The 144,179-nt window shown below is 41.7% G+C and overlaps 1 protein-coding gene across 1 annotated transcript; it reads left to right on the forward strand.

The window, feature by feature from the left end:
• Nucleotides 1-41,770: 41,770 nt before the first annotated feature.
• On the forward strand, nucleotides 41,771-117,448 carry LOC106582848 (contactin-3). Its single transcript, XM_014166370.3, has 23 exons — nucleotides 41,771-42,500; nucleotides 61,855-61,991; nucleotides 72,722-72,857; nucleotides 78,114-78,289; nucleotides 81,980-82,078; nucleotides 84,217-84,420; nucleotides 84,908-85,010; nucleotides 95,512-95,696; nucleotides 96,010-96,146; nucleotides 96,650-96,779; nucleotides 97,393-97,543; nucleotides 98,041-98,168; nucleotides 99,282-99,457; nucleotides 101,699-101,816; nucleotides 105,324-105,482; nucleotides 105,578-105,727; nucleotides 106,307-106,377; nucleotides 106,762-106,996; nucleotides 107,406-107,515; nucleotides 111,876-112,062; nucleotides 112,221-112,333; nucleotides 112,796-112,961; nucleotides 113,511-117,448. The coding sequence occupies exons 2-23, from the start codon at nucleotides 61,937-61,939 to the stop codon at nucleotides 113,615-113,617; spliced, it is 3,096 nt and encodes a 1,031-aa protein (XP_014021845.1). The 5' UTR covers nucleotides 41,771-42,500; nucleotides 61,855-61,936; the 3' UTR covers nucleotides 113,618-117,448.
• The last annotated feature ends 26,731 nt before the right edge of the window (nucleotides 117,449-144,179 follow it).

The raw sequence follows: 144,179 nt of genomic DNA on the forward strand, positions 1-144,179 counted from the left end.
TTCAAGCCAGCGGCCTTTCGCTTACTGGCCCAATGCTCTTAACTGCAAATGCACACAGATCAAGCCAGTCACAGCCACCTCTTGCAACCAACAATTCTGCAAGGCATTTACTGTTTAAGAATAAATATTGCAAGCAAAACATGTTTAATTCTTGCAAGGATCAGCTAGAGGCGCATGGCGAGTCAACAGGGGGCTGGGGAAATGGAATGCTGAAATATTTATCTGAGCGTTGCATATTCAGCTGAGGGTCCTTTGTGAGTGCCTGTGTGATCTTCCGCAACACGTTCACAAATTAAATATTTATCGCATTTAAATAAATAGGCGAGTGGCAGGCCCCGGTGAGAGGGGGGATGCCTGGGTGAAAAAGGAGAGCAGCGAGTGGTGTGCTATCAGGGATGATTGGTGTCCCAGGAGGAGTGGGTGTGTTGAACCTGTCAATGTGTAGAAATGAGACTAACCACAGTATATTCCTCATTCACACAGAGTGGAATCAGCCTTAGTGTAAACAGCACATTGTAGCTTCAGAGAGCTGGAGAGGTACACAGAGACGTGTCATCACATCCCTCTCTGTAGCTGAAAAACTACAGCGGGGAGAATATGCCACACAGCAGAGATATAGGCCTATGTGAGAATATAGATTTTACACTGCATTAATATTTCATAAACATATTAACCAAATAACAAGCCCCTGAGGGCCTGTGACCTCTGCAAATGGCAACACACATTTGGGTCAAAGGTCATTCCTAGTTCTGTGTTGAATTTTGATTTAGCCGCAAAAAGGCAAAGTAAGTGACTGTCATGGGTGGAATGAAGATGCATTGACAGCCTCAAGGATGAAAATCATCTGCCAAGTTTATTCAATTTCTCCCTAACTTTACTTAAAACTGGAAAGGGAAGTTGATATGTGTGGTTTGGTCCACCACTTCCAGGTTGAAAGTCAACATCGTATTCCCTTAATTTCTTCTGAAGAGTTTGTGAACATCAAATCTGCAAAGAAATTCCCACAGGCCATGTCAGAATGGCTGGTGATATAATTTTCCCTTGCCATGCAGGAAGACCATGTTCACTTATCTCCAATCAAACTCTATTAATCCACCAACTAATTTAAGTCTGTCAAAATGTGCATGAACATTTACAAATGTAAAACAGCAAAACCATTGTTTTCCATTTCCAAAGCTTGTCAAGGGAAGGATTTGTACTGTAGGCCTACGTGAACCAGCCCTTTTTATGAAGCCCTTACTATGAGCCTGTGTATGAAACCAACAGCCTGAAAAAGCTTTGTTCTGCTGAGATGATGAAGTGATATTTTGAAAATATCCTGCTGAGCGGAGGACATCTAAAATGAACCAAACATAATCAGCAATTATAATTGTCAGTATGTGGGAGTGTTTTACGTGAGGGAAGATAACTCTACATCCACAAGATGGCTAGCATGTGTCAGAATGACTATTGATTAGAACATCTCGGCTTGCACCCTGCATAACTGAGATCTATCCACTGGGATAGGACTCACTCAGTTTGACAGTTCAGAGTATTTCAAAGAATACGTGTCAAAATATGATTTGAATTGCCCAGTTCAGATAGAACAGCCAAGACGAGACGGTTTTATGCAGTTTTAAAATGAAGTTTGCTTGATCTCAACAGTCTTGTTTTAGAACGTCTCATGTTAGCGGCTGGAGTTTAAGATTCAATGTGTTAAATCTTAGCAAAAGACTTGAGACGAGACGGGTCCGTTTAGACAGAGAACAGTGCACTGAAGTTGTGTGTTTAGCCAGGCAGCTAGCTAGTTAACCAAGCAGACAGCTAGCTAGCTATTTTGCTGCAGTTATCTAGTCTAGCTTGTTGATATTTATCTGACAAGTCTGTGTGCTCTGTTTTTGGTGCATGCATTTCATGATACTAATTTGCTACAACACCTTGCTTCAATAAGTGGCAACTTTGTTTCAAAGTTTCACCACGTCATTGTAAAGAGGTACCATCACCGTGGAAACTTTTTGATCTGAATGCCCCATCTGCAGCTGTTCTACTACACCAAACGTTTCTCCTTATGTCAGCTGTTGTGTCTGAACCGGGCTTATGTAAGTATGTTTCTAGATAATATGGTGCCACGTGTCAAATGTGGCATGTTTCAATCCATACAAAAACATGCATGGGTAAAATGTCCTGTAGCCTACACTCAACACATACAAGCACAGGTCACAGGGGTCAGAGCAGACCCTTATGATTCCTTATAGAAATAGGAGAGGAGGGATCAGATCTGTTGCTTTCATGGGCATCTAATTTCCCTTTGGAAAGGGCCCATTTAAATGAACCTATAAAGAACATTTACAACAACATAACTTCACTCTCCCCTCGTTATACTTGGTATGGACTTCCTGATGGTGAGAAGGTATATCTTACACCCCGAGATGCATTACTTTCAAGACTCTCAATGCTTCCATAAGCACCAACATGAAAAAATATGATCGTATAATATGGTATAAATACTATAATATTCACTGTAGTGTTTATGCAGACTTTACTGTAGTATTTACAGTTTACTATAGTATAAATACTGTAGTAAAATAACTGTAGTATATACACTATAGTAATTAATGTAGTGTTTTTGCAGCTTGTAGTACACAGTAGTATTTACTGTAGTGTTTTTGTGGACTGTAGTATACTGTGGTGTTTTGTGTACATTACTATACTGTTTTTGTTTCATTATATCTGACATACAAGTGGAGGCATTCTCCTTCAGGAAACTACTGGGGAAAAAAATGAAAGGGCACATTTTCCCTAACCTGTAGGTAGGTAGGTAGAGCTTCTGCTCTTTTGTATACATGTATGTAACACAAATCACATTTTACAACAGGTGTAGGTAGTCCTTACCGAGAAATGCTTACTTACAGGCCCTTAACCAACAATGCAGTTCAAGAAATAGAGTTAAGAAAATGTTTACTAAATAAACAAAATAAAAAGTAATACAATAAAATTACATAACAATAATGAGTCTATATGCAGGGGGTACCGGTACCGAGCCAATGTGCGGGGATACAGGTTAGTCGAGGTAATTTGTACATGTAGGTAGGGGTAAAGTGAATATACAGCGAGTAGCAGCATTGTAAAAACGGTGCTCAATGTAAATAGTTCGGGTGGGCATTTGAGTAATTGTTCAGCAGTCTTATAGCTTGGGGGTAGAAGCTGTTAAGGAGCCTTTTGGACCTAGACTTGGCACTCCGGTACTGCTTGCAGTGCAGTAGCAGAGAGAAGTCTATGACTTGGGTGACTGGAGACCGATAATTTTTTGGGCCTTCCTCTGACACCGCCTAGTATAGGTCCTTGTCACGCTTGTGTGTAGGAACGGACCAAGGCGCAGCGTGAGTATCGTTCCACATCTTTTATTTGAATGTGAAACTTTGCAAGACAAACAATAAACTATAAACAAAACACAAACCGTGACGACAGAGGTGCAACATGCACTAACTCAAAAATAATCTATCACAAACACAAGTGGGAAAAACAACTACTTAAATATGAGAGAAATATTAGAGACAACGATGACCAGCTTCCTCTAATTGGGAATCATACAAAAACCCCAACATAGAAAAAAGAAACTAGAACACAACATAGAAAAAAGAAACTAGATTTAAAAAAACAGTCACGCCCTGACCTACTCTACCATAGAAAATAAGAGCACTCTATGGTCAGGACGTGACAGTCCTGGATGGCAGGAAGCTTGGCCCCAAGAAGCTTGGCCCCTTATGCTCGGATGCTGAGAAGTTGACATACCAAGCGGTGATGCAACCGGTCAGGATGCTCTCGATGGTGCAGAAGTCAAACGTTGAGGATCTGGGGACCCATGCCAAATCTTTTCAGTCTCCTGAGGGGAAAAGGTGTTGTTGTGCCCTCTTCACGACTGTCTTGGTGTGTTTGGACCATGAGAGTTTGTTGGTGATGTGGACACCAAGTAACTTGAAACTATCAACCCGCTCCACTACAGCCCCGTCATTGTTAATGGGGTCCTGTTCGGCCCTCCTTTTCCTGTAGTCCATGATCAGCTTGTCCTTGCACCACACTGCCAGGTCTCTGACCTCTTCCCTATAGGCTGTCTCATCATTGTCGGTGATCATGGACAATGTGATCACTGTTGTGTTGTTAGCAAACTTAATGATGGGGTTTGAGTCATGCTTGGCCACACAGTCGTGGCTGAACAGGGAGTATAGGAGGGAACTAAGCACGCACCCCTGAGGGGCCTCAGTGTTGAGGGTCAGTGCCTACCCTTATCACTTGGAGGCGGCACGTCAGGAAGTCCAGGATCCAGTTGAAGAGGGAGGTGTTTAGTCCGAGGGTCCTTAGCTTAGTGATGAGCTTTGTGGGCAATATGGTCTTTACTTGACATGTAGGTTTTACACTCATGGGTGGCACAAATTGAGATATGGGTTAGGGGAAGGGGCAGTGTATATGCAAATTAAATACTATAGTATTTACTATAGTTAAAAAAATTGTAGTGTGTTTGCAGAAGTTATTGTAGTTTTACCACAGTGTTTTTTGCAGATAATACTGTAGTATTCTATGATTTCCTACAACATTATATAGTAAGTACTGCACATGATCAAGAGATAGTACAGTGTGCAGTATACTACAAGGTAACTAGTTATTTTTCATATAGGGAATAGGAGGTATAAACGGTAACATGTTATGACTGACAGGCTCTGAAAAAAATAGCAAATGAAATGCAGGTTTTAAGACGCCTGGGAAAAACAAAACACTTTGTAAAGACATACAGTTGATGTCGGAAGTTTACATACACCTTAGCCAAATACATTTAAACTCCGTTTTTCACAATTCCTGACATTTAATCCTACTAAAAATTCCCTGTCTTCCCGGTCAGGTAGGATCACCACTTCATTTTAAGTTGGGTGAATTTTGGCCCATTCTTCCTGACAGAGCTGGTGTAACTGAGTAAGGTTTGTAGGCCTCCTTGCTCGCACACACTTTTTCAGTTCTGCCCACATATTTTCTATGGTATTGAGGTCAGGGCTTTGTGATGGCCACTCCAATACCTTGACTTTGTTGTCCTTAAGCCATTGTCCATTTGGAAGACCTATTTGCGACCAAGCTTTAACTTCCTGACTGATGTCTTGAGATGTTGCTTCAATATATCCACATAATTTTGCTTCCTCATGATGCCATCTATTTTGTGAAGTGCACCAGTCCCTCCTGCAGCAAAGCACCCCCACAACATGATGCTGCCACCCCCGTGCTTCACGGTTGGGATGGTGTTCTTCGGCTTGCAAGCCTCCCCCCTTTTCCACCAAACATAATGATGGTCATTATGGCCAAACAGTTCTATTTTTATTTCATCAGACCAGAGGACATTTCTCCAAAAAGTACGATCTTTGTCCCCATGTGCAGTTGCAAACCGTAGTCTGGCTTTCTTTATGGCGGTTTTGGAGCAGTGGCTTTTTCCTTGCTGAGCGGCCTTTCAGGATATGTCGATATAGGACTCGTTTTACTATGGATATAGATACTTTTGTACCCGCTTCCTCCAACATCTTCACAAGGTCACAAGGTCTCCTTCCTGAGCGGTATGACGGCTGCGTGGTCCCATGGTGTTTATACTTGCGTACTATTGTTTGTACAGATGAATGTGGTACCTTCAGGCATTTAGAAATTGCTCCCAAGGATGAACCAGACTTGTGGAGGTCTACAATTATTTTTCTGAGGTCTTGGCTGATTTCTTTTGATTTTCCCATGATGTCAAACAAAGAGGCACTGAGTTTGAAGGTAGACCTTGAAATACATCGACAGGTACACCTCCAATTGACTCAAATGATGTCAGTTAGCCTATCAGAAGCTTCTAAAGCCATGACATCATTTTCTGGAATTTTCCAAGCTGTTTAAAGGCACAGTCAACTTAGTGTATGTAAACTTCTGACCCACTCTGTAAACTTCTGATACAGTGAATTATAAGTTAAATAATCTGTCTGTAGACAATTTTGGGAAAAATTACTTGTGTGCACAAAGTAGATGTCCTCACCGACTTGCCAAAACTATAGTTTGTTAACAAGAAATTTGTGGAGTGGTTGAAAAACGAGTTTTAATGACTCCAACCTAAGTGTATGTAAACTTCCAACTTCAACTGTAAAAGCCACAAAGTCCTCACAGACCTGCACAGTCGCTGCCACAATCGTATATGTTTTCATTTGGTGGTAGCCTTTGTCGGTAATATTGATGTTAAGGATTAGTTGAACTGGGAGAGATGTGAGTGATCATAATTATGCACAATTTTATGCACAAAATTATGCACAATTCAATCTTTTGTCACACCCTATCGTCATCTCATCACCTGGTCGTCTGGGGTCCACAGGGATGAAAAGTGAGATTTCCATTGCAGACGCAACCACTTCCTCATCTTGTCTGGTGTCGCTCTTGAGCTGGTCTACATACGTGATATCTGGCCTGCCCCTTCCACAGGTGCCGCGCGATGGTGTCCAAAGGATCTGTTCACCAGCAGGGATGTCCTGTCTGTAGACCCCAAATAGTCAAAAATGAAATTCAAAACATTATCAGTCTAACTTCACTTCAAACTAAAGTATACTGCTATTGTAGTTTTTATTTTATTTTTATTTCACCTTTATTTATTAACCAGGTAGGCTAGTTGAGAACAAGTTCTCATTTGCAACTGCGACCTGGCCAAGATAAAGAATAGCAGTTCGACATATACAACAACACAGTTACACATGGAATAAACAACACATACAGTCAGTAATACAGTAGAAAAAAAAGAAAACCAAAGTCTATATACAGTGAGTGCAAATGAGGTAAGATAAGGGAGTTAAGGCAATAAATAGGCCATGGTGGCGAAGTAATTACAATATATCAATTAAACACTGGAATGGTAGATGTGCAGAAGATGAATGTGCAAGTAGAGATACTGGGGTGCAAAGGAGCAAGATAAATAAATAAATACAGTATGGGGATGAGGGAGTTGGATGGGCTGTTTACAGATTGGCTATGTACAGGTGCAGTGATCTGTGAGCTGCTCTGACAGCTGGTGCTGTAGTAGAGCACACAGGGTTGAAATCAGTTGAAATGAAAGAAAGTCTTTATCACCTCGCAAGAGAGTTCTAATACATGCACTCGTTCACTGTTACCCATCACTGACTCATATTATTTCGCTAAAATTGTACTGCCTCAAATCTCTGAAACAGCCTCTCGTAGTGCAGCTAATTGCAGGGGAAGTCTGTGGAAGGTCAGGGTTGTGTTTGGAGGCTCTCTTAATTAATACCAGTGGGCCAAAGGCCTCTGAGTGAGAAGACATGAAAGACGAATTCTCAGTCAACTATTTTGTTCCGACAGGGAGGAATCCACAAGCATCAGCCAAATGTTTGTGTTTATCTTTTTGTGCAACGCCCATATACAACATGTTATTGCCAACTCATTCGACAGTTTATATTGAGATTGTCAGGAATGCGTCAGCAGTTGTGTAGAAATGTGTTCAAAAGTAACTCTGCTTTGGAACTTTAAGAGTTTTTTTAGTATTGATCAGTCAAAACAGTTACCCACATGTACTGTACAGTATACAGTGCATTCGGAAAGTATTCAGATCCCTTGACTTTTTCCACATTGTTACGTTACAGCCTTATTCTAAAATGGATTCAAATGGATTCAGACCCTTTATTCAGTACGTTGTTGAACACCTTTGGCAGCGATTACAGCCTCGAATCTTATGGACTATGACGCTACGAGTGTGGCACACCTGTATTTGGGGAGATTCTCCCATTTTTCTCTGCAGATCCACTCAAGCTCTGTCAGGTTGGATGGGGAGTGTCGCTGAACAGCTATTTTCAAGTCTCTTCAGAGATGTTCGATCAGGTTCAAGTCCGGGCTCTGACTGGGCCACTCAAGGACATTCAGAGACTTGTCCCGAAGCCACCCCTGCGTTGTCTTAGCTGTGTGCCTAGGGTCGTTGTCCTGTTGGAAGGTGAACCTTCACCCCAGTCTGAGGTCCTGAGTGCTCTGGAGCAGGTTTTCATCAAGGATCACTGTACGTTACTCCGTTCATCTTTCCCTTGATCCTGACTAGTCTTCCAGTCCCTGCCTCCTAAAAACATCCCCACAGCATGATGCTGCCACCACCATGCTTCACTGTAGGGATGGTGCCAGGTTTCCTCCAGACTTAACGCTTGGCATTCAGGCCAAAGAATTCCATCTTGTTTTCATCAGACCAACGAATCTTGTTTCTCCTGGTCTGAGAGTCTATAGGTGGCTTTTGGCAAACTCCAAGTGGACTGTCATGTGCCTTTTACTGAGGAGTGGCTTCCGTCTGGCCACTCTACCATAAAGGCCCGATTAGTGGAGCGCTGCAGAGATGGGAGAACCTTCCAGAAGGACAACCATCTCCACAAAGGTGTCACGCCCTGATCTGAATCACCTGTCCTTGTGATTGTCTCCACCTCCTCCAGGTGTTGCTTATTTTCCCTGGTGTATTTATCCCTGTGTTTCCTGTCTCTCTGTGCCAGTTCGTCTGTGTGTTTCAAGTCAACCAGCGTGTTTTCCCGTGCTCCTGCTTTTCTATACTCTTTTACTAGACCTCCCGGTTTTGACCTTTGCCTGTTTTTCTGGACTCCATTCCCACCTGCCTGACCATTCTGCTTGCCCTGACCTCAAGCCTACCTGCCATTCTATACCTCTGGAACTCTGAACTGGTTTTGACCTTTTGCCTGTCCACGACCATTCTGTTGCCTACCCCTTTTGGATTGTTAATAAACATCTTGGACTCTAACCATCTGCCTCCTGTGTCTGCATCTGGGTCTCACCTTGTGTCCTTATAAGAGGAACTCTGGAGCTCTGTCAGTGTGACCATTGGGTTCTTGGTTGCCACCCTGACCAAGGCCCTTCTCCCCCGATTGCCTAGTTTGGCCAGGCGGACAGCTCTAGGAAGAGTCTTGGTGATTCCAAACTTCTTTCATTTAAGAATGATGGAGGCCACTGTGTTCTTGGGGGCCGTCAATGCTGCAGAAATGTTTTGGTACACTTCCCCAGATCTGTGACTCAACACAATCCTGTCTCAGAGCTCTACAGACAATTCCTTCAACCTCATGGCTTCGTTTTTCCTCTGACATGCACTGTCAACTGTGGAATCTAATATAGACAGGTGTGTACCATTCCAAATAATGTCCAATCAATTGAATTTACCACAGGTGGACTCCAATCAAGTTGCAGAAACATCTCAAGGATAATAAATGGAAACGGAATGCACCTGAGCTCAATTTCAAATCTCATAGTAAAGGGTCTGAATACTTATGTAAATAAGGTATTTCTGTTTCTTATTTTGAATACACTTGCAAACATTTCTAAAAAACAGTTTTTGTCATTATGGGTTATGATGTGTAGATTGCAGATGTTTTATTTATTTTTAATCCATTTTAGAATAAGGCGAACATAACATGGAAAAAGTCAAGGGGTCTGAATACTTCCTGAAGTCACTGTATATTTACAAAATATTACATATGGGAGGAGTCAGCCTAGTACATCAGGACGCACAACTGCAGCACATTAAGACTTGTATTCTCTTGTGTATATTATGTTATGTCCAACTCAAGGTGTTTATAAACATGGATATCTACTTCACTTTTGTGGCACAGTCAATGCCACACAGGGCTATTAGCCAGAAGGTTGAGGGTTCTGACCACCAGAGGAGGAGCTCACTCTCATGCCTGTTTCACGATCAGAGCCGGTTGCTGCCAATGATCACCTAGGGGGAAATCTGATTTTCAACTTTTTGATGTCATATGTCATGATTTGACTTTTAACATTAATCTGAAGACTGTCATTTATCTAATCAACTAACTATGTTTAATTGTTACCCCATTAAATTAATCATGCAACAATTAACATATTAGGATTTGGGGCACCACGAGAGCGGTTCTTTAAAGAGTTACCATCTCCCAAATTAAACTCTGAAGGTCTTTACCTATTACATCCAAAAACAGTCAACTTATTAATCATAACCTTATACCATATCATCCTTCTGAACCGTTATAACCTCCTTGCATCTGCAAAAACATGAGCCTTATGATTCAGCACTACACAAATTGGTTTAATTATTTATTTACTAGCTAACTAAATGGTAACACAGGATAAACATACACACTTAATACATTAATAACAGGTCCCTAGCGGACTGACAACAATATATCTGCTTGTTACAAAATACATGGAGGGAGAGAGAGAGAGGGACAGAGACACTTAACATTGGTACATTTAGAAACTACTCACTTATACTTTGCTTGCTTGGAGTAAGAAATCATCAATGTATTTACGTGAAAGGTTGTATCTCTTGGAACCGGGCCGCCTTGGAAAGTGGATTGGGCATTTTTGGCGGCATGCTTGTAAGGCTCTGATTGTCCAAGAGCGACATCATTTATATATACAGAGAAAAGAGTCGGCCCGAAAATTGAACCCTGTGGCACCACCATAGAGACTGCCAGAGGTCCGGACAACAGGCCCTCCGATTTGACACACTGAACTCTTATCTGAGAAGTAGTTAGTGAACCAGGCGAGGCAGTCATTAGAGAAACCAAGGCTGTTGAGTCTGCTGATAAGAATACGGTGATTGACAGAGTCTAAAGCCTTGGCCAGGTCGATGAAGACGGCTGCACAGTACTGTCTTTCATCGATGGCAGATATGATATCTTTTAGGACCTTGAGCGTGGCTGAGGTGCACACGTGACCAGCAAAGAAACCGGATTGCATAGCAGAGAAGGTACGGTGGGATTCGAAATGGTTGGTGATCTGTTTGTTCACTTGGCTTTCGAAGATTTTAGAAAGGCAGGGCAGGATGGATGTAGGTCTGTAACAGTTTGGGTCTAGAGTGTTACCCCCCCTTTGATGAGGCGGATGACGGCGGCCGCTTTCCAATCTTTAGGAATGTCAGATGATACGAGAGGTTGAACAGGCTAGTAATAGGGGTTGCAACAATGGCGGCAAATACTTTTAGGAAGAGAGGGTCCAGATTGTCTAGCCCAGCTGATTTGTAGGGACCCAGATTTTGCAGCTCTATCAGAACATCGCTTGTCTGGATTTGGGTGAAGGAGAAGCGGGGTGGCTTGGGCCAGTTGTTGTGGGGGGTGCAGAGCTGTTGATCGGGGTTGGGGTAGCCAGGTGGAAAGCATGGCCAGCCGTAGAGAAATGCTTCTTGAAATTCTCGATTATCGTGGATTTATCGGTGGTGACAGTGTTTCCTAGCCTCAGTACAGTGGGCAGCTGGGAGGAGGTGCTCTTGTTCTCCATGAACTTCACAGTGTCCCAAAACATTTTGGAATTAGTGCTGCAGGATGCAAATTTCTGTTTGAAAAAGCCTTTTCTTTCCTAACTGACTGTGTATATTGGTTCCTGACTTCCCTGAAAAGTTGCATATCGCGGGGACTATTTGATGCTAGTGCAGTACGCTACCGGATGTTTTGGTGCTGGTCAAGGGCAGTCAAGTTGGAGTGAACCAAGGGCTATATTTGTTCTTCGTTCTACATTTTTTGAAAGGGGCATGCTTATTTAAGATGGTGAGGAAAGCACTTTTAAAGAACAACCAGGCATCCTCTACTGATGGGATGAGGTCAATATCCTCCCAAGATATCCAGGCAAGGTCGATTAGAAAGACCGTCCCGCAGCAGTGTTTTAGGGAGCGTTTGACAGTGATGAGGGGTGGTCGTTTGACCGCGGACCCATAACGGACGCAGGCAGTGATCGCTGAGATACAGGTTGGAAACAGCACAGGTGTATTTAGAGGGCAAGATGGTCAGGCTTCATATCTATGAGGGTGCCCATGTTTACGGATTTGGGGTTGTACCTGGTAGATTCCTTTATAATATGTGTGAGATTGAGGGCATCTGGCTTAGATTGTAGGACGGCCCGGGGTGTTAAAAGCAATGGTTCAGTTTTGTACGAATGCTGCCATCAATCCGCGGTTTCTGGTTGGGGAAGGTTTTAATAGTTGCTCTGGGTACAACATCACCAATGCACTTGCTAATAAACTCGCTCACCGAATCAGCGTATTCCACAATGTTATTGTCCAACGCTTTGCGGAACATATCCCAGTCCACGTGAACGAAGCAATCTTGAAGCGTGGAATCAGATTGGTCGGACCAGCGTAGAACATACCTGAGCATGAGCGTTTCCTGTTTTAGTTTCTGACTATAGGCTGGGAGCATCAAAATGGAGTCGTGGTCAGATTTTCCGAAAGGAGGGCGTTGTGGAAGTTAGAGTAATAATGGTACAGGATTTATTCCGCCCGGGTAGCGCATTTGATATGCTGATAAAATTTTGCCTTGTTAAAATCCCCAGCTACAATGAATGTAGCCTCAGGATATGTGGTTTCCAGTATACATAGAGTCCAATGAAGTTCATTCAGGGCCATTAATTGTAGCTGGGGGGGATATATACGGCTGTGATTATAATCGAAGAGAATTCTCTTGGTAGATAATGCGGTCAACGTTTGATTGTAAGGAATTCTTGGTCAGGTGAGCAAAAGGACTTGAGTTCCTGTATGTTGTTATGATCACACCACATCTCGTTAATCATAAGGCATACCCCCCGCCCTTCTTCTTACCAGAGAGATGTTTGTTTCTGTCGGCGCGATGCGTGAAGAAACCAGGTGGCTGTACCGACTCCGATAGCGTGTCTCTAGTGAGCCATGTTTCCGTGAAACAAAGAACGTTACAATCTCTGATGTCTCTCTGGAAGGCAACCCTTGCTCGGATTTCGTATATCTTGTTGTCAAGAGACTGGACGTTGGCGAGTAGTAAACTCGGGAGCGGTGTGCGATGTGCCCGTCTACGGAGCCTGACCAGAAGACCGCTTCTTCTGCCCCTCCTGCGGCGCCGTTGTTTTGGGTCGCCGGCTGGGATCCGATCCATTGTCCTGGGTGGTGGACCAAACAGAGGATCCGCTTCGGGAAAGTCGTATTCCTGGTCGTAATGTTGGTAAGTTGACATTGCTCTTATATCCAATAGTTCCTCCCGGCTGTATGTAATAAAACTTAAGATTTCCTGGGGTAACAATGTAAGAAAAAATACATAAAAAAACGAAATACTGCATAGTTTCCTTAGAATGCGAAGCGAGGCGGCCATCTCTGTCGGCGCCGGATTGTAAAGTACGGGTGATCCAAGGATTTCCAGCAATGACAGCTGTGTGTGCCCAGGTCAACAGTCACGCCCTTATTCCTGTGGGAACGTAGATACGCTCAGGGGGACAGGTAGTGGGAGCGAGTTCCCGCACCAGAGCCTTGCGAATGTCCAAATCTACGTCCCAGACCACAGGGGCTACGACACGAGAGGGAACAGGAAAACAGGTCCTCCGGCATTTGGGTGACCAGTCCGTGATCCTCATCCTCAACTATGAGATGGTAAGTTTATGGCGTTGGAGCCATGGGAGGCCAAGGATGATCTTGTGAGCTGGTGCACTAGTGATTTAGGGGATGTTTTCCCGATGAATGGAATCCACGGTGAGGTTGAGTGGTGTGGTGATGTGTGTGATGGTTCTGGATCCTAGTGGCCGATTATCAAGGGCTTGAACCAGAAAGGAGAGCGGGTATGAGGTGGATGTTCAGAGAGGAGGCAAAGGCAATAAAGCACCAGAATCCACTAGTGCTTTAGAAACAGTACATGAGGGACAGCCAGCTAGTGTGATCGACACTAAAAAGAGTTTGGCCATCACGATGAGTGCGTCCAAGTAGAGGTTGTCGTCAGGACATACCAGTTCCGTTTGGACCTCCTCGCGCAGTCCTCTTCGGAATAGCGTACGGAGCACTGTTTCATTCCATCTACTGGATGCTGCTACTGTCCAGAAGGTGAACACGTACTCTGCAGCATTCTGATCATCCTGTTCGAGACATTGAAGACTGCGAAGAACCTCTTCCATAGCTGTCGCCTAGTTGTGCCAGCTGGTAGTGGTGCTTACGAAGTAGGAATCCCTGTTCGTCGACCGTCTGGGAGATGTTCTGAATTCCTGCTGCTTCCATTTGGTGAGGCAGTATTCTGTAATGTGGATGCTGGGAGTTGGGAAGCAAGTGCAGGTGGTGAGTTGAATCATAAATGGCACATGGACTAAAACAGGAAACACAAGAAGCTACAAATACACTTCCTGTATGGAATCTTCTCAGAATTTGGCCTGCCATATGAGTTCTGTTATACTCACAGACACCATTCAAACAGTTTTAGAAACTTTAGATTGTTTTCTATCCAAATCTACTAATTATATGCATATTCTCATTTCTGGGCAAGAGTAGTAACCAGTTTAAATCGGGTACGTTTTTTATCCAGCCGTGCAAATACTGCCCCCTAGCCCCAACAGGTTAACAGAGAAAAACACCAAAGAACGCGCTCTCGTCCACGCGCTTGGAAACACTACAGCCAAAATGGGAGCCAACTAGAAAAACTACAATTTCTGGCTCATTTTCCCAAAAACCAGCATGAAACTCTTTCTAAAGACTGCTGACCTGTAGTGGAAGCCCTGGGAACTGCAATCTGGGAAGATTTCGCCTTATAATTTTATTTTATACTGCTAACCTACAAAGCATTACATGGGCTTGCTCCTACCTATCTTTCCGATTTGGTCCTGCCGTACATACCTACACGTACGCTACGGTCACAAGACGCAGGCCTCCTAATTGTCCCTAGAATTTCTAAGCAAACAGCTGAAGGCAGGGCTTTCTCCTATAGAGCTCCATTTTTATGGAATGGTCTGCCTACCCATGTGAGAGACGCAGACTCGGTCTCAACCTTTAAGTCTTTATTGAAGACTCATCTTTTCAGTAGGTCCTATGATTGAGTGTAGTCTGGCCCAGGAGTTTGAAGGTGAACGGAAAGGCACTGGAGCAACGAACCGCCCTTGCTGTCTCTGCCTAGCCGGTTCCCCTCTCTCCACTGGGATTCTCTGCCTCTAACCCTATTACAGGGGCTGAGTCACTGGCTTACTGGTGCTCTTCTATGCCCTCCCTAGGAGGGGTGCGTCACTTGAGTGGGTTGAGTCACTGACGTGGTCTTCCTGTCTGGGTTGGCACCCCCCCTTGGGTTGTGCCGTGGCGGAGCTCTTTGTAGGCTATATTCGGCCTTGTCTCAGGATGGTAAGTTGGTGGTTGAAGATATCCCTCTAGTGGTGTGGGGGCTGTGCTTTGGCAAAGTGGGTGGGGTTATATCCTGGCTGTTTGGCCCTGTCCGGGGATATCATCGGATGGGGCCACAGTGTCTCCTGACCCCTCCTGTCTCAGCCTCCAGTATTAATGCTGCAGTAGTTTGTGTTGGGGGGCTGGGGTCAGTCTCTTATATCTGGAGTATTTCTCCAGTGTCCTGTGTGAATTTAAGTATGCTCTCTCTAATTCTCTCTTTCTTTCTTTCTTTCTTTCTTTCTTTCTTTCTTTCTTTCTTTCTTTCTTTCTTTCTTTCTTTCTTTCTTTCTTTCTTTCTTTCTTTCTTTCTTTCTCTCTCTTTCTTTCTCTCTCTTTCTTTCTTTCTTTCTTTCTTTCTCTCTCTTTCTTTCTCTCTCTTTCTTTCTTTCTTTCTTTCTTTCTTTCTTTCTTTCTTTCTTTCTTTCTTTCTTTCTTTCTTTCTTTCTTTCTTTCTTTCTTTCTTTCTTTCTTTCTTTCTTCTCTTTCTTTCTCTCTTTCTTTCTCTCTTTCTTTCTCTCTCTCTCTCTTTCTTTCTCTCTTTCTTTCTCTCTTTCTTTCTTTCTTTCTCTCTCTCTCTCTCTCGGGGACCTTAGCCCTAGGACCATGCCTCAGGACTACCTGGCATGATGACTCCTTGCTGTCCCCAGTCCACCTGGCCATGCTGCTGCTCCAGTTTCAACTGTTCTGCCTGCGGCTATGGAACCCTGACCTGTTCACCGGACGTGCTACCTGTCCCAGACCTGCTGTTTTCAACTCTCTAGAGACAGCAGGAGCGGTAGAGATACTCTCAATGATCGGCTATGAAAAGCCAACTGACATTTACTCCTGAGGTGCTGACCTGTTGCAACCTCGACAGTTACTGTGATTATTATTATTTGACCATGCTGGTCATTTATGAACATTTGAACATCTTGGCCATGTTCTGTTATAATCTCCACCCGGCACAGCCAGAAGAGGACTGGCCACCCCTCATAGCCTGGTTCCTCTCTAGGTTTCTTCCTAGGTTTTGGCCTTTCTAGGGAGTTTTTCCTTGCCACCGTGTTCTACACCTGCATTGCTTTCTGTTTGGGGTTTTAGGCTGGGTTTCTGTAGAGCACTTTGAGATATCAGCTGATGTAAGAAGGGCTATATAAATTTGATTTGATTTAATAAAAGTGACAGCCATTGAAAACAGTGGTAGGCTGATTTTTTTTTGGGGGGGGGGGATGGTTTGTCCTCGGGGTTTCGCCTGCCATATCAGTTCTGTTATACTCACAGATATAACTGTAACAGTTTTACAAACTTTAGAGTGTTTCCTATCCAAATCTACCAATTATATGCATATCCTAGCTTCTGGGCCTGAGTAACAGGCAGTTTACTTTGGGCACGCTTTTCATCCGGATGTGAAAATACTGCCCCCTACCCAAGAGAGGTTAAGATAGCAAGGTGGGACAACCACATATCACAGGCATAGTAAGCATGCTTTCCCTCAATGTGGCTATCAGAAAAGTCTGAGCTAGGAAAGGGGGTGACAGGAGTCAAGTGCAAGTGTTGGTTTTGTGGAGGAGGGGGCTTAAGGTGAGGTGGGGGATTATTTAAGATACTCTTTGAAGTAGGGTTTCAGATGCTTTCGTAAGATAGGCAGGGACTCTGCTGTCCTAGCTTCAGGGGGAACCTGGTTCCACCACCGGGGGGGCCAGGACAGAGAAGCACTTAGACTGGACTGAGTGGGAGCTGCCCTCCAGCAGTGGTGTGAAGGCCAAGAGACCAGAGGTGGCAGAATGGGGTGTAAGGTTTGAGCATAGCCTGACGGTAGGGATTGGCAATTACTCTTGCTGCTCCGTAGGTAAGTACCATGGTCTTGTAGTGGATGCGAGCTTCGACTGGAAACCAGTGGAGTGTGCAGAAGAGAGAGGTGACATGGGAGAACATGGGAAGGTTGAAAACCAGGCAGGCTGCAGAGTTTTGGATAAGTTGCAGGGGTTTTATGGCACAAGCGGGAAGCCCAGCCAACGGCGAGTTGCAGTAGTCCAGACGGGAGATGACAAGTGCCTGATTTAGGACCTGCGCCGCTTCCTGTGTGAGGTAGGGGTCGTACTCTATGGATGTCGTAGAGCATGAACCTGCAGGAGCGAGTCACTGCTTTGATGTTTGTAGGGTCACACCAAGGTTATTTTCACTCTGGGATGGTAACACTGTGGAGTTTTTCAACCGTGATGCAGAGGTCTTTGAGTGGGCAAGGCTTCCCCAGGAGGAAGGTTGAGCTTGAGTTGATGGGCCAATATCGAAGCTGAGATATCTGCCAGACACGCAGAGATGTGTGTTGCCACCTGGGTGCCAGAAGGGTGGAAGGAGAAAAGTAGTTCCTCGGGGACACCAGTAGTGAGAGTACATGGTGCAGACACAGATCCTCTCCACATCACCTGATAGGAGCGGCTTGCCAGGTAGGATGTAATCCAAGAGTGTGCAGAGCCTGAGAGGCCCAGTCCTGAATGGGGTGGAGAGGAGGATCTGAGCGTTCATGGTGTCGAAGGCAGCGAATAGATCTAGGAGGATAAGAACAGAGGAGAGAGAGTCAACTTTGGCAGTGCGGAGAGCCTCCATGGCACGGAGAAGAGCAGTCTCGGTTGAGTGACCCGTCTTGAAGCCTGATTGGTTTTGGTCAAGACGATCGTTCTGAGAGATATAACGAGAGTTGATCAGAGATAGCACACTGAAGTGTTTTGGAAAGAAAAGAAAGAAGGGATACAGGTCTATAGTTTTTGACGTCAGATGAGTCGAGTGTTGGTTTCTTGAGGAGGGGAGCAACTCGGGCCATTTTGAAGTCAGAGGGGACACAGCCAGTGGTCAGGGAGGAGTTGATGAGGGAAGTGAGGAATGGGAGAAGGTCTCCAGAGATGGTCTGGAGAAAGGAGGAGGGGATGTGCTGAGCAGGCAGGTCGTCGGGTGGCCAGACCTCACTAGTCGTAAGATTTCATCTGGGGAGAGGAAAGAAAGAGGTCAAGGTGTTTGGTAGTTCTGTGTGAGTAGGATGAGTGGACTCAATAGGCTGAGTGAATGAGGACTGGATGTCATCAACCTTCTTTTCAAAGTGGTTGACAAAGTTGTCCGCAGAAAGGTGGGAGGGAGGGGGAGGGGGTGGAGGTCTAAGGAGGGAAGAGAAGGTGGATAAGAGTTTGTTACGGTTAGAGGCAGAAGCTTGACATTTAGAATGATAGAAAGTGGCTTTAGCAGCAGATACAGAGGAAGAGAAGGTAGAGAGGAGGGAGTGAAAAAATAATAGGGCCTCCGGAAGTTTAGTTTTCCTCCATTTTGGCTCAGCTGCCTGCAGCCCTGCTCTGTAAGCTTGCAATGAGTCACTCAGCCACGGAGCAGGAGGGGAGGGCCAAGGAAAGAGGACAGCGTGAGTCAAAGGATGTGGAAAGGGAGGAGAATAAGGTCGAAAAGGCAAAATCAGGAGACAAGAGGGAGAAGGATTTAGCAGAAGGGAGAGAAGATTGAATACAATAGGAAAGAGTAGTGGAAGAGAGAAAGCGAAGATGGCGACATCGCATGACCATCAGGGTAGGGGCTGAGTGGCTAGGGTTGGAGGAAAGGGAGACAGAAAAGGAAACAAAGTAGTGATCAGAGACCTGGAGAGGGGTTGCAGTGATATTAGTAGGCGAACAGGCTGTAGTAAAGATGAGGTCAAGCATATTGCTTGCCTTGTGAGTTGGAGGGGATTGGGAAAAGGTGAGGTCAAAAGAGGCAAGTAGGGGAAAGGGAGTTGGAAATAAATGAAGTCGAAAAGTGCGAAGAGCGATGAGCCATCATCAGGAAATTAGCTTATCAAGGTGTCAAGCTCATTAAGGAACTCTCCATGGGCACCTGGTGGGCGATAGATGACGACAATGTTAAACTTGAGTGGACAAGGGACAGCACGGATTTCAAATGAGGAGATGGACAGGTAAGTGAGGGAGAAAAGAGAACATCTCCAATTAGGAAAAATTAGTAGCCCTGTGCCACTACCGCGATAACCAGATGCTCTTGGACTACGAGAGAAAACGTAGTCAGATGAAGAGAGAGCAGCTGGAGTAGCAGTGTTCTCTGGGGTGATCCATGTCTCCGTCAGTGCAAAAAAGTCAAGGGATAGTCAAGGGATGCATGGGTACAACAAATGTGCCCACTCGTATTGGCACGTGCACTCTAGCCAACAATTTGCAGATACAGTGCTACTTACTACATGATGAGATTATTATTGACAAACGTGCCAGATTATTTATATTTGCCAAGCATTGATAATCATGTCACCAGAACACTTTCACCACCCTGTGAAGTTCATCATAATTAATTTAATCTCTAGGCAGCCTAATAAACTGCATGCTTTTCCCATAATGTGGTGAAATTTTTCTCAGATATGTAGACTACTTTACTCGCATTAAAAGGTTGGATGGACCTAGTCCATGTCAAGCCTTTTTGAGGGTGCTGGAATTATATTTTGAATGAACGTGCACATGATTACAGGATACGTTTTAAGTAGCCTAATCAGATTAAAACATTGTGACTTGTTGTGTTTATGCCAGAAAGTTAAATGTTAAATATTTTGGTTATATTGAAGCGTTAGGTTCTAGGTGAGCGAGGAATAGTTACTCAGATTGTAGAGGAGGCAGAGCGTGTGTTAAGCTTTCCTGAATGACTGGGCCTGCTGGGAGCATGTGTCTGTGTTATTATAGCACGACTTCGGAGAATGATGATCTGCAACAGACAGCGCATTCAGTATCAGAAGTAAAAATATAGCCAGACCGGCCTGCTACTGTACCTTTCTAGACCTTATAAACTGTCGAGAGTAGACCCACAACTGATCCAAATGAAATGAACCATTCAAATTAAAGGACATTTGCGCCGTTATTCAAATTACATTTTCACTGCATCCTAGAGTAAAATGTTGTACTCACTTGAAAACAATAATACAATATTCATTGCATTGCGACGTTGTAGGCTAGTCTAGGCAAGACAATTGTATTGTCCCTAAACAACATCAACATCATGCTCAGTGATGCACCTGGCCTCTCCGCTACCTATCAGCTATTCCTATTTATTCTTGTCGATTCATATAATAATGTATGAAGCTTTGAATGTTTTTATGTGTGGTATGATTGCTAGTTAGCTTATTGCAGATCTGGACAAACGATCCACCTACCACTATTGTCACTATGAATGGTGGATAGAGGGCAGGATAGACCAATATACTGGTAGACTGTACTGACCTGTGGTATAGTAAAAGTTAGCACATGGAAATGGTAAGTGTATAAGTACCAGAACACATTTATATAGGGGAGGTGCATTTCAAGCGCATGAAGAAATGTGGCTAGGATGCAAGAAATGACTGTGTGAGTGGGTGTATGTGTGGGTATGTGTCTGGGTATATGAATGGGAGAGTTAGGGAGGGTGCATGGGGATGTGTGTGCGAAGGAGGAGGGGGTTTATGTTGTGTGTGAATGGATGAGTGGGTGGAAGTATAAAGGGATGTTTAAAAAATATATATATTTAACCTTTATTTCACTAGGCATGCCAGTTAAGAACACATGTTTATTTACAATGACGGCCTACCGAAAGGCAAAAGACCTCTTGCGGGGATGGGTGCATGGATTAAATAAAAATATAGGACAAAACACACATCACGATAAGAGAGACAACACTACATAAAGAGAGACCTAAGACAACAACATAGCATTGCAGCAACACATGACAACACAGCATGGTAGCAACACAACATGACAACAACATGGTAGAAACACAACATGGCAGCAGCACAACATGGTAGGAGCACAAAACAGGGTACAAACATTGTTGGGCACAGACAACAGCACAAAGGGCAAGAAGGTAGAGACAACAATACATCACGCAAAGCAGCCACAACTGTCAGTAAGAGTGTCCATGATTGAGTCTTTGAATGAAGAGATTGAGATAGAACTGTCCAGTTTGAGTGTTTGTTGCAACTCGTTCCAGTCGCTAGCTGCAGTGAACTGAAAAGACGAGCGACCCAGGGATGTGTGTGTTTTGGGGACCTTTAACAGAATGTGACAGGCAGAACGGGTGTTGTATGTGGAGGATGAGGGCTGCAGCAGATATCACAGATAGGGGGGAGTGAGGCCTAAGAGGGTTTTATAAATAAGCAAGAACCAGTGGGTCTTGTGACGGGTATACAGAGATGTCCAGTTTACAGAAGAGTATAGAGTGCATTGATGTGTCCTATGAAGAGCATTGGTGGCAAATCTGATGGCCGAATGGTAAAGAACATCTAGCCACTCGAGAGCACCCTTACCTGCCGATCTATAAATTACGTCGCCATAATCTAGCATGGGTAGGTTGGTCATCTGAATTACGATAGAGGAAACCAAGTCTAGATTTAACTTTAGCCTGCAGCTTTGATATGTGCTGAGAGAAGGACAGTGTACCGTCTAGCCATACTCCCAAGTACTTGTATGAGGTGACTACTTCAAGCTCTAAACCCTCAGAGGTAGCAATCACACCTGTGGGGAGAGGGGCTTTCTTCTTACCAAACCACATGACCTTTGTTTTGGAGATGTTCAGAACAAGCTTAAGGGCAGAGAAAGCTTGTTGGATACTAAGAAAGCTTTGTTGTAGAGCAATAGATTATTGTATTGGGAAATGTAGATTTTATGTGTCCACATAACTGAGTATGTGACTACCATTGTGAAACTGTTCTTGAGAGTATCGTCCTGTGTTGCAAACCAGCTTGCACCTGCGTCCTTTTATAGATAAAGTCCCGCCCAAGAACAAACTATTAAGTAATGTGCTTATCACCCAATGCTTCGTAATTGACTGTCTACACTGCGCTGTGTAACTCTGTTCCCTATGAGCTCAGAAATAAATAATCTTAGTTTGACTTGGACTCCAGCAAATCCTTACGTTATAATATCCACCACAATTATCAAAAGTCTATACAATATGCGTACAATGTATGCAACCACAGTCTAATTTTTGGTACATTAGGAGAGGAATCGTTTGTTTTATGTTTGTTGTGTGTTTTTTTGTTAAATGTCTGCTCAGCCCACATGCACACACGCTCTATACACACTATATATACAAAAGTATGTGGACACACTTCAAATTAGTGGATTTGGCTATTTCAGCCACACCCGTTGCTGACAGGTGTATAAAATCGAGCACACAACTCACTACCGAGTTACAAACTGCCTCTGGAAGCAATGTCAGCACAATAACTGTTCGTCTGGAGCTTCATGAAGTGGGTTTCAATGGCCGAGCAGCCGCACACAAGCCTAAGATCACCATGCACAATGCCAAGTGTCGGCTGGAGTGGTGTAAAGCTCACCGACATTGGACTCTGGGGCAGTGGAAACGCATTCTTTGGAGTGATGAATCACGCTTCACCATCTGACAGTTCGATGGACAAATCTGGGTTTGGCGGATGCCAGGAGAACGCTACTTGCCCCAATGGATAGTGCCAAATGTAAAGTTTGGTGGTGAAGGAAGAACAATGGTCTGGGGCTGATTTTCATAGTTCGTGCTAGGCCCCTTCGTTCCAGCGAAAGGAAATCTTAACGCTACAGCATACAATGACATTCTAGACGATTCTGTAATTCCAATTTCCAAGCGAGGTCCATACAGAAATGGTTTCTCGAGATTGGTGTGGTAGAACTTCACTGGCCTCTACAGAGCCCTGGCCTCAACCCCATTGAACACCTTTGGGATGAATTGGAACGCCGACTGCAAGCCAGACCTAATCGCCCACCATCAGTGCCTGACCGCACTAATGCTCTTGTGGCTGAATGGAAGCAAGTCCCTGCAGCAATGTTCCAACATCTAGTGGAAATCCTTCCCATAAGAATGGAGGCTATTATAGCAGCAAAGGGGTGACCAACTCCATGTTAATGCCCATGATTTTGGAATGAGATGTTCTATAAGCAGGTGTCCACATACTTTTGTCATGTATTGTACAGTATATAATGTAAATAATAACTATGTATACTATGATCCTCCCATTATATGGAATGCCCACTACCCTTATATGTCAGGTCTGTTCAAATGTTTTACTTGGTTCTTTAATGACAGACAGAACAGAAAAGGTTAAGTTAGATTCTATACAAGTAAAGACCAACAAAATCCAAATTTATCACATGGAATGTGCACGGGCTCCATGATGGGGGAAAAAATGGTTCTTGAAACCTTAAAGAGATTGTCAGCAGATCAAATCAAATCGTATTTGTCACATGCGTCAAATACAACAAGTATATACCTTACCGTGAAACGCTTACAAAAAGACCTTAACTGTTATTTTTCTTAAAACTGCATTGTTGGTTAAGAAAATAAGTACTAAATACACTAAAATAACAATTACGAGGCTATATGGGGGTACTGGTACTGAGTCAATGTGCGGGGGTACAGGTTAGTCAAGGTAAATGAGAGAATATGTACATGTAGGTAGGGATAAAGTTTCTATAAAAATGTATATGAATCAGAATTAAACAGTGGGATGGATCCCATAGCCTTTTAAGATTCAACAACTCTGAAGCAACCCCGGGAAGTCTTCCTGTGGGCTCGGAAGTTGCCCCGGACCACTCCGCCATTCCCACAGAGTACCAGGACCTCCAGCAGGTTTTAAGTAAGGCCCGGGCCACTTTGCTTCCTCCGCACCGACCCTATGACTGCGGGTGTCAACCTTCTCCCTGGCACCACACCACCCGGGTGGCAACTGTACTCTCTGTCGGTGCCGGAGACCAAGGCTATGGAGACCTACAACGAGGACTCCATAGCTGCAGGGTGTATCCGTCCTTCTGCCTCCCCAACCGGCACAGGGTTCTTCTTTGTGGAGAAGGACAAAACCCTGCGACTGTGCATCAACTGCAGGGGCCTCAATGACATCACGGTTAAGAAACGTTACCCCCTACCACTCATCGCCTCTGCCTTCGAGCTGCTCCAGGGGGCCACCATTTTCTCCAAGTTGGATCTGCAGAACACCTACCACCTGGTGCGGATACGGGAAGGGGACGAGTGGAAGACTGCCTTCAACATGGCCAGCGGTCACTACGAATATCTGGTCATGCGATTTGGTCTCACCAATGCTCCAGCTGTGTTCCAGGCCCTGGTTAATGACATTCTCCGCGAAATGTTGAACCGGTCCATCTTCGTCTACCTCCACGATGTCCTCGTTTTCTTACACTCACGTGCTCCATGTCCGACAAGTCCTCCTGCGCCTCCTGGAGAACCAACTTTTTGTGAACGCGGAGAAGTGCAAATTCCATCGCTCCACCATCCCCTTCCTTGGTTACATCATTGCTGCGGGGAATGTACAGATGGATCCCGGAAAGGTGAGAGCGGTGGTGGATTGGCCCCAGCCTACGTCCAGAGTGCAGCTGCAACATTTCCTTGGATTTGCCAAATGTTATCACCACTTTATCCAGGGTTACAGCACCCTGGCTTCCCCCCTGTCTGCACTCACCTCTCCCAAGGTCCTGTTGACGTGGTCCCCAGCTGCTGACTGGACCTCAAGCACCGCTTCACCACAGCTCCCATATTGGTGCATCCTGACCCGTCCCGTCAGTTCCTGGTGGAGGCCGACACTTCGGATGTTGGAGTGGGGGCTGTCCTGTCCCAGCGTTCTGCCCAGGACCTCAAGTTCTTCTCTCATCATCTTAAACCACAGAGAGAAATTATGATGTGGGGAATTGTGAGCTTCTCGCCGTGAAGATGCCGTTGGAGTAGTGGAGGCACTGGTTGGATGGGGCGGAACATCCTTTCATTGTGTGGACGGATCACAAGAACCTGGAATATCTCCGCACCACCAAGCATCTCAATTCCCTGCCACCCGGGCTCCCATCGGACCCTGGCCTTTGTGCGACAACGCTTTTGGTGGCCTACCATGGTCCCTGATGTCTCCACGTTTGTCCCCACATGTACGATCTGTGCGCAGAACAAGACTCCTCGGCAAGCTCCAGCTGGTCTGCTTGTCTCTCAGCGTCCCTGGTCTCACATATCCTTGGACTTCATCACAGGTCTCCCCCCGTCTGCCCGGAGCTGCCAGAGTGGCCCGTCTGCCCGGAGCTGCCAGAGTGGCCCGTCTGCCCGGAGCTGCCAGAGTGGCCAGTCTGCCCGTAGCTGCCAGAGTGGCCAGTCTGCCCGTAGCTGCCAGAGTGGCCCGTCTGCCCGGATCTGCCAGAGTGGCCCGTAGTTCCGGATCTGCCAGAGTGGCCCGTAGTTCCGGATCTGCCAGAGTGGCCCGCCGTGCCGGATCTGCCAGAGTGGCCCACCGTGCCGGATCTGCCAGAGTGGCCCGCCGTGCCGGATCTGCCAGAGTGGCCGTCCGCCAGCCGGGCGCAGCAAGGGTCGTCTGCCAGCCGGGCGCAGCATTCGCCACTCGCCAGCCGGGCGCAGCCAGGAACGCCCGCCAGCCGGGCACAGCAAGGTTCGCTCGCCAGCCGGGCACAGCCAGAGACACCCGCCAGCCGGGCGAGGCAAGAATCGCCCGCCAGCCGGGCGAAGTTAGGGGCGCCACTTAAGTGGACTGCGTCAGGGATGGAGCAGAGTCCACGTCCCGCACCTGAGCCGCCTCCCATATAGGTGGGTTGGGGAGGGGGGGTGTAGCACTGTGCCGTCGTTGACGGCAGCCACCCTCCCTTCCCTCCCTTTTTGTTTAGGGGATTTTTGTTGTTGTTTTGGGTTTTTTTCTGTGTTTTGTGTAGGTGCATTCCGGGGTCTGCACCTTTGAGGGGGGGTACTGTCACGTCCTGACCAGTATAAAGTATATTTGGTTATTGTAGTTTGGTCAGGACGTGGCAGAGGGGAGTTGATGTATGTTTATGGGGTTTGTCACTGGTCTATGTCTGTGTTTCTATGTCTAGTTAATTGGGGTTGGACTCTCAATTGAAGGCAGGTGTGTTGAGTTGCCTTTGATTGGGAGTCCTATATAGTGGGGTGTGTTTGTCTTTGTGTTTCGTGGGTAGTTGTTTTTTGCACTGCTAGTTATAGCCTGCAAAACTGTCTCCTGTCATGTTGTCTGCATTTGTTGTTTTTTCGTGATCAACGTGTTTAATAAACATGATGTTGAGCACACAACCTGCTGCGTTTTGGTCCACGTTCTCCGACAGTGATTTCGCGATATCGTCAGAAGACGAGGAACGTGACACAGGGACTGTAGTGATGCCTCTTGCCCTGAGATGCAGTGCTTAAGACCGCTGCGCCACTTGGGAGCAGCAGTCAAATGTAACAGATATCAGTATTGGTAAACATGAATATAAACTCAATTTACTTGCAGATGATCGCCTGATATACCTGACCAATATTGAAAACTCAATGCCCTCTTTGCTAAAAATATTCTCAGAATACTAAAAAATATCAGGTTCTAAATTTAACTTTGAAAAAAACAAAATAATGGCAAAAGGAAAAAAAATGAATAACTCACAATTTACAGCAATTCTTTAAGTGGACCCTAAAACATATTAAATACTTGGGATGCTTAATAAGTGAACAAACAACAAATATATAAAGATCACTTTATTCCATTACTCAACAATATGAAAGCAGATCTGATTAGATGGAATAATCTTCCCATAAATCTTACAGGTAAAATTAACCTGTTTAGAATGGCATGGCTGACAAAGTTTTATAATTTATTTTCAGTAATATATTCTGTCAAAAAGTATATTAGGTCATAACAGACTTTATATGGGCAAATAATATTTCTAGAATCAAAAGGAAAGTTTTACATCTTTCCAAATCAGAGGGTGGTTTTAACCTTTTAAACATTGTATCAACTTGCTACCCAAGGCTTCTACTTGCGACATATAGTTAAATGCACTAAAGAGGAATAATGGGTACATATTGAAGATGTGCATGCTCATCCCCAGAATATTTTTATGTGTCTATTTTCAAAGGATAACTTCATAGTTAAGAACACTATAACGATATGGAAGAAAATTAAACATATATTTCAAGAACCAATATCACTCCCTAGAAACACAACCCTATGGAATAATCATTGCATAGCTTTACAGAACTCACCGATAAATTGGCCCACGTGGAAAACTAAAGCCATAAAAAACGTAAATGATTGGTTACAGGAAATACATTTATCTCCATGACATAATTAAAAAGTAATTTTGGACTGATCAACGTAGACGGTTTAACAGACATGCAATTTAAAGTTACATTTTGATTTGAAATCTTTTGGACATCAGACCTTGAGGAAATTTTATCTGAGAGAGAAAAGGATGTTCATATGATAGGGAAGATCTACAAAACATTTCAGAAGGCATGTCCAACTGACAATCTCAAAGAAAAAAATATATACACTTTTGGAAGCAAGATTTAAAAAGAACTGATGCTGATGGGAAGTTGGAGCATAACTAACTAAATTACAGTTAACAAAATCTATGTTTGATCCAGTATAAACTAATGTATAGAATTTATTATACAGAAGACAAAATTGCCAAATTCTACAGCACAACGGCAGAGTCATGTCTCAAGTGTAAAACTAAAAATGACTCAATAATCCATGCCTTCTGGGAACGCTGTAAAGTTCGGAAGTTGTGGGCAGAGCTGGAAAGTTGGCTGTTTGTATGTGTTTGTAAGTTGTCATTTTTTGGGGGGGTGGGGGGGGGGGGGGGTTGTAGAAAATAAAGGGAAAAATGTAATATATCAAAAATATAAACGCAACCTGTAAAGTGTTTCATGAGCTGAAATGAAAGATCCCAGAAATGTTCCATAGACACAAAAAAATGTATTTTTCTCAAATTTTGTGCACAAATTTTGTGTAGAAAGAATGTGGCTGCCTCACAACTGCAGACCACGTGTAACCACGCCAGCCCCGGACCTCCACATCCGGCTTCTTCACCTGCGGGATCGTCTGGGATCGGCCACCCGGACAGCTGATGAAACTGTCGGTTTGCACAACCGAATAATTTCTGCACAAACTGTCAAAATCCATCTCAGGGAAGCTCATCTGTATGCTCGTCGTCCCCACCAGGGTCTTGACCTGACTGTAGTTTGACGTCGTAACTGACTTCAGCGGGCAAATGCTCACCTTCGATGGCCACTGGTACACTGGAGAAGAGTGCTCTTCACAGATTAATCCCGGTGTTACAGTTCCCTCCAATATCCAGCAACATAGCACAGCCATTGAAGAGGAGTGGGACAACATTCCACAGGCCACAATTAACAGCCTGATCAACTCTATGCGAAGGAGATGGAAATGGCAAATGGAGGTCACACCGGAAACCTACTGATTTTCTAATCCACACCACTACCTTTTTTTAAGGTATCTGTGACCAACAGATGCATATCTGTATTCCCAGTCATGTAAAATCCATAGATTAGATCCTAATTTATTTATTTCAATTTACTGATTTCCTTTTATGAACAGTAACTCAGTAAAATCTGAATAATTATAGTAAAACCTGCAAAGAGCGAATGTAAACCAGGGAAAAGACACTACCCTCCCTTGTGCCCAATAAAAAAAACACACAACCCTCCCCAAAGCAAACAAATAAGTTTGACAACCCTCCCCTATTTTGGACCACAGTAAATTGCGATCTGTCTCTTAGTTGTTAAAGTTTACAGTGAAAGCATTTTTCCATCTCGAAAATGTATACAAAAAATATCTATTTTTTGTTTCTTGTTGTTGCAGTGCACCAAAAATGATATCCCCCGACCCACTTGGACCCCTGCTGAGACCCACAAGTGGGTCCCATCCCACAGTTTGGAAATCACTGTTCTAGAATATGCTGTCTCAACCGATGATGGGCACAATACAAACACCTCAGAAATAGGGTGTAAGCTGCAACATGGGGAAAAATTCTGAATTTTATCATTTTCTTGTGGTGTTATGGAGCATGCAGAATGTCTTTATCACCCGGCAGGTGCTTTAGAGTGGTACAGGTGGATGCAAACAGTTCAGTAGGCGCTAGCAAGCTTTCAGAATCAACTAGGTGTGAAACTACAGCAGGTTAAGGTTTTTCAGCAATGAAGTGAATCTGATGATTTCATGTTATCTTGTTTTCTACATTTTCTTCATTTTTTGTTCGACATTATTCTGAAGCTCTGAGCTTTCACAAATGCTTTCACAAGTCTCCACCTCTCTTTGTGGAGTTTAATTTTGGATGTGTGATGACATCTGACTGCTTTGTACTGTATCACATAATTTCTTCATTAAAGATGCACTCCGGGATCTTAAGCAGCACAAATTGGATTTGTAACATATGCAAAATTTGTATCATATCACATGAAATGGATGAAGTAGTACACAATTGAATGACTTAGCACACAAAAAACGGGGACCCGTTTTGGCTCGTGAGCACCACTTTCAAAACAGCTGACTGAAGTTATACAAAAGTTTAGAGGGCTTAAGGGCTGCAATCCATTTTACAAGCTGTTAGCTAGAAATATGATAAATTATTTGATTTGTTGAGGGAATTCAGAGAGGAAGAGGGCGAAACGAGATGCTTGAATCTGCCCCAAACTCTGTCTGTGCGAAAATACAATGAGAAGCAAATGAAGTGAGGATTTTTGTGTTTGGAGGTCAATGAGAAATTGATGAATTCGGTCAACATAAAATTGAATAGCTAATTTGATATGTGAGGCTTATTTGATAAAATAGAAGTTTTGTAATGTTTAGGTTCTTACGAATGTACTGATATAGGTGGCATTCCAGAAACATTGAGAAAAAGGATTTTATATCGGAGTTGTCTCTGTTGTTCACACACATAACTGCCCTCTCATTGGCTAGAATGTTCCCGCCTGATCCCGCCTCCCCCTGCCTGGCTTCGGCCTATGTGGGCATTTATTCCCATTGTTAGTGCTGCCAGTCCCATTACTCGTCCGTGTATAAATCATCTTTGGCGAAGTCGATGCAACATGGCATATGTTGTCATTCACTGCATCAGGATTGTTACGATAAAACAAGGAGTCATGGCGATCAGAAATTAAACTCATTGCATCTTGCAGAATCGTTAGTGTAATTATTATTCATTGAATGTATCAGTATGAGCAAAAGTTCCAAGTACTAATTTAAAACAATCTGCGTTGTCCTTGCAAGCATCAGTATTTATTGAGATGCCCATGGAGGTTATGGGGGATATCTAGTGGGCCATCTTCTGCACCTCTCTAAACAAACATCTAAGCTAATTTCCTGACTTCAGGGGGAGTTTTGTCTGTGCTTTCCATCCATGCAATTTCCTCCTTCCATCTCTGATGGATACCTGCAGTGAATTTGTTTGTCAGACACTGCTGGAGGTGTCTAATGGCTAATATTTCCAAGGCAGTCTAATTTGTTTTTTATTTTATCTGTAACTCATGTCTTTATCACTCTCTAACCTCAAATGCTTTCTGGATTTTTTCTCTGCATCTTTGGGGGATGTACCTAGAGTAGCTTCTGTAATTATTGAATGTCTAAGGGAATATGGAAAACTGAGTTCATAAATAGTTCAATGTGGGTATTAAAAGTCAAATTTCATTCATATTGTGCTGCATCTACACACACACCTAATACGTACATAAAAAAACGACTTGCTGTTGACAGTTGTCTTTAGACGATATGATTATGAAATTGTGCATTTTATTGGAACATTGACAGTGGACCACAATGAAAGGCTTAAACCTTACAATAGCTTTTACCACAGATAAGTAATGATCAACAACACCTGTGACGTATAATACAATTCCAAGTGTGAATTTACTACCCCAACATTGTTGATGCCTCTGGCTGAATCCTGTACCTGTTGTTATCAGAGGGTTGAGTCTAAAATTCCTAGAGGCTGCATTTCCTCTCGAAGTGGCTCTGTTAAAATTGCATGAATATATTTCCACAGTAATGTTCTATCAATAATGGCTGAGTGAAGAGCCATTAACGATGCTTGAGAAGAACTGAGGAAGAAGTGTTAGGCTACTTCACTGGGTTTTCTAGGCAATGCCGTCTGTCATTTTCAAAAGCTTGGCTCTCAAGACAATTAACAGAGTTTAGAAAAGGAAAAATTGTCAATTGTGTCTTTACAATGTTCAAAAATCAGCAGCTCAGCACTTGACTATCAGTAAAGGGAGTGAAAGACTTGCTCAGATTTGCTAATCTGTTGGGAGAATCGTTCTTTACGATACATACTGTGAATGAATCAAATACAAATTAGGAATTATACATACAAAGAATCGAGTGACACAGATATGCTATGGCAAATTAGAACATGGCATTACCATTCATTTCAAAAAGGTCTCCTGAAGCAGCAGATAAACCATATGGATCTTCCACACCTGCTGCCTTTGATGTGAGAAATCCCAACAGGAAATCCCCCAAATGAGAGATCAAATTCTGTTTGATGCCATCTACCACTGCATCGCAACATAAAACAATGCCCTGACATGTTTTTGTGATGGGCCACTGACTAGCACATAACCAAGCTTGAAGTATTCCTCTCCGCACATGCACCTGCTTATGACCTACAATTGCAACTATGACACCACATTCAGGTTCAAGGCATGTCATCAAGCCATCTGTTTTAATGGGTCACACATTTTTAATTGAGTGCTCACAATCCATGAGGCTGGTTTAAATGTGAACTGGTAACACTGTAAAAACAACATTGTAATAACATGGTAATAACAATTATTACTGAATCATTATTGAACAGTAGGCTACATATGAATCCTAATCATTCATACTATTGTCTTTTGTGTGTTAGCATCTGGTTGGTATGTTAGTAATTCTGTTAGAATGTTTATAGATTTAATAATATCATATATGAGAGCAGCAACCATGTGCACAGTGGAAATTGCATTGCAGTGCTCACAGACTTATTGTTGACCTGGAAAGCAACATCTTTGCTGGATTACAAGACAGCACCTCAGGACATACAGATACTGTTGAGTGCACATGGTGTAAGGGCCATGGTATTGACCACCCTGTTTTTATTAACCCACTGCCCCCTTTCACAAACATGCCGCATGTCTTATCTAGCCTGCTCTCTTGCTCTGACATGAGATTAGAGGATAGCCTACCCTCGGGCCTTTTAAAGCTCATTGAAGCTGTGTCCAACTAAATGGAATTGTACGCTCAAACCACAATGCAGCCCTAAGTTCATCAGTACACTCTTAACTGTAGCATACACGTGAACTTTATACCCTTAAATTCAGTGCTCTTACATGTTCATTTTATTTTTAGGAAAACAGCTAACATCCTGTATTTCAACACATTCTGCCATGGGGCAGAGAAAAATGTGTCGTTTTATAGACGTTCTCATGCCATTTACACATTTTTCCATGAGGCTGATAGAAAATGTTGCTGTTTTAAAGCTAATTTCCTGCAATTCTTATCATCTTGCAAAGGGGCAGAGAGAAAAATGTGCCATTGTATAGCTAATTTCCTGATATTCACATTTTGCCATCAGGCTAAGAGAAAATGTTGCAGTTTTCATATGATGACTCAGGATGAGGCCCAGATGCAAACACAGGAGGCAGATGGTTCGAGTCCTTGTTATTTATTAAAATACAAGGGGCAGGCGATAGGCAAGTCGAGGACAGGCAGTTCATTAACCATGTCAGAGTCCGAAAGGTACAGGGGGGCAGGCAGGCTCAAGGTCAGGACAGGCTGAATGCTCAGGCAGGCGGGCTCAGTGTCAGGGCAGGCAGAATAGGTCAGAACCAGGAGGGCTAGAAAACAGAGACTAGGGAAAACCAGGAACACAGAAAACCACGCTAGTAGGCTTGACGAGATCAAACGAACTGGCAACAGACAGGGAACACAGGTATAAATACCCTGGGGATAATGGCGAAGATGGGCGACACCTGGAGGGGGGTGGAGACAAGCAAAAAGACAGGTGAAACAGACCAGGGTGGAGTAGAGACAAGCACAAAGACAGGTGAAACACATCAGGGTGTGATATGTAAAGCTAATTGAATGTAATTATAAACATTTTGCCATGGCTTATGACGTGTTCTGTGTACATTTGCTGTGCACTTTTTCAGAGTTTAACCTTTTACTGCAGTTGGCTAAGTCAGGGCCACACAGTGATTCTTGGTAGTCTTAAACAAATCTACTTTGAAACAAAAGTACACACCTCACATACATGATTATGGCCTTAAAAAAAGAAGACACCTGTACCATGTCAGATATGTATTACATTTTGAGTTTGCATCCCAATATTACTCGCTATTTACAGTACATCACAGAAGACTGAAATATAAAACTGTTTGACATAGAAACACCGGATTTTCGTCGTAAAAATAAAATGTAATAAAATATTAACATTCCACCCATGAGGCCAAAGAGGTCGCTTTTGGTCATTGACTGCAGGAAAGGGCTACAGCTAGAATTCTTAATTGAAACAATAACAAACCGGATACCCCGCCTCTGTTTTGGTATAAAGCTGAGGGATGGGCCCTGGAGAAATGTAGCCCATCTCAAATTCATAGACAGAGACATGGATGCAAGGACCATCCATGATATATATTTTTTTGAATCTAGTTTTAACCATGTTTTGAGACTATAGTGTTTGTTTACAAACATTGGAGTAAAACAAGCTTTTATTTTGGGTTCTCATGGGGTACGAGAGTTGAACTAAGCTCATGAAGCATTTATAAGTTATAGTCTTCAAGAATCAATATATCATTCATTTATAAGTCCAAAAATGGATGTGGCAACTAAGGATTCTAGCTTCAAATAATGAATGTAGGCCTACTGAAAATGACAATATTGGTTGTCTGTGAGTACACACTACAAACTGTTCTCTAATAGCGTTTTTATACCTGGGTACTGTACCATAACGGTTTACTTTCTATGTGTTCAGTTCTGTTTCGGCATTCTTTGGTTTTCCATGTAATATTTGTGTCGTGCTCAATCATTTTCAGTCACGCTAGCTCATTAGCATAAAGTATTGGCTTGATATGTTTTTTGATCAAAATTAGAATTCAGTAGAACAACGTGTTTTCTAGCCAATCCAATTCGTTTGAATGTAGAAATCATAGTGTAAGCACACTTTAAAAGCCTCAAATGTTAATCAAGATCCACCTTTTAAAATGAGTCATTCATTAACAGTCAACTAAAAAGCTAGCTAACTATCTGTTCAGCTTGGTAGCACACCCACTGTAATGAATACTCAGGGAGAAAAAGGTGTAGATTCACACGCAGAGCGCGGCAGATGTTTAATACGCCTTTGCAGAAGGCAGGAATCGTGGTCACAGGCAGGCAATGGTCAACCACAGGTAGGTAGTCAAAAACAAACAATACCTCACAACCATACAAGCAGAAAGAACTGAACTAAATAGGGAGCTGATTAGACCAGGTGAAAAACGAACACAGGTGGAATCAATGAAGAAAAATTAAGGACAGGGCTACGTTCAAGAACACAAAGAAACAGTGCTACGTTCAAGAACACAAAGAAACAGGGCTACGTTCAAGAACACAAAGAAACAGGGCTACGTTCAAGAACACAAAGAAACAGGGCTACGTTCAAGAACACAAAGAAACAGGGCTACGTTCAAGAACACAAAGAAACAGGGCTACGTTCAAGAACACAAAGAAACAGGGCTACGTACAAGAACACAAAGACAAAGGTTGACTAAGAAAAGAAAAGCAGACCCTTACAGTAACCCCCCCCCCCCAAGGCTGGTTCGACAAGGTCATGGAGGCCCCGTCATGGACTGGGCCTCTGCTCCCCCGCTCCACCCTCCGTTGCCGTTTGGTCGTCAGAAGCCTCCCATGGGGGGTGTACTGTTAGGGTCTGCTTTTCTTTTCTTAGTCAACCTTTGTCTTTGTGTTCTTGAACGTAGCCCAGTGGGTCTGTTCGGGGGTCGACCCCGAGGTCGGGGAGCGGTACGATCATGGTGAAATGCCTGAATCATCTCTGGGTCGAGGATGTTTTGGTCGGGAGCCCAGGACCGGTCTTCAGGCCCAGAACTTTCCCAGTGCACTAGGTAGTGGATGCGACCTCTCAGGTGTTTGGAATCAAGGATGGCCCGTATGGCATAGGCAGGTTCCCCTCCGATGTCCAACGATGGGGGCGCACTGCGGGTTGAGACTGGAGGATGAAGAGGACTGTAGGTCACCGGTTTTAACAGAGGCACATGGAAGGACAAGGAGATGTTATACTGACGGGGTAACTGGAGGCGGTACATGACAGGGTTGATGCGATGGGTTATCTTGAAGGGACCAATGAAGCAAGGACAGAACTTTTTGCAGGGGAGGCGGAGCCGGATGTCTCTGGTAGAGAGCCACACACGCTGTCCGGGGTGAAAGAGTGGCGTAGGTCAGCAGCGTCTGTCAGCAAAGCGTTTCTGGGTATTAGAACTCACTCATGCACTCATCCCTCCGCCTTACTCCATTTCAGTGTGTCCTTGGTTACCAATCCCCCATGTTTCCCTGGGAGGCAGAGCCTGGTACTGTCCCAGCTGTCGACGACTGGTTTCGGCGTAGTGAGCGGGTATGGGAGACCTCTGAGCATATTCGGCCCAGGCCATATACCGACTCCAGTTGTGTGGAGAGGCAGAACATTGTTGGCGGAGGCACTTCCCTATTTCATGGTTCAGGTGTGCCGTCTGCCCATTGGCCTGGGGGTGATACCCGGAGGAGAGGCTGAGGGTGACCCCCAGTCGGTCACAGAAGGCTCGCCACACCCAGGAGACAAACTGGGGCCCACGGTCAGAGGCAATGTCCTCCGGAATCCCATACAGACAGAACACCTGCTGGAACATACACTCCGCCAATTCCATGGCGTTAGGTGGATGAGGAAGAGGAACCAGACGACACATTTTTGAAAAGCGAACTACTATGACAAGGATGGTGGTGTTAGAGGATTCAGGAAGGTCTGTGAGGAAGTCAACAGCTATGTGTGACCAGGGTCTGTGAGGGAATGGCAAAGGTTGAAGCCTCCTGGAAGGGAGATGAAGGCTTTTGGTTTAGACGCAGACTGTACAGGAGAGTACGTAATCCCTTACGTCGGATTTCAGTGAGGACCACCAGAACTTCCAGTCTAGAAGTTCAGTGGTTCATGTAATGCCCAGATGTCCTGACGCCAAGGACGTGTGACACCATTGCATCAGTTGGGGTCTAACAGCTGCTGGTACGTAACTCTTCCCAGCTGGTGTCTCAGGAGGAGCTGGGTCTGAGGTTAGGGCTTCTTGTATGGCAGAGTGAACCTCCCACTGTCCCGATCCCATAATGCAAGAGGAAGGAAGAATGGCTGTAGGGCCCGAGTTACTGGTCGGAAGGTCAAACTGTCAGGAGAGAGCATCAGCTTTTACGTTTTTCTTTCCAGGGATGTAAGTAACATGAAAATCGAAGCGTGTGAAGAGAGCCCAGCGGGCTTGTCTGGAGTTTAACCTTTTTTGTATTTTATTTTTTTATTGTTATTTCACCTTTGCCAGTTTAGAACAAGTTCTCATTTACAACTGTGACCTGGCCAAGATAAAGCAAAGCAGTGCGACAAAAACAATACATGGGACAAAAAAACGTACAGTCAATAACATAATGTAAAAATCTGTATACAGTGTGTGCAAATGAAGTAAGGAGGCAAGGCAATAAATAGACCAATAGTGGCGAAGTAATTACAATTTACCCTGGAGTGATATGTGCAGATGAGGATGTGCAAGTAGAAATACCGGTGTGCAAAAGAGCAGAAAAATAAACACAAATATGGGGATGAGGTAGGTAGTTGGTTGGATGGGCTATTTACAGATGGGCTGTGTACAGCTGCAGCGATCGGTAAGCTGCTCTGACAGCTGACACTTAAAGTTAGTGAGGGAGATATAAGTCTCCAGCTTCAGTGACTTTTGCAGTTCGTTCCAGTCATTGGCAGCAGAGAACTGGAAGGAAAGGCGGCCAAAGGAGTTGTTGACTTTGGAGATGACCAGTGAAATATACCTGCTGGAGCGCGTGCTACGGGTGGGTGTTGCTATGGTGACCAGTGAGCGGATATAATGCGGATCTATACTTAGCAAAGACTTATAGATGACCTGGAACCAGTGGGTTTGGCGACAAATATGTAGGAAGGACCAGCCAACGAGAGCATACACGTCGCAGTAGTGGGTAGTATATGGGGCTTTGGTGACAAAACGGGTGGCACTGTGATAGACTACATCCAGTTTGCTGAGTAGACTCATCGATAGGATAGTCAACCTCTTGGCCCCTCTGATATATTCCAAATTGCGATGATCTGTTAGGACGAGAAAGGGATGTTGTGCGCCCTCCAACCAGTGGTGCCACTCCTCGAGGGCCAGCTTGATGGCGAGGAGTTCTGTTCCCCACATCGTAATTCCTCTCAGCGAGGGATAATTTCCTGGAGCAGAAGGCACAAGGATGTGATTTGGGAGGTGTTCCCACCCGCTGAGAGTATTGCTCCTACTTCGGAGGCATCCACCACCAGGGTGAACGGAAGGGTCGGATCAGGTTGGCAAAGGACAGGAGCTGAGATGAAGAGGCGTTTCAAGATGGCTGGTAAGGGCAGCGGCCGTAGAACTGAAGTTCCGAATGAACAGGCGATAAAAGTTACAGAACCCAATGAAACATTGGAGTTCCTTAACAGTGGTGGGTTTGGGCCAGTTACTGACGGCGGTGACTTTGTTCTCATCCATGCTGACCCCTCCAGGGGTCAGTACGAAGCTGAGGAAGTCTACCGAGGTCACATGGAAGACACTCTTCACATAAAAGTTATGGTCAAGGAGCTGTTGAAGAACCTTTTAAATATGCTGTATGTGTTCCTTCAGGGAGTAGGAGTAAATCAGGATGTCATCAATGTAGATGATGAGAAATTGGTTGATCATTTCCTGGAAAACCTTGTTCATAAAGGATTGGAACACGGCGGGGACGTTCGTAAGGCATGACCAGGTATTTGTGTACTCCCTGTTCACCCATGACTGCGTGCCCATGCACACCTCCAACTCAATCTTCAAGTTTGCAGATGACACAACAGTAGTAGGACTGATTACCAACAATGATGAGAGAGCCTACAGGGAGGAGGTGAGGGCCCTGGGAGTGTGGTGCCAGGAAAATAACCTCTCTCCCAACGTCAACAAAACAAAGGAGCTGATCATGGACTTTAGGAAACAGCAGAGGGAGCACGCCCCTCTCCCCATCGACAGGACCTTAACAGCTGATCAGGGATACCTCCGTTGTAACTAACTCTCTGCTGAGAGTTGATACACACGTTAACAAGAAATTTGTGGAGTGGTTGAAAAACGAGTTTTAATGACTCCAACCTAAGTGTATGTAAACTTCCAACTTCAACTGTAGGTCAAAAGCGCACCAGTCTGATACCCAAAATTATTTGGTACTGGCTAGCTTGTAAAGCGTACTGATGGGCGGGTTTTGCACAGTTGTCATCATCATAACAATAAGAACGTTCCAAGCTGACTGATTGTCCATTCTATAGGTTGTTAACAATAAAGTCACATTTCAAACATTCCATTCCCAGCTGAAGGGCTAGCCTGCAGCCCGCTCCTCATTGTCCCCATTAAAATGCCTACATTTAGGCTATTGTTTATATGTGTATTTCACACTATTTGGGGGTAAAAATCTGAGTAGAAGTACAGCAATCGAGTATTAGTGAAGCAAAACTTTAGCGGTCAAAACCATTCATCTTCGGAAGACAGGGGAGCGGGTGTATATGCAGGGCCCGGCTGTAAAAGAGACCTTGGTCTCAGTCTGTGTTCCTTGTTGAAATAAAGATATAATAATAATAAGAATAATTTATAAAAGGTCATATTTATATTTTTATACCAACTAGCTCAAAAATAAGTGAACATTTGATAATGTTCTGGTAAGAAAAGTGGAGATTGGCTCAGGTGGCCAAGTGGACACAAGGCTGTTGGCTCATCTCAGTCGTGAAGAGGAATATCTCTGACAAGGCCATGCTGGTGGGTGGTAACATTCAAATAAAACCCAGCCCTGAAACTAAACTGAAAATAATTTGTATGTCATAGCAAAAGACATCGCATTCACACGGATTTGCACGAAATGGGCAGTTCGGATTCGTCACTTCTAACCCAAATACACTGAACAAAAATATAAACGCAACATGCAACAATTTCAAAGATTTAACTGAGTTACAGTTCATATAAGGAAATCAGTCAATTGAAATAAATTAATTAGGCACTAATCTATGCATTTCACCTGACCAGGAATACAGATACGCATCTGTTTGTCACAGATACCTTAAAAAATAAAATTGGGGTATGGATCAGTAAACTAGTCAGTATCTGCTATGACCACCATTTGCTTCATGCAGCGTCACACATCTCCTTCACATAGAGTTGATCAGGCTGTTGATTGTGGCCTGTGGAATGTTGTCCCACTCCTCTTCAATGGCTGTGCGAAGCTGCTGGATATTGGCGGGAACTGTAACACATTGTCATATACGTCGATCCAGAGCACCCCTAACATGCTCAATGGGTGACATGTCTGATTAGTATGCAGGCCATGGAAGAAGTGGGACATTTTCAGCTTCCAGGAATTGTGTACAGATCCTTGCAACATGGGGCCGTGCATTATCATGCTGAAACATGAGGTGATGTCGGCGGAATGGGCCTCGGGATCTCGTCACGGTATTTCTGTGTATTGAAATTGCCATTGATAAAATGCAATTGTGTTAGTTATGTTAGCTTATGCCTGCCCATACCATAACCCCACCGACACCATGGGGCACCATGTCACAACGTTGACATCAGCAAACCGCTCACCCACACGGCGCCATACACAAGGTCTGCAGTTGTGAGGCCGATTGGACGTACTGCCAAATTCTTTGAAACGACATTGGAGGCGGTTTATGGTTGAGAAATGAACATTCAATTATCTGGCAACAGCTCTGGTGGACATTCCAGCTGTCAGCATGCCAAATGCATGCTCTCTCAAAACTTCAGACATCTGTGGCATTGTGTTCTGTGACAAAACTGCACATTTTAGTGGCCTTTTATTGTCCCTAGCACAAGGTGCACTTGTGTAATCATGCTGTTTAATCAGCTTCTTGATATGCCACACCTGTCAGGTGGATGGCTTATCTTGGAAAAGGAGAAATGCTCAATAACATTTGAGAGAAATAAGCTTTTTGTGCATATGTATCATTTCTGGGATTTTTTATTTTAGCTCATGAAACATAGGACCAAAACTTTACATGTTGCGTTTATATATTTTTTCAGTGTATTTCATACTTTGACTAAAACAATGACTTATTGACTAAAATAAAATTGTTGTTTTTTAGGGGTTCGCAGCGTTGTTTCCACTAATATCTGATTACATCGCATTGATTTTGCAAACACTGTTTGCAAATGCTCAGACAGGGAGCTCATCCTGTCTGATACTGTTACAAAAGTAGATTGCAGTTTGCAGTAACTGCAGTCGACTGCTATTTTGGTCGCAGTAATTTCAGTGTACTGCAGTGGTGTAAAGTACTTAAGTAAAAATAAGTACTACTCAAGTCGTTTTTTTTAGGTATCTGTACTTTACTTTACTATTAATATTTTTGACTACTTTTACTTCACTACATTCCTTAAGAAAATATTGTACTTTTTACTCCATACATTTTCCTTGACAACTAAAAATACTCGTTACATTTTGAATGCTTAGCAGGACAGGAAAATAGTCTAATTCATGCACTTATCAACAGAACATCCCTGGTCATCCCTGCCTCTGATCTGGTGGACTCACTAAACACAAATGCTTTGTTTGTAAATGATGTCTGAGTGTTGGAGTGTGACCCTGGCTTTCCATAAATAAAAATAAAAAGAAAATGGTACCATCTGGTTTGCTTAATATAAAGAATTTGAAATTATTTAAACTTTTACTTTTGATACTTAAGTATATTTTAAACCAAATACTTTTAGACTTTTACTCAAGTAGAATTTTACTGGGTGACTTACTTTTACTTGAGTCATTTTCTATTAAGGTATCTTTAATATAAATTTTACTCAAGTATGGCAGTTGGGTACTTTTTCCACCACTGCAGTTATACTGCACTCTGACTGCAATCATTTTTCGTAAGGGAACAAACACTGAGGTGGACCGGTTAGTACTTAACAATTTCACCAGAGTGCAGGTGATAACAGAGAGTACTGGTACAGCACACCATATACAATCGCCCTCTGGGCCACCATAATCACACCATATTTCAACTGGTCGATCAGTACAGTACCGTTTCCGTTTAATTAAACGTTGAACACAGTTCTGTCGTACTGAACGCACCCCAGTCAAAGGCAATCAAGCAAAGCGCCGTGACATTGACCAACCAATGGGTGTGTAAGATACCACCCACATACGTTTGCTTGACACCCCCTCATGATAAAACTGGAGGAACAAAGATAGATCCAACGGTAGGGAGTGCTGTTTTGTCACAGGTAGCTTGTGCACTGACGAGACAGGACTGTATTTGTTGAATGTAGCCTAGATAAGTACAGTTATGTAAACCGTTGAGAGATCAACACAATTGGTGATACATTTTAGTAGACTATTGCATATAGACCTACTTGTAAATAGATCTAGTCTAATAGCCCTACTGTGGAATACATTTGAATTGGGCCTATTGACTTGAACACTGGTCTTAATTGCATAATCATATCAGTGACAATGTGATGCTCATTACATTCCCTATGCAATTACCACGAGGTATTCAAATGACCCTGACAGTCGTGAAAGAAAACTACAGCTGTAACTCCCTCTGTCTGGATGGCTGTGACTAATTCCAATTGGGCAACGTATAGCCTATAAATGACCGTGTGCCATTTAAAAAAGATACTTCAGTTCATCTTTTTGGCTTTGAATACGTGGAAATTAGAGCATGCTGGGTGAGTATTGAGCTCCCGACCAGTGGTGCATTTCATTTGTGCGCGTGTTTTCACGTGTCAACAGTGGGCGCTTCACTGCCTCTGTACAACGGGTCTGGAGCAAGGGGATGCGCAGAATGTAAATCTCAGCTCAGAGGTCTCTCTGTCTCACTCTCCGTCCAGACTGGCAGCATTTCCTGGGGTGTCTTAGTTGTTGAAAGACTAGACCAAAGCACCTGTGATTGAGTACAGTTGTCATCCCGACGTCGGAGCTGGAGCCCTGTGACTCCCTGAGCTAATTGCGTGGGTGCTTCGGGGATTACAACGAGGAGCATCTCCTCCAAGCCAAGAGGAGAGACGGACTTGCGGGGCTCTTTACGGAGAAGTGTGGTGCTGCGATTCCTTGGACCAGCGTTAACCCGCAAACTCTCGTTGGGATCCTGAATAAGAGAGCCACGGCTCTTATGAAAATGTTTCTTCTTTAGGAAAAGACATAGAGACAATCGATAAATACCACTGATTTATGTCATTTGGACAGTGGAATCAATTAAATAGGCTAGCCTACTATTTTCTCTGGTCATCCAATTCCATGAAGAGGAAAAACAGCATTCTGTTTAATAACTCGGTAAGTGTTTATTAGTTTACGTTGATTTGATAAGCTTCCACATAAGGTAAAAAGCTATTTTAATGTTTCATAATAGTGGTTACGTTCAGTGGCGGTTCTAGACCATTTCAACTGGGGGGGCCAAGCTGGGGCCAGTTGTACTGTTAGAGGGGCCAGTTACATTAGACGTTATTGTTGGAATATCGTTTTCTTCACTGCATTGCAGGCATTAGCAGGCAAAAGACCATGTTCATAATCATCATCGTTGCCAGTCTAATAACGGATGTAAAAAAAGAACGATAGCAAAAATTAGTTATGTAAAAATTATTTCATACTCCACAATTAGGGGAGCCACAAGGGGGTCCAACATTTTTGTGACAGGGGCACTGCCCCCTCCCCCCCGAACCGCTAGTGGTTACGTTGCATGCGAGTCCGAGTGTCTATCAATTCCCCAATATTTCATAGGCTATAGCCTACTAGTATTTTTCGACATGCTGAGAAGTTTTTCTTTATGTTTCAATAATCGAAAAGGCAGTGTGAAATATAACAATTATTTGATAACTGAGCATATTATGGCATCTACAATACAATTCACACGGTGCCTATAGTATAACCTATTAGGCCAGGGTTATAGTTGGATTTTCTTGCTTGTTCCCATTTCCAAATACGGGAAGTGGCGAGGGTGACACATTTAAACAACACCCTGATTCAAGCACTTATTCAACTTTCTATCTTTTGAATTGTAGAAAAAGCTATTTCCTCAACAACAGTAAAAAAAAAAGATGTGTGTAGAAGACATTTATCGAGATAATGGTTGTGCATGATCATCTCATGCATAATGCTGATATAGTACTCCACCAGGAGCCTTGAATGGCTTTTCCAGGCAACTGAGATTTATCTTGCTGCTCAGGCTCATTTTCTTCATCTAGGGCACAAGTCCACATGGGGGCTGCTTTGTGCCATGCAGTCAGGGAAGGTATAGCCTTCATAGCTCTGACTGCAGATAGCCTCATGCTGGTTGCAATAGAGCCCCTTCCTCTACATACAATTCAGTCAGGAGCACCTTATAGATCTTTTGCTCTCTAGCTTTTTTCATTTTAAGCTGTGATTAGTCATCCAACATAATTCAATTATGCTTTTAATTATGTTGCTGGCGCAATTGTATTTCTCATTGACTCCTCTGACTGTGTAAAATGATTGTCTGCATCCCAGGTGGCTGCCCTCTGGGGGACCTTTGTGACCAAAACGGTCTCTCCTTTGTTCTATTTCCTTTAGATAAATACATATATTAATGTGTCAAAACTCTTCTGGTTGGACCATATTTTGAACCCCTTAAAAAAGACAGAACACCAGCTGCAGCAGAATTGCAGATGCTCAGCCAATATATATCTTCAAAGTATGTGCTATTCATTGGGGAATTTGATCCCTCTCTCCTCTATTCATGTTTATTTATAGATTTCTCTAGCATGCTTTGCTCATCTCGTTCTGTGGCTAACAAGCACAGCCAAATGAGAGGTGAAAACATCATAAGCAGCTAGGTGCTGAATTATTCCTGAACACTGCAATATGCAGCTGCCATTGCTACAGAGGAAAGGACTGTGGCCCTTTTATTTTAGCTCAATTGGTTTTGAAATCCCTTCTGAAGAACATCAGAGTGGCAATCTTGGTACAAAAAGTGCATTTCTGTTAGAAATAATCTAGGCGGTTCAAATATACTGTAATGCTGTAAGTGGATGCACAAATCCAGAGGTCTAGCTCTAATCTAGAAAGCATCTGTCCCTCTCTTCATCCCACACCTCCAACCCAGTGATGTATCTGTGGCTATTGGGATGGGGGTCTGGAGATATGTCACCACGATGATAGGGTTGTGGAACGGATCACTGCTCCCTGTCTCACTCTCTGTTAAGTGCACTTACTTTTCTGGCCCCATGGTTTGCAGTAGCTGTGGGGTTCACCGATGCATTGGCCCCTTGGTTAACATCTGAGGGAATCACTGGAGCTTCCTGTTGTCTTTAGAAAAGTGAGGCCTTCCAGGAATTCTCCTGTTTTCTCAGTTACTAGATCCTTCCCTCTTTGGGTGAAGTGTTTTCGACCCGATAATTATCAATCCTTTCACCCTTTGTGCACAGCTGCTATTCGAGTGTTAAACAAACTCTCTCACTCACTGTGTGAAAACAGTTCATATCTCCTCATGAAAGTATCTTGCTTCATGACATTTAGTTTAATAGATAACGTTTGTGACATTGATTGTGTCTTCAAATGCAAATCATTTTCAGTTTTGAGGTTTAGCCTTACTTTTTTGTTTCGAATTCATCATTTGCAGTATTTTCTATACTATAATGTACTGTATAATGCATAGAACAATAATTGTGACTCAATGTCACTATGATGTTTCTCTGAGTGACAAAAGTGAGAAACGTAATAACATCTCCCTTGTCTTAGAGCTCAGTCTATGTTAGTCACTGTTGCGTGCTGTGTATTTTTGGTCTTAGTCACTGCCAGTTTGTCAGTCCTAATCACATTTATCTTATGCACGCATGTACGTAGCAAAATGCCAATCAGACACCTCCATGGAGTGACTCAGTGTTCTGTGTTATGTGATGTGCTTCCATGTTAGCCGCACTTGAAATAGCAGACAGAGACATCTCAGGAGAGGTATTCATATGATTATGCAAAACCATTCTTTAATTGGATGAAAATGGTACAAAGCTGTACGGAGAGGAAAGGGGGCAGTATAGTAAGAGATTACAAAAAAATATTCCAAGTCAGTACACTTAATTGGTCTTGGACAAACATCATTCAGTTTCTCAGCACAGAGCATTTAGACCTTCGTTGTGAAACAATCTCAAAGGCTTCTTTCAATGCCCTTGTTCGAAGTCTTTAGTACCTAACTTTGATATACTAACGTTTATGCGTCCTCGTTGGCCGATGTGAAATGAAGTTTACTCAGCAGTTGGATCGCTGGATAAACTAAATAGTGAGGCACAGATGAGATGGGCTCATTATCTTGGGTAAATCACAGCTCATGTTGGAAGTTAGGACTTAAATCATTCCGCTTGTTCATACTGGCCTTTGAGATTTTCTAGTGGAGGGCAATAATAGTGATTACAGTAATTATATGTATCCTTTCTTGAATTAGAGATAATCTTCAATATGAATTAGGTTTTAGATACTGCTGTCTTGTGAGATGGTGAGTAGCCTACCCAGTGTTTCCCCTAGGATTTATTTCAGAAGCATGGGGTCTTCCTGGGGTCTTCCTGCGGGGGGCGGCCGATGGGCTCTTCCTGGGGCATACTTCTATACCTCTAACAGTGCAGTGGCAGCCATAATTTGGCAGCAACGCACCAAAGCATATAGGGGAAACACTAGCCTACCTATTATCTGTTTTTCTAACTAACCGAGTAACAGTGTCTCCTTTTGAGATGTACACTACAGTCCTCGCTGGTCCAGCTTTGTTTGCCATAGGTCTTGTTGCATCTGAAAACAGCTCACCCTCCCTCTCATGTTGTGATAGAACCTCTCTCCTTTACTCCCACCCTTATTAGATTCTTTGCTATTATGCGTCCCTTCAGGGGAAAACGGATGCCTTTAACCACCTCTTCTATCAATTATGCACCAAACAACAGCCCCTCTAACCAAGAAGTCATGTCATTTACTCAGGGATACGTTTAGCCAACGACTTTCATTAGGCTTAGCTATTGTGGAGGTGAAACTGTGATGCATCATTACACTTGGCAGAGAAATCTCGTGTTCATAATTTCACTTCACCTCCGCCAGTGCATAGTGATATCCAGCCACCCTTACCTCAACAGTACACGGCCAAATAGAAGACAGACTTTAATGATAATGCATACCTATTACCAGTATGAGCTCTTCATTTTTGATCAACTCAGTGGAGACATCTTGCTTGACATGTTGACAGCCCAACTTGAATTCTCTCACAAGCTGGGGATCCAACATATCAAGCAATGTCAAAATAAAGAGCTCATTTTGAAAATACTGGAGGTATGCATTATAAATACAGTCTGTCCTCTATGGGTCCCGGCATTAGACTGGGAAGGATAGGATGGGATGACTGGGATGGACCAGAGCAAACCAGACAAACTGGGGAATGTTGCACACATTTCTACCCGGGTATGATCTCAAAGCATGTAATCCAATGTGACACGATTTACAGTGGCAAAATGCCCCCTAAAACTTGAAAGACACCAGGAAATCCACTCTGAGACACACTGTGTCCCACAATTACAGCAGATGAGGAACCATTACTGGCACCAGGAGCATGGTGCTAAGCCAGCACTGGCCGGAAGATTATGTAATCTATAACCAAATGAGATCACCCCCCTGAAGAGTGTGTTCTGGGCGACAGTAGGTAGCTGCAGGAGGCTGGTGCATTGGGCTCCTCACAGAATGTGACTCATAACAATGGTTATGGAATAACAGCTATATTCCTCCCCTTCAAACTAAACATACACAATTCTGTAGCTATTGAAATGACTGCATGTTTTGTTTTGTAAACATTTGTAAGACGATGAAACAATAGTTTTATATGCAATTTTACTACTATATTATTAAGAATACCTAAGTTAGTAGCCTACTGGGTTAATCCACAGACATGTAAAGTTTTAAGAAGCTGGAGAAGGGTTAGGAATCTTAATCCTGAGAGGAATATCAGTTACCAGTGGTAACAGTGATGTGGGTCAAAGCATTAGGAAAGAAAGCTTTTACTATTGAAATAATGATAGAATTGGAATTATATAACAATAGGCACCACTTCCAGATCCGATTTTTTTTAAAGGCCCATTACATTACTTGTCAGACAATATTATGTATCAAGCGTGGGGAATTCAGTTCACAGACTTTGCAAGCATGACACAGGCTCAGTGGAAAAACGTCACTCCGACGACCGGCTGTGGAACCAGGCTTTCAAAGCTTTGACTATTGAAAACCGTAGAGACGTATCAAATCAAATCAAATGTTATTTCTCACACGCGCCGAGTACAACAAGTGTAGACCTTACAGTGAAATGCTTACTTACAAGCCCTTAACCAACAATGCAGTTTTGAGAAAAATACCAAAAGAAAAATAAGAAGTAAAAGTAACAAATAATTAAAGAGCAGCAGTAAAATAACAATAGCGAAGCTATATACAGGGGGTACCGGTACAGAGTCAATGTGCGGGGGCACTGGTTAGTTGAGGTAATTGAGGTAATATATACATGTAGGTAGAGTTATTAAAGTGACTTATGCATAGATAATAACAGAGAGTAGCAGCAGTGTAAAAGGGGGGGGGGGCAATGCAAATAGTCTGGGTAGTCATTTGATTAGATGTTCATACCACACATAAGCTAGTCATTCATGTAATGTATAATTTCAATGGATCTGGAAGTCAAATGGTTACAGAAATGAAAATGTATTGATCTTGACACTCAATACTCCATAATGTCAAAGTGGAATTATGTTTCAGAATATTTACAAATGAATTATAAATAAAAAGCTGAAATGTCTTGAGTCAATAAGTATTCCACCCCATTGTTTTGGCAAGCCTAAATAAGTTCAGGAGTAAAAATGTACGTAACAAGTCATAATAAGTTGCATGGACTGACTCTGTGTGCAATGATAGTGTTTAACATGATTTTTGAATGGCTACCTCATCTCTGTACCTAGGGCTGGGCGGTACACCGTATTTTACAATATACCAGTATTGATGCACGGACCGGTTTGGGTTTTTACTGTACATTCTATCATGGTATTTGAATGTTTGGTTTGTGTATAACGTCCATTTTTATAGTTTATTCAGCTGCTTGAGTCATCTCTCTCAGCTCTCTCTCTCCATGACACTTTCCACACAGGCCTAGCCCCTTCCGCTGTCACTCAAGGAGCGCATTTGTTGTTCCTCGACCACGAGACACTTGCGTTCAATCTGCATGGTCAATGCAGCACATGCAACAATGTTGATGACAACGATGCTGTTTTCACTTTGCTTCTTAATATAAATCTATAATTACACTATTAGTTTGTGTTTCTTACATTTGCAAATGGCTAGTTTGTTTTTTCTTAGCAAGTTGGGCCAAAATCATGTTAAAAAAAATGAAAATCAAATTTTTGCTTGGATTCCTGAGGACGCATCCAATAATCCAGAGGGCGCGATCAGAGAATTCATGCAATCTGCCTTGAAACTTCCTATAGAGACTGTAAACAAGGTGGCTTTCCACCGAGTACACAGACTTGGTGTCCCTGAACAAAGGGGGGGGGTCAAAATCAAAAGTAACAGTCAGTATCTGGTGTGACCACCAGCTGCATTAAGTACTGCAGTGCATCTCCTCCTCATGGACTGCACCAGATTTGCCAGTTCTTGCTGTGAGATGTTACCCCACTCTTCCACCAAGGCACGTGCAAGTTCCCAGACATTTCTGGGGGGAATTGCGCCAGCACTCACCCTCTGATCCGAAGGGGTCCCAGACGTGCTCAATGGGATTGAGATCCGGGCTCTTCGCTGGCCATGGCAGAACACTGACATTCCTGTCTTGCAGGAAATAACGCACAGAACGAGCAGTATGGCTGGGGGCATTTTCATGCTGGAGGGCCATGTCAGGATGAGCCTGCAGGAAGGGTATCATATGAGGGAGGAGGATGTCTTCCCTGTAACGCACAGAGTTGAGATTGCCTGCAATGACAACAAACTCAGTCCGATGATGCTGTGACACACTGCCCCAGACCATGACGGACCCTCCACCTCCAAATCAATCCTGCTCTGGAGTACAGGCCTCGGTGTAACGCTCATTCCTTCAACAATAAACGCGAATCCGACCATCACCCCTGGTGAGACAAAACCACGACTTGTCAGTGAAGATCACTTTTTGCCAGTCCTGTCTGGTCCAGCGGTGGTGGGTTTGTGCCCATAGGCGACATTGTTGCCGGTGATGTCTGGTGAGGACCTGACTTACAACAGGCCTACAAGCCCTCAGTCTAGCCTCTCTCAGCCTGTTGCGGACAGTCTGAGCACTGATGGAGGGATTGTGCATTCCTGGTGTAACTCGGGCAGTTGTTGTTGCCATCCTGTACCTGTCCTGCAGGTGTAATGTTCGGATGTACCGATCCTGTGCAGGTGTTGTTACACGTGGTCTGCCACTGCGAGGACGATCAGCTGTCCGTCCTGTCTCCCTGTAGCGCTGTCTTAGGCTTCTCACAGTACGGACATTGCAATTTATTGCCCTGGCCACATCTGTAGTCCTCATGCCTCCTTGCAGCATGCCTAAGGAACGTTCACACAGATGAGCAGGGGCCCTGGGCATCTTCATTCTGGTGTTTTTAAAGTCAGTAGAAAGGCCTCTTTAGTGTCCTGAGTTTTCATTACTGTGACCATAATTGCCTACCGTCTGTAACCGAGTGAGTCTGCCTGCGATCCGGAACCGAGTGAGTTTGCCTGCGATCCGGAACCGAGTGAGTCTGCCTGCGATCCGGAACCGAGTGAGTCTGCTTGCGATCCAGAACCGAGTGAGTCTGCCTGCGATCCGGAACCGAGTGAGTCTGACTATAACTTTGAACTATGTGAGTCTGCCTACAGCTCGGAACCGAGTGAATCTGCCTACGGTCCAGAGCCAAGAGAGTCTGCCTACAGTCTGGAGGGCAGTAGGCCAGAACCTGAGCCACCTCCAGTATAGGTGGGTTGGGGAGGGGAGGTGTAGCACAGGTGCCGTCGTTGACGGCAGCCACCCTCCCTTCCCTCCCTTTAGTTAGGGGTTTATTTTTTGGTTGTTTTTTGTTGTTTAGGTGCATTCGGGGTAGGCACCTTTGGGGGGGTACTGTCACGTCCTGACCAGCAGAGGGAGTAATTGTATTATAATTTGGTCAGGACGTGGCAGAAGGGTATTTGTTTTGTATGGTTGGGGTTGTGTGTGTTATTAAAGGGGTGTTTGGTTTATGTAGTCTGAGGTGTGAGTATATGTTCTAGTGTTGGTTTTCTATGGTTTTCTAGTCTGTCTATTTCTGTGTGGTTTGTGTGGCTCCCGATCAGGAACAGCTGTATGTCATTGTTCCTGATTGGGAGTCATTTACATTTACATTTAAGTCATTTAGCAGACGCTCTTATCCAGAGCGACTTACAGATTGGTGCATTCACCTTATAATATCCAGTGGAACAACCACTTACAATAGTGCATCTAAATCTTTTAGGGGGGGGGGGGTTAGAAGGATAACTTTATCCTATCCCAGGTATTCCTTGAAGAGGTGGGGTTTCAGGTGTCTCCGGAAGGTGGTGATTGACTCCGCTGTCCTGGCGTCGTGAGGGAGCTTGTTCCACCATTGGGGTGCCAGAGCAGCGAACAGTTTTGACTGGGCTGAGCGGGAACTGTCCTTCCTCAGAGGTAGGGAGGCGAGCAGGCCAGAGGTGGATGAACGCAGTGCCCTTGTTTGGGTGTAGGGCCTGATCAGAGCCTGAAGGTACGGAGGTGCCGTTCCCCTCACAGCTCCGTAGGCAAGCACCATGGTCTTGTAGCGGATGCAAGCTTCAACTGGAAGCCAGTGGAGAGAGCGGAGGAGCGGGGTGACGTGAGAGAACTTGGGAAGGTTGAACACCAGACGGGCTGCGGCGTTCTGGATGAGTTGTAGGGGTTTAATGGCACAGGCAGGGAGCCCAGCCAACAGCGAGTTGCAGTAATCCAGGCGGGAGATGAGAAGTGCCTGGATTAGGACCTGCGCCGCTTCCTGTGTGAGGCAGGGTCGTACTCTGCGAATGTTGTAGAGCATGAACCTACAGGATCGGGTCACCGCCTTGATGTTAGTGGAGAACGACAGGGTGTTGTCCAGGGTCACTCCAAGGTTCTTAGCACTCTGGGAGGAGGACACAAGGGAGTTGTCAACTGGGATGGCGAGATCATGGAACGGGCAGTCCTTCCCCGGGAGGAAGAGCAGCTCAGTCTTGCCGAGGTTCAGCTTGAGGTGGTGATCCGTCATCCACACTGATATGTCTTAGATGCTTGTTTTCACCTGGGGATTTTGTGGGTAGTTGTCTTTTGCACTGCTAGTTGTCATAGCCTGTGAAACTGTCGTCTGTCGTTCTTTTGTTTTGTTGTTTTTGAGGTTCTCTTTATTTAATAAATTATAAAGATGAGCATCCACATTCCCGCTGCGTTTTGGTCATCTCTACCCAACGACACCCGTGACACATAGACACTCAACCATGCAAATTGGCAAAGTTATTATTTATTTGGACAGCACACATTATAGTCTTGCTCTTATACAGACATCGTACACATTCTCACTAAATCACATCCAATATCATACACATCAACCTACTCAGATTTACTACACACATAATATCTTGTCTCAATTTTCTAACATCTGAGGCATTGGCTCACAGGCAAACAGGCAAGGGAATAAAGCAAATATTGCTAGAACCTATTTCTTCAATTCTAAATATCAGACATTTGAAAGCTCTAATATTGACCGTCATAATACCTCTGATGGCAGTAACTTTACAAGCACTAATTATGGTCAATTTAGACTGAGAATAGTATCTTGTTATGGTAAGGGGTGAAATAAGAATAGCCAGTTATAATTGTAATGGTTTAGCAGATTATAAAAAAGAAGATCAGTCTTTACATGGCTAAAAGGAATATAACATATACTGTTTACAGGAAACTCTACATCCTTAGATGAAGTTGCGTGGAAAAAGGAATGGGGTGGTGAAATAATTTTCCGTCATGGACAAAGGAACTCAAAAGGTGTGATATTAATTAGACAGGAATGTCAGGAATGATTCGCAAGTAAGGTGGATCTTTTTGGATATGAAAGTGGTCGAAAAAGAGATTTGGCTCATTAATCTATATGGTCCAAATCAGGATGATCCATACTTCTTCGAAAATATTTATACCAATTTATTGAACTTACAGGCAACAAATGATCAAATCATTATGGTAGGAGACTATAACACAGTGTTAAATGCCTCAATTGACCGTAAAGGAAATCACTCTTCAAACTATCATCACCGTGCCCTTAAGGAAATCACAAATATTATGAACACATTAGAAATAGTGGATATTTGGAGACTAAAAAACCCCGACCTAACGAGATATACATGGAGGAAACTTAATCAAGCTAGTCATCTTGACTACTTTCTTGTCTCTTTCTCTCTCTTGCATCAAAGGTTAAAAAAGTTTTAATTGGAGACAGAATGCGATCGGATCATCATCTAATTGGCCTTCATATAACTCTTATAGAATTTCCACATTGTCGGGGATATTGGAAATGTAATCAAAGTTTACTGGAGGACAACTTATTTTTAACTAAGACAAAATAATTTATACCTGCATTATTCCAGTATAAAATAGGTTCAGCAAATCCTCTTATTATTTGGGATACCTTTAAATGTACCTTCAGAGGTCATTCAATATTCATCAATAGTAAAAAAGCAGTTTCTGGCTAAAGAGACTAGACTAACAAGGAAAATACATGAACTAATAGTACAAGTAGATAGCAATAAAAACGATACTACAGAGATAAAAAAATAAGTTAGAGGAAAAAGAACTTGAGGAACTTATTCAAGAACGATCTAATGTAATCTATTGCAAACATAAAGCAAACTGGATGGAATATGGAGAAAAATTCACAAAATTCTTCCTGAATCTCCAATACAGGAACAGTAACAAAAATAATTTGCAGAAACTCGTTATTGAAAACAGAGTCATCTATGATTCTCTGAATTATATTTTAAAATAGGAAGCTAAATATTTTTGGCAGATGTTCTCTTTTACGTCTCATCCTCTCCCACTGAATGAAGGTTACGGTAAGGAATTATTTACAAATGGAAAAATGGAAAATTAACAAAAGTACAGAAAGATCAGTGCGAAGGCCAAATTACAGAGGAAGAACTTTGAGGCTATTAAATTCTTTCAGTCTGGAAAAACCCCAGGGCTTGATGGCACACCGGTAGAGGTATATCAAGCCTTTTTTGATATACTAAAAGCTCCATTGTTAGATTGTTTTAACTGCTCCTATTGAAATGGTAGTCTGTCGGGTACTCAGAAGGAAGGTCTGATTTCTCTATTATTAAAACAAGACCCAGATGGCAAATATAAAGATCCAGTCTATCTAAAAAACTGGAGGCCCCTTACACTTCAGTGTTGTGATTAAAAAATACTAGCGAAATGCGTAGCACTCAGAATTTTAAAGGGTTTTAACAGGTATTGTTCATCCTGATCAGACAGGTTTTTTACATGGATGATTCATTAGAGATAATATACGACAACTATTAGAAATAATAGAACATCATGAAACATCTAAGAAGCCAGGCCTGGTATTTATAGCAGATTTTGAAAAGGCATTTGATTAAGTAAGACTGGATTTTATTTATAAAATAATGTATAGCAACCCCAGGTGTAAAATAGTAAATAACGGCTACTTCTCAGAAAGTTTTCAATTGTCAAGAGGAGTTAAACAAGGGTGTCTGCTGTCACCATATCTATTCGTTATGGCCATTGAAATGCAAGCTATTAAAATCAGATCCAATAACAACATTAGAGGATTAGAAATCCAAGTCTTAAAAACAAAGGTGTCATTGTATGCCGTTGACTCAAGTTTTATATTAAGTCCGCAAGCTAGATCCCTGCAATGTCTCATTGAAGATCTTGATAACGTTTCTGTACTTTCTGGACTAAACATAATTATGATAAGTGTACAATATTACATATTGGATCTTTAAAAAATACAACTTTTACATTACCCTGCAGTTTACCTATAAAATGGGCTGATGGTGAAGTAGACATACTTGGTATTCATATCACAAAATATATAAATAAGCTCTCCACAATCAATTTCAATAGAAAACTTGTAAAAAAAGATCCTACAACCATGGAGAGGTAAATAACTGTATATTTATCTCCGTTTACTCACTTATTTATGGCGCTGCCTACTTCTGATGATTCGTTATACAAATCATATGAGCTAAACATATTTTGCTTTATCTGGGATGCTAAACCAAACAAAATAAAGCGTGCCTATCTAAACTCAGCAAAAAAAGAAACGTCCTTTTTTCAGGACCCTGTCTTTCAAAGATAATTCGTAAAAAATCCAAATAACTTCACAGATCTTCATTGTAAAGAGTTTAAACACTGTTTCTCATGCTTGTTCAATGAATCATAAACAATTAATGAACATGCACTTGTGGAACGGTCAATAAGACATTAACAGCTTACAGATGTTAGGCAATTAAGGTCACAGTTATGAAAACTTCTACTGACACTGAAAAACACCAAAATGAAGATGCCCAGGGTCCCTGCTCATCTGTGTGAACGTGCCTTAGGCATGCTGCAAGGAGGCATGAGGACTGCAGATGTGGCCAGGGCAATAAATTGCAATGTCCGTACTGTGAGAAGCCTAAGACAGCGCTACAGGGAGACAGGACGGACAGCTGATCGTCCTCACAGTGGCAGACCACGTGTAACAACACCTGCACAGGATCGCACATCCGAACATCACATCTGCGGGACAGGTACAGGATGGCAACAACAACTGCCCGAGTTACACCAGGAACGCACAATCCCTCCATCAGTGCTCAGACTGTCCACAATAGGCTGAGAGAAGCTGGACTGAGGGCTTGTAGGCCTGTTGTAAGGCAGGTCCTCACCAGACGTCGCCTATGGGTACAAACCCACCATCGCTGGACCAGAAAGGACTGGCAAAAAGTGATCTTCACTGACGAGTTGCGGTTTTGTGTCACCAGGAGTGATGGTCAGATTCGCGTTTATCGTCGAAGGAATGAGCATTACGCAGAGGCCTGTACTCTGAAGCGGGATTCATTTGGAGGTGGAGGGTCCGTTATGGTCTGGGGTGGTGTGTCACAGCATCATCCGACAGAGCTTAATGTCATTGCAGGCAATCTCAATGCTGTGCGTTACAGGGAAGACATCCTCCTCCCTCATGTGGTACCCTTCCTGCATGCTCATCCAGCCATACTGCTCGTTCTGTGCGTGATTTCCTGCAATACAGGAATGTCAGTGTTCTGCCATGGCCAGCGAAGAGCCCAGATCTCAATCGCATGGAGCACGTCTGGGACCTGTTGGATCGGAGGGTGAGGGCTAGGGCCATTCCCCCCAGAAATCTCCGGGAACTTGCAGGTGCCTTGGTGGAAGAGTGGGGTAACATCTCACAGCAAGAACTGGCAATGGTGCAGTTCATGAGGAGGAGATGCTCTGCAGTACTTAATGCAGCTGGTGGCCACACCAGATACTGACTGTTACTTTTGATTTTGACCCCCCGTTGTTCAGGGACACCTTATTCCATTTCTGTTAGTCACATGTCTGTGGAACTTGTTCAGTTTATATCTCAGTTGTTGAATCTTGTTATGTTCATACAAATATTTACACATGTTAAGTTTGATGAAAATAAACGCAGTTGACAGTGAGAGGACGTTTTTTTTTGCTGAGTTCATATAATGAATATGACTTGGGTGGGTTGAGATTATTAAATATAAAAGCACTAAACCTCTCTCTAATAGCTTCACTCATTCAAAAGTTTTACTTGAACCCTAAAAGGTTCTCAAGTAGATTACTAAGAAAATCTCATCCATTGTTTAAAAATTGCCTTTTTGCCTTTGTGAAGATTGCCATGTTTCATTTTTTATTAATTGAGAATGATACTTTATTCAAAGTATCTTTCATTTTCAAACAAGCATTGCAGAGCTGGCTCCAATTTCAAATTCATCCCCCTGAAAAGATAGAACAAATATTATGGATGAACTCAAATGTGCTGGTTGATAAAATACCTTTATTTATGGTAAATATGTTTGAAAAGGGTATTTTGTTCTTAAATTATATTGTAAATTGGAATGGTAGAGTTATGTCCTTCATGGAGTTATCAGAATTGTACGGGAAGGTCTGCTCAATCCAAGAGTACCACCAATTGATTACAGCATTACCCCAAAAATGGAGGAGGCAGGTGGTGGCAGCGGGAGGAGGTAGGGAACTGGTCTGTCTGCCCAATATAAAGGATCAAAACTGGCTGAGGAATAAAGGTAGCATAAATAGAAAAGTATTCCAGTTTAATTTGAGAACAAAGATGTTGACAACTGTGCCATACAGATCGCAAAATAGTTGGGAAGAGATTTTTGATGTACCGATTCCATGGTATGAGGTTGTATGAGTTGATGCTGTATATAAAACAACGCAAGATTCAAGACTTCGTACATTTCAACAAAAACAAATTGAATTTAGAATTCTTGCCACCAACAAAATGTTGAAAATGTGGGGCATAAAATCATCGAAGCTCTGCAGATTTTGTTGTCAGGGTACAGAATCAATAGACCATTTATTTTGGTATTGCCCTCAGGTAGCCTGTTTTCTGGTCTCAGGTTCAAGAATGGCTAAACATGCATAGCTTTGATCTAAAATTGAACCTAGAAATAGTACTGTTAGGAGATCTGGAGAGACCGGGTCAGTCAATTACTAATACTCTTAGTAAAAGTATTTATCTTCAACTCGCAATCAACTCTTTCAATCTATTCAATTAGATAGATTGAAATTGTACGTTAACATCACAGCATAGTTGAAAGATATATGTTGCATAAAAATCTGAAGAGGGTGGCCAGCAGAGATAGGTGGGATGGGCTGAGGGAAGCTGAGGGTTGGGATGTGGAATTGAAGACAAGTGGGAGTGGAGTTGCTGTGCGGGAGATAGAATGATGGTCAAAGATAGAAGTAAAAAATAAAGTAAAAATGAAACAGTAAAAAGTACATTTGAATGACTTTGAGGAGCAGTGTTTTTAAAGCTAATGCCGGTTTGCCTGAGGCTGATGTCGTGCAGGTGTTTGTACACATGCATATATACACACACTCTCATTCAAATACATGCATACACGGAAACACACATGGAATAGTGCCAAACATGCACTCAAACATATACAGTTGGCATTGCTGTTATGATTTTACTTGTCCTTGATGTCCTTTGTGTTTTTGTTGTTTTTGTTGGGTTTTTTTGCGTTGTTTGCTGTTTTTCATTTGTCTTTTTATTTTTTCTCTTTAGTTAAATTTCTTGGTTGTTGGTGCATTGGGGGTTCTTGGGGGTGGGGAATGGAATTAATTGTATTTTTTTTCTTCTTGGGGGGACTGTTGGAGGGGTCTTGGATGGTTGAGGGACAGCTATTGGGGAACTGTGGGGGGATCTTGGAGGGTTCAGGTTCACGTTTTTGGTCTGGTGGGAGATCTGTCAATGTGCCCTTGAGCAGGGCATTAACCCGGGATGCTTCTGTGTGTCGCTCTGAATGGGAGTCTGTTGGATGACTAGTGTGGTGTAGTTGCTGAGCGGCTTCACTGCAAGTTTATTGTGTGTTTCGGATATTCAATAAAAATGGAAAATACATTTTTAAAAATAATAAAGAGTAGGGGTGTTAACCCCGGTGTCCTGGATAAATTCTATATCTGGCCATCATATCATGGCCACCTAATCATCCCCAACTTCCAATTGGCTCCCCCGTCCTCTCCCCTGAAACTATTCCCCAGGTTGTTGCTGTAAATGAGAATGTGTTCTCAGTCAACTTACCTGGTAAAATAACAGATAAATAAAACTGTGTTAGCTACATGTAGCTAAGAGAAAACATTCAGTGTAGCCAAAGATTATAGAGTCACCTACATTTACCAGACACTTTTATCCAGAGCATCTTACAGTAGTGAATGCATACATTTCATACATTTTTTCTCCATACTGGTCCCCCATGGGAAACAAACCCACAACCCTGGTGTTGCAAACACCATGCTCTACCAACTGAGCCACATGGGACCTCAGAATCACTTATAAACACTTTGGTTCTTACCCTGTCACAATAACTCCTCCCTGGCATTTGCATTCTTTGTCATGTCAAACAACACTGTATTCAAAGTGCCCACTATGATATTCTAACTGAATAATTAGAATTATCATTATATTTGCATGATTCCAACAGTTCAGCCAAGTGTTTTGCTCTAAATCGCAAGTCAAATCAGAATTGCAACATTTGATAAAAATAAGGCCTAAATTGTTTGCCCATGTCATGTAGCCCTACGTGGCAGTGTGGACATGATCTTGAATGAGTGCAGAAATTGATGAAAATACATATTATAATATTTTGTTAAATTTGTATTTAATGGTATAAAACAATCAGAATGGAGAAAGACCCATTGAATGTATGTGTTGCCACCCTAGGGTCACACACTACTCATGAAGCAAATGTATTACTTGTATTATTGAAAAACATAAAATACCGTAATATACTATCACAGCGTCCATTTAAAATAAAAATACAGTGATATGATATTTGGTCCATGTCACCCAGCGCTATCTGTACCCCACAAATACAATCTGTAATGTCCCTTAGTCGAGGCAGGAATCTCAAACACAGAATCAAGCACAAAGACCAGGGAAGTTTTCCAATGCCTCACAAAAAATGGCAGCTATTGGTACAATACATTTTTTTTTTAAACAGACATTGAATATCCCTTTGAGCATGGTGAAGTTATTAATTACACTTTGGATGGTGTTTCAATACACCAAGTCATTACAATGATACAGGCGTCCTTCCTAACTCAGTTGCCGGGGATGAAGGAAACCGCTCATTGAGTTCACCATGAGGCCAATGGTGACTTTAAAAAGGTTAGAGCTTAATGTCTTTGATTGGAGAAACCTGAGGATGGATCAAAAACATTGGAGTTACTCCGCAATACTAACCTAATTGCAGAGGGAAAGGAAGGAAGCCTGTACAGAATATACATTCTCCAAATCATGCATCCTGTTTGCAACAAGGCACTGAAGTAATACTGCAAAAGAATTGGTAAAGCAATTAACTTTTTGTCCTGAATACAAGTGTTATGTTTGGGACAAATCCAATACAACACATTTCTGAGGTTCACCCTCCATATTTTCAAGGATAGTGGTGGCTGCATCATGTTATGGGTATGCTTGTAATCGTTAAGGACTGGGGAGTTTTTCAGGATAAAAAAATAAACAGAATGGAGCTATGTACAGGCAAAATCCTAGAGAAAAACCTGGTTCCGTCTGCTTTCCACCTGACGCTGGTAGACAAATCCACCTTTCAGCAGGACAACCTAAAACACAAGGCCAAATCTACACTGGAGTTGCTTACCAAGAAGACAGTGAATGTTCCTGAGTGGTCGATTTACAATTTTGACTTCAATCTACATGAAAATCTACAGCAAGACCTGAAAATGGTTGTTTAGCAATGATCAACAACCAATTTGACAGAGCTTGAAGGATTTTGAAAAGAATAATGGGCAAATATTGCACCATCCAGGTGTGGAAAGCTCTTAAAGACGTACCCAGAAAGACTCACAGCTGTAATCACTTCCAAAGGTGCTTCTACAAAGTATTAACTCAGAGGTGTGAATATATATTTCTGTATTTCATTTTCAATACATTTGCAAACATTTCTAAAATAATGTTTTCACTTTGTCATTATGGGATATTGTGTGGGTGAGAACCCATTGAATCAATTTTGAATTCAGGCTGTAACACAACAAAATGTGCAATAAGTCAAGGGGTATGAATACTTTCTGAAGGCATTGTAAGCTTTTCTCATTGTATGGGCGCTGTGCTGCACAGTAGGCTATATATTAGTATACTGCTAAATGTATTTAGGTTGTCTGCCAGTTCCTATTAATAGGCTGAGGAAAGTAGCTTTTGAGGTCAATTATTTCCAACCCCCTCTTTCCTCCGATGTAGCAGATATGTGCTTGTTGCTCAGGTTGACAGGAAATGCACTATGATGGTTTGGTAATGAAAAAACAAGCTCACTTAGCAATTCTTTGTGTCACTATTCCATAACATTGTCCAAGATGTAGTTCCATAGAATAAGTACTGTTGGGGACCTGTGATTCATTGCAGCTGAATCATATTCAAACTTCTTCCATGTTTGATATGTAGTATCTTCCTAAGAGTTTGTCTGGACCAGGTTTTATGGTGAACATTTGACATTGTTACAGATGATGGAATAGTGATCACTGGCTTTCCATCTATACCTGGTATTGAAATGTGTACAACTGAGTACATTAGAGTGTCTAGTTTGAGAAACAGACGCCTCACAAGTCCTCAACTGGCAGGTTCATTAAATAGTACCCGCAAAACACCAGTCTCAACGTCAACAGTGATGAGGCTACTCCGGGATGCTGGCCTTCTAGGCAGAGTTGCAAAGAAAAAGCCATATCTCAGACTGGCCAATAAAAAAGAAAAGATTAAGATGCGCAAAAGAACACAGACACTGGACAGAGAACTCTGCTTAGAAGGCCAGCATCCCGGAGTCGCCTCTTCACTGTTGACGTTGAGACTGGTGTTTTGCGGGTACTATTTAATGAAGCTGCCAGTTGAGGACTTGTGAGGCGCCTGTTTCTCAAACTAGACACTCTAATGTAGTTGTCCTCTTGCTCAGCTGTGCACCGGGGCCTCCCACTCCTCTTTTTATTCTGGTTAGAGCCAGTTTGAGCTGTTCTGTCCTGAGAGTAGTACACAGCGTTGTACGAGATCTTCAGTTTCTTAGCAATTTCTCTCATGGAATAGCCTTCATTTCTCAGAACAAGAATAGACTGACGAGTTTCAGAATAAAGTTCTTTGTTTCTGGCCATTTTGAGCCTGTAATCGAACCCACAAATGCTGATGCTCCAGATACTCAATTAATCTAAAGAAGGCCAGTTTTATTGCTTCTTTAATCAGAACAACAGTTTTCAGCTGTGCTAACATAATTTGCAAAAGGGTTTTCTAATGATCAATTAGCCTTTTAAAATGATCAACTTGGATTAGCTAATTTAACGTGCCATTGGAACACAGGAGTGATGGTTGCTGTTAATGGGCCTCTGTACATCTATGTAGATATTCCATTAAAAATCAGCCAGTTCCAGCTACAATAGTCATTTACAATATTAACAATGTCTACACTGTATTTCTGATCAATTTGATGTTATTTTAATGGACCAAAAATGTGATTTTCTTTCAAAAACAAGGACATTTCTAAGTGACCCCAAACTTTTAAACAGTTAGTGTATTTTTTTATATGCACTCTATATGTCCTTACTTACCCCCAATGTGTCAACAGCTGTATTTTCCATTACCTTTAGGCATCATGCAGTCATCAAAAGGCATACAGTATAATTAATAAAATAATAAATCAACCGTTGCCTAATGGCTGAAATCATATGCATGTGTTGTCTGGTGAGTGGATTTAATTTACATTGCTTTCACAGTTTATTTTCTTATTTTTACTTCAAGGCTCCTAAAAACTGTGAAAGAACATGAATAGTGCAACTTTTGTAATACTGTAATCATGTATTGATGTTGAATGCTTGTAATATTTGGCTCAAAATGTCTTATTTTACTTATTTGTTTAATTACTTTCCCCTCAGATCAAAGATTCTCATACTCAGGGGAGAACATTCCATTCACAAGCAATTGGATGAGAGTCTTATTTGCCCTTGGCAACGGAAGATGATGTTACTATGGAAACAACTTGTGCTGCTATCAATCATTGGTTGCCTTGCAGGTAAGATGTTTTACTACACATTTTATTCAGAAGAGGTATTTACTATTATAATTCTACAAGCTCCAATATGATTTTTCATTCAAAGGATGATTTATGTTTACATTAACATTGTTACTTGCACAATGTAAGTAGGCCTAATTGCTCTCTTTGTTACAAATGAGAAACTGCTCAGCAAACCAAAATTAGTTCTGTGAAATTTCCCAGAACATTTGTTAGGTCGCGGCAAAAGTTCTCATAACACAAAAACTGTCCAGTTGTGATGATGATTGTAGAATGTTTGTATAAAAATCAAAACAAATTGCATTTTTCACACGCCGAATACAACAGGTGTAGAACTTACCGTGAAATGCTTGCTCACAAGCCCTTAACCAACAATGCAGTTCAAGAAATAGAGTTAAGAAAGTATTTGCTAAATAAACTAAAGTAAAAAATAGTAACACAATAAAATAACAAGAACAAGGCTATATACAGGGGGTACCGGTACTGAGTCAATCAATGTGCAGGGGTACAGGTTAGTCGAGGTAATTTGTACATGTACGTAGGGGTAAAGTGACTATGCATAGATAATAAACAGTGAGTAGCAGCAGGGGTCAATGTAAATTGTCCAGGTGTCCATTTGATTAATTGTTCAGCAGTCTTAGGCTTGGGGGTAGAAGCTGTTAAGGAGCCTTTTGGACCTATAAAACATTTGCCTGATGTTGCAAGAACATTACTAAAACGCATTTAATCTGTTCTTTAAAGTTTCCCAGAATGTTTCATTAGGTTGTGGGTAAAGTCTGGTGAGAACAATGTAGGGACATCACAAAAGATGTTACCAAAACACACAAACTGTCCAGTTGCGTGGATGATTGTACAATGTTTTTTTTTTTTGTGTACATTAACATTCAACTGATGTTACAAGAATGTTCCCAGAACACGGATTATCTGTTCTTTCAAAGGTTCCCAGAATGTTTAATTAGGTTGTGGTAACAGTCTGGTGGAAAAATTGTGAGAACATCACATAATATATGTTCCCAAAACACAATAACTGTCCAGTTGCATGGATGATTATACAATGTTTCTTTTAGGGTGCAACATTTTTTTACCTTATATTACTACAAGAAAGTTCCCAGAACACATTTAGTTTGTTCTTTAAAGGTTCCCAGAATGTTTCAATAGGTTGTGGGAACAGTCTGTTGGGAACATTGTGGGGACATCACAAAATATCTGTGGCAGCCTAGCCTAGTGGTTAGACCGTTGGACTAGCAACCAAAAGGTTGTAAGATCAATTCCCCGAGCTGACAATGTAAAAATCTGTTGTTCTGCTCCTGAACAAGGCAGTTAACCCACTGTTCCTAGACTGTCATTGAAAATAAGAATTTGTTCTTAACTGACATGCCTAGTTAAATAAAGGTTAAAAAATAACACAGACAGGTGATTATACAAATCAGGTGAAATCGTGCCTCGTTAGCTCATTGTTATGGATGTGTCCAAATAAATGTCACTAGAATAAAAGCAAATGCTGCTTTTGTTATTCTGGCTGCACTGTTTGACGTGACTGTAGGTTAGCTGTAGTTGGCTAGCTAGCAAACGAGGGATAAGAACGTTGCCAGCTAGTATTGCAGTGGAACACTTAGAACCAACGACTGGATAGCGTCCATAGATGTAGAACAAAAAGACAGAACGACTAGGTCACTTCTCTGGCAACCGAACCGGAAGAACAAATGACCAGCCAGCTTGGGTTGCAACCCTAGATTTGTGTCGGGACTATATCTTGTGGAAGGATGAAATAGTATGAATAAATATGTTAGTAACCCATTGTGTAAAAGTGATAATATTTTAGGGTGCAAAACATTCACCTGATATTACAAAAACATTCCCAGAACACATTTCGTATGTTCTTTAACTGCTCCCAGAATGTTTCTTTAGGTTGTGGTAACATTGTGGGGAGATAACAACAGATTTGTTCCCAAAACACAAAAACTGTCCGGTTGTGCTGACATTCAGGTAATGTTTGTATCAGGGTGCAGAAAACATTCCTTTGATGTTGCAAGAATGTTGAAAGAACAGCCTTCCTGAGTTCTTTAACGGTTCCCAGAACATGTAATTAGGTTGTGGGGAAAGTGTGGGTACATTACAAGAGAGAGGTTTCCAAAACACAAAATATGCTCAGTTGTGATGACACTCATACAATGTTTAAGTTAGGTTGTACAGGACAATTTTGTAAGAATTCAATAAGACCGTTCTTATGATGTTCATAACATGTTTGTTTTAGGTTTAACTTAATATTCCGGGGCCTCCCGAGTGGCACAGTGGTCTAAGGCACTGCTACGCAGTGCTAGCTACGTCACTCCAGATCCTGGTTTGATCCCAGGCTGTGTCGCAGCCAGCTACGACTGGGAGACCCTTGAGGCTACGCACAATTGGCCCAGCGTCTTCCGGGTTAAGGGAGGGTTTGGCCAGCCGGGTTGTCCATGTCCCTTCGTGCTCTAGCGTCTCCTGTGGCAGGCCGTGCGCAATGTATGCTGACACGGTCGCCAGGTGTACGTTGTTTCCTCCTGCACATTGGTGCGGCTGGCTTCCGGGTTAAGCGAGCATTGTGTCAGAAGCACTGTGGCTTGGCGGGGTCGTGTTTCAGAGGATGCATGGCTTTCGACCTTCACCTCTTCCGAGTCCGTACGGGAGATGCAGCTATAGGACGAGACTGTAACTACCAATTGGATATCACGAAATTGGGGAGGGGACGCAATATTCCATTGATATTCACACAATATACACAGAATATTACAAGAACACTTAGAAAATGTTATGTTTAAGTTTGACCTAATATTATCACAACATTCTCAGTATGCAAATTAAAGCATAAGAAAGCAGATTGGAATACATCCCCATTATGTTTCTCTACAGATTTAATGGTAATTTGCATTTGAAGACTATATTGTAGAGACACATGGCATTTTAATTTCATTCATAGGACATTTGAACAGCATTTAATCATCTAAACACAACCATATTTTTTAAACTTCACATGTTGACAATATATAGCCATGGCAGTATGGTCACACAGGAGTTCCATGCTTCCTTTTCAGCGTCCTTAGACATAACTAACCCAGGGGAATACTGGTAACTGGGTTATTAACCATCATACTCTTTATATGCTGCGTACCCCTAGGCCCATATATAGACTATGAGTACTGATCCAGGATCACTTTTGCTTTTCAGATCATGAAAAATAAGACAGGAGGACCATATCAAGAACTTTATAATAGGAATTATATAGGGTGCGTTTTTTTAAAGTTGAACAGTCCATTTTTATACAATGTTTTGTTTTTTACAATTAGTCTAAATTCTGCATGTCTTTCTAGATTTATAAATCTGGATGAAATAAAGACATCCTCTCTTTTAGTAGAGTATACCTGAGCCTTAATTTCACATTGTCTTTTAAAATAAACATGGTTAAGGAATATTTGGGATTGAACCTGCAATCTTCAGATCTGCAGCCAAATCATTAACCCACTGCACCACCAGGTGATAACTGTAGCCTTGTTTTTTTTTCTGTCAAATATGGTCAATCAGGACACAGAACACAATTTGAGTTATTAAAATGTTTTTGTAACATATATATATTTTTACCTTTTATTTAACATCAGGTGAATATTTTTTGCACCCTAAAAGAAACATTGTGGAATCATGGACAGTGTTTTGTTTTATGGGAGCATATCTTTTGTGATTTCCCCACAATGATCTCACCAAACTGCTCCCACAAACTAATCAAGCATTCTGGGAATCTTTAAAGAACAGATTAAATGTGTTTTAGGAACGTTCTTGCAACATCAGACAAATGTTTTATATATGTTATGAGAACATTTGCTGTGACCTAACAAATGTTCCAGGAACTTTCACAGAACCATTTTTGGTTTGCTGGGAAAACATTACTGGTACATTGTGTAATGTTTACAACATTACCTGGAAACCTAATGAGAACTTTGGGGTAATGTTCTGTGGTTGTTGTTACAGATGTTCTGCACAACAGTTTAATGAATGTTAGGAGAACATTCCAAGGATATTTAATAAAAATATATATATATTAATTCAAATATTTGGTCATGAAAAACATTCTTTGAATGTTTTTGGGATGTTGTCATCCTAGTGTTAGATACAACCCTAACTATAACTTAATGAGAATCTGGAAATGTTCCCAGTTTGCTGGGTGGTATACCTTTTAGGCAACAGTACTGCAATACCTCTCAATAGAGCGCTAGTTTGAAGTCGACAGTATTACACTGATGTGTGTGCGCTATGTTGTCTCTTTTGTCTCATATGGAAATGTAGGAAATCTAATGCTCACAGTGTTCCCTACATCATTTTGAAGTGCTTTGGATATTCTCTAGATTCTGCTTGACGTTATGAACTGAAATGAACCATACTGTGCACTGACTACACAATTCTACAGAATCTGTATTGTATTACATTGCATTAGCCTAGATCTAATCTTCTCTTTTGCTGTTGATAAGAAACTGATAGAGACACTCACACAGTATTTGCAAGCAACCATATTATATTTCATAGTGACAAGGTTAAATTGATTAAAATGCAGTTTTTCATATACGGTAGGCTACTGTTGCCCTTCAGCCATCCCTTGAGCAGCCTACTGCATTTGCACCTCCAGGGACATCTGCGATTCCATTCCTATTCCTGTGTATGACATGTCAGAGATCATTATCAGGATCCTTGGGATGGAACTGCGCCTGCATTTTAGAACAAACCTCTTGCTACACTGGCTCGTTATGCCCTTGTGGTCACCTGGGATTGGGACAGAAATCCTCTCTCTCTCTCTCTTTCTCTCTCTCTCTCTCTCTCTCTCTCTCTCTCTCTCTCTCTCTCTCTATCCCCCCTCTCTCTCTCTCTCTCTCTCTCTCTCTCCCCCTTTCTATTTTTTCTCTCTCTCTCTCTTTCTATTTTCTCTCTCTCTCTTTCTATTTTCTCTCTCTCTCTTTCTATTTTTTCTCTTTCTCTCTCTTTCTATTTTCTCTCTCTCTCTCTCTCTCTCTCTCTCTATCCCCCCCCTCTCTCTCTCTCTCTCTCTCCCCCTTTCTATTTTCTCTCTCTCTCTCTCTCTCTCTCTCTCTCTATCCCCCCTCTCTCTCTCTCTCTCTCTCTCTCCCCCTTTCTATTTTCTCTCTCTCTCTCTCTCTCTTTCTATTTTCTCTCTCTCTCTTTCTATTTTCTCTCTCTCTCCCCTTTCTATTATCTCTCTCTCTCCCCGTTTCTATTCTCTCTCTCTCTCCCCCTTTCTATTATCTCTCTCTCTCTCTCCCCTTTCTATTCTCTCTCTCTCTCCCCCTTTCTATTCTCTCTCTCTCTCCCCCTTTCTATTCTCTCTCTCTCTCCCCCTTTCTATTCTCTCTCTCTCTCCCCCCTTTCTATTCTCTCTCTCTCTCTCCCCCCTTTCTATTCTCTCTCTCTCTCCCCCCTTTCTATTCTCTCTCTCTCTCTCTCTCTCTCTCTCTCTCTCTCCCTCCACTGTAAGACAACCACAGCAAAGCAGACTTTGAATTTACATATAATACAGTATACAATAGGTGTATGCTTTAAGGGGCTCAACAAGTATTCAAAACAGTTTTGAACAGTCCATGGAGGTTTATTTTATGTGTTAGTGCTATCTTACTGTTGAGGAATTTGTTTCCTCTATTTCTGACATATACTGTAAAGTTGGAATGTTTTTACCTTTTATTTTCACTACGAACTTGATTTCAGAAATCATGTCAAATTATTGCCTGACTGATTGTGGTGAGATGTATGTACATTGATGTGCATACAGTATGTACAAAGACATAAAGCCATAGTTTGAATCTAAGTTTAAGGACTTTGAATCATAGTTTGTGGAATCCACAGCCTACAAGGCTGGAAGATGGCAGATCGCAGGTTAACATTTACTTGATGACCTTTCTTTATTAAAAAAATCTAAAACCATGTTTGAACAATACCCTAATAAAATATCATGATTTAAGAGGATTGAAATTTGTTTCATAGTTTGGCAACTTTGTATAATACTATACATTAATATTAGCGGAACGTTGCAGCAGTGTTTTAAGAACTACTTCCATTATTGTTAAAGTATGTTTTTAGAATATTATTGGAACATCATGTCGTAACATTACAATATAACTTTATAAGTGTCTCACAGAAATGTTTGTTGTTTGTTGCTGTACACTATATATACAAAAGTATGTGAACACCCCTTCAAATTAGTGCCTTTAGCTTTCCCAGCCACACCTGTTTCTGACAGGTGCATATAATCGAGCACACAGCCATGCAATCTCCAAAGACAAACATTGGCAGTAGAATGGCCTTACTGAAGAGCTCAGTCACTTTCAACGTGGCACCATCATAGGATACTTACTACCTTTCCAACAAGTCAGTTCATGAAATTTCTGCCCTGCTAGAGCTTCCACGGTCAACTGTAAGTGCTGTTATTATGAAGTTGAAACATCTAGGAGCAACAACGGCTCAGCCGCGAAGTGGTAGACCACACAAGCTCACAGAACAGGCCCGCCGAGTGCTGTAGCGCGTAAAAATCATCTGTCAGTTGCAACACTCACTACCGAGTTCCAAACTCCCTCTGGAAGCAGCGTCAGCACAATAACTGTTTGTCGGGAGCTTCATGAAATGGGTTTCCATGGCCTAGTAGCCGCACAAAAGCTTAAGATCACCATGCGCAATGCCAAGCGTCGGCTGGAGGGGTGTAAAGCTCGCCAAAGTTGGAAAAGCGTTCTCTGGAGTGATGAAACACGCTTCACCATCTGGCAGTCCACCTGACAAATTTGGGTTTGGCGGATGCCAGGGGAACGCTACCTGCTCGAATGCATAGTGCCACTGTAAAGTTTGGTGGAGGAGGAATAATGGTCTGGGGCTGTTTTGCATGGTTCGTGCTAGGCCCCTTAGTTTCAGTGAAGGGAAATCTTAACGCTACAGTAATGACATTCTAGATGATTCTGTGCTTCCAACTTTGTGGCAACAGTTTGGGGAAGGCTCTTTCCTGTTTCAGCATGACAATGCCCCCGTGGACAAAGCGAGGTCCATACAGAAATGGTTTGTTGAGATTGTTGGGGAAGAACTTGACTGGCCTGCACAGAGCCCTGACCTCAACCCCGTTGAACACATTTGGGATGAATTGGAAGAGCCAAGCCAAATCGCTCAGCATCAGCGCCCGACACCATTAATTCTCTTGTGGCTGAATGGAAGCATGTCACCGCAGCAATGTTCCAAAATTTAGTGGAAAGCCTTTCCAGAAGAGTGGAGGCTGTTATAGCCGCAAAGGGGGGACCAACTCATGCCCATGATTTTGGAATAAGATGTTCGACGAGCAGGTGTTCACATACGTTGGTAATGTAGTGTAGGTATTAGTGCATTGATATCAACATTAGCTGAATTCTATTTATTTGTACTATTTTCTACATTGTAGAATAATAGTGAAGACATCAAAACTATGAAACAACACATATGGAATCATGTAGTAACCAAATAACTGTTAAACAAATCAAAATATATTTTATATTTGAGATTCTTCAAATAGCCCCCCTTTGCCTTGATGACAGCTTTGCACACTCAAGGCATTCTCTCAACCAGCTTCACCTGGAATGCTTTTCCAACAGTCTTGAAGGAGTTCCCACATATGCTAAGCACTTGTTGGCTGATTTTCCTTCACGCTGCGGTCCGACTCATCGTAAACCATCTCAATTTGGTTGAGGTCAGGGGATTGTGGAGGCCAGGTCATATGATGCAGCACTCCATCAGTCTACTTCTTGGCATATTAGGTCATTGTCCTGTTGAAAAACAAATGATAGACCCACTAAGCCCAAACCAGATGGGATGGCGTATCACTACAGAATTCTGTGGTAGCCATGCTGGTTTAGTGTGCCTTGAATTCCAAATAAATCACAGACAGTGTCACCAGCAAAGCACCCCCATACCATAACACCTCATCCTCCATGCTTTACGGTGGGAAATACACATGCGGAGATCATCCGTTCACCCACACCGCGTCTCACAAAGACACGGAGGTTGGAACCAAAAATCTCCAAATTGGACTCCAGACCAAAATACATATTTCCACCAGTCTAATGTCCATTGCTCGTGTTTCTTGGCCCAAGCAAGTCTCTTCTTATTATTGGTGTACTTTATTAGTGGTTTCTTTGCAACAATTAGACCATGAAGGCCTGCTTCACACAGTCTCCTCTGAACAGTTGATGTTGAGATGTGTCTGTTACTTGAACTATGTGAAGCACTTATTTTGGGCTGCAATTTCTGAGGCTGGTAACGCTAATGACCTTATCCCCTGCAGCATTCCTGTGGGGGTCCTCATGAGAGCCAGTTTCATCATAGCACTTGATGGTTTTTGCGACTGCACTTGAAGAAACGTAAAAAGTTATTGAATTTTTCCAGATTGACTGACCTTCATGTCTTAAAGTAATGGACTGTCGTTTCCCTTTGCTTATTTGAGCTGTTCTTGCCATAATATGGACTTGGTATTTTTCCAAAAAGGTCTATCTATACCTCCCCTACCTTGTCACAACACAACTGATTGGCTCAAATGCATTGAGAAGGAAAGAAATTCCACAAATGAACTTTTAACAAGGCACACCTGCCAATTGAAATGCATTCCAGGTTACTACCTCATGAGAGAATGCTAAGAGTGTGCAAAGCTGTCATCAAGGCAAAGGGTGGCTACTTCAAAGAATCTCAAATATAAAATATATTTTGATTTGTTTAACACTTTTTTTGGTTACTACATGATTCCATATCTGTTATTTCATTTTTTTTTTAATCTTCACTATTATTCTACAATGTAGAAAATAGTAAAAATAAAGAAGAACTTGAATGAATAGGTGTTCTAAAACCTTTGACCGGTAGTGCATATGAGAGTAATGCGGAAATGTTCCCTGCATGTTGTTTTGAATGTTTTGGATGATGTCTCCATGAACATTAAAAGAACGTTCAGGTAATGTTTTCTCGGAAACAATTTAATTGAATCCAGACATAATTGCTGAAGCATGTTGAGGGAATATTTTTTGGAACATCGTTATGTCATAACGTCACACTGGAACTTTATAAGACCATTGCAGGAATATTCCCTGCTTGTTTTTATGAGTGTTTTGAATAACATATCCATCAACATTAGCAGAACGTTCCTGTAATGTTTCCTCATAGCCACTTCAATTGACCCGTTGCTAAGTCCCACCCATAATTTTGGGCAACCAATCGCAGTGCTCCAATGGATAGCAACTGTCGCCGAGTCCGACACCTCTGACAAGCTCATGTTTAAATCGCATGAAGGCAAATGAGGGCTATGGCAAAAACTGAGAGTTTTCTTTAAAAAATACATGTTTAAATGGCTGAATAATTGAACAATACACCAAGAGTAATTATTACTGTGATTCCTGAGATGCACAGCCTGTTGATTGAGGGTTTTTTTTATTCTGAAATTATACTTTTGTTACATTGTTTGCCAGCTCAGCTGGTTAGCTATCTCGCAGTCTCTGACTACCAAATGTTGCTCACGCTAGCTAGCTAGCCACTTATTATAGCTTGTTTTCTCAAAAAGTATGTCAGCTAGCTAAGTTAGGAATGTTATTAATACAACTCCCATCTGCTGTCGACATCAGGATACGGTTTTTGTGCAATAGTTCCAAAAGTGGTAATAGCTTTGACTGCATGCTAACAATGGATTCAGAGACATTCAATGGCTAGCTACACTACAAACATAATTTGACCAGGTTCCCATGAAGCAATTGTAATGACAGTCCACCACAACATACCCAAGAGTTTCCTGATTTAGCAAAGGGTGATCTGTGTTCAATTTCATTTTTTTATTAGAAACAGTTTCATTGGTCTCAAAAGAAAAAAAACAGTTTGAGGTTATTGTGAGGGGATTTCGCCAATGGTTGAATGGGGAATTGGTCTTCCTGGAAAAATGTTGTCCACGGTTGCAACAATAACCAAGGGGGGCTGGGCATAGCAAAGGGTTAATTGCTCCCAGATTTTGTTGCGGCAGAACGTTAACGGAACATTGTGTTATTACATTAACCTTAAGAGAATGTTCTGTGGTAGTTTTTACAGATGTTGTGAACTATATTTTTTGTGAATGTTAGCAGAACATTCCAATGATATTTTCATTTCCAAAATGTTTGGAAAATGTTTTTTTTGGTGATCAGAAAATGTTGGCTCAAACCCTAACAAGAACTTAATAGGCATATGTTAGCTAATGTCCTGTGAATGTTCCTGATTTGCTGGATTCACACAGATGCAATCATGTGACTAACGTTTCAACGTCACCATGATTTTTGCAGTGCTCACTCAGATTTGTGCCAACATTGAATAGTTAGGCCAACATTGAAGTTTTTCATGGATAAGCTATTATAATTATTTGGGTTAGTAGCACACTATTTAATCAAATAATGGTTTCCTTATGTCTATTCCAAATCAAATATTTGAATGGCTCTGTCTCAATCGTACCGTGTATTACCATGTTGCAATCATAGACATGATTTAAAAAAAATCAAAACTGTCACCAGTTTTTGTCACCTCTGTTGGCGAGTGCTGGCGTGTCAGGATTCACAAGTTTTCACTGTCTACCTGTTTGTTCAGACTAATTTGTTAATTCCTTGTTAGATGACTGAAATGTCACACATTGACAAATGTCAATTGTTAAAGGCCTGGGTATTACAGCCTGTGTTGCTTTTGTTCTCCAGCTCATGCACAAGATGTCCTGTTCCAAGGGCCAAGATGGAGGACAGAGCCCAGTGACCTCATTCTCCCCATCAACTTCCCTGACCAGGAAGCTACCATTAGATGTGAGGCAGAGGGGAACCCCTCCCCACAGTACAGGTAAAGGATTCCACCAATCTACACTATAATTCCACAATTCAGTGTGGAACTGCCATTAGCGACCATTTAACATGGATGTTTAACCAAATATTCAGTCTCTCTCTCTCTCAAGGCAATCAAACCGGATACTAAGAGCATTGATTGGTATTGATTTGGTGGAGAGCGAAAAACATTGGGCTTACCATAGTAGCAGTAGAGATACTGTAAAATCCAAGAAACAAGATTCACCTTTTACTGCAGTTGGCTAAATCAAGGTTACATATAGTGTTTCTTGGTAGTCTTAAACAAATCTACTTTGAAACAAAAGTACACACCTCACGGGGTATGGGCCTAAAAAAAGAAGACACCTGTACCATGTCAGATATGGAGTTGAAATGTATTCCATTTTGAGTTTGCATCCCAATATTACACTTTATATACATTACAGAATACTGAAATATAACAAACCGTTTGACATAGAAACACCAGATTTTCTGTGTAAAAAATAAATAATATGTTTATTAATTATTAAATTATGACATATTAATAACATTCCACCCATGAGGACACTGGGTCATTTTACTGCAGGAAAGGGGTACGCAGACATTTAACCAGACAGAGAAACTGATTTATATGGTATGCTCATTCCAAAAAACCTAAAAGCCGTAAACTAACGCAGGCTTTGAGCTATGATTCAGATTTAGATGGGAAGTCAGACAACCATTAGCTTATAAATACTTCAGAGATGTGAGTCTAGTTATCTTTATTACAGATTTGATTTAGGTTGCTCTAGGATTGAAGCTAATGTTTTATAATGTGCTGCACTGCTTAGGAAATCATTAGGAATGTAGGGAGATTTCAGTTTCTAATTCTACTCTAGATTCTCTGATATCCCCCCCCCCCCGGTTATTCCCCGGTGGTAAGTCTGCCTGAAAATGGCAGCCCGCGTTGGTTTTGTGGTAGATTGTGTTTCGTAGCTTGGTCAGCATCATGTAAATGCACAGCAGGCAGTCGAGAGAGGTAATAACCTTGTGAGTGACATTCCGTTAAATGCTTACATTTCCTCTAATGCGTATGTGCTGAAAACATGGGTCTTAGAGCAGCAGCAGGGGGTATCATTATACTTGTTGTGCAAGCTGAGCAATCCAAGGATGAGCTGAACCATTACAACTTGCACTAACTCGGAAAAAGAAGTCGAGTGGACGTGTTCTCACCATCAAACCGAACAATTAGGATTGTTCTTTTTTTTTTACTTAAGTGCACAGGGAAAGCATAGATCGTGGGTTATGATTATGTGTGATAGAATGTGGTCTAGTCATCTGCGCCTCAAATTGGAATAACCCTCGAATGCTGTAAGTAGAAGCCTCTTTAGATTTTTAAGTGCTGCGCAAAAGTTTCCTACATTAGTAAAGTAACAGTGATATGTTTTCTCTGGATTAATATTGGATGTATTGGATAACACATTAGTCATCCTAAGCAATTCCAAATATTGTGATTGTTTTCATGCAGGCTAATAACACTCCAGTTAAGTGTGTCTAATGAGCTATTTCACACGATTAATGTTATTTGTAAAGCCCGATCCAAGACAAATTAAAGACAATCCAAGCTTTCGTTGTGAAGTGGATAGAACCAAGTCGATCAAATTGAAAAGTAGGACTTCAAGCACCCATTTTACGTAAGATAAGTGTATTAAAACCAAATGAATACAGAGCACAGATCTGAGTAGAATTGAAGTGAATCACTTTATTGAAACAAACTCCCATGGCAGGGGATTGACGTTTATGGGAATACTTTTAAAGACACTGCATCGTTTAGTCCTTGGACTCACTGCAAGTAAAGGGATCATTTGTGGCTTTATTTGGGTTGCACCAGAGTGTATGTTTGACACTGACTGTTCTTGACTTGTGTCCCCTCCGGCAAGGAGAGGACTTTTGTCTTGATGATTAAAAGTGAAACAGAAATGTTTAGCAATACATTTCCCAAACGCAAAAAAACTCAGGACCTCAAATGCCCCCAATGAGCTGCCCGAGCTGTCCCTCAGAGCTGCAAAGGGACAAGCTTTGATCTCCCACAGGAAGGCATCAACTAACATCAGTCAGTTTCTAGTGAAATTATACTGGAATCTCAAGATTTTTGCGTTTTGTCAAGAGCTTCACATTTTCCAATTCATGCCAAAGTAACCATCTCATATCACTGAAACAATGCCCTTTAGTACTGTCTTTTTTCTTTATCTTTCATAACCAGTCCCACACAACTTCACACTTGACATCACTCCACACCACAGCGCATGTTAAAGATATTAGTACTTGATCTGTTACAGTAGGGGTAGTTTTTCTCAATATGGTTGTCACTTTTGATTTTCTTACTTGTCAGTGACCCATAATGAACACTACATTGGGCAGTGTGTTCTGAACTTACTGTAATGTACTGTAGAACCAAGGGCTTAGTGGCCAATGGACATCAATCATTTATTTGTGATGTTCCCTGCCCTCTAATGTGAAATCTTGGAGATGTTGTCACGTCTCTTAATTTATGTAATAGCGCTCCGAGGACACGTTAGGCAATTTGAGTTTCTCATTTAGTCTGGAAGCACTCACAGCATGGAGCCTGAGGAGATAACTTTGCATCTCCTGCCCTGACAAAGTCTCAGACTACTGAAATATTAATTATTCCATTTCAAATACAACCATGTTCAATGATGATATTCAGTAATATCTGATGAGCTGTTAGTCTTATTCTCTGCCAACATTCCGGGTTGAGACCAAGGGCCCTCTTTCTCCTGGTCAGCAATGTGTTTTTTAAGGGCCAATATTAGCTGTGTGTGTGTGTGTGTTTGTCCTCAGGGGAAAACAGGTGAGGTGAGTGGCTGGAGACAGCGCTGAGCACGGCACCATTCCCTGCCTGTATTTGATGAAGAGGCCTCATGCAACATTGATGTGAACCTCAAGGTCGGCCAGAGTTCATCCAGACCATGCCATGAGCAGCCCATGGCCTGGAGGCTGTACCAGGCTAGGACAGCCAGAGCAAATAAGGGAGCCATTAGTCTTTGTTGTTGTTTAGGAACCCTACTGTCTGGTGTGTTAAATTCCCTCCATTCACTCTATAAGGCTCCACTAATGCCATGGCCCCAGAGAAATTGTGCTTTTTCGAAGTGCTGTTTTTCCATTTTTTGTGAAGCACTTCAGTTGGAGTCCTCATCTGTGGATGAGTTAAGACCTGAGGGGGCAATGAAAAGGAGATGAGACCACTACTGTTTAGAATGCAGAAAGATTTCCATGGTGTTGGAGTGCTCATTCAGTTCCTCATTAGTCCTGTGCTGGCAACAGGTTTGAGGGCACAGACTCCTATACAGGTCAGAGCATGCAGTGTGCAACAATCATATGCTCTCACAATACAATATAATTGGCGCCAGCTGTCTTATTTCATGTTTTTTACACTATATTTGAGGTTTTGCTCACAACCTCACAGCTGGTAAGAACCATTTTACTGACTGTTAGAGAGATGGATACACATCACTGCATATGACGATGATGGTGATGATGATGGTGATGACTCAAATACAATATGACGAGGCTCCCATGGATAATTATAGTTTGCATAGTTGATAGTAAAGGATCGTTATGTCCGCATGGGCTTTAATTGGTGGCGTGATCGTTTATTATGAGGACAATGTGGAATATCAGTTATATTGGTTCAGGTTTAATAACTCCACATCTGCTTATGGGTACATTTACACCAGCAGCAGCACTGTGGTTTTCCCTCGTTGTTTACTCCTACTCTCATGGAATGGGTGCTATGTATGTGACTGGTAGTTTGATGCTCTATCACCTAGCCCTTCATCCTCAGGGGGGGTTTCATACCAGGCCTTTTCTGGTGGCTACTTAGTGTTGGCAGGTGAGGGGTGTCTCTGACAGCTTGTCCCACTGTTCAAATGGAGCCGAGGCTTGCTGTTCGAGGTGTTGCTGCTGCTTCTGCCGCTTCTGCTAGATGGGATGGCTGGCTGTGTCGTGCGTAGACGCCCTCACACCCAGCAGAGGCAGAGCCCAGCCATCTGCTCCAGGGGTGTCTGATCTGCTCAGCCTGCCTACCGTCCTCTCCCATTAAGTTCAGATATGCTGGGGTGGCTGCGAATACAACCAGCCACCCAACCCCCTCTCTCCCACTCTCCTTTATTATTTTACACGTCAGATCCTTCGGCTAGGCTGTATACGCAGTGTCACCTCTGCTGGGAAAGAAAATCCTAGGGGAAACACTGGTATACATACGATAACATGATGGATCATATCAGCCATTTGGAACATGCATAAACAAGATGCTTTTTTAAAGGCAATTGAGATTGAATATGGCATCAAACTGTCTTGTTTGAAATGTTTGTATTTGTGCGCCCAGGAAACATAGGTTTCATCACATAACTTCAAACATTTAAACAATTATTTTGGTATCTGGAATGGTGACAAAATAAGTTTGATTAAGTGAAAGCCGCACTGAGATAGATGAATAATGCAGGCAACAACATGAAAGACAGCTATATCTTTTGTAGTCTGTCAGACGGGAGTCTGGAAAAAGTCATGGCTGGTTTTAAGGCTGTATGAAGCACCACTTTCTCTGCTCGTTAGTTTGCTGAAAATAAAAAAAATATTGATTTTTCTCCCCCTCATCATTGAATTGTCATTTCACGGTCCCAAATTGCATTGCTCAAGCTAGCTGGCTCAAAGTCTTATCCTAATCATGCCTAATTTCTTGCATTCTTAAGTGGAAAATAATCTATACTTATCATGCCTCTCAGCTTTGTTAACTTTGGAAAAACGAAAATAATTTCCCCATTTTGTAAATTGTTTATTGCAACAAATCATTAGAGTAGTAAATAGTCCAAAACATTTGTATGTTGTGCATTCTTTGACCTCATGCTATCTGGGAATTTAACTTAGCTGCTGATGGATGTTTTTAAAGAAGTTGGAAATAGGAATTATTATGCTCAACCCATAACTTCACATGCAACGTATTTTAGACCAGTAATATGAGATATGTGATTATTTTTTTGACATAATACAATTATTTTCAATATAAAAAAAATAGACTACACAGTGTTTCAAAGGCAACTAGCTAACCCAATACACAATGAAAAGTTTCATGCTCAAAATACCAACAATTACAGCGTGATTATATCCAATATCGTCATTTGATTCAATTGTCTTTACCAAATCGATCCATGTGATAAATGTTTGTGAGTGTGTATCTCCAGAGGCCCGGCTGCTGATTGTGTTTACGTCTTTCCAGATGGTCACTAAACGGAACACTCATTGATCTGGGGAGTGACTACCGGCGTCACATGTCTGGGGGCAACCTGATCGTTAACAGTCTGGACAGGGACCAAGACACGGGGATATACCAGTGCTCTGCCTACAACACATGGGGGACCATCCTCAGCCGCAGAGCCACTCTGAAATTTGCATGTAAGTGATCAGGCTATCCCTAGCGCGTTATAGGGGAGGGGTGTGTGTATGTGTGTTTCTGTGTGTTTGTGTGCATACATACTTGTGTAACCCTCTCACCAGGCTCGAATTTGACTCTCGCGATATTACCTGACATAGAATATCTCAACAGCATGGGATGTTAGGTGAGAAGGACATCTCCAATAATAATCCCTATTGTAAACTATCTAGAGTGATGACAATTAGGGTATTAACTTGAACTGAAATGATTATAGGTTTCTGTTATTGTATCAGGATAGGCTACCCCATGCATTCAATTAAATTGAAACAGTAAAGGACTCCACCAAGGCAACATACATAAGGTTCAAAATGTGTATTATTACATTTTCAAAGCACAACATCAAAAGAAATACAAATAATAAACCCCAATGAGTCGTGCACAACCCATGTCCAAATTATTTCAAGCTTGTTTAAACTGTTGGCGTGCGTTGGAGCTAAAAAAAAAAAGACGACACAGATAAAGTCCCGAAGCAACCCACAGTTGTGGTTACTCACTACTCGTAGATATTCCCTCAGTGAAGTAGGGCAGTTCCTTGCAGGTTTCCTCACAAGATCCACAGCAAGCACAGCTATCAATGCAGACAGTACTATTTAGCAGTAACCGATATCCCATGGGAAGATGAACTCGTTAAGCTTTCCCAAGCATTTCTCTCTCAGTTTCACATGATGCTAGGCTAACCTCAAGGCTGTCAAATACCTCCACAATGAGACGATAGCATCAGTCTTTACTAAGTCTTAACTAAATTATAACAACTCTCTTATAAAATAAAATCGGTATTTCCCTTCAAACTCGGTAGGTATGGGTTTTGTTCTATTTGTATCATCTTTTATAATTCGTCTTCACCAATGGTCATAATGTAATGTCCATCCTTTTCTCAACGTCTCTCTCCCTCTCTTTTTTCCCAGGCCTCCCGTTAACCAGGTCCATTCTCCCATTGGCCACAGCTTATCAAGCGACCTTATTGGTCAAAACTTAAACTTAAAAGTAAACCAACCTATTCACTTATACATTAAATAAATATTTCTTCAAAAGAAATGCATGAACAACATTACAATTTGGGAGCAATTCAATCACCTTTTAAATATAATACCAATTAAGTATAACAAATAAACTCAACACTTGGTTTTAACAAGAATAAACTCAATACTTGGTTTTAACAAGAGTATTACACTTGCAAATGTGCACGCAGGGGGGGGGGGGTGGTGTGTGTGTGTGTGTGTGTGTGTGTGTGTGTGTGTGTGTGCACTTGAGTTGTGTGTCTGTGGCCTCTGTGTCTTTAGCATTCTGATTTCTTGCTCGGTATGCTTCAAATAGATTTTTTTAAAGGGAAATGGTAATCGAATGAAATGTCAGATGCAACAACCACAGTGGGCGAGGCAGCTTCTGACTGCCTCTGAACTCCATTGATTCTCATTAGTCTCTGTGTTTCCAGCTTTGACAGCGTCTGTGCAACCTCGGTACTGACTGATACTGCCAATCTATGCAAGCCTCTGTGATCTGGACTTGAAAGGAAACCTACACAAATAAAGCTTCAACTTTGCAAACCAGAAACAATCATTTTTTTTACTGTGGAATTGTTTGCCGTTGCAGATAGATCAGACTTGGTTGAACAGCCTGTCTGGTATTCTAGAGAGGGAGATCTGAATATCATAGGAGGTTGGTGGCACCTTAATTGGGGAGGACGGGCTCGTAGTAATGGCTGGAGCGGAATAGGTAGAACGGTATCAAATGCATCAAACACATGGTTTGATGCCATTCCATAGGCTCCGTTCCAGCCTTTATTATGAGCCGTTCTCCCCCCAACAGCCTCCACTGGTGAATATGAAGCTTTGGTGTGGGTCTCTACCGTATAGAGAGCAGACCAATAGACAGTGTAGAGAGACACCTCTCACTGATCATTGATCACGTCCCAGGGATAGAGAGCCTTTCCTTCCTCTTAAGAGATGGACTGCCATTACCCTTATGGGCTGGATAATGAATCTCACTTGTGGGGCCTGGGTGAGGAGGGAACTGCTTGACATTTATTGTCTATTTGAATGCTCAGAGGTCTTGGAGATAGATGGGGATTGCTGCATACACGGCTAGATTTTCCTCGTAATAAAGACTCTTCCATAGACAGGGATGGCTTACCTCACCCATTTCCTGTCTACACAATTCAACTGTCATTTCAATTATATATTTTTTTGCGATGTGTTATGGCCATCAACTTCATCCTACTTTACATTGAATTTCTGAACAACTGTAACGCAACTCTTATACAAATGTACACACACTGGTATAATACACACCAGGGAGAGAGAATGAAATACATTTAAAATGACATTCCCTCTGTACTTGTAACTTGAGTTGCTATTCCTTTGTGGTAAAAATAGAATGAAGAGCTTGCATGGTGTTAGATAGGATACCTTTATATGTTTTTCCTGGCTTCCCTCCTGACACATTCTTATTGCCTCTCAGAGTTGGAGTCTGTGTAGAGGAGACATATTACACAGAAAGCCATCGTTCTGCTATAGACAAGGCAGAGCCAGCTTATAGAGTGCTGCATTTTAGCAGTCCCTACTGTCTCTCCCTTACACGGACCATTTCTGTGTGAGGGAGAGAGGAGTAGAGGGCCTCCGCTCCCTACCGGAACTGATTCCTACCTCTTAGCCCCCCCCCCTGTTACAAAAGGAATATTATCAGCTGCTGTTTGGTTAAGCTTTCCAACCAGCCTGCACCAACTTTCCCTCGTCTAGATAGCCTAGCCTAACTCCTCCAGCGTTTTAGATTCAGCACCATGTCTGCGAGTTGATATTCTCTATGGCTCTATTAGAAGATGGCGACTCACTGTGTGGCCTGAACAGAATCCTGCTATGACTTGGCTGTGTTGGATTTCACCACGGTCATCAGAGACTGGCTCATTAATCTTCCATTCACTCTCCCACTCCCCTCTGTGATCCTCCTCTTTTCCCACTTCCTTTTATCGGTCACATTGACTTTATTTTGTTTGTGTTCGGGGCCTGACTGTAGGGCTGCCCACCCGAGGGTGCAGAGTCAGTAGGGACAGGGGTACAGTAGTTCACCCATCACTCACTAAACTAGAGTAACATTTCATCAGCCCAGGTACAAGCTCAGTCAGGCAGCTTTTCCTCTTTCATTTGCAGGGATGAATTGCTCCCAGAGTATCGACAGGGAAGCTAGTGCTTTTAAGGGCGAGATTACACTGCATTTAATAATGATGTTGGTTATTGCTCTTGGCACTGATTCCTGTTATTCGTCATGTGCTCAGTGTTTGTGCAGTCCCTCCAACTTCCTCCCCTCTTTTTATCCCTTTGCAATTTAATCTCCTGCTGCTATCATAACGACTGTGTGTTATTAGTCCATCAGTAATATTTAATGTTACAGTTGCCTTTCTAAGTATCGGATAGCATTGGGGGTGTTCTAAAGCAATCCATTACTGTACCTGTAAATGGTTTTCCTACAGTACATGGATTTTAGGGCTTTAAAGAAACCAAGATAACTGATACAAACTGGGAAACACATTAGCTGATACGGATTGAGTTATCAGCTGCATTTAGACATAGAGTAATGCTAAGGTTTGTGCTTTATATTTATCCATTCTGTCTTCTGTAATAACACTAAAGCTTACCCTTGATTTTTGTGTTGATAAGACCTAGATAACTTCAAGACCCAAACGACACGGAGTGCTGTCAGTGTCCGAGAGGGCCAAGGAGTGGTTTTGTTATGTGGACCACCCATGCATTCTGGAGGTAGGTTTTTTTCTTCTCCATATTAGAGATATTTATGAATACCTGAGAAGATGCCTCTCCTCTGTATCCAATTAAAATCTTTGATGCAGTATATGAGTGAATATACAGGCGCTGTTTAGTGTGCTCACATTCCTAACCTAATCAGTTTTTTCATAAAACATTATTTGTTAGAGCCTCAAAGCATAGATTCTTGCTAGCAGCCTCAAATAAACTTATTTCACACAGATGTTTGCAGAATAAAGATATGCTTAGCTGGCCTTCTTTTCATTCTGAACTTTCTTACAATTAGTGCCAAATCTGGTGGCAAATGAAAAGATATTCCTCAAATTGGAGTCTTAACCTGATCATTAGGCAATACGGTCTGAGTAAAGTGCTTTTAATAAAACCTGTATTAGATAATCAATAGTAACTTATCCTAACTTAAATGGAATGCAGAATTCAAAGGGATTTTGTAAACCAATTTACTCTACACCCTACAGGGAAAACAAACAGAATCACTTTCTGGAATATCTTATTTATCTTCCATACTATTTTCAACTTGTACAGAGGAAGTGACTCGGCACATGTGAGACAGCTATTTGAAGTGTGTGTGATCGCGACACTACTCAATTCCAGTTAGCTTAGTATTGAATAATGGACTTTGCCTACATACAGGCTAACCCTGTTGTAGGACCACTCACTTTTAACATGACATTGTAGAGTGGCTGGTTCTTCTCTAATGTATTGGCTAAAGTGTGCCTACAGTAGGTGTGTGTATACAGTCCTGTACAGCTGGAGGAGACGATAATGGCCTGGGGTAGCCAGTGTGAAACACAATGCGACAGCCTCTCACTCAGAAATGAGCTTATGCCAGGCGTGTTGTTGTCACCATAACAGTATTGTGTTTTGTTTCCCTATTTGAACAAGTGAATAAGACCAAGTAAGTGTGGCACTGTGCTCATTGCACTGTGAAGCATGAATGCCACACACAAACTTGGAACTCGTTGAGCCCATCACTATCCACTGACTGTAAGACATCTCTGCAGGTTTTTACTCTGCCTCAGCGGCTTCAAATGCTGGATTAGAGGTTCTCTCAAATGACACATTATATCTCATGTTACATCGACATGGCCACAAAATAAATATTGTTGCCAACTAAAGTGACTACATTAGGGCTCTGCTCCATCATAAATATGTGTTTATTCTCCAGGGCTCAATTATGTTTATTTTTGTGTCATAGCTATTGCATGTTTGTAACGTTGTGCTTGTTACATAAATAGCCATTGTGTTCAATAAGAAAAGAGGTTGTTGCACTATATTTTCATTTTCCTCTTGATTTGTATTTTCTTGACAAATGCTATCACTGTTCATTACGGCCACATAGCTCAGAGTCAGGGATCCCCGGTCTTGCTTTGCTTCGTCAGAATGAATTGGTTTCGCCTTCAGTGAACCGACTGCAAAGACGTGATCCCAGGAGCCAAGGTTTGCGAGGCGTTCCCCTCCCAGGGGGACAGGAGATGAGCGACAGTACGCTGCATACACACCTTTGTAGTACTGTACACGCTCTCGCCTCCACGCCACGGTAGATAGGCTTTCGCTACGGTACCTCGCTCCTATGAATCTGTGCACTGGCTCTTTTCAAGATGACCCAGTATTGCTGTGTGGCAGCGCTCTGTGTTCTTTAGCTAGGCCTGTTGGCTGAGGAGAAGTGTGGCATGCATGAGTCAAGCCTGGAAAAAAGCCCTGTCCCCAGTTACTCAGGGTAGAGGACAGGGCATGTGTCATGAGAGTGCCAGTGAGGCGCTGTAATCCGTTTTGTTTCGCTCTCTTTCCTTTGGACACTCTTTTTTTTGTGCACCAATAGCTGTTCTACTATCTTTGCCCTGGTATCTTCTTGGAAGGAAACTGAAATAAGGAAAAGGAAATTGTGTGGAATGCCAACATGATCTGCTTACAATGTGTTTTTCTTTTTGTTTTCTAATACAGTATTTCATCAATGGGCAATACCGACACTGAGCTATTTAGCATACATGCTAAATTATATTTTCAAAAGGGAATTTTTCAATGTAGACTCCTACGCCTACAAACACATTACTGTGTTGTAATATATTAATACTACTGTACTGTATTTACCACTGTCATATTCCTCTCCCTCCTAGAGCTGACATTTGCATGGATCTTCAATGAGTACCCATACTTTGTTCAGCAAGACAGTCGTCGATTCATCTCCCAGGAGACAGGAAGTCTGTACATTGCTAAAGTGGAGCCTTCTGATGTGGGAAACTATACCTGTGTGGTCAACAACAGCATCACTAAGGGGAAAGTCCTCAGCTCTCCTACACCACTGGTCCTGAGGAATGATGGTAAGATCCCATCCTTTAAACAGACACACTGATCAGACAGCACAACAACAAAAAACTGCCCAGATGTTTTAAAAACTGCCCAGATGAAGCCCCAATTTGTAAAACATTGGCAGTCTATGCAGTCTACAATAGACCATTCTATCCAGATATTCTGGAATGCTGATTATAAGTGGTCAAAGAGAAAGCGTAATCTTACCCCCTCAAAAGATAAAGTCAAAGGGTGAAGCTGTTGAATATAAGATTCAGTCTGAAAAGGAGATTAATCCCAGCCTTCATCCAGGTGTGTTCTTCTTTGAACCTTTTACAAACCTTTTCCATTTCTCTCCATCTTACCAACCTCTCAGTGATCACTTCTGTTCCACACACAACTTACCTCTGTGTTTCTGGGCCCATGTTATTGTTGTACCATGTTTACCAGGGCGTAAAGCGAGTGTGCCATTAATCATTGATGCCAAAATTTGGTTTGTGTATTGTCTCTCTTTCATAGGAGCAATGGGTGAATACGAACCCAAAATAGAAGTTCATTTCCCTGACACTGTTCCAGCTGCGAAGGGATCCACAGTGAAACTGGAATGTTTCGCTCTGGGAAAGTAAGTTGGAGTGAATGTGCAAGTTTGTGCATATGTCAGACATATCATTCTAATCAAATCAAATCAAGGTTTATTTGTCACGTGCGCCGAATACAACAGGTGTAGTATACCTTACAGTGAAATGCTTACTTACAGGCTCTAACCAATAGTACAGAAAAAGGTATTAGGTGAACAATAGGTAGGTAAAGAAATAAAACAACAGTAAAAAGACAGGCTATATACAATAGCGAGGCTATAAAAGTAGCGAGGCTACATACAGACACCGGTTAGTCAGGCTGGTTGAGGTAGCATGTACATGTAGATATGGTTAAAGTGACTATGCATATATGATGAACAGAGAGTAGTAGTAGCATAAAAGAGGGGTTGGCGGGTAGGACACAATGCAGATAGCCCGGTTAGCCAATGTGCGGGAGCCCTTGTTGGTTGGCCCAATTGAGGTAGTATGTTCATGAATGTATAGTTAAAGTGACTATGCATATATGATAAACAGAGAGTAGCAGCAGTGTAAAAAGAGGGGTTGGGGGGGCACACAATGCAAATAGTCCGGGTAGCCATTTGATTACCTGTTCAGGAGTCTTATGGCTTGGGGGTAAAAACTGTTGAGAAGCCTTTTTGTCCTAGACTTGGCATTCCGGTACCGCTTGCCATGCGGTAGTAGAGAGAATTATGAGGTTGCTGTTTTTAGGATGCTGGTATATTAGTGATATCACCTATAGTCTTGAAGTCAAGTATCACAAACCACAACCTTATCCTGCAACCAACTCGCATTACACAGTGACGTCAACAGAGAGCGACTCATGCTGAAAGCGGAACAGTAGAGAACTTAGTTTGTTGTTTTTGAAAGTTTCTGAAAAAGCTTTTTCTAGAAAAAAAGAATGTTTACCTGTTTAGTTTGGATCCCGCGACGCAGTTAGCCTCAGTTGCTGGGACTGCTACTATCTGTCCGGGGATACTGCTAAACCCTAAAGTCTGAAGAGCTACTGATTGGTGAAGCAGCTAGCCTAGCTATCAAACTAGCCAGGTTTCCTTGAAAGCTTGAACACAGCCCAAGACGGGGTTAGCCCTGGTGGCTGGGGCTGCGTATAGTCCCGGGCTTGTGGCTGTTTAAATCCCTGCAGTTTTTTGCTGTTTCCATCAGCCCTGTGAGCTGTGCAGGCTGGAATTGCGTGGAGTACCCGTGTTAGCCTACGTTTCTACCGGCTGAGAAACCTGTTACGAGCCCAGGTGACCTACCCAGGCCAATAATGGTCAAGTTCCTAAGGTTCAATGACAAGATGGCTGTTCAGGAGTGAGCCAAGAACTCGAGAGAAACCAACATCTTCCTTAACGAGGACTTCTCTGAAGCTGTGCGCCAGAGGAAAGAACTTATCCCAGCTATGAAAGCTGCCAGAGAGCGTGGGGGCATTGCTTACATTAGCTACCATAAGCTCATTGTCCACCCTCCCTCCCAAAAGCCTGGGAGGAGTTAGAGAGCCAAGCTTCTGGGTCAGTAGCTTCATCACATATGCACAGGCACACATACACCAACTGACACTCACAAGCGCCTGATTGATTGACTGTTAGCTATTTACTGAAAATATAAACTCAACATGTAAAGTGTTGGATTCATGAGCTGAAATGAAAGATCCCAGAAATGTTCCATATGCACAAAAAGCTTATTTCTCTCAAATAATGTGCACAAGTTAGTTTAAATCCCTGTTAGTGAGCATTTATTCTTTGCCAAGGTAATCCATCCACCTGACAGGTGTGGCGTATCAAGAAGCTGATTAAACAGCATGCACATTACACAGGTACACCTTGTGCTGAGGACGATTAAAGGCCTCTCTAAAATGTGCAGTTTTGTTACATCACAATAACACAGATGTCTCAAGTTTTGAGGGAGAGTGCAATTGGCATGCTGACTGCAGGAAGTCCACATGAGCTGTTGCCAGAGAATTGAATATTAATTTCTCTACCATTAGCCGCCTCCAACGTCGTTTTAGAGAATATGGCAGTATGTCCAACCGGCCTCACAACCGCAGACGTGTGGCGCCGTGTGGGCGAGAGGTTTGCTGATGGAAATTTGAATGCACTGAGATACCATGACGAGATCCTGAGGCCCATTGTCATGCCATTAATCCGCTACTATCACCTCAAGTTTCAGCATGATAATGCACAGTCCCATGTACACAATTCCTGGAAGCTGAAAATGTCCCTGTCTTCCATGGCCTGTATACTCACCAGACATGTCACCCATTGAGCATATTTGTGATGCTCTGGATCGACGTGTACAACATCATGTTACATTTCCCGCCAATATCCAGCAACTTAGTACAGCCATTGAAGAGGAGTGGGACAACATTCCACAGGCCACAATCAACAGCCTGATCAACTCTATGCGAAGGAGATGTGTCGTGCTTCATGAGGCAAATGGTGGTCACCCCAGATACTGAAAGGTTAGAAATCCATATCCTCATTTAAACCAGGGTACTTAGTGGCCTGCAGTTTGTATATCCAAAAATGTTCCCTTTGGTTTAGCTATTTAAGATGGTCTCCTTTTCTAATTGAGGTCGGAACATATTCAAAACCCATAGCTTGTAAGGAGGCAGTGTTGCCATGGTGTAAGGACTTGTAGTGCCTTGCCATGGGGTAGTCTTCATTGCCTACCCATATGGCGTACTTGTGTTCCGCTAAGCGGTCTTGAAAGTGTCTCGTTGTCCATCCAATGTAGAACACCTTGCACTATTGGACATTCCAATCTGAAGGTGACATGAGTGGTTTTGTAGTTAATGAAATGCTTGACTTGATACTCCAAGATGTGTCAACAAAATATTTAGTATGTGCAATATTTCTGCAATGGTTGCACTGGTTGTATTTGAAAGAGCCCATAGGTTTGTGGTCTAGCCAAGTTTTTTGAGAGTCAACAGGAAGATGGATGTGGACTCATTTGTCATTTAGGGTAGGACAGTAGCGTATCACTTTGGATGATTCCACAATTCTTTTTAATTATTTGTTCTCTGCTTCAGTGCTGTATTTTGTAACAAAGTACTCTCTCTGATGCGTCAGGAGGCACTCCCCTTGCAACAAGTTATTTCTGTCAAGTCGTACGTCCCTTATACCTGCATCTTTCAGGACCTGAGCGCTGTAGCCCCGATTCAAGAAGCGATTATCGAATTCAGCAGATTTGACACTGTAATCTTTTTCCTGATCGCAAATTCTGCGCTTTGGAATTGCAATGTTCTCTTTTGGCCTTTTGGGGTTGAAGCTGTCTGCCCTCAGAATGGTTTTCCCATCTGAAGGTTTCCTAAAGATTGATGTGTGCAAACAAACTTTGTCATTTTTACTGATGTCAAGGTCCAGAAAAATGTATGTTATACTTGCTGTACTCCATAGTTAGTTTGATGTTAGGGTTAATGCTGTTAAGGTATTGGTGGAAGGAAATAAGTTCATCTTCTGAGCCAGACCAGAACAGGCAAGCATCATCAATATAGCGTCCCCACCATATAATCCGGTCAAAGAACTGGTTTTTAGAAGGATCCAAAATGAAGTCATTTTCCCATTTACCTAAGTACAAACTAGCGTAGGAAGGGCTGTAGCAAGCTCCCATGGCACATCCTTTGACTTGTTTAAAAATACGGTCCTGAAAGACAAATATATTATTATTAAGAGTCCATTCAGTCAGTGAGACAATGAATTCTGTGGGAGGCATCTCTGTCTCAGGCCGGGTACTCAAGAAATGGTGCATAGCTGCCAACCCTTATTCATGTTCAATGGTGGTGTATAGAGACTCCACATCCATGGTGACTCAAAGGAAGCTGTACCTATATTGTTCAGTTCCTTAATTTTGTTCAACACATCTGTGGAATCTTGAAAATAGGCTGGGAGTGAATGCAGAAAAGGCTAAATAAAGTAATCAATGTACTTGGAGATGGGTTCTATCAGACTTTCATTACCACTAATGGCTGGTCTGCCTGGGGGGGGTTCAAGATTCTTGTGGACTTTTAGAAGAAGATAAAAAGAACCCATACGTGGACTGCAATGGAAAATAAATTTGAACTCAGTGTCTGAAATGTAGCCATTCTCCTTAGCTTCTGTGAGGATCCCTTTCAATTCAGTTTTTAGGTCCTCTGTAGGGTTGAAGGTAAGAGATTGGTAGAATTCATCATTGTCTAATTGACGGTAGGCTTCTGTCACATTTGTCTTTACTCCACACTACTATAGCGCCACCTTGGTCTGCTTTTTTAACCACAATCCATACATTTTTGGACAATGATTCAACTGCATCCCTCTCAACCTTAGAAAGATTATGTTGTGTTTGGTTAGAGTCAATTTTACCCTTAAACAGATTCTCCACATCAAAATTCACCTTCTTGGCAAGTGTATTTAGTGTGGCATTCTGGACTATGGGACAAAAGGTGGACTTGGGCTTAAAATGTGTTTTTAAGGGCACAGAAACTGCCTGACCTGAAACACTGGTGTCTGTAGTTGGAGAGATGTTTTGCTTGTACCAGGCCTTCAGATATAGATTCCTGTAGAAACAAAATATGTCAATCTTTGTATTGAATTCATTAGTTGAGTATATGGGTGCAAAGGACAGTCCTTTAGACAAGACCCTTAAACAATCATCAGAAAGGGGTTCTCCAGAAGTGTTGATCACAGCCTTGTTTTGGTCCTGCTCCGTGTGGTTGGATAGTCTTGATTTCTTCCTCCCCCTCCGTGTTGGCCTCTTCTGCGTCCTCTGCCTCTCTTGTTGGGGAACCTGCCTGGCTACTCTTCCTGGAGGCACCGGCCTCTGATTGTCTGGGGTGACCCTCATCGCCACTGCTCATAAAGTTGAAATAAACAGATCTTGTGGGTTGGTTTTCTCCAGAAAAAGACCTTGCCATCTCTGTAGTCTACTGCATCTCTTCTAAATGTCCTTAGCTTGTCTTGCTTCAATGTCAGAGTGAATGTGTTTATTTCCTCTTTCAAAATCTCATCACATTGTCGTGTCTTTGGCTATGCTGGATTAAGTGATATGACATGCTATTCTATAAAATCCTTTCTCTGTAATTAATATTACCTGATTAAGCTAATCATGTAAATGTAATTAACTAGAAAGTCGGGACACCATGGAAGAGTGTTTATAGAGCCGTTATCTTCCGAGTAAACTCTTAATAACTTAGTATTATTTTACATCGATAGCAGTCAATATTAATCGTCATATTTTCAGTCTCATAATGAAAGTTGTAAATTCTTGGTTATCTTCACGAACCCTGGCTAACAAGTTGAATCAGCAATACAAAATTGGGTTTAATTATTTATTTACTAAATACCTAACTAATCACACAGAATTACATATACACAGAATACAAATTATGTCATACAGAAAACGTCCCTGGTGGACGGAGCCGACATGGCGGCTTGTTACACAAAGAAAGGGGGTTGGGCTTGAATGAAAGAGCGGGAAGACTTAGGAACAAAGAAACAGCAGCTATGCTATCGTAAATACAGAATCTTATGCATTCTAAATTACCGCCCATTTGGAAAAGGAAAATGCAATAAATATTTACTCTGAGCTGCGCTTCGGTAGATTGGTCGTAGATGCTGGCCGGGTTGGCCAACAGATCTTCCGGTCCTCAGAAGAATGTCTCTGGTGGTAAATTGGATACGTGGTGGTATCTTCATCTGTGGTAGACTGGATCCGTCGTCCGTCCTTTCCTAGCCCACGTCTACAGCGGCCGCTGCTAACTCAACGGCTAGTAAGTATCACTTCGGTAGTGAATAAGTTCAAAGTTCATAACATTCACAACCAAAGCTCACGCCGAGGTTGGCTTAGTTCTGTACTTGACATGTGTGTCCTTGTAACGCAGAGGCTGCAGACCTCACGTAGTGGAACTCGGTTACGTTGTGTCATTGTCTTATATAGTGGTGAGGGGAGAAGGGTGTGTCATCGTTTATAACCCCTGACTCTTCACAGGGGCGGGCCACTGATAAAGCAGGGCACTTTCCTTATGAAAACCCAATTCTCTCAATTGGAAGCTAAAATTACATTTAATCTCCTAACAAACAATTTCAATATCAAACATTTCAATTGCATAACAATTCCATGTGACTCTGACAACTAGAGGGTGTATACTTTCCCAGGTACAGTTTATGTCGTCCTGTCATCAGTCATAATGTCTCAGATGACAACCGAACTGACATCCATACTCATTAAGTTCCAAAGCATATTTCCAACTGGTTTTATTACCAAAATATGGTTCCTTTTCCCCATTTGTTTGATGTTCCCAGACTCTCTATATTTAACAAAGGCTATTCAACAGTCCTTCAGTAGGGTCAGAAAGAGAGGGGAAGGGAGAAAGGTATTTATGGGGGGTCATAAACCTTACCCACAGGCCAACATCATGACAACATTGTGCTTTGTTAGAATTGTCACTGTTCTGTAATTTTCCTTTTTACTTCTTCAACTTCTGTTTGGACTACATGTCCTTTATAGCTTCCTCTATTAGAAGTAGCATTAGGTCAAAAGAACACACGTTGAGAATAGCCTCCCATTTATCTCTAAATTCAGTCTTACCTTGTGCTCCATTACCTGGAAACTTCATAATACGGAGGCCTCTGGGGATTAGGCCTTTTCTCCAATAGTCAGACAAGCTCATAGAATTGAGGTCAAGTTTGGTGTCTTTCTCCATAAGGTGTTGCAAGTCTCTGTAAGCCTTGTTCATGTCCGTTCCAGTATTCTCTGTGGCTGTCATCTCATCTAGCAACGAGGCAGTGGTAATAATATTTTGACCCTCTTCATGGGAATAGGAAAATCTTGTAGCCTCTTGGGTAAAATCCATAGTATCAGTTGTAAAATGTCCCCAAAACACAGAAAAAATGACTGTGGAGCTGCTTCCTCTAAGCACTACCCAAGTGCTGTGATTAACTTGTAGAAAAAGGAGGAAGGGAAACGCTGCTAAGGTAATAGTATATTTTGGTAGGCAGAAGGTGCTCTTTGGTAAAAGAGGTAAATTGGTCATCAAAAAGAAAGGAGGACCAAGGCACACTTCATATAATTAATCCAAATGATTTTATTTGTATGGAATGTTCAATGGAAACAAAGTTTAAAGATTCTGAAGCGTTCGACAGGGATGCTGGATGTTGACTCCAACGCTTCCCACAGTTGTGTCAAGTTGTCTGGATGTCCTTGAGGTGGTGGACTATTCTTGATACACACAGGAAACTGTTGAGTGTGAAAAACCCAGCAGCATTGCATTTCTCAAACTGGTGTGCCTGGCACAACTTGTTGAAAGGCAATATTTTGTCTTGCCCATTCACCCTCTGAATGGCACACATACTTAATCCATGTCTCAATTGTCTCAAGGCTTAAAAATCCTTCTTTACCCTGTCTCCTCATCTTCATCTACACTGATTGAAGTGGATTTAACAAGTGACATCAATAAGGGATCATAGCTTTCACCTGGATTCACCTGGTCAATCTTGTCATGGAAAGAGTTCCTAATGTTTTGTACACTCAGTGCCATATTCCTATAAAGCTTAGAGATCTCAAGTCAAATGTTGTTGAAGTGTTGTGGTTGCAAGTTCTCCTGCCTCATCTAAAGCCTCTTCTTTTGGGGTGCTGCTATAAGCCACCAAGTCGTAACAGTCAGTATTTGGATAATATGTGTGCAATGCTTGATAATGTGTGTGATGTTAACAGAGATCTATTTTCTGGTTGACCTGAACATTGACTGGTTAGCAACTAGCTGTCCTCTCAAGAGGAAACGTCTAACTGTGACTAATGCCTGCAATATGACCCAGGTTATCACTCAAACAACTAGAGGGCATTTCAATAGTGTTGGATCTGTGACATCCACTTGCATTGATCATATCTTCACTCAGGCTGCAGAGCTTTGCACAAAAACAATATCAATTCCCATAGCATTGTGGCAATAACAAGGAAAGCCTAAGTGCCAAAGGTTGGGCCTAAAGTAATTTATAAGAGATCATACAAAATGTTTTCTCATGACTCTTTTGTTGAAGATGTAAAACATGTCTGTTGGTCTGATGTGTATGAGGAAGTGAATCCAGATGCAACACTGGAAGTATGTGTAACATGATTCATGCACCTGTTAATAAATTAACTGTGAGAGCTGTTAGAACCCTCTGGACTGATGATTAATAGAAAAAATATTATGGTTCAAAGAAATTATGCAAAAGAGGTAGCAAACAAGTCAGGCTGCTCAGCTGATTAGTTGACATACTTTAAATTGAGACATTTTGTGACTAAACTATATTACCAAACCAAGATGAATGACATAAAACACAATGGGTAAAAACTTTGGAGTACTTTAAATGATATCATGGGCAGAAAAACCAATTAATCTCCATCGTTCATTGAAGTTGATGGGTCATTTATTTATTTTTTTAAACTTTCGATATTGCCAATCATTTAAATTACTATTTCACTAGTAAAGTGGAAAAACTTAAGTGAAATGAAAACATTGAACAGTGAACCATCATATTTTTGTATAAAATATCTAATAATGAAAGAGAAGGATTGCTGTTTTGAATTTGGTCAACTTAGTGTGATAGAGCTATACAAACCATTGTTATCCATCAATGATGATAAGCCACCAGGTATAAACAACCTTGATGGGAAACTATTGAGAATGGTAGCGGACTGTATTGTCACCCCTATTTGCTATATCTTTAACCAAAACCTAAAGGAGTGTGTGTCCATAGGCATGGGAGGAAGCTAAAGTAATTCCACTGCCTAAAAATAGTAAAGCACCCTTTGCCAGCTCTAACAGACACCCAATCAGTTTGCTGCCTACTCTTTGTAAACTAATGGAAATCATTTGTGTGACCAAATACAATGCTATTTTTCTGAGAACAAGTTAGCTACTGACTTTCAGCATGTGTATACTGTAGAGAAGGGCATGCACTTGTACTGCACTGATTCCAATGACAGATGATTGTTTAAAATAAATGGATAATAAGATAGATTTCAGTGCAGGATGTGATTGTATTATACATTTTTATTGAAGACACTGACTTGCTATGGCTTTACATCACCTGCCATGACATGGTTGGAGAGTTATGTATCCAATAGAACCCAGAGAGTGTTCTTCAATGGAATCTTCTCTAACATCAGATATGTAGAGTACGGAGTCCCTCAAGGCAGTTGCCTTAGGCTGTTACTCTTCTCTATTTTTACAAATGATTTGCCACTGGTCTTACACAGAGCTAGAATGACTATGTATGCGGATGATTCACACTCTACATGTCAGCACCCGAAGCCAGTGAGCTCACTGAAATTCTAAATAAGGAGTTACAGTCAGTATCAGAATGGGTGATTAATAATAAACTGGTCTTAAATACATCTAAAACTGAAACCATTGTATTTGGTTCAAAACATTCTCTAAGACCTAAACCTCAACTGGAGTTGTGTACAAAGGGTGTGACCATTGAGCAAGTTGAGGAAGCTGAACTCCTAGGTGTAACATTGGATGGTTAATAATCTGTTGTTAATTATCAGTTGTTGTGAAGAAAATCAACTGTACTAGTTGTTCAGGCTCTGGTCTTGTCCCATTTTGATTAATGTCCGGTAATATGGTTAAGTGCAGCAAATAAAGACCTAGCAAAGCTGCAGCTGGTTCATAACTGAGCAGCTAAAGAGCTTTCCCTTAACTGCACATACAAGACTAACATCAACAACATGCATGCCAGTCTTTCCTGGTTGAGGGTTGACGAGAGATTAACTGCTTCTCATAATTTTTATGAGAAGTATTACTGTAATGAAAATTCCAGATTTTCTTCATAATCAAATAACATTCAGCTCAGACACCCACAAGACGTGTCACCGGGGATCCGAAACAAATTCACGGCAACGCACAGTATTATACAGAGCCACGATCGCATGGAACTCCCTTCCATCTCCAATTATTCAAGAAAACAGAAATATTACCTTAAAAAAGATATTAAACAACATCTCATGGAATGGCGGGGACTGTCAGGTGACACACAAACACACGCACACACGCACACACAAACACAATCTAACACACACATTTTTGTGGTATTTGTCTTTTTTAGTTTGGTCTTTTTGAATTGTTTGCATATCATTGTATTTAAAATGTGTGTGACTGCTCTTGTCTGTCAGTTTATCAGTACTTTGTTACTTGTCATGTTTTGTGGGATTTTTTGTACCCCAGGAAGAATAGCTGCTGCCTCTGCAAAAGCTAATGGGGATAAACAAACAAATATCACAGATTCCCAAGGGGCTACAGAAAGCAATATCACATCGTAAGGATGTGAAAATCAAATGTCCTTTCATACATCTCCCAGGAAGGCAAAGCCGTAGAAATTTGAGACAGTGAAAATGGATGAGAGACAGATTTGTATGGTTACAGTAATTCTAAAGGTTTTGGCAGCCTCATCCTTAGAGAAAAATTGAATTCCATTACACAGTAGAAGCTTCTGTACAGTTAATCACATTTTTTCCACCTCAGACAGTCGTCGTCATTAGGGCTTTTTTTCGTTCCTAATATTGCAGCCCAGTCCCAGAAATAAGTTGGAGGAGAACCAGCGGCGTCCCATTTCCCAGTAAGGTGAAGATGAAGAACTCCAACGCAGTCCTTGAAATTCAAAATTTCCAGCAGGAAGACACAGGGACGTACGAGTGTGTGGCAGAAAACAGCAGAGGCAAAAACGCTGCACGAGGTCGTATCTCCTTCCATGGTAAGTGATCCATTTCAAATCCAGAGAGACTTATGAGTCAATGTGCTGTTGTAATAGATATCCCCATTTTTTATGGAGGCTTGGAGTCGGAATACTGGCTGTGGCCTTGGTCGTCTGATAGAAAACCTGGCTGTTAGGAATGCTCAGTGAGATTAGCATAGTAATTGTGTGTAATGATGGAATATTCGTTCAATGCTTATATTATTTCAGTGGTCCATGATAACAATTCATTTTCAGTCTTGACTCAGTTGTCCTTTTTATCGTCATTATGTCTTTTGAATCCCTGACATTTGCATATTCCCTCTTTTCATAGCGAAGCCCCATTGGCTCCAGACAATGATCGACGGGGCCCTGTCCATTGAAGAGAATCTGTTCTGGGAGTGTAAGGCTAACGGGAAGCCCAAGCCCTCCTACAGCTGGCTGAAGAATGGAGACAACCTAATGGCAGAGGTATGTATGGAGCCCTGGCAACCACCAGCTCTGAGCATGCAAAGCGTTCATCCCCCCCTTCACAACCCTGTGATGGATCCGATCTGAGGGACCTGTCCCACAGACACATCACATCAACATCTCCACCATAGTGTGCCGTGGTTCAGGCTGTCTGAACAGCTGATGGGGTTAAAATTCAGTCTGAGTAAGACATCAGCAAAAAAATCAGACCTGTCTTAGTGGCTTTTCCAACTGGATGGCCATGGAAAATAAATTGCTTATTAGTGTTCTACTGGTATTGTCAACATTGCTTTTTTTTTCTTTTCATTGAAGCTGCAGGTCAGCATTTTTTAGCCCCAATCTGAGCATACATACTGCAACAGAGGGCTATAAAAAAAAAAAATCTTCTTCTCTCTTGCTTTCTTCGTCTCTTCATAGTGTACAAGTAATTGCATTTGCGCCTGTGGACATATTAGACTGCTCCAGCAATACGTATACAGATCTGTCTGCTTTCTCATCCACAGGGCCGGATACAAATTGAAAACGGGGCTCTCTCCATAGCAGCATTAAACCTGTCAGACACCGGGATGTATCAGTGTGTAGCTGAAAACAAACATGGCATTATTTATTCCAGCGCTGAGCTAATGGTGTTAGGTAAGATTGCTTTCCTCTCCGCTTTTTATCTGTGTCTATCTTGCTGTGTGTTTGATCATATTCTTAAAGGTGCAACTAGCATCCTGCGATTACCCTTTTCAAAAATCACTCTGCTGCCTCATTTAATGCCACTTCGGCTCCAGAAAAGAAAACATGAATCTGATGGAGTGTCCCATTTTAGTTTCAATCATTTCATTATATTGATTTTGATGCTACAGATACGTTGCATAGTGGCGTCAGAGGGCTTTCTCATGTAGATGACATATCGATTTACTTGGAGAGCTTTGATGAGTTCTATCTGACATACTGGATGAGAAATCCAATTCTGTCTTGATATTTAATGACACTGGGGGTCTCAGATGATGGCTGACAAAACATGATGATGACAGATGAAGCCAAAAGTTTAGAGAATCCCATACTGTGTAGTGAGGACTGGTCTCTATGGGGGGGGGGGTGCTTCATCCCTGGAGCAGTTCCTATGGAGATCATGGCTTTTATGCCAGAGGGTAAGGGAAGGAGGGAGGGAATGAGAGTCAATCTCAGCTCAGCACATTTGATCTGGGAGTTGGTTCGTTGTCTTCTTCACGTCTTTCACCCCCTGCATCTTCTCTAGCATCACCTCCCAGTTTCTCCAAGAATCCACTGAAGGCCCTGCTAAAAGCTCGCTCAGGCAGTGATGTGGCATTGGAGTGCAAGCCCCAAGCCTCGCCCCGGGCAATTAGCCTGTGGAAGAAAGGCAATGAGATCGTGCAGAGAAACGAGAGGTAGTGTGGAACTCAGCATGAATTCTCACACATTCACAAAGTGCAGTTATGTGTGATTAGAATCTTTTCTGATGTGTGGATGATGAGGATAATGAGAAGACAACAAAACCCTGTAAAAATGTATATATACAGTAGATAATCAATGTAGTATGCAGCATCTGTGCATATTGAATGCTTAGTATATGCGAAGACTTACATTTCAGTCATTTAGTCTTATTATGTTCAAATAAAAAAATGCACATACAGATAACAATCTCTTGGATGACAAGCCTGAGTGGAAGGATTGGCATTAGGACACCAATCTTCATAGGAAATTGAAAAATGCAAAGTCCATTTTCTATAATGACAGTTGGACTTTCCTCTGGAATAGAAGGAAACGTGTAAATGGTGTTGAAATGAAGGTGATGATGCATCCTAGCACTTGGACTGGATTTAGACACGGCACTTCTGTTCTCTACCCAAGCAAAAGCTCTGAATCTGTGTTACTCATCCCCCAGGATTACTCTGCTTCCCAACGGGACACTGAAGATTGCCAACGTAACCAGGAGGGATGCGGGAAGCTACACGTGCATCGCTAAGAATCAGTTTGGAACTGCAAGCACTACTGGAAGGCTGTTTATCACAGGTGAGCTATCATAACATATTCTCCCAATAATCCCTGAGGCATCGCCCCCAGAACTAGGGAACGTCGACGGATTTTTCACCTTGCAGGCTCAGGTATTCAAACCAGCGATTTTTCGGATACTGGCCTAACGCTCTAACCGCTAGGCTACCTGCAGCCCACACTTCAATAAGCTTCAATGAAGCTACAAAACTGTTAGTGTTTAACCTTAACGTGACAACAGTACAACACAACAGATGAACAGGAATGACATTTACTTTTACAGGTGGGCAAAAAGAACCATCTGAAACCCATGCCCCTACTAAGCCACACCTTCTGTTTTCTGATCTGAACCATATCTCAATTACCCAGCATTATTAACCCAGCATCAACAACCCAACCTTGCACTTTTTAAAGAAAACAACCCAGTGGCCCACTGCCTGCAACCCAGTAGTTGGGTCATCCAAACAACCCAGCATTTTTTAGAGTGTACTGTCTGATATTTGTATGTACTTCTTTGTGCTGATAATTGTACTAATAATTCCAGCTTAACATCTAATGTAAGTGATCCTTACTATTTTGTCTGTACAACTTAACACAGTCAACGTTGTTATTTTCTAATTAAAGCAATTGCAATGGTGCTTAAATAGGCAATAAGTTATTGTACTGCAATTAAGTAAAGGTCATTACTTATGGACGCGGAGACTTAACGTGTTGATGCAGTTATCTGGTACATGTGTTGTAAACGTCTGTCTCCACCTCCCTTGTTTTTCTCATTGGCTTATTTAAAGTTTTACGCCAACAGCTGATCCCTTTAATCTAATGGAATGTAATTATCCTGACCTTTCCCTTACAAGGCTCCCATACTCCACTGCATCCAATTCTCTACAGCCAGCATTGGGAATGCATTCTGCTTGCATAATCCTACTTCAAACATTTCCCCCCAAATTGACCATGCAAATACGAAGTGTCAACCAGAAATGTTTTGAATGTTAAGTGCTAGAACCAAGACACGTGTAGCTATGATGATCCCTGTCGTAATGATAGCATGATATAGTTACACTAGAGTTGTTTGAGTGTAATGGTTCCCACCCAGAGAGCATTAAGATGCATACTAAGCTGTCATTGTCTGGACAGAGCCCACCAGAATCACCCAGCGGCCTACTAACATGGAGATCATTGTTGGCGAAAGTATCGTGCTGCCCTGCCAGATAGCCAGCGATCCAGCCTTGGATGTGTCTTTCTCCTGGGCCTTCAACGGGCAGCTCATAGACTTCCACGGGGATGCCGACCATTTCGACAGAGTAGGAGGGGTGAGTCATCAGGAGCAGTGGACAACTGCTGTCAGGCTATTCTAGGATTGATTGTTTCACACAGACTGCAAAATAATACGCCTCATTTGGAAACTCTGTATAATCTCTGTATAATAGGTTAGCTACCTCCTAAAAGTCCTACCCTCACACTGTAGGCTACTTTATTAAATGTGTATTCAAGAAGAGTACTGTTGGGATCAAATCTTAGCAGCAGTTTTAACATTGAAGTGATGCTTCAGTAGGCTGTATTTAACTTCCATTGCTTCAAGTTATGTTTACTCTTCCATTTATCTTTTAACTCCCTGTCTATCAGACAGCCCATAAGAATTGTGATCTTATTCGTAAGACAACATAAAGGTGAAAAGCCACAGTATTTCATAGAGATCTTAGTAATCTTTAAGCTGTTTCAATGGCGGAAGAAGCCTGATGAATTAAAAGTGTTTTTACTTTTCATCCCTTAAACTTCTAATTTCTCCACCTCAAAGGGAGATCATTTTTTTAATCATCTCTCTTTGCGTTAATTTAATTTGCATACCTATTTATGAATCTTGTGCCCTGAAATCATTTGTAGTGAGTTGGCTGGCATTAACCAAGGGCAAGCCTTCGCACCAGTAAAATGTTCATCTGAATTCCTCATGCCTTCAATTAACGATAAGAGACTGACTACTCTTTGGCGAAAATATGTGTTCCTTTTGATAGACGAGCACTGTCATTTGTTCTGCGCTCGTCTCTGCCAAATTGTTTTAGAGAATCATTTATCACTGTTTTATGGATTCATTATTCACCCGAGGTTCATTGTACGGCTATAGCCGAAGAAAAATAATGAATGGATCAAAGTTGAAGTTGATATCAGAGTTGAACCCCTCCCACGTCGTGGTCATGCTAAGTTCACGCCTGCGTGGATAGACAAATGGCAATTACAAATGACATTGACATGTGGACACACAAATAATGAGATACAGTTTTCACATATTCCGTATCCCCATGCCCAGGGAGATTACCAGCTCCTCTCAACAGCGTCTGATGAATTAATTAACATAATTAAACCAGATCTGCCTCATAGCTTCCTGCCTGCCAAGGCATGGAATTTAACCCCTCGCTCTCCAGTCAGACAGCTGCTGGCTGGCATGTCAGAGGCAGACATGGCATGAGCATGTTAGCCTTTCAGAGGAGAGGAGTGCCATGCCGTCCCTCAGCCACACATAAGTGCCACTCTGCTCCGCTTTGTCTTTGCCTCCGAGAGGTGAGGATCCTCGGGGCGTTCATGCCCAATTGCAACCGAGCCTAGCTGAGCCATGGTCACTACCCAGTGAGTTGATGAAATTTGGCGTGGCTTGAGTGTGTCTAACCTGGCTAGCCCTCAGGTGAATCCTCTCCAGACAAGCACACTCTATTTTAAAAGGAGTCCTGAAGGATGACATGCTGTGTATGTGTGACAGACCACTCCACTAAGTGAACATTGGCTCAGAATTTTTAGAATGTGAGTCCCACTCCCCAGGTAGAGTGATGGGTACCATTGCTATGTACCTAATAGTTAACTACAGATAACGATGATCCCATTTCACTCACTTTAAACTATGAAGACATTTCAATTTGATAGCTCTTCCACATTAACTTCTGTATCTCCACTTAAGGCTCCATGGCAGATGGGAAGATGAACTGAAGCTATTTCATCACCTCACTCCTCTTTAGGTTTTTCAATTGTTTATCAGCTTTAGTTTCCCCATGGCATCAAAGAGCATACTGTTTTATCTAGAACAATATTAGCTCCTAGTCTGTAAGTTGTACTAATTTCTCATCCATCCCTGCTTATGTAATTCTTGAATAATTAGGATCATCTTGCCAATTAGCCGTTGTGTGTTTGTTTTGGTGGTCCTGTGCGATGCTGAGTAGGGGAGCATGCAGTGCCTGAAGCGTAGCCAACAGGACTGTTTGTTTAGAACACAGCTCACGTTCTTGCTGGTTTCCGTGTGTCACAAGACTCTGTGACCTGAGGGGACCACATGCAGCTCCATACACAGAGCTTTCTCAATTTTAAAGCTACAGTCACACTTGGAAGGAAAAAGAAGATAGCAGCACATGATATTGCTCCGATGTGATACATGTATTTATTAATCAACCTACAGTAGGATCACACATGCCGTTGCGCAAAAATAATTATGAAACAGTTCAGAGTGTATTTCCTTTGGATTTCATGATTTTACATCAGATTTTCTTGTGTGTTATTGTTTTCCCTTGTAGAGCATCTCAGGAGATCTGATGATTCGTAACATCCAGTTGAATCACGGGGGAAAGTATGTCTGTGTTATCAACACCGACGTGGAGAGCTTGTCTGCTTCGGCCATCTTGGTTGTGAAAGGTAAAAGAACCGACTGTTAAGGTTGTAAGGGTGCCTCTATGGAATTCATGTTCAGTTCACTCTGGCTATGAGATTCACATTTGTACAGGGACTTATTTCTCAGAAGTGATTTACGTTTTAGCTTCTTCAGAAAAGTTTGAGTGTGGAAATACAATATAGTTCCGTCCGTGAATGTCTGATCATAGAGCTTCCAATGTAAAATCTTGTAAGCACTTTGACAGAATTCAAATTGATTCATGCGTTAAATCGGTGCTCAAATTGCATTCTAGATGACATACTTAATTTTATTAGTCGGGGTACCAGTCTGTTTAGCTTACATTCCAGTCATTGTTCTCCATGTCATGTGCTAAAAATTTGGCACATGCCATGGAGTTACAAGGAGTGGAATGTGATCTAAACAGACTGGCAACCAGACTATCATTTTATAGGCCTATATGAATAATATTGGTTAATTAATCTTGCTGCCAAGCTACCTATGGGGCGGCAGGTAGCCTAGCGGTTAAGAGCTTTGGGCCAGTAACCGAAAGGTCGCTAGTGCGAATCCCCGAGCCGACTAGGTGAAAAACCTGCCAATGTGCACTTGAGCAAGGCACTTAATCCTAATTGCTCCTGTAAATTACTCTGGATAAGAGCATCTGCTGAAAGACTAAAATGTAAAATGTAACCATAAATATATTCATAGTTTGGTGAGAACTCTGTAGACAAATATAATTATCTTACACCAATTTTTTCATGACATGACATGGTATACAAATGTAACGATGTGTGATATTGGTGTAATGAGAGAATTTTTATGACATGTTTTTGAAAGACAATATTTGGCATAGCTAAATTTAAAAATGGCACATAATGTGACACTGGTACATTTGTGACAGGAGCTTCCACAGCAGTAGTTGATATCTGTTAGGCACAGTGTATCATATCTCATCATTGTAACTTATCTCTAGTGATTTACATTGGCATGCATTGCATGCCCATAACAACCTGTAATAGCTGTCCTGGTGTTTTGGAAAGCCATTGTTTGTTACAGAGAATTGCTTTAATTGGCTCATTTACACATTGATAAAAAAAACATTGAAGCGTCTGAATAATGAAACAGTGGAGTAAACAACAACATCTTTGGAGCATATATTATGTGACCCACCGCTTGGATTTGGTCCTATGTAGCAAAAAATCTTATGGTGTTTTTTACATTGGATAAAAGACACTCAGCGCTAGAAAATTGTATATCATCAACAGCAGTTAAGGAACAATGTGAAAGGAATTCTGCTTTAAAAGTGGATAAACTTGTAGCCACACTTTTGAGAAAATGGCCCTTGAATTTTTTGATACACCTAATGGAGAGCTCTTCTTTGTCTACACCCATTCAACATCATTCACACCGTCTTAAACCCATCCCATCTCTTTAAGGATTCACATGTGAGGGCATGTGCTAAACAGAGTGAGTAGTGTACTAAACAACCAAAGTTTTTAATACTAAAAGTGGTAAAAGTAGTAGCCAACAATAAGTAAAAACTCCAGGTAAAAATACACTTTATCTAGTCCTTGGCCTATATCCTAATCTGAATTTGGTGCAGGTCATGTTGTTCTTCACATTGCCTTCAATGGTAAACACACTATATCAAATCAAATGTATTTGTCACATGCACAGGATACAGAAGGTGTAAACAGTGCAGTGAAATGGTTACTTGCATAGTAGCAATATCAAAAGCAGAAAGTGTCCAGATAAAAATATTGTATAAATATTTTATAATTATTAGATGACGCTTACCCAGACACACTTGTATAAATGAATTGTCATGTGAAGGAAATGCTATAACCACCTCCCAGCCACATCTAGCTAAGTGGATGGGTCCCTATTGTCTAGACATGTACACATGTTCATGAAATACAATAGATGTCCGCAATCACCCCGACACACCTGGCTGACTTGATGGGTCATTTGTAGCTTCATCTTGTTTGGCCAGCGTTGTCAAGTCACTCCGGTTCACACTGACTGTGACGTGTGCAGAAAGTAGTCCATCACAACTTTTTCCAACTGATCTGTTGATAGCGCCTAAATTCAGGGCATCAATGTTGTTGAGAAAAGTAGCAAAACTTTTGTAGTTCTCAATGGCTAACATTATATCTTTAAAAAAACACTGTGATAGAAAGGACTATCAACGTATACTGAGCAGCTCACGTTATAGACAGAGGCATGCTACATGGCAGACCAATCCAAACTCATCTCCCAGCATGTCCAGCCCTTCCATTATCTTAGACAATCATGGCTAGCGGGACAGTTCCTGTCTTTTTCCTTAGCTAAACCAACTATGCTCGTAATTTAACAATTGTATTCGTATATACAGATGGCATACCAGTTTGTTATTGAGGCACATTAAAGTTCACATGCAATAGAAGGCATTTCTGCCAAAAAACGCACTTTGATAAAAATATACACTACCATTCAAAAGTTTGGGGTCACTTTGAAATGTCCTTGTTCTTGAAATATTTTTTTTTGGTCCATTAAAATAACATCAAATTGATCATAAATACAGTGTAGACATTGTTAATGTTGTAAATAGACTGACGAGTTTCAGAAGAAAGTTATTTGTTTCTGGCCATTTTGAGCCTGTAATCGAATCCACAGATGCTGATGCTCCAGATACTCAACTAGTCTAAAGAAGGCCAGTTTTATTGCTTCTTTAAACAGCACAACAGTTTTCAGCTCTGCTAACATAATTGCAAAAGGGTTTTCATATGATCAATTAACCTTTTAAAATGATAAACTTGGATTAGCTAACACAACGTGCCATTGGAACACAGGAGTGATGGTTGCTGATAGTGGGCCTCTGTACGCCTATGTAGATATTCCATTAAAAATCAGCCGTTTCCAATTAAAATAGATAGTCATTTACAACATTAACAATGTCTACACTGTATTTCTGATCAATGTGATGTTATTTTAATGGACAATTTTTTTACATTTTCTTTAACACCAAGGACATTTCTATGTGACCCCGAACTTTTGAACGATAGTGTATGTTCAAAGGCCTCTCCTGTGAAGTAGTGACGTGCGACAAATGCCTAGCTTCCTGAAGCGGGTCACATATTTGCTGTAATTCTCAATCTTGCTGCATCTCTGCCTCACTCACTGTCTCTCTCTAACTCACTGTCTCTGTCTCACTCACTGTATCTCTGTCTCGCTCACTGTCTCTCTCTCAATCTCTAACTCTTTCTCTCGCTTTTTCTCTCTTCACAAATGTACCCCTCCCATGTCCCTGTTCGGTGTTAGTGATCCTGTGTTCATAATCACTTCTCAGCCTCACATATCACACGTCTGAATTAAAGGCCCCTGTGAAGCCGGACCAAGGACACAGCCCTTAATTAGATGGAGTGTGATGGCCTTGATATCTAACAGGGTCAGCAGTAAAGGCAAGAGCATAATGAGTTGGGAATGGGAGGGGTGGTGCTGGTGTTGTGAGACTGGTGTGGAGGCTCACTTTGCTAATTGTCTGATTGAGTCAGGTCCCCCCGGGTCCCCGGACACTGTAGCGGTGGAGGAGATCACAGATAGCACTGCCCAGCTCTCCTGGAAACCTGGTAGGGACAACGGCAGCCCTATCACCGGCTACATCATCCAGGCCAGGACACCCTTCACTGTGGGCTGGCAAGCTGTAGACACAGGTAGCAAATGCACCTAGCATACAGTACAGAACAGAGCACACCTTAGCCATGCTTATGTAGATGGTAATGTTGAACGCTCTCCTTTCCACTTCCAGTTCCTGAGGAGATCAATGGCAACACGTTGACAGCCACTGTAGTGGGTCTGAATGCCTGGGTGGAGTATGAGTTCCGGGTGGTGGCCCGCAACAGTGTGGGCATGGGAGAGCCTAGTCCAGCCTCAGCCAAGACCAGGACAGAGGATGCCAGTGAGTGTCACACCTCTACTCTCTCTAAAATACATATGTAGACACACACACGCACACACACACACACACACACACACACACACACACACACACACACACACACACACACACACACACACACACACACACACACACACACACACACACACACACACACAAAGTGATATACACAGAACCCTGACATCTGACTTTAAATGCTGGTTGAACCAGTTGCTAATGTTACAGATTAAATGTGATGGACCATTTACTTTGGGTAAATACACATCAGGATGCACATGAGTGATCCGCAAATCTTTTGTGCAGAGCCACGCACAAAACAGTTGTCAAGTAAAATGGCGTTTTCTGACTATTAAACTTAACAGCTAAATCAAAAACAAAGTTGTTTATTCATTGTGAGACTTGGTATTCGAGTAGGAGGATATACTCCAGAACATGTTGGGTCGCTCGTATCATGGGAGAAGTTGTGGTGTGTAAAATGAAAAAAATATTGTGGATGCATTTTAAAACTGTCGTGGGGCTAGACTTATAGACCTGTAGTTCAGCTGTGCTAATTGCTTTCCTTTGGGCTTTGCCTTACAGTGCCTGATACAGCTCCCACTGATGTTGGAGGCGGAGGCGGCACAAAATCTGAATTAGTGATAACTTGGGAGGTAAGTCATCTGTCAGGTTTTACTGCTCTCTCCATAGCCTGGTAATGGTTTTGCTGCTCTCTCCATAGCCTGGTAATGGTTTTGCTTAATTGTGCAGAATTGAATGGAGCAATTTTATGACCTGCACTAGAGCCAGCCTCTCCCTTCTGATTCAACTCAGGGAAAGAGATTGTTTCTTTGAAGCCCACTTCATCCACAATGATGTACCAATGCAGGGAGAAAAGGATCTGTGGGTTGTGGTGTAGGGGGGGAAAACGCTGCATCTAATCATTGCAGCTCGTGTTGAAGCCCTCTTTGGCGGGTGCTTGAGGACAAAGGCAGGGGTGTCAGTGTCTTTGTCTGTATGCGTTTTAATATCACTATAGTTTTGTGTTTCGCTCCCAGCCCGTGCCTGAGGAACTGCAGAATGGAGAGGGCTTCGGTTACATCATCGCCTTCCGGCCGCTGGGTGCCGTCACTTGGACGCGAGCGGTCATCTCCACGCCTGGGCTCGCCCGATACGTCTTCCGCAACGACACCATCCCGGCCTTCTCACCGTTCGATGTGAAGGTTGGGGCATACAACAACCGCGGGGAGGGGCCGTTCAGTTCCATAGCCACAGTGTTTTCAGCAGAGGAAGGTAAAGGCAACGGCAGCCAGTGGAACCATGTTCAAACAGCTCCTAATCTTTTTTATTCTGGAGGCACGACCTTGAATAGTAATGATGAAATAAGTTGGTTCAGACACTTTTCCCCCTCTCAAGCTGGGAGTTTCAACTTGATATTAGTTATTGTTATTGCAGAGGTAGATTACAGGAAATCCTAGCTGACACTTACTACACTGGGCTGTCAGTGAGGTACTGTGTTAATTGAATTTGCCGTGAAGATAGTCTTCCCTTATGTCAGTCACAGATCCCATTAAAAACCAAGCCCAAGCAATATAGCTCTCTCCAGTGAAACTACAGGTCTATTCTCTGCCTGCTTCTGCTTCCTATTAGTGTGTTTGATGGTATTGAGTGAGTGGTGCTCACCAGCTCTCTATTTCTGCAGTCCCCAGTGAGGCTCCTAAGAGGGTTTGGGGCAGGAGTGTGTCTGCAGCTCAAATTGAAGTGATCTGGGAAGCCCTCCCTGCCACCCCTGAAAGAGTGCTGGGTTATGAGGTAGGATTCTCTCAATTTGCTCAATAAATAACCATACTTGCATTCTAAATAGTCGGCATTTTAGGTATGTGAAAATAAAACGGTTTATAGTATGTGACATTTCAAGTATTCTTTAAATGCCAGGTTATACTCATTTCGGCCTTTTTATCGAGTAGAATTTGCTGAACGCTTTTGAGGAAGAGAATCACCTTTCCAGACTCACGTGTGTTTGACAACGACTGATAATCAGCTGAGAATGAGATAAGATGACGCGCTACGCCAAACGAACAAATGGCGTAAAATCAATGCAATAGCGCATTAGATGAAGCATTCCCAGGATGGGTGAGCCTAATAGGTTGATATTTGTTGCTTACTGCATCTGTTTTGACTAAACAGTATGTTCTTAATAGTATGTGGTATGAATAGTACACATCATGTAGTTTTAGTAAGTAGTAGGCGAGACAGATTTCGGACACGGCCAGACACATTCTGATGCCATTTCTAATGTTTATCTGTAAATCAGTAGCTTTATTTAAACTATTTTAAGATGATTCTTGAAATATTCTCTGGAGTGCTGTGTTCTGTAACATTTCACTGAATAAGATATCATGAGAACTTCTGTAATGTTGACAACATCTTGTAAATAGTATTATGTTCACTCCTGTACCTGTACCTGTACCTATAGGTAACTACAAAAATAATGGAAACACTTGAGTAAATTAGGGATACAAAGAATATTGACAGCAGGTGCTTCCACACAGGTGTGGTTCCTAAGTTAATTAAGAAATTAACATCACATCATGCATAAGGTCAAAAATGCTGGGCAGGCCATGGCTATGCCTCATGACAATGCCCCCATCCACAGGGCACGAGTAGTCACTGAATGGTTTTATGAGCATGAAAACAATGTAAACCATAGGGCATGGCCATCTCAGTCACCAGATGTCAACCAAATTGAACACTTATGGGAGATTCTGGAGCGGCGCCTAAGACAGTGTTTTCCACCACCATCAACAAAACACCAAATTATAGAATTTCTGTTGTCGCACTGCTCCAGTAGAGTTCCAGACACTTGTAGAATCTATGCCAAGGTGCATTGAAGCTGTTCTGGCTCGTGGTGGCCCAACACACTATTGAGACACTTTATGTTGGGGTTTCCTTTATTTTGGCAATTACCTGTACACATATATATACACTGCTCAAAAAAATAAAGGGAACACTTAAACAACACAATGTAACTCCAAGTCAATCACACTTCTGTGAAATCAAACTGTCCACTTAGGAAGCAACACTGATTGACAATAAATTTCACATGCTGTTGTGCAAATGGAATAGACAACAGGTGGAAATTATAGGCAATTAGCAAGACACCCCCAATAAAGGAGTGGTTCTGCAGGTGGGGACCACAGACCACTTCTCAGTTCCTATGCTTCCTGGCTGATGTTTTTGTCACTTTTGAATGCTGGCGGTGCATTCACTCTAGTGGTAGCATGAGACGGAGTCTACAACCCACACAAGTGGCTCAGGTAGTGCAGCTCATCCAGGATGGCACATCAATGCGAGCTGTGGCAAGAAGGTTTGCTGTGTCTGTCAGCGTAGTGTCCAGAGCATGATGGCGCTACCAGGAGACAGGCCAGTACATCAGGAGACGTGGAGGAGGCCGTAGGAGGGCAACAACCCAGCAGCAGGACCGCTACCTCCGCCTTTGTGCAAGGAGGAGCAGGAGAAGCACTGCCAGAGCCCTGCTAAATGACCTCCAGCAGGCCACAAATGTGCATGTGTCTGCTCAAACGGTCAGAAACAGACTCCATGAGGGTGGTATGAGGGCCCGACGTCCACAGGTGGGGGTTGTGCTTACAGCCCAACACCGTGCAGGACGTTTGGCATTTGCCAGAGAACACCAAGATTGGCAAATTTGCCACTGGCGCCCTGTGCTCTTCACAGATGAAAGCAGGTTCACACTGAGCACGTGACAGACGTGACAGAGTCTGGAGACGCCGTGGAGAATGTTCTGCTGCCTGCAACATCCTCCAACATGACCGGTTTGGCGGTGGGTCAGTCATGGTGTGGGGTGGCATTTCTTTGGGGGGCCGCACAGCCCTCCATGTGCTCGCCAGAGGTAGCCTGACTGCCATTAGGTACCGAGATGAGATCCTCAGACCCCTTGTGAGACCATATGCTGGTGAGGTTGGCCCTGGGTTCCTCCTAATGCAAGACAATGCTAGACCTCATGTGGCTGGAGTGTGTCAGCATTTCCTGCAAGAGGAAGGCATTGATGCTATGGACTGGCCCAGACCTGAATCCAATTGAGCACATCTGGGACATCATGTCTCGCTCCATCCACCAATGCCACGTTGCACCACAGACTGTCCAGGAGTTAGCGGATGCTTTAGTCCAGGTCTGGGAGGAGATCCCTCAGGAGACCATCCGCCACCTCATCAGGAGCATGCCCAGGCGTTGTAGGGAGGTCATACAGGCACGTGGAGGCCACACACACTACTGAGCCTCATTTTGACTTGTTTTAAGGACATTACATCAAAGTTGGATCAGCCTGTAGTGTGGTTTTCCACTTTAATTTTGAGTGTGACTCCAAATCCAGACCTCCATGGGTTGATAAATTGGATTTCCATTGATTATTTTTGTGTGATTTTGTTGTCAGCACATTCAACTATGTAAAGAAAAAAGTATTTAATAAGATTATTTCTTTCATTCAGATCTAGGATGTGTTGTTTAAGTGTTCCCTTTATTTTTTTGAGCAGTATATATATATATATATATCACTTTGGTTAAAGGTCAAAAAGGGTGCTTATATTTGTCTTGTTTCACAAATGTACATGTGTGTAACATGTACAGTGTTTGGTGAAATGGAAATGTTATTTTTCGTGTATATCCCACTCCCCCTGAGACACCCTCAGAGAGTGGGTGTTGCTTAAGGGTTTATCATAGTCCAAAACACACAGCAGTGTTCTAGAATATTAGACCGTTGGCTTTCATACTTTTAGACTACTCAAGCAATTTCTCCAACTAGTGTCAACACATTCAAATGAATAGAGGATGCGTACCAAAGCTGCGTTGGTTGGGAATTGTGGGGAGGTGCCCGTTCAGCTGTGCGTCTCGCTCGGATAGTGCTCTCAGAGCCGCCTAGCTATGTCACATTGGGACACCAAACTATCGCGTCTCAGCTTCCTGCGGACTATGATTTACACTTTAGACACTGCTGCTCTGAAGACCACCCACCAGAGACTTCTGAAACCTGATGAGGATAGCTATCATCCATCCATTTAAGAACACATTTTTCCCCAGTGGTCTTTCAATCCCTCTCACCCCTGCCCCTCGGCACAAAACCCATGGTTGCCATGGCAATGGCTATATTGTGTAGATACAATAGTGTTATCATGTCACCAAAAAGGATTTGAGAGAGAGAGAGGCTTTTACAGAGGAGAGCTGTTGTTATGCATCTTAAACCTTAGGCATTGGGTACAGTGGAGGTCATAGGATTCTGAAAGATATCATAGACAGATGCATTAGTGTTGTTTGTTTTAGTAGCCAAACATGCAGGATAGGTCTAAACTGATTTGCACAATAATAGGCCCATCATCTACAGTATGGGGCTAGTTTTTAACTCCAGAACAGTATATTGTTTTGGGGTGAAAAATAGTATCTAATAGATTCATTTAGTTTCATAGCAATACCAGGAATACAGGAGTGAGGGTGGACTTCACTTTTCTCTCTCTAATTATGTATTGACTTAACTCTGTCACTTAATACCAGAGACTTGAATATTGTATATGACCCTAAACTAGCATCGGATTATTTCATTTGCTTAATCAAAAATCTCTTCACCTGCATCGTTAATTGAAAGTTAATACGCTCAAGGGAAGTAATTAAGCACTGTGCCTCGTGTTAAAGAGAATACAATATTCATCCATGCTGTTGCTGGATGTGTTCATTTCTAAGTACAGAAACTGTATTTTACTCATTGAAAGTACAAATTCGTGAGGGGAATATATTTTCTTTTACCAAAAAAAGAGCAGATATAAAACATATTATGGACAGAACATCCTTAAACTTTGTCACACAAGCACTTTGTCATATTCTACTTTTAGGGTTACTATTAGTGCCTTTGTAGAATGACCATAGGGTCGAGAGGAGGGTGTATCAGCAATCGAGGACCTAGATATTGAAAAATGTATTATTCAGTGGGAAGCCAGTCCCCTACTGCACACTAAATGGCATTACAGATTAGATGAGGAGGAGTGAGTTCTAATAATGTGATGAAATGAATCACTTGTGTGAGTTAATAAAAGTCCCCATGGCTAGGATTGAATTTTTCCTGTCTGATGTCTCAACCTCTTGTTGTTTTCTTTCCATTGGTAAACAGGTGGTGTATTGGGAAGATGACACCAAGCCTGACACAGTAGGCAAAGTGAGAATCTCTGCTAACTACTCAGCAGTCAACGTGACTGGACTGAAAGCCAACACACAGTATTACTTGGCTTTGTGTACCTTTAACACTGCTGGGACAGGGCCACAGTCTACACCCATAAACGCCACCACCAAGAAGCCACGTGAGTGAATCTCGTCGGTGGTTTTGTATCTATTGTACGTTCAACTTCAAAATGTAAGCAGAACAGAAACTCTTTTTCTTTTTTTCAAGCATACACATATTACTGTATATGAGCATCTCTCTTTTCTTCCCTCTTTCTTCATCACTACCCTCTCTCAGCACCTGGCCAGCCTCCTCTGAACGTAGAGTGGACCATGATTGGCTCTCTGCTCACTCTGCACTGGGATCCTGTCATAGCCATGGAGACGGAGGCAGAGGTCATCGGATATCTTGTACGTCTCATGTCACTGTAACTCTATTATTTTGTAAAATACAACAAAACCATCTCAAACGCAATCTTTCAATTAGTGCTGCTTTGTGTGGGTTGTTTGATTTGAAAAAAGGAAGAAGCAGGGAGTAGGAGGTTGGTGGGGGGGTGTAATGAAGGAAGTGTATTCAATACCATCGCCTCTGGTCAACTCAGCCATATTGATAATTAGTGGCTCATATTGGTAGGGTTGTCCACAGGGACAGAACATCCATTGCTTCAATCAGCCAGCCGCACTGTACTGTCACAAAGCATCAGGATTCATCTTATCATCCAATCAGCAAAATCTAGTCACTCTCCTAGTTTGAATTCCCCCACTCCTCACCGCCCCTTTTAGCCAATCTTTCATTTTGAGGTTGTGTGTTTTGCAAAGTTACTGTGTGTTGCTACATTTTTGTATTTTGGGGTTTTGCATTGCTGTTTCTAGGTGCTGTTGAGAAGACACCGGGATAATGAGGTAAACAGCATCATAACAAACAAAACCAGGATGGAGCTGACGCTGTCTCCCAACGACAACTACCTGATCCAGATCAAGGCCCTGAGTGAGGGCGGTGAAGGTGTGGGCAGCGAACCCATCCACATCCACAAATTAAGTACGCTAGCCATCTCCTCTCTCTCCTCTTCCTGTGTCCATTGATCAAGTTTTGGCGATGATTCAATCGGCCAAACAGAACATTTATTTTGGCCTCGTTGCACCCCTCTTCGACCATGTGTAATATACTTTTTTTTTGGGTGCAAGAAACCTTTTTAAAAATGCATGTACGGTGCAATCCATCTCTGCCATTGGGTTATTATTCCTTGTTGACTGCACAGCTCGGCTGCGTGTAAAATAATAGAATGCCCCCCCCCCCCCCGCTGTGCAAAATTGAAACGGTGTTCAGTTTTCTCTAAAGAGATCTGCTCTCTAATGTGATATAAGCCTTATCATATCTGTATACTTTAATGGCCTATCCTGTTGAAAGTCATTAATAATGGAGATATGGAAGCACTATATAATTCACAGTTACTCTTTGATTTATGACGACTTGTCAGCCAATTTTGCAGATAGAGACAGAAAATGCCCCGCTTTTTGCTTTTTTTTTTTTAAGTGGAATTTTAAGTTCTTGAAGAGCTTCTCTCTAACTGGTGGTTTGTGGTTTCAGGCATGGGCGCACAGGGCTCGGGAGTGTCTCGGCTTAGTCTGCTGTCGCCGTCTCATCTCTCTGCAGTCCTCGTCAGTGCTCTCATCCTCCTCAGCTTCTCCTGGTGATGCCTGGTCACAGCCCTCCTACCGACCCTCCTCTCTCTCCCTCTCCTCTAGGAGCCTGCTCCTGCATTCACCCTCAGTCGGAAGGGGCAACGGGTGAAAACCCTCTGTGGCAGTGCTGGACAGAACAGGAATTTTAAAAGGGCCGTGCATTGAGGATTTTAAATAACGGGCCGATAGAAAAACGTGAATTTGTGTACATTATATTTTACAGTATTTCCTCTCATGTCATAAGTGCCGTCATGCTGTAAAAACATTTTGGAAGTGTTTTTTTTTTTTTTGCCAATGGAATATACTTCGATTTGGGAGTAGTGATGTCTACATTCTATATGTTTGATACTGATCCTTGAAGAATACTAATGCCTTAAATCCATGTAGATACCAAAGTAGTTGACGAAAAAAAAAGGTTTCATTGTCTTTATTTCATTCATTTATTGGTCTTTCAGAGGTAATCTGAGGTTTTAAAAAATGGTTTTACCAGATGGAGGTACAGTATGTTCACATACATTTGTAATTGTAGGGTCAGCTGCTCAACGGAGAGATGTGTTTTGGTTTATATGGGTCAGATGTCCTTTGATATAGTAGCTAACTGTAGATGGCATTTTGGGTTATTATTATAAGAAGTTGAAGAAGTAGAACTTCAAAAGGTTAAAAAAAATATACTAAGTTATGCAGCTGACAACATGCCCAGACTTATTGTAAATTGGCCGCTATAGCAGATAAAACCAGTTTTACTTGGTGAACCGAATCATAAAATATTCTATCAAGTGATTTTTGTAACTGCAGCTAGAACCTTACCTTGTATGTTTTGTGTTTTGAGTTGTGTTAACTCATCAGGACCAGGGCTGGATACCAGATCGATTACTTGTGCCTCTAGCCCACTCATCTCTGCGTAGTGAAATAGTATTAGGCATCTTACAGAGCTGTTGGCTATTGAGCTTTAGACCCCCTCTCTACAACAAGCTGATGGGACTTGGCATTTTGGTCTGTATCTCAAGCTCCACTAAATAATTGATGCAAATCACAATGAATTCTGTGAAATGTTAAGGTTCCAGAAGGAATAGAATCATGTGGTGTTGCCACTTGTTATATTCTGCATTCAAATGACCTCTAAATGCTAAATAAGTCTATCATTTATGACCTTACCGATTATCCAGAATTCAGATCGCCGGTCTGCAAAATATATATAAAATATACATGTTTGAGTACAGGACATATGAGTGCCTTCACTGCACATGCATATCTTTCATATTACAAATTGAGGGACATATACATTCTTTCTGGGTCAGTTTTTGCAAATGAATTATCAGACAGATAGAAACGAAGTAACTGAATGGTGTGAATGTGAACCCCGTTAATGGAAATGGGTTGATGATTCCAATTTGAATTATATACTGGAACACCTGATATATAACAATGGGTTGAAAACTTTATAGAAGTAGAGATGGATCCGACTGTATGTAGTGTGGAAGTTTGGTCTACGTTCATGGTCTGGTGAGATCCTGTGAATAATACATCTATGATTGGATCTGCAGCACAATTTAGCAGCTATTAAAGCCTCTAAATAAATGATGTAACGTTAAAGGAGCTTTGACTGGAAATAGAGGGAAAAGGTTGGCTGCTGTCATAATGTCCCTCTCTGCGCACAATGAAGTACATCCTGAGCTGCTAGTCTAGACACAGTAACTGCTACAGTACTCTATCAAAGTACTTCGATTAGCCTGATGTTGAGTGAGAAACTAGTTCCTGTTCATGTTGTTGTCTGATGGGTCCTCCATCATAAGTCATCATTCTGGGGCCACTGGTGTAAGTTTGGACTTGTAGTAAACACTCGACGACTGCTATAAAGAACCGTGCCTTCACTGAACTTGGGACTGATTAGGGCTGGCTGAGCTATGATTACATTGTTGTGAGACTGTCCCCGTCGTCTGCGTTTGCACTCATTTCCCAAAGTCGAATGAAAGCACAAGGAACTGATCCAAGGTGACTGTGTGACTGTGTCCCTGCTCAGCCACCAGAACAGGTGTGCAGTCCCTAGAGGCCCGTAAAGCCCAAATAGCAGACACAATCAGCCTATCTGCTCCTTCAGTGGTTTCATAAAGGCCTGTGCTCTTTGATTAGACTGCTGCAGCCCAGTCAATAGGATATTGATTTTCCTGCCCCGTTATTGCAGCTGTCACAATTCAGATGCTTGATTGATTGATGCCGGGGCTTCCTGTTGCGCAAGTTTTTGTTGGGTACAGTTGGAGATGTTACAGATGTCCTTCCCCACTCAAAGTTAAAATCATAAGAACACAATGTAATATACAGTACATGTTTTTTTTAATAAGAGCTACTATGAGAAACTGGTGTTTTAGGTATCATCCCCCTACGAAGAACTTTTAATGGATTCAAACGGCTCCACGTTTATAAGTGATCTTACTGACTTTCATATGAAAATGAACAGCATTTTGTTCCTCGTTAAAGCTGAAATCCGCATAAGGGAAAACGGCACCCCTGTTCGCCCCCGGCACATTTGTTATTGTTTTGTTTTTGAAACGGAAGAGAGGTGCATCCAGCATCGTGGTAAAAAATATCACGATTCTCTGCTGTCCTATTGTGCGTGCAATGAGAAAACAGTGTTCGCTGTTTTTGTTTTTAACTAGGCAAGTCAGTTAAGAACACATTCTTATTTTCAATGATGGCCTAGGAACAGTGGGTTAACTGCCTTGTTCAGGGGCAGAACGACAGATTTGTACCTTGTCAGCTCGGGGATTTGAACTTGCAACCTTCCGGTTGCTAGTCCAACACTAACCACTAGGCTACCCTGCCGCCCTCAACTTTATTGTCGTTATATCGCAAATGGACATGGCAGTTTCATCATTATGGATTCCAGGTTTAATGGTCATGTGTTGGTTAAGAAAGGGAGCTAATCATTTTCCTTTGTCTTTTTGACTCTTCAGCCCTTTTTTAAAAAAAACGTCCATCCTACGCTGAAGATATGCATTGATATAGCAGTGATAGCCTTTTCTTTTTCTCCAAATGATGAACAATAGGCTTTTTAGGTGTCAAACTGTCTGTGGACTAAGCCTGTGTAATAATACTACTATATAAAAAAAAGTACAGTGCAATGTCAGTTCATTTCAAGGATAAAACCTTGTAACACAGTGTATAATCCAAATAGTGTAACTCATAGACCTTATCCTCATTCCTGTACCCATCACCTGATCATTATTTCTGTATGCTGGTTAGTAGAATAGTGTATACTTACCAGTACACATCCCTCACACAATGCTAGAGTATGTGGATTTACAAATTAGTCCTTTATCAAACTTGGCCAGACTATCCTATAATCTACGTAGCTATAGTTCTAAGTACTTGTTCCTTGTTATGCCCTGCTGACTGTAAAATAGAGGAAAAATGCTGTACCTTTTTTGGCCTTGTACTTTGTTAATTATTACTAAATGCAATCTAAGACCGTTATGTTAGCCATCAGGTCAACTGAGTTTGATTTTAAATGATTCAACTTGATATGATAAACACTGATTTTGGTTATTCAACTATTCGCTTTAGTTCTGACAAATGTACTTGGTCTAATGTAAATAGCTTGCATATATATTTTTAAAGCTGGCCTACAAAGACAACCTACTGATATTTTATACAACTTGTGGCCCTTGATTTTAATACTGATATTTAATCCATGATCTCCATGAGATAACTGACCTATAGAACTGCGTTTTCATATTGAAAACTAACTGGTTTGTCTTGTATACTAAAATTGTGCATGTGAATCATTGTTTTGTGAGTTTGTGTTGAGTTTTCTAAAATTGTAACTTAATAAACTGTTAAAATGTTTACTGCAGCAAGTTGTTTGCGTTCAAGATCCCCTTCTTTCTTTAAAGCACTGCATATGTGACTTACAGCGTGGTCTTTTCAACTTACACATTAGACAGTTAATGCTTTTCCAGCACCATTTGACCTTTTAATATTCATCATAAGGGACGTTTAGAATGAAAACAGCAGGGATTTATTATTTGGCACCCATTTGAGGTTTGATCGTCTTCAGCAGCCCCACTCAGTGCTGTTAACATAGCCATTGTAAATCAATTTGATATCTTGGCACAATTTCGGAGTGGTGATAGAATTACTGATATGTAAGTGCTGGATTATGCAGTGTTTTTTGACATGCATGGGTAACGCATATGAATGCCTAATTGGGTCGAAGGCAGTTCCCTCATGTAATCTAATTTAGGGATCGCAAAGTTCAATAAATCTTGGGGAAGCTGTGCTCCAGGGATTCACACATCAATGATAAGCAAGGCTTTTTAGTCAGTGGGATCCAAATAGGATTACTTTTGCCATAGCAAATTATAGAACAAAGTAGTGCTTCTGCGTGTAATCACTGTTCACCATCAGAGAGTGATTACAGTGTTCAATAGCTTTCATTTCTGCCCATATTAACTACTGTAGCTCAACACACACACACGGCCAATATATTGCTTAATCACTTAATTACGTTGAATTTAAATGTGAACTAACGCAATTCACCAGACACTGTGTGCATCTTCGTTTTTAGATTATCCTAACCTAATGGACATAGCTTGGAGATACAAGCAAGTGGAATGTAATCTGTGCAAACTAGCTATATACAGTATATGTCATTACGTTTTAATCGCTTCACGTAATTACATATTTCTTTGTTAGTCTCCATCTAAAACACAAAAGAAAAACACTCAACGAGTGGACGCTGAACATTATTTCAGTCGCATATAAGCATTTCTTCGAACAATGTTGCCGATTTTCAGAACTCTGTGGCCTTTTGCAAAACAGTAAATGCTTTTTCAAAATGTATTTGCCCATAAAACATAAATACATTCATCATTACTAAATGATACTGTCAAAATTGCAAATACATTCATCAAAAGAACACTGCAAAAAGATTAATACAAATATACAGTCTAAGCCGACAAAACAGAAAGTTAGTCTTTCTTTTTTTTATATCCAGTAGATCAATATATTTTCTTTGCAGTCACTAAATTATGACGGAATAGCTTTATCAAAGGTGCAGAATTATGCGAAGTTACTCTGCTTTTCTGCAAATGTCACCAGACAATTTTATACACATCAAATCAAATATAATTCCTGATCAAAAAGAAAATGAAAATAAGAGTATTGTGTGCAGGATGCGTTCATCAGTATCATCACAATGGAATTCCATATATTCAATACAAAGGCTGGTCTGCTACGATATCAGTAGACTTTCCATCGACAAGCAGAACCACAATCCCCAATAGAAATAAGGAAAGGTGAATACGTAAAGTGGAGGAACACAACTGATATGAATATACTTTATAGGCCTCAGTCCACGCCATAGCAATGCTCTGTAATAGAAAGTCAACATTTGGGAGATGATGACTTAGGAGTAACCAAAGTTACTTAGAAGTAATTCAACTTCATTCTCTGCATCTAAGCAATGTAAAAAATAAAAAAATAACATTAAAAAAAACATTGCCTAGATCTTTCCCTATGTTCTACTTGATAAAGCCATTTGCAATTTTGTGCAGCGGTATTTACTGATCGCCGAAAACATTGAACATATTTGCAATATTTTCTCTCCTGATTAGAACAACGTGTTGATGTTCTGTGAACAAAACACTTTACATTGAGTGAATTTTGTATTCATTGATGACAATTGTATTTAATTAACGATTCTTAAAAGTTGGTCTAAGATATGCAATCAAGGTACAAAGGTTAGAAAATGATCTGACATTCTGCAAATGTATTTAGGCATTTGATCATTGCTGTTCTGACATACTGTCGGTTCATTTAACCACAGCTCCAAAAAATGCTTGCACTTGATTGTGAAAATTAGAATTTGGTGCATTGTTTTCCCGGTGACATTTCGAGGGCTTTGGGAGATTCCAGACAATTTTGAACTGGGCTTGGGATCAGGTCATTAATATTGGCAGCCTGTGCTTCCTCTCAATATTGTGTAATTAGAGGTAGGCACTGTGCATTTTCCTAATTAAGTAGAAATGCCAAGCTCGTCAGACAGTGGCCAACGTAGCGTCTGAATGCCAACAACTGCTTCTATTTGTAAACACTCTCAGTAAAGTAAAGTGAGCCTCTCATTTCTTCACAAAGACATGTTCACGGCTTTAACTTTAGCTTTCGCTTATTGCATATGCAATTTATTTAGAATTATTCTGTTTTATCTTAATTTGATGTCAACACAGGACTGTTCCCTGGGGTACGAAAATGTAAAAGGTATACATAATGTTGTACCTTCAGAAGTACACATAGAATCTCTCAGGATACTGATTGGTACTTTTCTAGGGCACATGTGTGGATAGCGCTTGATTGTTTGGTTTATTTATTTATTTTCTGATTGATTGACCAATAGCGATGGAGCTGTGAGCGGGCTCGAACTTCAAAGGTCGCTTTGATTTTGGTGCCAACAGACATGATTGTGCAATGGATGAACTGTCAACTAAGGAACTAAGAATTGGAGAGCTGTCTGAGAAAGTGACTATAAAGTAGTTTTGGCTTGCTAAATTGAGTAGCTTGACCATTTTTTTCCAGATTTGGCAGTTATACAGGCAACTTTAGTTATACAGGCACATCTAGCTGACTAACTGAACTTAGCTAACTAGCTAGCATATTTAGCTAACATTTTCTCATAGCTCGCATGTCTGCTTACATTATCTAAGACTAATATGCTGGGAAAGTCCTTTTAAAAGATATATGTAAAATTGTATTCATATTCATAGAGACCTTTATGAAGGTTTTCGATTACGAAAAAGACAACGCAATCCTAAAAACCTTTATGAAAGGCATCAGGTGAAGTCAATTAATCCACAAATATGAATAGAACTTCACATACATCTCAAATGACCGTTTTTTATCATCTTGAAGCCCATTCAAAAACCATACAGGACATGATCCAGGAAATAGGCGGGACTTTCCCACCATATTGCCATGTACTGTAGATAGGTTGTTAAAACACTAGCTAGGCGGTATTATACTAGTTATAACTTAAACTAGTTAAATTACAAATCTGGTTTATCCGTGATTTCCAGACAAGCTAAACACCCGCTTTGCCCGCTTTGAGGATAACACAGTTCCACCGACGCGGCCCACTACTAAGGACTGCAGGCTCCCCCTCTCCTTCTCCTTGGCCGACATGAGTAAGACATTTAAATGTGTTAACCCTCGTAAGGCTGCCGCCCCAACAGGTCCACAGATGATGCAATCGCCATCACACTGCACACTGCTTTATCCCAACGGGACAAGAGGAATAGCTATGTAAGAATGCAGTTCACTGACTACAGCTCAGCATTCAACATCATTGTACCCTCCAAGCTCATCATTAAGCTTAAGGCCCTGGGTCTCAACCCCGCCTGGGGCAATTGGGTCCTGGACTTTCTGACGGGCCGCCCTCAGGTGGTGAAGGTATGAAACAACATCTCCACTTCGCTGATCCTCAACACTGGGGCTCCACAAGGGTGTGTGCTCAGCCCCCTCCTGTACTCCCTGTTCACCCATGACTGCGTGGCCATGCATGCCGCCAACTCAATCATCAAGATTGCAGACAACAAAACAGTAGTGGGCTTGATTACCAACAACGATGAGACAGCCTACAGGGAGGAGGTGAGGGCACTCGGAGTGTGGTGTCAGGAAAACAACCTCTCACTCAAAGTCAACAAAACAAAGGAGACGATCGTAGACTTCAGGAAACAGCAGAGGGAGCACCCCCCTATCCACAATTGATGGGACAATAGTGGAGAAGGTGGAACGTTTTAAGTTCCTCGACGTACACATCACGGATAAACTGAAATGGTCCACCCACACAGACAGCGTGGTGAAGAAGGGACTGAAGAAATTTGTCTTGTCACCTAAAACCCTCACAAATTTTTACAGATGCACAATCGAGAGCATCCTGTCGGGCTGTATCAACTGCACCACCCTCAACCGCAAGGCTCTCCAGGGGTAGTGCGGTCTGCACAACGCATCACCTGGGCAAACTACATGCCCTCCAGGACATCTACAGCACCCGATGTCACAGGAAGGCCAAAAAGATCATCAAGGACATCAACCACCTGAGCCACGGCCTGTTCATCCCACCATCATCCAGAAGGCGAGGTCAGTACAGGTGCATCAAAGCTGGGACCAAGAGACTTAAAAACAGCTATCTCAAGGCAATCAGACTGTTAAACAGCCATCACTAACATAGAGAGGCTGCTGCCTACATATAGACCCAAATCACTTTAATAAATGGATTTAACAAAGGTATCACTAGTCACTTTAAATAATTACACTTTAATAATGTTAACATATCCTACATTACTCATCTCATATGTATATACTGTATTTCATGCCATTTATTGCATCTTGCCTTTGCCAGACGGCCATCGCTCATCCATATATTTATATGTACATATTCTTATTCCATCCCTTAACATTTGTGTGTATAAGGTAGTTTTGAATTTGTTAGATTACTTGTTAGATATTACCGCACTGTCGGAACTAGAACCACAAGCATTTCGCTACACTCGCATTAACATCTGCTAACCATGTGTATGTGACAAATAAAATTGGATTGGATTTGATTTGAGTTCACTGCATTTCCATCTAGGTGTGAATAGCCAATATTCTTGACACAAAAGGCTGAATATGAATCCTTGGTTTTGACCCTGGGAGGATGGACACTCCATCAGGCTTGACTAATTAGGAGGGCACCTTTTCAACACATGACAAGGGAGGGGAGACAGGAGGGAGGTTTTGCAATTAATCACTCAGGTTTATTAATAGGGAATGTGCTCCGTATCGCCAGACAACAATATGAGACGTGAACTATCAGAGGCTAGCTCCATCAATCACTGGCTAAACTGTAGACATTAATTGGGCCCGGCTTTTGGAAACCATCTTTATTTGTGGGAACTGAAGAATGGAATAAACATGGAACCCAGTTTTGGATCTCAAATAGGTATGCAGCAGTTATTTTTATTTGACTAGTCAAGTCAGTTAAGAACAAATTCTTATTTACAGTGACTTCCTACCCCGGCCAAACCCGGACGAGACTGGGCCAATTGTGTGCCGCCCTATCGGACTCCCAATCACAGCCGGTTGTGATACAACTTGGATTCGACCCAGAGACTGTAGTGACACCTCTTGTACTGAGATGCGGTGCCTTCGGGAGCCCACTAGGTCAAAATCAAATCAAACGTTATTAGTCACATGCGCCGAATTCAACCTTACAGTGAAATGCTTACTTACGAGCCCCTTAACCAACAATGCAGTAAAAAAAAAGGGGGAAAATACGAATAAGAATAAGATATAAAAGTAACAAGTAATTAAAGAGCAGCAGTGAAATAACAACAGTGAGACGATATACAGGAGGGTACCGGTACAGAGTCAATGTATGCCTAAGACAGATAAAGCACAGATAAAGTACAATAAAGCATGTACGTAAGACATACATAATTAAAGACCATTTTATAAGTAAAGGTATCAATCTTCACGCTGCACTGGCAGGTAATGGTAATACAATTATGTTAATTAAGGGGGGGGAGGTCTACAGTTCGTGGTCAGCTCATTAAGGCTGTGAGTCATATTAAGAACAGTAACATGGACTATTATAACAAGTAAAACAGTTCCACAACCAGTAGTTTGTCCCTAGTTCAATTCTGTCATCCTCTTTCAGTGAACACTTTTTCTGTGCATAAGCTTGTGATTTCTCTTGATGTTTGTATGCAGTTTAACATACTGAGAACAATGTGACTTCCTACCAGGATAATTATGTCTGAGATTGCCTTCCACAAGACTCCCGAGTCCCTTTCTCGCTTACAGCATCCAGGCACTAATAAATCAATATAATGCCGTATGAATTTCATTTACACCATAACTAGGCTACATCGATGAGGTTGACAAATCCTGGGAAAATTATTTTACTATTTTGTTTTTTTCAATTTGTTTTAATTTTATTTGTTCTACTATTCTAATATGTCACCCATCTCCAAAGAGATTACAACTAAACAGGTCAAATTTGACATTCAAATGATTATTTAACGACCTAACTGTGACAGTGTCCTTATGTGGCTATATGCCAGTCCTTAATTCATGTTCTGATAATATGGTGTTCCAGGTGTGATACTCAATGGATAAAGCCAATGCGGCAGTTAAACAGAATGCAACATGCTTTGGTCCTTAACAATAACATGCAAAGACCTAACTCAATAAAACAGTCCAAGGACATGTCTAAGCTGGTTAAGTGTGGAAGGTACTGAATACCTCTTTGCTCTGCAGACCTGACGGAACCAAATTATTCTAGCAGACTGCAAATTTTATGTAGTTCTTTGCAATAACTGTGACTCAGTGATCTTAGTGATGTCTCTTGTAAGCACAGGCTTTTTCTCAGTTTGTCCTTGTGACTAGGTTGAGTGGCATTTTGACAGGAACCCTCACAGATGCCTAAACAGTGGGTATCGATACGCTTTCACCCCCTCTTGATTTTCTTTCTTCAAATTTTGTTGCGTTACAAAGTTGGATTGAAATGGATTTTATTGTGATTTTTTTTGGTCTTTGATCTACACAAAATACTCCATAATATCAAAGTTTTCAAAGTAATACAAATGTAATAACTAAAATATAGTCTGCAAAAGTGTTCAACACCTTGTTTTAGGCAATCCTAAACTAGGTCAGGAGCAAAATTTGGCTTAACAAATCAAATCACATGGACTGTAAATAACTTACATGTGAAATAATAGGGATCGACATGATATTTGAATGACTACCCTTCTTCTGTCCCCCATACATACAACATCTATAAAGTCCCTCAGTCAGGTATTGAATATCAAGCACAGTATGGCTCAACAACATTGTAGTTACTACACAGTAGTGATTTAGATGACAAAGTGAAAATAAGAATGCAAATATACAGAATAATAATACCACAAAACGTGCATCCTGTATGCAACAAGGCACTGAAGTTATACGGCAAAACAACACGGAAAAGGAATACACTTTTTGGCCTGAATGTAAAGCCTTATGTTTGCGGCAAATCCAACACAAGACGTCACTGCATAACCGCCTCCGTATTTTCAAGCATGGTGGTGGCTGCATCATGGTATTGATATGCTTTACATCAGCAAAGACTGGGGAGTTTTTCACTATAAAAATAAATGAGATGGAGCTAAGCACAGGCAAAATCCTAGAGGAAAACCTGCATCAGTCTGCTTTACACCAGACACTGGGAGATTAATTCAACTTTCAGAAGGACCATAACCAAAAGCACAAGGCCAAATCTATACCAGAGTTACTTACCAAGAAGACAGTGAATGTTCCAGAGTGGCCGAGTTACAGTTTTGACTTAAATCGTCTTGAAAATCTATGGCAAGACTTGGAAATTGCTGTGTAACCATGACCCACAACACTTTCACAGAGTTTGAAGAATTTTTAAATGAATACTGGGAAAATATTGCACAATTCAGGTATGCAAAGCTGTTACAGACTAACTCAAGAAGACTCACAGCTATAATTGCTGGCAAAGGTGTTTCTAACATGTATTGACTCAGGGGGGTGAATACTTATCTAATTAAGGTATATGAGTTTTTCATTACTTTTTAAAGAAATGTTAGAATTTTTTGCCACTTTCACATTACAGAGTATTTTGTGTATAAAAAATATCACACACAATTAAATACATTTTAACCCCATTTTGTAAAACAATCAAATATGAAGAAATCCAATGGGGTGAATACTTATGATACCCACTGTATACTGTTGGCTGTAGCATTCACCTCTAAGGTAGGGTTGTGGGTCTCCTAGTCGACTCAAGATGAATGTGTTTGATTGCTCAAGTGCCCCGGGCCCCATATGGGTGATGAGGTAAACCCAGCTCTTGAGGGGCATGTCAAAACTGATAAATACGAGCACTCTCAACAAACAATGATTGTATGAAGTTTGTATTCCAACTGAATCAGTCATCATGAATGATGTGTTTTATAGAACTGTAAAAAAGAATCCCCTGTCGAGCACATGACTGTTCAAATGCCTTTGGGCCATGTAGAACATAAGAATCACTTAACATCTAAACCTACTAGTATTATTCTTGTGTTATAATGTGAACTGCAGTATTATTGGACAAAACAGAACATTGCATTTGAGGTGCAGTACAACAAAGGACTTCTCTGACCCTCTATGACAAGACAAATAAAGAACAGTTTTATGAAGAACAGTTGGCTTTATACTAGCGTTAGCATTGTAATACATTTTTACTGCTTCTCTTCAACAAAATCATTGTTGTCAGACAGATAGGTGTTGCATGTCATGGTATCTTGAATAAAGAGTGAAATGTAATGTGTAACAAAGAAGCTTTTGACAGTGAATATTGAGCCCTTGGCACCGTCGTAGGCTACGGGTCAAATTATGGAAACATTTTACATATCTATGACCTTAAGGGAACGTATCCAAATCTTGGATCGATAAAAATGAAAGCATTGTGCCAGAGAGGGAATATGTACATCGATAAGTCACAAATTGGATCAGCCTCACATATTCAAGAGCCCTCAGCAGTTTGCTAACCCTTTTTTGCTGTTTGCTTTTGCCAGTGAATTATTAAAAATGCACCTGTCCCTCTCGATGCTAAGAGCAATATCCCTCTCTTCGTCAAGCCAAAGGTGAGATGGGTCTATTTGCTTTACAAATAAGGATTTGCATAAAACAATTATTCATCAGTTAGTGGGTTCACATTGGGACTTCTTGAATCATCGATATTACAAAAGTATTCTGTCAGTTAACAATGGTTTTAGGACAAACAATAGGATTAGTGCAGCAATATGAAAACATCATGCTGGGGGTTATTGATTCAGCACTGTAGGCTAGGAATATATAATATAGCTGTTCTGCCGGGAATTTAGAAGAAGTTTATTTTGTAGACGGTAGTATTACCTTCTTCACAGAAGTTGGTATTTATCTGGCTGCTTTGAAGTGTGATTGTGGAAGTGTTGTGTCTGGGAGCATTCAATAATAATAACAGCATTGAACACAATTCCTAATGATATGGTGTTACAAAAGATATTGCCATGGGGGGAGGCATCAAAGGCCAACCTATTCAATGGATTTACTCTTTCAATATTCCACCTTGAAAACTTTTGTTCACTGATAGTTGCAGCTTGATTTGAATATACTCCAAAACATTACTTTACAGAGTACCTTTGTAAGCTCATGTCAAACAACCAACCGGCTTTGTTTTGAACATCAGCTGATGACCTTATCTGTGTAGCCGATTGGGATCTGTGAAACACGCTCCTCAGCCTGAAGTGTCTCCACTTCGGCTTCCAAATAGCTAGCTTCCTGGTTGTGCGACTGGGTGAGATGCTTCAGGAGGGGGGTCAGGTGTGTTTGCGAGGCAGAGGTCCTGGGTTTGAGCCTGAGTATGGGCGGAATCAAGAGGAAGCGGTACTTGCTTAGCAAGCAGTGTGACATCCTTTACATGCGTAACAACAGTTGAGTTGATCCAGTAAAATCTCCAACAATAGACATCATCTACAACAGGGCTCTTCAACCCTGTTCCTGGAGAGTTTTCACTCCAACCCTAATCTAGCACACCTGATTCTAATAATTAGCTGGTTGATAAGCTGAACCAGGTTAGTTACAACTGGGGTTGGAGTGAAAACCTACAGGAGGATAGTTCTCCAGGAACAGGGTTGGAGTGAAAACCTACAGGAGGATAGTTCTCCAGGAACAGGGTTGGAGTGAAAACCTACAGGAGGATAGTTCTCCAGGAACAGGGTTGGAGTGAAAACCTACAGGAGGATAGTTCTCCAGGAACAGGGTTGGAGTGAAAACCTACAGGAGGATAGTTCTCCAGGAACAGGGTTGGAGAGCCCAGATGTACAAACATGTTTCATTCAAACACCACAACCCAATATCTTGCGTTCAATTTTAAAGCAAGCAGGTTTGGCTTAACTACTTACATTTTCAATTGCTTAGCACAAGCATTTAAATATTTTGTTAAAAAGCCACCTTTTTCTTTCAGTCCCAGTGGAGTTAGTATCAGCTCTTCTATGTAGGACTTCAGGGTGTTAGCAACAGCAGCTGTTCTCTTCCCTTTAATAATGAGTGGGGTAATAAAAAAATCTGCCATTCCTAACAACCTATTTTAGGCTTTTGCAACTGGGGAGAGGTTTTTCAGCAAATGACATTTCAGCAAATCTTTTTTAATTTAAAAGTTTGCAGTCATTCTCATACATCCCTATGGCATTACTGACACATAATTAAGAATTAGAGGAACTTGGTGCTGTCCAAGGCATTGATAGAAGGGGTGTTACAGGAAATGTGCTAATTTCATGAATTTGCCCATAACAGTTTCCTGTTAAAAATACTCAAGTGGCGTGCTCCAAAATCAAATAATCAACCTCCCACCTTCAACTGTTCTTTGGACCTAGGTGCTAAACATGGTTAAATGCTGCAGATACATTTAAAGTGTCTAATGGATGTAAACAGGCAAGACAATTATAGTGTTAGTTGTTGTGAATTGAAGGGAATACTAGGCCACCACATATAAATGAATAGCATAAAACCTGTGGCCTAGGGGGTGACATATGTTAATATATTCTTTGGCTACACTCTAATCTGCTATTCTGCACATAACCCTCAAGCAAATTAAACTTGCACTTGAATTATACATGTGTATTAGGAGGAAAATAAAGCAATGAATTGTGAGGTTATTAACATTCATGTCCCACTGCCACATGGAGTCATCAACCACAGCATTTCAAGTAGAATAATGTCGGCGTCCACACGAACTCATTTCATTCAGAGTTCTATAAAGGTCACGTATGTCCAACACAAAATGTTGTCCAGTGACATTACCATAATCTGACAGAGGGCCATTCCATGTGTTTCGGTAGTTGTTGTGTAGTTAGGGACCTTCTTCCGCTCATAGCGTCACAGAGTAAAATAAAACATTTATCAGAGATGATATTTATTTTGTCTGCTGGTGGTATCACACGCCTTTGTAATGATGAGCTGTGCTTACAGCACAGTGTGATGTGCCATTCATACGGAGGAGCTGGAGCTCGGTGGTATAAATGAGTTGTGGCTCTGGGCACCATGACTCCCTGGGCTGGATGTTGCATTTCATTGTGGCTTCATTAAGCCATTAAAAGCAAATGTGGATAGTGAATGCTGATCACTACGATGTACACTACCATTCAAAAGTTTGGGGTCACTTAGAAATGTCCTTGTTTTTGAAAGAAAAGCACATTTTTTTTGTCCATTAAAATAACATCAAATTGATCAGAAATACAGTGTAGACATTGTTAATGTTGTAAATGACTATTGTAGCTGGTAACGGCAGATTTTTTTAATGGAATATCTACATAGGTGTACAGAGGCCCATTATCAGCAACCATCACTCCTGTGTTCCAATGGCACGTTGTGTTAGCTAGTCCAAGTTGATCATTTTGAAAGGCTAATTGATCATTAGAAAACCCTTTTGCAATTATGTTAGCACAGCTGAATACTGTTGGGCTGATTAAAGAAGCAGTAAAACTGGCCTTCTTTAGACTAGTTGAGTATCTGGAGCATCAGCATTTGTGGGTTCGATTACAGGCTCAAAATTGCCAGAAACAAAGAACTTTCTTCTGAAAATCGTCAGTCTATTCTTGTTCTGAGAAATTAAGGCTATTCCATGTGAGAAATTGCCAAGAAACTGAAAATCTGGTAAAACGCTGGGTACTACTCCCTTCAAGGAACAGCGCAAACTGTCTCTAACCAGAATAGAAAGAGGAGTGGGAGGCCCCGGTGCACAACTGAGCAAGAGGACAAGTACATTAGATTGTCTAGTTTGAGAAACAGACGCCTCACAAGTCCTCAACTGGCAGCTTTATCAAATAGTACCTGCAAAACACCAGTCTCAACGTCAACAGTGAAGAGGCGACTCCGGGATGCTGGCCTTCTAGGCTGTGTTCCTCTGTCCTGTGTCTGTGTTCTTTTGCCCATCTTAATCTTTTATTTTATTGGCCAGTCTGAAATATGGCTTTATCTTTGCAACTCTGCCTAGAAGGCCAGCATCCTGGAGTCGGCCTCTTCACTGTTGATGTTGAGACTGGTGTTTTGCGGGTACTATTTAATGAAGCTGTCAGTTGAGGACTTGTGAGGCGTCTGTTTCTCAAAATAATGTACTTGTGCTCTTGCTCAGTTGTGCATTGGGGCCTCCCACTCTTTCTATTCTGGTTAGGGACAGTTTGCGCTATTCTGTGAAGGGAGTAGTACACAGCGTTGCACGAGATCTTCAGTTTCTTGGCAATTTCTCGCATGGAATGGCCTTCATTTCTCAGAACAAGAATAGACTGACGAGTTTCAGAAGAAATATCTTTGTTTTTAGGCATTTTGAGCCTGTAAACGAACCCACAAATGCTGATGCTAATTGTTAAGATAGATAATTGTTCTGAGATTCAGCGACAGTACGTCACATGACCTTGCCATTGTAGACCATAGAGCATATGCTGCAGTGTGTTATGCTCCGTATTGTTTTAATGACCTAAAGATAGTTTGCATGAGAGTGAGCAGATAAAAGGGACATTATTTGTCACTGCCATTTATTACAGTGAGACTATGCATTGGACTCGTGCATTTGAACTGAAATGCCTTCATTTCTGGAACGCTCAATGGATATATGTGGGAAATGTATGCATGTACAATGGATATATGTGGGAGAATGTATGCATGTACAATGGATATATGTGGGAGAATGTATGCATGTACAATGGATATATGTGGGAGAATGTATGCATGTACAATGTATATATGCGGGAGAATGTATGCATGTACAATGGATATATGTGGGAGAATGTATGCATGTACAATGGATATATGTGGGAGAATGTATGCATGTACAATGTATATATATATATATATATATATATGGGAGAATGTATGCATGTACAATGGATATATGTGGGAGAATGTATGCATGTACAATGTATATATATATATATGGGAGAATGTATGCATATACAATGGATATATGTGGGAAATGTATGCATGTACAATGGATATATGTGGGAGAATGTATGCGTGTACAATGGATATATGTGGGAGCATGTATGCATGTATGCAAACTGAATACACAACAAAAAAAACATCTGAGCATACATTTGAATTATCACTTGAACACTGCCAATACAGTTGATCATTGCTAATCAAGTTAGTTATTTGGGTCTCTAGGCTTGTATGTAGGATCCCTGATCCAGTGTATGTGCTTTGTGGCAGGGCCTGGAACTTAGTGAGCCCTGTCTCTACACGAGAATGTAAAATAGGGCTCAATGTTCCTGGACAGTGGTGAGCTGGTGGCTTCATCTGCAGCGACAGGCCAGGCCCTTGACTGTGTGTGATGATGAGAGACAGCTAGGGGTTGGCGCTGGGTACTGGCTCTTCAGCTGACAATGTGAATTACGGAGACCTGAAGGAGCCTCGTGTACATCAGTCCCCCCCCCCCATCCCCCTTGCCCCTGATCTATCCCAGAGTTGTTGTGCAGTACGTAGGCTACAGTACCTCTGTGTAGCTTGGCTGGTTGACACACACGTGTGAAAAAAAACACAATGCATGATGGGAGTAATGAACCCAAGTTCTCTTTGGAGTTGTTTCTAGTCTATGCATGTTTTATACCCCTCTCATATTTCTATAAGTGCTAATACATTTGAGCAATGATTCTGGGAGGACATAAATCAATGGGTATACTGTATCGGCATCTTGAAAACACACTTTTCTTTGAAAAATATTGTTGCCAAGCTTAAGTAGCCTACAGTATAGGCTACAGCGTCAAATAAATATATATTCCCAAAACAATCCCTGTGGGATAGACAAGTCCCCAGGAATCAATGTGTATATTTGTTCTCTGTGCCTTGTAATGAACCCTGGTGCTGATGTCTTGGTCTAAGAGATAGGAAAATGAGCCATTCAAAGAAATCCAAATCCGGTTGCATGTTCCTCTCTAATCCTGCCTTTGGATGATAAGTACACAGCAGAGCTTAGAAACACATACCACCCAAGCTGAACCGCCGAGCACAGTCTTGGGAGTGAAAAAACAATGGTATCAGGCTGTGCATTCTCTCACCCCCTGCCCTGCCAAGTTCACATGCCCACACAGACACCAAACTACTGCCAACAGAGCCCCACACAATATGCCAGACTCATAGGACTAAAGGTAGAAATATAAAAGGAGCACCAGTCCTTGACAGACCCAGCTCAAATCCGTATGGATAGATGGTGTAGTCTTCTCGGTTTCGGTTGCTGTTTGCTCTATGTATTTCAGTGTGCCCTGGATGGATGTTATTGTGTAGCGTTGAAGTTCAAAGCATTTAATATGCTTCCATTACAGTAAACATTAAGTGGTTCCAAACAGGTCATGGTCGTCATTTCTTGGATTCAGTTCCACAACATGTGTTCGTGCAAGCCTATTTGTTCAAATGGAAATGGGCCAGCCAGGCATATGCCCACTATATGGTGCTCATGTAGGGACATCAATTGAAAGAGTAGTTATCTGTGTGATGAGCTCTGCTGAGTTGCTTTGCTGCCGGATTTTGTAAATGCTGTGGGTTGACTGCAAATAAATGAGTGTAAGTGTGTGTGCATTACACAAGGACGGAGCTGTAAAGTGAGGGAGAGGAGGGAGAGCGAGAGAATGTGAATTTGTGTGGTATAGAGAATCCTATCTATCTTAGTGCACGTAATCAGGATTGCTCTAAGAGCCCCGTGGAGGTAGAGGGGTGAGAGAAGCATGCCTATAGCTGATATGCTCTAATCTCATTAGTTAGAAACACAAGTCTTTACTATTGGCATGTTGTCTGAGGCAAACACTCCCACACAGCCTGTTCATATCCGTCTCCAATCCAATATAGTGTGATCTACATTTACTGGGAAAGTGGCACAGAGTTCTTTTCTGCACACTAATAAAGGTTAGAGTTGGCTTTATGTTCTGAGGTTTTTCTACATTACAAGTTGTGGGACACTTTTAAAAGAATAGAAATACCACATTGCCTTTTAGTTGTGCCTCAGTGTAACTACCATTGAATTCGAACATTTTGGTGTTATCCCAACTCTAAACATTAACAACGCCACTCTAAATAATGCCACTTTAACAATGTCTACATATCTTACATTCCTCATATCACATGAATATACTGTATTGACACCCAATCACTGGACATTTTAATAAATGGATCACTAGTCACTTTAAACAATGGCAGTTGAAATAATGCCACTTTAATAATGTTTACATATCTTACATAACTCATATCACATGTATATACTGTATTGATACTGATATCCATCACAAAAGGAAAATTGATGAAATATCCACCAGATTGATCTTGTTTTCTAAACTCCATATTTATTATTTTTCATAAAACTAGATTAGGCTACCTCAAGTAAGTTAGTCACATTATTCCTCTAACCAGCGTACTGTTTGACACAGCAGCAGCATCAAATCTCATTACCCCACACCACTTTGACTTTCCCCCATAAATATCTTCCATTTTTCAATCTCTGTCAATATGTCTGTCAAGTCTGAAGTCTATTGCCCCGCCAGAGAGGGCCATGGGATTCAGGAGGAGTGGTCCTGAATAGCACAGCCATTCATGCTGTATATGAAACAGTCCCTAGCCGCCACATATGAATCACTGACACAGAATTCACTGGCTCTAGAACTAAACCTGATCTTTGTACCTTGGCTTTAGTTTGAGGCCTGTGGAGTGGAAACATGGAGCTGCAATGAATTATTAACGTCAAGCGCAGAGATGGTCAGAAATAGATGCTAGTCCAACACAAACGCACACACCTGACCTCTCGCTACTGAGTATAGTCATTGTGTAAAGAAGGAGAAAATATTAAATGCCAGAATACATTTAAATTGTTACATACTAGACAAGATTTATTTTGTCTTACATATTAACCCAAAAGTCTCTCATTTTTAAAAGCAGATCACAAAAGCAGAAGGCAAATACAGTCGTGGGCAAAAGTTTGAGAATGACACAAATATTCATTTTCACAAAGTCTGCTGCCTCAGTTTGCATGATGGCAATTTGCATAGAATGTTATGAAGAGTGATCAGATGAATTGCAATTAATTGCAAAGTTCCTCTTTGCCATGCAAATCAACTGAATCCCCAAAAAACATTTCCACTGCATTTCAGCTCTGCCACAAAAGGACCAGCTGACATTATGTCAGTGATTTTCTCGTTAACAACACAGGTGTGAGTGTTGACGAGGACAAGGCTGGAGATCACTCTGTCATGCTGATTGAGTTTGAATAACAGACTAGAAGCTTCAAAAGGAGGGTGGTGCTTGGAATCATTGTTCTTCCTCTGTCAACCATGGTTTCCTGCAAGGAAACACGTGCCGTCATCATTGCTTTGCACAAAAGGGCTTCATAGGCAAGGATATTGCTGCCAGTAAGATTGCACCTAAATCAACCATTTATTGGATCATCAAGAACTTCAAGGAAAGTGGTTCAATTGTTGTGAAGAAGGCTTCAGGGTGCCCAAGAAAGTCCAGCAAGCGCCAGGACCACCTCTTAAAGTTGATTCAGCTGCGGGATTGGGGCACCACCAGTACAGAGCTTGCTCAGGAATAGCAGCAGGCAGGTGTGAGTGCATCTGCATGCACAGTGAGGTGAAGACTTTTGGAGGATGGCCTGGTGTCAAGAAGGGCAGCAAAGAAGCCACTTCTCTCCAGGAAAAACATCAGGGACAGACTGATATTCTGCAAAAGGTACACGGATTGGACTACTGAGGACTGGGGTAAAGTCATTTTCTCTGATGAATCCCCTTTCCGATTGTTTGGGGCAATCTGAAAAAAGCTTGTCCGGAGAAGACAAGGTGAGCGCTACCATCAGTCCTGTGTCATGCCAACAGTAAAGCATCCTGAGACCATTCATGTGTGGGGTTGCTTCTCAGCCAAGGGAGTGGGCTCACTCACAATTCTGCCTAAGACCACAGCCATGAATAAAGAATGGTACCAACACATCCTCCAAGAGCAACTTCTCCCAACCATCCAGGAACAGTTTGGTGACGAACAATGCCTTTTCCAGAATGATGGAGCACCTTGCCATAAGGCAAAAGTGATAACTAAATGGCTTGGGGAACAAAACATCGATATTTTGGGTCCATGGCAGGAAACTCCCCAGACCTTAATCCCATTAAGAACTTGTGGTCAATCCTCAAGAGGCGGGTGGACAAACAAAACCCCACAAATTCTGACAAACTCCAAGCATTGATTATGCAAGAATGGGCTGCCATCAGTCAGGATGTGGCCCAGAAGTTAATTGACAGCATGCCAGGGCGGATTGCAGTGGTCTTGAAAAAGAAAGTTCAACATTGCAAATATTGACTCTTTGCATCAACTTCATGTAATTGTCAATAAAAGCCTTTGACACTTATGAAATGCTTGTAATTATACTTCAGTATTCCATAGTAACATCTGACAAAAATATCTAAAGACACTGAGGCAGCAGACTTTGTGAAAACTTTTGGCCACGACTGTATATCTGTTTTGATTCAAGACAATGTGATGAACACCCTCTACTGTATATCACCCATACTAGTTTGAATGAGCTAGTAATTAGCCTACAATTACATGATAAATGTTGTAGCCTACTTGGTCATACTAATGGAAAGTTGTTTAGTAAGTGACTAAGCATTTCCTTTGAAATGCTTAGTAAGACAGTAATGTGGAGAAACTTACAAAATCCTCTATGGTCTCCAGGGGCAAAAAGAGATGCTAAGCATTTCCACTTGGGTAGTCAAGGAATGCTTGAAGCATGAAAACAATTTGTTCATTTTTCGTGTACCATGTTTCAACAGACTCTATACAATAGCTATTGACCCTAGGAGTGGAAACATTCCCCATGGCAGTGTCTACTAAGAGTGTGAGTGGTGTTGGTAAGTGCTGTTTCACCCAGAGGGTATGCTCTTTCCCCAGGTAATACCAACCATCACTGAGACAATACGATGCTACAAGGGGAGCAGTGACTTGGTGTTGCAGAGCTTCTAAATCTACCAGGTACTGTGTCATACGATGACCCACATCCACAGTCTTCTGAAAAGTATTTTTTTATTCTGTCGGAGACACTTAAATGCACAAAGGTATGAATGTAAACATTTTGTTCTAATGAGGACTGAAAACTGTCTGATTCACTCAGCAACTTCCTCATTCAGTGTGCTGCTGTGCACTGACACAATGAGGCTACACTGCTGTCACTCCCAACAGAGATCTTTAATGAATACACATAAAACACTATGGGAGGTGCTCTGAAAGTTCAAGCGGTTTGTTGTCCTGCTCCTCTAAGAGATGTAGGTCTACACGTGGACCAAGTCTAGGAAGTTTGGTGAACACTCTTCTTTGGAGCAGTACAGTGCAGTCAGTGAGTGACCTGCAGATTAGATACATATGAACAATATATAGTTGTGCATAATGCTGTCTGGGTACTTCCTGTAAGGGACGTTACAAGACTGACTTGAGTCTTCTGAGGGTGGAGATATGAAAGCCTACTCATTTTCATTATTTTCCACATTCAAAGGCGAAATATGGCATTGTGAAATGTAGTTCGATGACATGCTGTATTGAGGGTTTTTGATTGAAAGTCAGACAGGTCACTGACAAGTTATTCTCGGGAAATAGGCCAGCGAGGAAGAGTGGGCTTTTTTTGTCTCCTGGCAAAATGTCACTTTTCACCAGAGATGAGTCTATATGCCCAAAGTCAAATGTCACTGCACTCTTTGTAAGCAATGTGACGTGTGTCTGTCTGTCTGAATGGGACTTCAAAGGTTTTCAATCTATTTCATATTTCATGCTTAAATGCTGGTGTCAATAATACAGCGTCAGCCTACCAGACAGATTAAACGAAAGTACAAATGGGGCAAAGAGAAAAATGTCCTGAAACATAGCATTTTTCAGTGTGGTCCATTGCCCATGAATTTTCTTATTTTCTTTAGCCAAGGCGTATTTCATCTTATCTCACTTGTACCAGACGGAGCTTAGAATGTGAGATTTGATCAAGGGTACGTCGTCTCCATGCAGGGATTGTTCACAGGTTGTTATAGTAAGGGAGTAAGTGAGGCATTAAGGCAGTGTGTTTGTTTTGCTGTGGCCTTTTTCCTGGGCAAACACTACTGCTGTCACATGGGGTCCCTGAGCCTCCCTGAGGTCTGACCAGAGACAGGGCCTGTCTATCGAAAGGGCTCGGTCAGCACAATTCCCCCTCTCCCAAGTTCTCCCCAACCCCCCAGTCTCTAATATCACTCCACTTGACATGTTAGAAGGGCAGCTTGTGGTAGACCACAGAGCACAGAATCATTGTTTGCTGATAAAAGGCTCACCACGGTGGGTATGGACAGAGAGTCAACCTCCTGAGTGCTAGCTGCAGTATGACTGAAGAGCAGGAGGAATACTGTGAGGCAGTCAATTTCATTTTATTAGAAGCAGATATAAAAACATTGTGTTGCCTGCAAAGAGAAAGTTATTTTTTAGATGCTAATTCTAGGGTTTAGTATTTAGCCAGCACTACTAGTCTTTTTCAAATAAGATAGAAGAGTATGTTCGTTCAAGGAATGTTACTCTCAAGAGACATACTTTTTGTAAGAACAGCTTACAAAGGATTACTCTGAACATTCTAGTATTTTCCCATTTTATGTAAGTGAATGTTTGAGTGAACTACAGCTCCAGAATTCTGTGGAACAACCTACATTTAGTCCTTTCACTCCATCGTATTTGACCCTATTCTCAATATTTTAAAAGAATAACACAATAATGACCTCAAATTTAAACCCAACTACTACCAGCAAGCACCACATGTACAGAGCGATACTACATACAGTATATATTAATATCAGACAATGCCCACGCAATGCCTAAAACAATAGGCTCTGTCAGCTTTCAGGGGAAGGCTTCAAATTAAACAAATTCTCCATCAGCAGGAAATGTGCACTTTGATCAAAACAGCATGGGATGCATCCAACGCTTTTCCCCCAGTTTGAGTCCCTGAAGGCAAAACAGACTGAAGTGGAGGTTGTCAAATTATGTTGCAAATTATGCATTAAATGGCATGTGGCTGGTGAGCTACAGAGGTGGCCAGCAAATTTTCCAGGTGGAAAGTTACACATCCCCCTAACAACCCACTGTCTGGAATTCGGCCAGGCACGCTGGCACCGTTTTAAAGGAGCTAGGTTTATTTTAGCTCAGTTCACTATAAGGGTTACTGCAGATAGAGACAACACAGTGTTAGCGGAGCAATGGACTGGATTGACTCTGTCCATGGTCCTGATATCCTAGAAGCACTGGTGCTGAACGGACAGCAGAGAATCACTTTAAACCACACCCTCTCCCATGTCCAATACCTATTGTTCCACAAAATGTAAAAATAAATAAATAAACGTAATACTCCATAAGAAACATAGCTTCAAAAAAATAATAATAATGGGAGGGGTGTGATTGGTTATTTACCTATAATATAAATGTATATGTATAAAATGGGTCATATCATTTAAAGTACCAGAGAGCCGATGCTGGAAATGTGACGTGTTTGAAGAGTATTTGGTTACAAACAATAAATCTGAAAATAAGCTAAATCAAACAGAGCACTTTTGAGATATTTATATGAATATTTTTTTATGTTTATTACATGAATGTGAAAAATTGTATTTCAGAATCTAGGCATAATGCATATTAGAGAGAACACTATAAGGAGTATAATGCACCAAAATGTTTTATGTCTGTATCATGTACGGTTCACAGATCATAGGGTCTTTACAGGAGGCATTTACAGTGCCTTCAAAAAGCAGTCATAACCCTTGACTTATCCCACATTTTATTGTGTTACAGCCTGAATACAAAATTGATTAAATTGAAGTTTTCTTTTCACCCATCTACACATAATACCCCATAATGACAAAGTGAAAATATGTTTTATACATTTTTGAAAATGTATTGAAAATTAAATACATTAAATATCGGATTTACATAAGTATTCACATCGCTGAGTCAATACTTTGCAGAATCACCTTTGGAAGCGATTACAGTTGTGAATCTTTCTGGGCAAGTCTCTAAGAGCTTTCCACACCTGGATTGCCCAACATTTGTCCATTATTCTTTCCAACATTCTTCAAGCTCTATTGGTTGTTGTTCATTGCTAGGCAACCCTTTTCAGATCTGCCATAGATTTTCAAGTAGATTTATGTCAAAACTGTAACTCGGCCACTCAGGAACATTCACTGTCCTCTTGGTAAACAAATCCAGTGTAGATTTAGCCTTGTGTTTTGGCCTAGTTTTTTTGTCCTGCTGAAAGCTGAATTCATCTCTCAGTGTCTGGTGGAAAACTGATTGAACCAGGTTTTCCTCTAGGATTTTGTCTGTGCTTAGCTCCAGTCAGTTCATTTTTTATCCTGAAAAACTCCCCAATTACAAGCATACCCATTACATGATGCATCCACCACTATGCTTGAAAATATGGAGAGTGGTGCTCAGTAATGTGTTGTATTGGATTTGCCCCAAACATAACACTTTGCATTCAGCACAAAAAGTTCATTGCTTTGCCACAATTTTTTTCAGTATTACTTTAGTGCCTTGTTGCAAATAGGATGAATGTTTTGGAATATTTGTATTCTGTACAGGCTTCCTTCTTTTCCTTCTCATTGTGGAGCAAATACTGTGGAGCAAATACAATGTTGTTGATCCAACCTCAGTTTTCTGAGCCACTAAACTCTGTAACTGTTTTAAAGTCACCATGGGCCTTCTGGTTGAATATCTGAATGGTTTCCTTCCTCTAGAGCAACTGAGTTAGCAAGGACACCTGTATCTTTGTAGTGACTAGGTGTATTGATACACCATCCAAGGTGTAATTAATAACTTCACCATGCTCAAAGGGATATTCAATGTCTGTTTCTTTTTTTCCCTCCCATCTACCAATAGGTGCCCTTCTTTGCGAGGCATTGGAAAACCTCCCTGCTCTTTGTGGTTGAATCTGCGTTTGAAATTCATTGCTCGACTGAGGGATCTTACAGATAATTGTGTGTGTGTGGTACAGAGTCATTCAAAAATCATGTTAAACACACAGTAAGTCCATGCAACTTATTATGTGACCTATTAAGCACATCTTTACTCCTGATCTTACTTAGGCTTGGCATAACAAAGGGGTTGAATACTTATTGACTCGAGACAAAGCAAAAAAGACAAGACATCGAAAAACATATTTCCACTTTGACATTATGTGTAGGCCAGTGACATAAAAATCATCTAAATTTAAACCATTTTAAATTCAGGCTGTATCACAACAAAATGTGGGAAAAGTTAAGGGGTGCCTTCTGAATGCACTGTAGGTCTAAAAAGGCTCTGAAATGGCCACTTCATCCAGATTTTGTAAAGAATTGTTTGTGATACAAATGTCAAAAGCGTGTCAAACATCCTTCCTCCTAATGAAGTTAACTATGTAAGAATTGCCAGAACAATCTGAGATACTGAAAATATTTTCTGGCTACACTGGCGTGGAATCGCCCTGTACTCATACAGCACAAAAGCTAGATTAGGAACATTTAATTCTGTGTGGGCTTATACGTTCATTAACATAACAGTAACAAATCGGCATGCTCCCCCCCACCCAATTCCCCCAAGTCTGAAAATGTCCTCAGTTTGAGCAGTGCCAATGGAGTGAGCCAGGACTGCCTTGTTGAATCACCACGCTCCCCTTTCCAAATCAATAGCAGGATTTATAATGGCATGTGAAGCATGCTTTTACTCTCACCTCCTGATTGGAGGGCGCTTTAATTGCTGAAATCTATTCCACTGATTAGATGTAACTCACATCGGGCTGCAGTGTGTAATTCACTGCTAATTAAAGCATTGAGTTAAGAGACTAGCTTGGTTAATTAATTAGAGCCTAGCTCCTCCACACATGCAGACACAATCAATGACATGTTCATCTACATTTATAACTGAGGATATTTGTTTAGAACAACTCGTTGAAAATGTGCCAACGTTACAGAGAAAAAGTATTATTATAAAGACAAGACACAGTAGCTATGTTTCCATTAACTTGTGCAGTGATTTTTTTTGTTGATGTTTACGACGTTTGCATAGAAAATAGATGCAACAATTTCCTGCTAGGGTGCATTTCCAAAGAGAGGAAGAGATAAAGAGAGAGGCCTAACTTCGCCCAACAATCAAGGAGTTTTTGTATGGAGGTCAATAAGAGTGTTACATTTGGTCGCCAAAGAAATGTATGGCTTAATTTCTACGTGAGGTTTATTTTATTGAATAGAAGTTTCGTAATACTTAGGTTGTTACGAGTGTACTGATACAAGTAGGACACACGACATCCCGGAAACATTGAGAAAAAAAGACTTTATATCGGAGTTGTCTCAAGATGGCTATGCATTTTCATGTAATAGCATCTCTCCATTGAATACAGGAGGTTGACGTCAACAACCCTCATCAAATATTCAAAAAAGTATTCAAATAATTAGATGTATCCACCAATCTAATGAAAGGATAGGCAGGAACTAGACAGCCCGCTGTGCCACTTTGTGGACAATGACTCCCATTGTTAGGGCAGAGAGACAAGTATCTTGTCAGTATATCAATAATCTTTGGACAATGTAGCTATTGTCTATTGTTCAAAACAGCTGTACATAATGACGTCACCCCAAACTTTTTCCCCAAAAAACCTATAGTGCTGAATAAAAATGTAGTAGTTGAAGTGTTTCCATTACCTATTTAGGCAAATTACGCATTCATAAATTGGCATCAGCCGGTTTCCTTTACACATGTCGCAAAGATTTTTTGGGGCTATGTATTGCACCTTGAGGGTTTGATGATATTAGTTACTGAAATCTGTTTGCAGATAAGTTATCATTCAAATTGCCGAGCCGTTTGCTCTTCATGGTTAATTAAAGTTAGGAGTTCGGAAACAAATCTCTCTAATTAAGCACTGCAGACATGACCCCTCTCTCTGTTCCTAGCCATCTATCTCTATAAACACGTCAACAAGCCTACACCAAATCGCTACCTTTATATTTATGACTTTGAAAAGACTCCCATAGCACATTGAACAAACATTAGGAGACAGTGTACTTTTTGAATGAGAAAAGCAGACAACGATAATAGATTTCACCCACTGCCTTTGAAACCTGATTGCTTTTGGCTTTAAATAATTCATCATGGTATAAGCATCAGGTCACTATCAGGTCTCTATCTTTACCACCAGAGAAATCACTGCTACTGTACTACTGAACAATATAAGAACTAAGGTCCTCTGGAAACCAACAGATTAAAGTGCAACGATAATAAAGAAAAACGCAAAGTTGAATTATCTGATTATTTGTTATCGTCCTTGTTCAGTTGCAATGAACTCAAAAATGCCTGACCATTTTCTGCATGGCAGAAGAACTGCTACTGCTTATTGTTTGGAAACACATGATATAGTAATATCAGTCTTGCGTTTGACATGATGTGCAACAACATAATATGTGACTCATTTCAGGAAATTAGGCGTATGTCGCGCGTCACTACTTCACAGGAGAGGCATTTGAACGTAAACCTTTTAAAATCAAAATGTGTTTTTTGGGCAGAAATGCCTTCTGGAACATGTGAACTTTCATGTGACTTAATAGCAAACTTGTATGCCATCTGTAAATACGAGCATAGTTGGTTTAGCCACAGGAAAAAGTCAGCAACCTTCCCGCTAGCCATGATTGGCTGAGATAATGAGTAGGCTGGACATGACGAGAGATGAGTTTGGATTGGTCAGCCATGTTGCACGCTTCTGTCTATATGAGTTGGTCAGTATGTGTAGGTAATCCTGTCTAACGCTACTTTTTTATATATATCACGTAGTATAACTGCATACAGTAAGTGTTGCTCTCCACTTTCTGCAGGATCGAGTTTTGAAATCAGTGGAATTAGAGTAAGATAGCTAAGGAGATGGAAAAAACACCTGTCCCTGGATTACATCTTCAAACTAAGGGCAAGCATGGCATCCGTGACAGAGAATGAGAAGCGTCCGTCCGGGTAAGATAGTCTAGCTAGCTACATTTTTATATATTACACGTTTCTAATTTTGTCAGAAAGTAGTTTTCATTTCAAATTAAAGTGTACTGTTAGCTAGACAGCTAACATTAGCTGGCTGGCTCGCTAGCTAACGTGACATGTATGATCTGTGTAGTAATATTATTCATATCTCAGAGCCATTTGCTTTGCTAGTTATAGCCTAATGTTAACTAGCTAACATTTAACCTGGTTGATTAGCTACCTGCAGATTAATGCAGGTTAGTACTGTAACGTCATGAGTTGGGATTATGGTTCATTGTTTAGCTTGCTAGCTAGCTACATGTCGAAACAAAAGACTCCACTATGCAAGTAACATTGAACCTGGTTGGTTAATTACCTGCAGATTCATGCAGGGTAGTAACGTCATGAGCTGGGAATATGGTTCATTGTTTAGCGAGCTATCTAGCTAGCTACATTTCTTAACAAAAGACTCCACTGTGCAAGAAACCATTTCAATAGAATGTTAATGATGTCATTGCGAAAACTGTTGATAGACGTAACTGGTAAATTCACTCTGACAATTAACTGATGAATTTACAAATGCTCAACACCCATTGAATATGGCCGGTATCAGTAAACGTTGGCAGAAAAGCATAAATTGTTGCCAGCAGCACAGTTGCCATCACCAACATTCTGGATAACATAAAAACAGCCTAACCAGCTCTGCTGGGGCGAGTAAAATGGTCAGAGTGAGCTGTTCTCTCATTTGTGTCTGGAAGTAGCTAGCAAGCTAGCCAATGTTAGCCAGTTAGCGTGGGTGTTTGACTGCTATTGTTAGGACAGAACGCTTGGATCAACGCTTAAAGAGATGGGTGGGGCTAAAGCTTAAGAGGGTGTGAACAATACTAAATGGGCCTAAACAAAGAAGGGCTCTACAGTAGTAGTACAAAAACATTCATAGGCCATTTTCTCAAAAGTGAGGTTACAAGTTTATCAACTTTCAAAGCAGAATTACTTTCCCATTGTTTCTCAACTGTAGTGTATGATATACCATTTTCTAGTTCTGAGTCTCTACTTTTATCCAATGTAAAAAACAGAATTCCAGATTTTGCTACATAAGACCGATTTGAGCCGGTCGATCACGTATGTATGTACATTCATTGCTGGCTCATAACCACATTGATGCATACTGTAGCCAAATAATAATTCAACCAGAGTATTAGTATTGGGTGGCCATGACCTGTTTGGTATATTTGACATTATATTGGAATGGATCCCATAGGTAGAAATAATGGCTTCGATTACACAATTATTACAGCTTTATTTGATTACTGTCAGACATGCTTGAGTGCACATTCCCAAACATTGTATCTCCATTAAGACTGGTAAATTCTTTAGGCACAGCTGTGTATGCTAAAACGCATGTGAAACACAGAGGCATACAGTATTTGTAATGCAGAGAAAGTCATAAGCCCAAATGTTCATGCATTATGTTGCTAGCTGCAGTATGCATTACAGATAACTGGTGTTTTGTAAATATTAGTCC

The sequence above is a fragment of the Salmo salar genome, chromosome 22 (genome assembly GCF_965601325.2).
Source record: "Salmo salar chromosome 22, fSalSal1, whole genome shotgun sequence".
NCBI lineage: Eukaryota > Metazoa > Chordata > Actinopteri > Salmoniformes > Salmonidae > Salmo > Salmo salar.

Excerpts from the sequence above, each read along its gene's own strand:
- LOC106582848 (XM_014166370.3), top strand. The coding sequence starts at position 61,937 with ATGATGTTACTATGGAAACAACTTGTGCTGCTATCAATCATTGGTTGC. Across the intron at positions 105,483-105,577 it reads CTGGCAAGCTGTAGACACAG|TTCCTGAGGAGATCAATGGC; the intron begins GTAGCAAATGCA and ends TTCCACTTCCAG. Across the intron at positions 106,378-106,761 it reads AATTAGTGATAACTTGGGAG|CCCGTGCCTGAGGAACTGCA; the intron begins GTAAGTCATCTG and ends TTTCGCTCCCAG.